General features: G+C 42.0%; 2 protein-coding genes and 1 non-coding gene across 3 annotated transcripts; all 3 read right to left on the bottom strand.

Moving 5' to 3' along the window:
* Positions 1-31,928: 31,928 nt before the first annotated feature.
* Positions 31,929-80,076, bottom strand: LOC136150939 (exocyst complex component 1-like). The gene is given in 18 exon segments (XM_065911829.1): positions 31,929-33,189; positions 35,647-35,841; positions 38,256-38,339; positions 38,341-38,456; positions 40,696-40,879; positions 44,426-44,654; positions 45,173-45,249; positions 54,440-54,547; positions 55,117-55,280; positions 61,370-61,475; positions 67,985-68,134; positions 72,852-72,979; positions 73,562-73,694; positions 73,905-74,132; positions 75,942-76,129; positions 76,376-76,395; positions 79,394-79,518; positions 79,993-80,076. Coding segments are annotated over 18 exon segments (2,472 nt in total). The 3' UTR covers positions 31,929-33,036.
* TRNAG-CCC (transfer RNA glycine (anticodon CCC)) lies at positions 40,437-40,509 on the bottom strand. Its single transcript has one exon. It is a non-coding gene; the product is annotated as a tRNA-Gly (tRNA).
* On the bottom strand, positions 76,197-131,026 carry LOC136150938 (uncharacterized). The gene is made up of 5 exons (XM_065911828.1): positions 130,942-131,026; positions 130,254-130,484; positions 125,103-125,204; positions 79,426-81,119; positions 76,197-76,235 (listed from the first exon to the last, which is right to left on the bottom strand). Exons 1-4 carry the CDS (start codon positions 131,024-131,026, stop codon positions 80,638-80,640), a joined length of 900 nt encoding a protein of 299 aa, XP_065767900.1. The 3' UTR covers positions 76,197-76,235; positions 79,426-80,637.
* Positions 131,027-144,179: the final 13,153 nt, after the last annotated feature.

The following is a 144,179-nucleotide window of genomic DNA, read 5'->3' as shown; positions in this document are numbered from 1 at the left end:
GAGAGAAATACGGCTGATGCTCTTGAGAAACTGATAAGGGAGGAGATCAAAGTGCAAAAGTGAAGGAATTCCCTAGTTAATGATTGATATTGACAATGCCATGTTTGTTTGCTTATTTTATTAACCTACAGTTTATTTAAAATGCAGTGCTGGTCTGGGAGGACCCTGAGGAGTCGGGTGGGGAGGGAGGTGGGAGGGGGGATCGGGATGGGGAATACATGTAACTATATGGCTGATTCATGTCAATGTATGACAAAACCCACTGAAATGTTGTAAAGTGATTGGCCTCCAACTAATAAAATAATATTAAAAAAATAAAAAAATAAAATAAAATAAAATAAAATAAAATGCAGTGCTGGTTTCAGGTATGTAGTCATGTGATTCAATTCATATATATGTGTGTTTATATGCATGTATATTTTCCATCTCATTATGTTTTCTCATTTTCATTATAGGTTATTAGAAGATATTGAGTATAGTTTCCTGTGCTATACAACAAATCACTGTTGTTTACCTGTTTTATATTTCATAGTCTGTATCTGTTAATCCCAAACTCCTAATTAATCCCTCCCCTCCCCTTTTCCTTTTAGTAACCCTGTTTGTTTTCTGCATCTGTGAGTCTGTTTCTGCTTTGTAAATAAATCCATCTGTGTAATTTTTTTTTTCTTGATTCCACATATAAGTGATAGCATATATTTGGTTTTCTCTGTTTGAATTAATTTACTTAGTAAGATAACGTCTTGGTTCATCCGTGTTGCTGCAGTCTCCAATTATTTTAGTAATCTATATTCACGACTTTTATTCCAAGGGTAAAAATAAAACAGAAACATTTGTGTTAATTTTTGAAGTTTTATTTTTCAATAATACAAATCTGGTTGATTGGAGGATAGAGCTTCTGAAGCAGAGCGACACTTTGAGGGCTGGCTGGTCTTCTTATGAAAGACCCTGCTTATTTCACACCAGAAGGTGATCTTTCACTTTCCTGCTCTGTTATGTTCTCTGACGTGTATACTGTGCATGCCCGATCCAGGAGCTTTCAGAAAGCTGTTAAGAGCTAGGTTTAAAACAACAAGCAAATATGTTAGGATACTTTTGCAAGAATTTCTAGCACATATTTTTAGGTTTATTTGCTGGGCATTTTAAACTGAGTCATAGAACTATGTTATTTTTCTTTTTGTATTGTGTACCCATTTTGAGAATTCTCAACACTGACAACTCATTTTGTATCTAGCATGGCTCTCTCTACATCTTGAAAACAAATTCTCATGCAAGAAAATCAAACCCATGTCTCCCACATTTCAGGTGGATTCTTTAGTGTCTGAACCACCAGGGAAGCCTAGTCAGAACATGACATTAATATGAGTCCCATTCTCACACCTTCACTGCTCCAAAGGAAAGTTATTATCAGAATGGTTACATTTCTGATGCATAACAGGAGACTGGGCAATAAAATAGCTCATGCTAATTGACTACTTACTGTGTGACCAAGCAGTGTTTCAGTGCTGCACATATCCTCACAAGACTGTGTGTTGGGCTATTATTGCCACTTGATGGATGGTTTGTTGAGCATATGTCCCAGTCCTCATAGTTAGTAAGTAATTCTGGGTCCAGAACTCATGCCCATCAGAAATACACACGATTAGGTGCTAGAATTAGCCAGAGTTGCAGTTCACGTTTACACGGAGAGAGTTGGGAGAGACAGTTCCTTAGAACAAAAGAAAAGAGTCCTAGTGTTGGACACATAAGAAGCTCCAGATGCCACTGGCTACAAAATTATCAGAGTAGAAAGCTATATTTTTAAGAAATATAGTTGCAGGTCCAAAATTTGGTCTTTTAGAATATTCTTTGAATGATGCAAGTAAATGTTGGAATTATCTTCTAAATCATTGCTACCTGGAATTGGCTTTATTGATTAAAGTCATGTACAAGAATGGGCTGTATGGGTTCTCAGTGTTGATTTGTATTACATGATGCCTTTGATAGTCGACTGCTAAATACCTAAATTGATTACACAGCCAAAAGATCAGAGGGGAAGAGGAGATATAAATAAGAAAACAAGAAAATTAGAAAAGAGCACAGCAGAGAGTCTGGATAAATCCAGGGAGTTGTAAACTTTTGTCCATATTTGAATCTATATGTTGCTAAAACAAAACAAAAAACATAGGCAAGCATTATACATTTTAAAGTTTTCTGTGTATAAAATTCATACATTCAATAAGTTCAGTGGTGAAAATCAGAGGTATCTTTTAGTTCATTTTCTTTCTTACTGTGATATGGCACCAGAGTTATTTATGGTTCTCTTCATCTCCATGTTTCTCAGCATGTAGATTAGAGGGTTGAGCTTGGGGGCAATGATCGTATAAAAAAGAGCAGACACTTTGTCTTCTGCTAATGTAATTGCTGGTCGAATGTAAATGAAGAATAAAGGAGCGAAAAATAGGACCACCACAGTGATGTGGGAACTGCAGGTGGAGAGAGCTTTGCAGTGATTCTCTACAGAGTAGGACCTGACCATGTAAGATAACAAGACCACAAAAGCCGCCAGGTCCAGGAGGCCCGAATTGGCGATGACAAGGAGACTGATTCTGGTGGTGTCAGTGCAGGTCAGTTTCAGCAAAGGATATACATCACAGAAGTAATGATCGATTTCATTGGGGCCGCAGTAGGGTAAAAAGATGGCCAGAAGAAACTGACCAAAGAATGCAGGAAGCCCCCAGCGCCAGAAGCAGCAATCCTGGCCCCACACTTCTGTCTGGTCATGGTCAGAGTGTAGCGCAGAGGCTTGCAGATGGCCACATAGTGATCATAGGCTATCCCTGTGAGGATGAAGACCTCGATCCCTCCAAAGAAGTGCATGGTGAAGAGCTGTGTCATGCAGCCATGGTAAAAAATGGTCTTCTTTGATGCCAGCAAGTCAGCGATCAACTTGAGGGGTCACAGTGGAGGTGTAACAAAGGTCTGTGAGGGATAGATGACTCAGAAATATATCGACTGCTTCATAAGTTGACTGGAGGTGATAGAAATCATGACAAGTAGGTTTCTGATAAGAATTCCAACGTAACAAAGTAAGAACAATAAAAAAACAGAGAATTTCAACTTCCTTTTTCTGAGAAAGTCCTAAGAGAATAAATTCTGTGACGTTATTATTATTTTCCATGACTCACAGGAGTTTGTAGCCATGCAGATAGTTATCAATCTTTATACATATGTAAATACAATGATGCATATTATTCCTTGTCATCAGTTCAGTTCAGTCACTCAGTTTGTGTCTGATCCATCTCTTTGTGACCCCATTGACTGCAGCATGGGGCATTTTATAATGGAAAGGGTTCAAAACTTGAAGTAATTAGCCTCCAACTAATAAAAATAAATGGAAAAAAAAAAGATTTTACTTTTATTTTGAAAGGTTTTCCTTATGTCCTTTTTGTCCCTATCTGGAAAATATTAATTCCTCATAAACAACTTTGATACCTGATTTGAAAACTAACACTGTATAATGTAGTATATTTACATAACCATTCTATTAGCATATATTATCAACCATAACTGGATATTATGCCTTGTTAGAATTCAAGAAATGGTACTGTAGAAAAAAATCAGTCATCTCTTTCCTATTCTCACTATTAGTTATTGAGAAAATAGACACATAATTGAAACCCTGAGAGAAAATAAAACAGCACAAATATATGAGATATAATATGTGGATAACGTTATATGTGAGAAATTTCCTTCCATCCATCCTAGGTGCAAATGTGATAAACAGAAAAAAAAGATCAACAAATTTGGAATCTTGAGATATACATACATGGCCAAAATCAGCTATATTTATTTTGTGCCTAATTTACAATTGTGCTTAATTTACAGATAAAATATTATATTTTATAGTCAAACAAAAGGATAACAAGCAAAGTATAATTACGTCTATTTTTTTTCAAAATACATCATCTCAAACTTTAAAAATATGTGTTTTAGATGTTCACTAAGGCATTTGAGGATACTAATAAGTTTCACTTGAGGTTTAGTCTCCCAAAGTGTCTTATTAACTTGCATAAATTGGTTTCTTTCTAACTGGTGTAGTCAAACTGTTCAAATCTTTCTAATAATCAGTCATCCTGAAAATATTTAATTCTTTCTTTTCCTATATCACATGTCTTAATATCTCAAGCTGACTTTTCTTTCTTCATTTCTGTTATTTTTACCTCCTTTGCCTCCTAGTCACTGCTATAAAGTAATGTAAAACCAGATCTAATAATGTATTTATAACTATTACACCTTTGAATAAATAAATATCTTTCTACTGGTAGAAGTTCAACAAGCATAGACTAGAGAAAGCTACTGAGAACTAATAATTCCACCAAAATTATCGACTTCAGCTATATAAAACACAGGACCTTAGTAATTAAAATATTTTATTTCATTTTCTGAAAACTTCAGAACCAATATATTCACAATTCACTTTCAAATCTGTAATGCTCCTCTGCTTCTTTTTCATTTACAGAGAAATTGCCATTCAAACCTGTGTACATAATATGGGGTTTGGAAGAGTAAAACTGCAAATCTATATAGTGTACGAGAGTCATTATCAATGGCCACAAAATGACATTTAAATATTTATCATACTGAATAGTGAAGAGGGGATATTTGTAGTGATGAAATAGGCCATCTCATTCAAATAGCAATTGTGTTTTAGGCTTTTAGAATTATTCTCAGTAATTTAAAAACATGTAATGCTCTATTTTAACTTCTTCCCTAAATTATATTCTTCTGATCTGGTAGGAAACAATGCAAATTAAATATCCAATCACAGATTATTCTTTATATAATACTTGACTTATTGAATGAACAGATCAGTTAACTGCTTTGAAGGTGGAATTTTGAGGTTTTATTCAAGTTGCCGTAGGAAACTCGTGGTTCCTCTTGAGTAACTACAGGGATGGCAGTGAACCTCTCGTGGTTTCTCAGGGATGTCAGACCTCCTTTCTCATTGCCAGAGACACTTTGGGATTCTTCTCGAGTTGTGGCAGGGGAATCTGGACACATCTCGAGTTGAGGCGGAAATTCCAGGGTCCGTTGCCTGTTGAGCCAGGGATCTTGTGGTTTGTATCGATTTTCAAGGGGAGTCAGGCATCCTCTCCTGTGGAGGTGAAAGGTTGTTGCTGAATGATAAGACGCGGGATTCTTGGCCTCCGGAGGAGACGAATTCAATCCGGGGCCAGAGACGAGGCTGGATCGCTTAGAGCTTTTGTGTAATAAAGTTTTATTAAAGTATAAAGGAGATAGAGAAAGCTTCTGACATAGGCATCAGAAGGAGGCAAAAGAGTACCCCCCTCCTAGTCTTTAGCTGTATGGTATATAGTCACTCACAGTCTGTTAATGAAAAGAAATGAATGTCATAAAATCTAGAATGGCACCAAATAATTCATCCCAGGCCATAAAATGATTGATTTGAATCTTGTAGAAGGGCAGAATACCAACAAATAGTTTCCGTTTACATAGATTAGGGGAACAATACCTGAGTAAGTAAGTTAGGCCGTTTGGCAGAACTAACTTGAAGATAGAGTCTGGGGTACATTAACGTAGCTTAAGACAACATTTCCATACGAAAAAGAAATGTATTGGTTAACTCAAGGTTTGGGAGTAGTTAGCTTTAGGTGAGACCAGGTGTCATGGCAACACAGAATGTTAAGAGAAACCTCCTTTTAATTTTGTATAGAGAAGGAAAAACAGATCGCTGGTTTGTTCCTTCCTGCCGCTTAAGAGAGATAAAAATGTCTGGCACTTACAGCCTCATTCCTCCATTTGGAGACCCCTGGCCTTCCTGCCTGTTACCCTCTCAGAGGCAAGGAAGCCCTCCCCATTTCGAGATGAGGTGGGGAACTCGGGCTTTTTCTAGAAGTGCAAAAAGGGCATCAGTCCTCCCTTAGTGTTGTGAGAGGAAACTCGGAGTTTCATTTAAGTCATTGCCATGGAATCAGTCCTTATGTCGAGCTGAGGAGGAACACGATGTCCTTTCAACTTACAGCAGGGACCTCTGTGTTCTTCTCGAGTTTCAACAGGTGAGACAAGGCAGCGCATCCAGTGTGAGTGGAACATCGGGATTCCTCTCCAATCGAAGAATGAGAATCGGCCCTCATCTCGAGATGGTTTGGGGAGGAGCTGTTCTCGAGTTGCTGTGCTGACCTCGGGGTTCCTCTAGACTTGAGACGGTGTGCTTGGGCAATCTCTGGAGTTGCTTAAAGGAAGTGAAGCCTCCTGTCGTGTTTGATGGGGAATGCGGGATTGTTCTGGAACCAAAGCAGGGGATTCGGGCCTCATCTCGCAGTGAGGGGGAAACCATGTGGTTTTTCTCGAGTTGCGGTGGGAACATGGGGTTTCCTCTCGAGTTATGACGGGGATGTTCTTTAAACGCTCTTGTCTTCTCAGCAACAAAAAGACTCCTGTAAATTTCCAGGGACACCTTGGGATATTGCTCAAGTCATGGCAGGGCAGTAGCTGACTAGGGAGACACAGGGTCCCTTTCCAGTTGCCACTGGGATATTGGAATTCCTATCGATTCTCAAGAGGAGTCAGGCATCATCTCCTGTAGAAGCAGCAACCTCACATTCCTCTTGAGTTATCAAAGCAGTGTGAGGCATCCTGTCAAGATGAGGTCGGCAACTAGGGCTGTTTCCAGGGTCTCAACAGGGGATTAAGGCAATCCTTTACATTGTTAGAAGAAACGCAAGCTTGCATATGAATCACTGCAGGGAAGTCAGGCCTTACCTCGAGTCAGGGGAAGTTGGTGTCCATTCCACGTGAGGCAGCATACTCAGGGTCCCTCTCACATACCTATAGCCGAGAGTAGCCTCCTCTGGAGGTGCCAGTGGAAAGTCGGCATTCCTCTCGAGGTGAAGCAAGGGAATCGGCCCTCATCTTGAGTTGATTTGAGGTGCACTGAGCTCTTTCGTCTTATTGCGGTGACCTCAGTGTTCCTCTAGACTTGTGACAGTGTTCTTGGGGACTCTCTGGAGTGCCATCAAGGAAGTCAAGGCTCCATTCATGCTTGATGGGGAACACGGAATTGCTCTGCACGCAATGCAGGGGAATCGGGCCTCATCTCACAGCGAGGGGGAAGTCTCATGGTTTTTCTCGAGTTGCGGCGGGAACCTGGGGTATATTCTCGAGTTATGACGGGGATGGCCCTTCAAAACTCGTGTTTGTTCAGTGAAGTCAGGACTCCTGTCTTGTTGCGATCGACACTTCGGTATTCACCTAAAAGCTTGCAGGGCAATAGGGACACCTCTCGAGGTGAGGCGGGAGACCCACTATCCCTGTCCAGTTGCCACAGGGATATTGGAATTCCTATCAAATTTTAAGAGGAGTCAGGCATCGACTCCTTCTGAGGCACTGAACTCCGTGTGCCTCTTGAGTTTTCAAAGGGATGTGAGGCCTCCTGTCGAGATGAGGCTGGGACTAGGGCTTTCTCTAGGGTCTCCACAGGGGATTCAGACATCCCTTCCTCTCGTGAGATGAAAGACGAGTCTGCATTCAAGTCACTGCAGGGAAATCTGGCCTTATTTTGACTCAGGACATGTCGGTGTCCATTCCACTTGAGGCAGCAAACTCAGGGTCCCTCTCACAGACCTATAGCTGAGAGAAACCTCCTCTTGATGTGCTGGTGGAAAGGTGGCATTCCTGTTGATTTGAAGCCAGGAAACAGCTCTCATCGTGAGATGATTTGGGGCATTTGGAGCTTTCTCAATTTTCTGTGCTGAACTTGGTGTTCCTCTAGACTTGAGACGGTGTTTTCGGGGCATCTCTGAAGTTTCCTAACGGAAGTCAAGCCACTTGTCGAGTTTGATGGGAAATGCGGGATGGCTCTGGAGCGAAGGCAGGGGAATCGGGCCTCATTTCAAGTTGATTTGGGGTACACAGAACTCTTGTGCTGCTGTGGTGACCTCAGGGTCCCTCTAGACTTTTGATAGTGACCTTGAAGATTCTCTGGAGTTCCATCAAGGAAGTCAAGGCTCCCTTCGTGCTTGATGGGGAGCACGGATTTGCTCTGCAGGCAATGCAGGGGAATCGGACCTCATCTCACGGCGAAGGGGAAGTCTCATGGTTTTTCTCGAGTTGTGGCGGGAACCAGGGGTATATTCTCGAGTTACGGCGGGGATCGTACTTCAAACCTCTTGTTTTTTCAGCAACGTCAGGACACCTGTCTAGTTGCGAGGGACACCTCGGGATTCTCCTCGAGGCTTGGCAGGGCAATAGGGACGCATTTCGAACTGAGGCGAGAGACTGAGGGTCCCTTTCCAGTTGCCACATGGATATTGGGATTCCTATCAATTTTTAAGAGGAGTCAGGCATCATCTCCTTTTGAGACATTGAACTCCTCGTGCCTCTTGATTTCTCAAAGAGATGTGAGGCCTCCTGTCAGGATGAGGCGGGGAGCTAGGGATTTCTCTAGGGTCTACACAGGGGATTCTGACATCCCTTCATCTTGTGAGATGAAAGACGAGCCTGCATTCAAGTCGCTGCAGGGAAATGTGGCCTTATTTCGAGTCAGGGCATCATGGTGTCCTCTCCACTTGAGGGAGCAAACTCAGGGTCCCTCTCACAGACCTATAGCTGAGAGAAGCCTTCTCTTGAGGTGCTTGTGGAAAGGTGGCATTCCTCTTGAGTCAAATTCCGGGAATAAGCTCTCATCTCGAGATTATGAGGGGTACATGGAGCTTTTCTCGAGTTGTTTTGCTGAACTTGGTGTTCCTCTAGACTTGAGATGGTGTTCTCGGGGAATCTCTGGAGTTCCCTAAAGGAAGTCAAGCCACTTGTCATGTTTAATGGGGAATGTAGGATGGCTCTAGAGCCAATGCAGGGGAATCGGACCTCATCTCGAATTGATTTGGGGTACATGGAGCTCTTTCACGTTGCTGTGGTGACCACAGGGTCCCTCTAGACTTGTAACAGTGTTCCTGGGGACTCTCTGGAGTTCCTCAAAGAAGTCAAAGCTCCCTTCGTGTTTGATGGGGAACACAGAAATGCTCTGCACACAGTGCAGGGGAATCGGGCCTCATCTCGAAACTATGAGTACAGACTCATGGTTTTTCTCGAGTTGTGGTGGGAACCCGGGTTATGTTCTCAAGTTACGGCAGGGATGCCCCTTCAAAACTCGTGTTTGTTCAGCAATGACAGGACTCCTGTCTAGTTGAGAGGCAACCTCGGGACTCTTCTCGAGGCTTGGCAGGGCAATAGGGACGCCTCCTGAGGTGAGGTGGGAGACCCAATGTCCCTTTCCAGTTGCCACAGGGATATTGGTATTCCTATCAATTTTCAAGAGGAGTTAGGCATCATCTCCTTTTGAGGCAATGAACTGTGCATGCCTCTCGAGTTGTCAAAGGGATGTGAGGCCTCCTGTCGAGATGAGACAGGGAACTAGGGCTTTCTCTAGGCTCTCCACAGGGGATTCAGACATCCCTTCCTCTTGTGAGATGATAGACGAGCCTGCATTCAAGTCACTGCAGGGAAATCCAGCCTTATTTCGAGTCAGGGTATCTCGGTTTCCATTCCACTTGAGGCAGCAAACTCAGGGTCCCTCTCACATACCTATAGCTGAGAGAAGCCTCCTCTTGAAGTGCTTGTGGAAAGGTGGTCTTCCTCTTGAGTCAAAGCCAGGGAATCAGCTCTCATCTCGAGATGACTTGGGGTACATGGAGCTTTTCTCGAGTTGCTGTGCTGAACTTGTTGTTCCTCTAGACTTGGGATGGTGTTCTCCGGACATCTCTGGAGTTCCCTAAAGGAAGTCAAGCCACTAGTCGTGTTTGATGGGGAATGTGGGATGGCTCTGGAACCAATGCAGGGGAATCGGGACTCATCTCAAGTTGATTTGGGGTACACAGAGCTCTTTTGTGTTGCTGCTGGGACCTCAGGGTCCCTCTAGACTTGTGACAGTGTTCTTGGGGACTCTCTGGAGTTCCTCAAGGAAGTCAAGTCTCCCTTCGTGCTTGATGGGGAACACGGAATTGCTTTGCATGCAATGCAGGGGAATCGGGCCTCGTCTCACGGCAAGGGGGAAGTCTCATGGTTTTTCTCAAGTGGCGGCAGGAAACTGGGGTATGTTCTCTAGTTACGGTGGGGAAGGCTCTTCAAAACTCATGCTTGTTCAGCGATGTCAGGACTCCAGTCTAGTTGTGAGGGAAACCTCGGGATTCTCCTCGAGGCTTGGCAGGGTAATAGGGACGCCTCTTGAGGTGAGGCAGGAGACCAAGGTCCCCTTTCCAGTTGATAAAGGGATACTGGGATTCCTATCAATTTTCAAGAGGAGTCAGGCTTCGTCTCCTTTTGAGGCATTGAACTCTGCATGCCTCTCGAGTTGTCAAAGGGATGTGAGGCATCCTGTCGAGATGAGGCGGGGAACTAGGGCTTTCTCTAGGGTCTCAACATGGGATTCCAACATCCCTTCATCTTCTGAGATAAAGGACGAGCCTACATTCAAGTTACTGCAGGGAGTTCCGGCCTTATTTTGAGTCAGAGCATGTCGATGTCCATTCCCTTGAGGCAACAAACTCAGGGTTCCTCTCACATACCTTTAGCTGAGAGAAGCCTCCTCTTGAGGTGCTTGTGGAAAGTTGGCCTTCCTCTTGAGTTGAAGTTAGGGAATCATTTCTCATATTTTTTTAGATGATTTGGGGTACTTGGAGCTTTTCTTCCATTGCTGTGCTGAACTTGGTGTTCGCCTAGACTTGGAATGGTGTTCTCGGGGAATATCTGTAGTTGCCTAAAGGAAGTCAAGCCACTTGTCGTGTTTGATGGGGAACACGGGATGGCTCTGGAGCTAATGCAGGCGATTTGGGCCTCATCTCGAGTTGATTTGGGGTACACAGAGCTCTTTCATGTTGGTGCGGTGACCTCAGGGTCCCTCTAGACTTGTGACAGTGTTCTTGGGGACTCTCTGGAGTTCCATCAAGGAAGTCAAGGCTCCTTTCGTGTTAGATGGGGAACACGGAATTTCTCTGCATGCAGTGAATGGGAACCAGGCCTCATCTCGCGGCGAGGAGGAAGTCTCATAGTTTTTCTCGAGTTGCAGTGGGAACCTGGGATATGATGTCGAGTAACGGCAGGAATGGGACTTCAAAATTCGTCTTTGTTCAACGACATCAGAATTCGTGTCTAATTGTGAAGGACAACTTGGGATTCTCCTCGAAGCTTGGCAGGGCAATAGGGATGCCACTGGACGTGAGGCGGGAGACCTAGTGTCCCTTGCCAGTTGCCACAGTAATATTGGTATTCCTATCAATTTTCAGGAGTAGTCAGAATTCGTCTCCTTTTGAAGCATTGAACTCTGCGTTCCTCTCGAGTTGTCAAAGGGATGTGAGGCCTCCTGTTGAGATGAGGTGGAGAACTAGGGCTTTCTCTAAGGTCTCCACAGGGGATTCCGACATCCCTTCCTCTTGTGAGATGAAAGACGAGCCTGCATTCCAGTCACTGCAGGGAAATGTGGCCTTATTTCGAGTCAGGGCATCTTGGTGTCCATTCCACTTGAGGCAGGAAAATCAGGGTCCCTCTCACATACTTATAGCTGAGAGAAGCCTCCTCCTAAGGTGTTTGTGGAAACAGGGCCTTCCTCTTGAGTCGAAGCCAGGGAATCAGCTCTCATCTCGAGATGATTTGGGGTACATGGAACTTTTCCCGAGTTGCTCTGCTGAACTTAGTGTTCCTGTAAACTTGGGACAGTGTTCCTGGGGAATCTCTAGAGTTCCCTAAAGGAAGTCAAGCCACTTATTGTTTTTGTTGGCGAACGCGGGATGGCTCTGGAGCCAATGGATGGGAATCGGGACTCATCTCAAGTTGATTTGGGGGACACGGTACTCTTTCATGTTGCTGCAGTGACCTCAGGGTCCCTCTAGACATGTGACAGTGTTCTTGGGGACTCTTTGGAGTTCCTCAAGGAAGTCAAGTTTGCTTTCCTGTTTGATGGGGAACACGGAATTGCTCTGCATGCAATGCAGGAGAATCGGGCCTCATCTCGTGGCGAGGGGGAAGTCTCATAATTTTTCTCGAGTTGCGGCAGGAACCTGCAGCATGTTCTCGAGTTGTGGCGGGGATGGCCCTTCAAAACTCGTGTTTCTTCAGCGTCTACAGGACTCCTGTCAAGTTGAGCGGGACACCTCAGAATTCTCCTTGAGGCTTGGCCGGGCAATAGGGACGTCTCTGGAGGTGAGGCAGGAGACCCAGGGTCCCTTTCCAGTTGCCACAGGGATATTGGGATTCCTATCAATTTTCAAGAGGAATCAGGCATTGTCTCCTTTTGAAGCATTGAACTCCGTGTGCCTCTCGTGTTTTCAAAGGGATGTGAGGCCTCCTGACGAAATGAGGCGTGGAACTAGGGCTGTCTCTAGGGTATCCACAGGGGATTACTACATCCCTTCATCTTCTGAGATGAAGGACGAGCCTGCGTTCAAGTCACTGCAGGGAAATCTGGGCTTATTTTGAGTCAGGGTATGTCGGTGTCCATTCCATTTGAGGCAGCAAACTCAGGGTCCCTGTCACATACCTATAGCTGAGAGAAGCCTCCTCTTGAGGTGCTTGTGGAAATTTGGCATTCCTGTTGAGTCGGAGTCAGGGAATCAGTTCTCATATTTTGTTAGATGATTTGGGGTACACGGAGTTTTTCTCGAGTTGCTGTGCTGAACTTGGTGTTCCTCTAGACTTGGGACAGTGTTCTCAGGGAATGTCTGGAGTTGCCTAAGCGAAGTCAAGCCACTTGTCGTGTTTGATGGGGAATGCTGGATGGCTCTGGGGCCAATGCAGGGTAATCGAACCTCATCTCTGACCGTGAGATGAGACCCATTTCCCCTGCATTGCGAGCAGAAAAATTCTGTGTTCCACATCAAACAGGAAAGGAGCCATGACTTCCTGATGGCCTACAGAGAGAGCCCAAGAACACTCTCACAAGTCTAGAGGGACTCTGAGGTCACCACAGCAACACGAAAGAGCTCCATGTACAACAAATCAACTCGAGATGAGAGCTGATTCCCTGGATTCGACTCAAGACGAATACCAACTTTCCACAAGCACCTCAAGAGGAGGCTTCTCTCAGCTATAGGTATGTGAGAGGGACCCTGAGTTTGCGGCATAAAGTGGAATGGACTCCAAGATGCCCTGACTCAGAATATGGCTGGATTTCCCTGCAGTGATTTGAATTCAGGCTCGTCTTTCATCTCCCAAGATGAAGGGGTGTTTAAATCCCCTGTGGAGACCCTAGAGAAAGACCAAGTTCTCCACCTCGTCTCGACAGGAGGCCTCATAAAACCTCTTGACAACTCGAGAGGTACCCCTAGTTGAATGCTTGAAAAGGAGACAATGCCTGATTCCTCTTGAAAATTGATAGGGATACCAATATCCCTGTGGCAACTGGAAAGGGATGCTGGGTTTCCCGCCTCATTTTGAGAGGAGTCCCTATTGCCTTGCCATGCCTGTAGGAGAATCCTGAGGTCTCTCTCGCAACTAGACAGGAGTCCTGACGTGGCTGAACAAACACATGTTTGGAAGGGCCATCCCCATCGTAAGTCGAGAATATACCCCAGGTTCCCGCCGCAACTCGAGAAAAACCATGAGACTTCCCCCTCGCCGAGAGATGAGGCCCGATTCCCCTGCACTGCGTGCAGAGAAATTCCGTGCTCCACATCAAACACGAAAGGAGCCTTGATTCCCTTGATGGCACTCCAGAGAATCCCCAAGAAAGCTGTCTCAAGTGTAGAGGGATCCTGAGGTAACTGTAGCAACATGAAAGAGCTCCATGTACCACAAATCAACTAGAGATGAGAGCAGAGTCCCTGGCTTCGACTCAAGAGGAATACCAACATTCCACAAGCACCTCAAGAGGAGGCTTCTCTCAGCTATATGTATGTGAGGAGGACCCTGAGTTTGTGGCCTGAAGTGGAATGGACACCGAGATGCCCTGACTCGAAATAAGGCCAGATATCCCTGCAGTGGCTTGAGTGCAGGCTCGTCTTTCATCTCCCAAGACGAAAGGATGTCTGAATACCCTGTGGAGACCATAGAGATAGACCTAGTTCCACGCCGAATCGTTACCGGAGGCCTAACATCCTCTGAAAACTCGAGAGGTACGTGGAGATCAATGCTTCAAAAGGAGACGATGCCTGACTCCACTTGAAAACTGAGAGGAATCCCAGTATGCCTGTGGCACGTGGAAAGGGACACTGTGTCTCCCACCTCACCTGGAGAGGTGTCCCAATTGCCCTGCCAAGACACGAGGAGAATCCCGAGGTATCCCTCGAAACTAGACAGGAGTCCTGACGTCGCTGAACAAACACGTGTTTGGAAGGGCCATCCCTGTTGTAAGTCGAGAATATAACCCAGGTTCCCACCGCAACTCGAGGAAAACCATGAGACTTCCCCCTGGCCGCGAGATGAGGCCCAATTCCGATGCACTGCGTGCAGAGAAATTCCGTGCTCCACATCACACATGAAAGGTGCCTTGATTTCCTTGATGGCACTCCAGAGAATCCCCAAGAAAGCTGTCTCAAGTCTAGAGGGATCCTGAGGTCACTATAGCAACACGAAAGAGCTCCATGTACCCCAAATCAACTCAAGATGAGAGCATAGTCCCTGGCTTCGACTCAAGAGGAATACCAACTATCCACAAGCAGCTCAAGCGGAGGCTTCTCTCAGCTATACGTATGTGAGAGGGATGTTGAATTTGCGGCCTCAAATGGAATCAACCCCGAGATGCCCTGACTCGAAATCAGGCCAGAAATCCTGCAGTGACTTGAATGCAAGGTGGATTTCATCTCACAAGATGAAGGGATGTCTGAAGCCCCTGGGGAGACACTAGAGAAAGACCTATCTCACTGTCCCTTCTCGACAGGCGGCCTGACATCAATTTGACAACTCGAGAGAAACACGGAGTTCAATAATTCAAAAGGAGAAGATGCCAGACTCCACTTGAAAATTGACAGGAATACCACTATCCCACTGGCACTGGCAACAGGAAAGGGAACCTGGGTCTGCCGCCTCACCTCGAGAGGTCTTCCTATGGCCCTTTAAAACCGCGAGGAGAATCCCGAGGTGTCCCTCGCAACTAGACAGGAGTCCTGACGTTGCTGAACAAACACGTGTTTGGAAGAGCCATCCCCATCGTAACTCGAGAATATACCCCAGGTTCCCGCCGCAACTCGAGAAAAACCAAGAGACTACCGCTCGCCGCGAGATGAGGCCAGATTCCCCTGCATTGCGTGCCGAGCAATTTCGTGTTCCCCTTCAAACCCAAAAAGAGCCTTGATTTCCTTGATGGCACTCCAAGAAAACCCAGGAACACTGTGTCAAGTCTAGAGGCATCTTGAGGTCACTGCAGCAACCCAAAAGAGCTCAGTGCACCACAAATCACATCGACGTGGGAGCTGATTTCCTGGCTTCAGATCAAGAGGCATGCCAACTGTCCACAGGCACCACAAGAGGAGGCTTCTCTCAGCTGTACGTCTGTGAGAGGGACGCTGAATTTGCGGCCTCCAATGGAATCGACCTCGAGATGTCCTGACTCGAAATCAGGCCGGAATTCCTGCAGGGACTTGAGTGCAAGCTGGATTTCATCTCACAAGTTGAAGGGATGTCTGAAGCCCCTGGGGATACACTAGACAAAGCCCTAGCTCCCTTCCCCTTCTCGACTGCCGGCCTCCCGTCCATTGGACAGCTCGAGAGGAACACGGAGTTCAATGATTCCAAAGGAGATGATGCCTGACTCCTCTGGAAAATGGACAGGAATCCCAGGATACCAGTGGCAACAGGAAAGGAACACTGGGTCTGCGGCCTCACCTCAACAGGTGTTCCTATGGCCCTTTCAAGCCGCGAGGAGACTCCCGAGGGGTCCCTCGCAACTAGACAGGAGTCCTGACGTCGCTGAAGACACCCGTGTTTGGAAGGGCCATCCCCGTCGTAACTCGAGAATAGACCACAGGTTCCCGGGCCACTCGAGAAAAACCATGAGACTCTCCCATCGCAGCGAGATGAGGCCCGATTCCCCTGCACTGCATGCAGAGCAATTGCGTGCTCCCGATCAAACCCGAAAGGAGCCTTGATTTCCTTGATGGCATTCCAGAGAAACCACAGGAACACTGTCTCAAGTCTAGAGGGATCCTGGGGTCACTGCAGCAACAAGAAAGAGCTCCGTGTACCGCAAATCATCTCGAGGTGAGATCTGATCTACTGGCTTCAAATCAAGTGGAATGCCAACTGTCCACAAGCACCACAAGAGGAGCCTTCTCTCAGCTGTACGTCTTTGAGAGGGACGTTGAACTTGCGGGCTCCAATGGAATCGATCCCGAGATGCCCTGACTCGAAATCAGGCCGTAATTCCTGCAGTGACTTGAGTGCAAGCTGTATTTCATTTCACAAGATAAAGGGATGTCTGAAGCCCCTGTGGAGACAAAAGAGTAAGCCCTAGCTCCCTGCTCCTTCTCGACAGGCGGCCTCCCATCCATTGGACAGATCGAGAGGAACACGGAGTTCAATGATTCCAAAGGAGATGATGCCTGACTCCTCTGGAAAATGGTCAGGAATCCCAGGATCCCAGTGACAACAGAAAAGGGACCCTGAGTCTGCCGCCTCACCTCGAGAGGTGTTCCTATGGCCCTTTCAAGCCGCGAGGAGGCTCCCGAGGGGTCCTTCGCAACTAGAGAGGAGTCCTGATGTCGCTGAACACAACCGTGTTTGGAAGGGCCATCCCCGTCGTAACTCGAGAGTATACCCCAGGTTCCCGTCGCAACTCAAGAAATACCATGAGTCTCCCCCCTCGCCGTGAGATGAGGCCCGATTCCCCTGCACTGTGTGCAGAGCAATTCCGTCCTCCCCATTCAACCCGAAAGGAGCCTTGATTTCCTTGATGGCACTCCAGAGAAACCCCAGGAACACTGTCTCAATCTAGAGGGATCCTGAGGTAACTGCAGCAACCAGAAAGAGCTCCGTGTACCCCAAATCATCTCGAGGTAAGAGCTGATCTCCTGGCTTCAAATCAAGTGGAATGCCAACTGTCCACAAGCACCACAAGAGGAGGCTGCTCTCAGCTGTACGTCTGTGAGAGGGACGTTGAATTTGCGGCCTCCAATGGAATCGACCCGAGATGACCTGACTCGAAATCAAGCCGGAATTCCTGCAGTGACTTGAGTGGAAGCTGGATTTCCTCTCACAAGATGAAGGGCTGTCTGAAGCCCCTGGGGAGACACTAGAGAAAGGCATAGCTCCCTGCCCCTTCTCGACAGGTGCCTTCTCATCCATTGGACAGCTCGAGAGGAACACGGAGTTCAATGATTCCAAAGGAGAGGATGCCTGACTCCTCTGGAAAATGGACAGGAATCCCAGGATCCCAGTGGCAACAAGAAAGGGACCCTGGGTCTGCCGCCTCACCTCGAGAGGTGTTCCTATGGCCCTTTCAAGCCGCGAGGAGACTCCCGAAGTGTCCCTCGCAACTAGACAGGAGTCCTGACGTTGCTGAACACACCCGTGTTTGGAAGGGCCATCCCCGTCGTAACTCGAGAATATAACCCAGGTTCTCGCCGCAACTCGAGAAAAACCATGAGACTCCCCCCTCGCCGCGAGTTGAGGCCCGATTCCCCTGCACTGAGTGCAGAGCAATTCGGTGCTCCTCATCAAACCTGAAAGAAGCCTTGATTTCTTTGATGGCTCGCCAGAGAAACCCCAGTAACACTGTCTCAAGTCTAGAGGGATCCGGAGGTCACTGCAGCAACTAGAAATAGCTCCGAGTACCCCAAATCATCTCGAGGTGAGAGCTGATTTCCTGGCTTCAAATCAAGAGGAATGCCAACTGTCCACAAGCACCACAAGAGGAGGCTTCTCTCAGCTGTACGTCTGTGAGAGGGACGTTGAACTTGCGGCCTCCAATGGAATCGACCCCGAAATGCCCTGACTCGAAATCAGGCCGGAATTCCTGCAGTGACTTGAGTGCAAGCTGGATTTCATCTCACAAGGTGAAGGAATGTCTGAAGCCCCTGGGGAGACATTATAGAAAGCCCTAGCTCCCTGCTGCTTCTCGACAGTCGGCCTCCCATCCATTGAACAGCTGGAGAGGAAGACGCAGTTCAATGATTCCAAAGGAGACGATGCCTGACTCCTCTGGAAAATGGACAGAAATCCCAGGATCCCAGTGGAAACAGGAAAGGGACCCTTGATCGGCCGCCTCACCTCGAGAGGTGTTCCTATGGACCTTTCAAGCCGCGAGGAGACTCCCGAGGGGTCCCTCGCAACTAGACAGGTGTCCTGACGTCGCTGAACACACCCGTGTTTGGAAGGGCCATCCCCGTCGTGACTCGAGAATATTCCCCCGGATCCCGCCGCAACTCGAGAAAAACCATTAAACTCCCCCCTCGCCGCGAGATGAGGCCCGATTCCCCTGCACTGCGTGCAGAGCAATTCCGTGCTCCCCATCAAACCCGAAAGGAGCCTTGATTTCCTTGATTGCACTCCATAGAAACTCCAGGAACACTGTCTCAAGTCTAGAGGGATCCTTAGGTCACTGCAGCAACCAGAAAGAGCTCCGTTTACCAAAATCATCTCGAGGTGACAGCTGATTTCCTGGCTTCAAATCAAGAGGAATGCCAAATGTCCACATGAACCACAACAGGAGGTTTCTCTCAGCTGTACGTCTTTGAGAGGAGCATTGAACTTGCGGCCTCCAATGAAATCCACCCCGAGATGCCCTGACTCGAATTCACGACGGAATTCTTGCAGTGACCTGAAGGCAAGCTGGATTTGATCTCACAAGATGAAGGGATGTCTGAAGCCCCTGTGGAGACACTAGAGAAAGCCCTAGCTCCCTGACCCTTCTCGACAGGCGGCCTCCCATCCATTTGACAGCTCGAGAGGAACACGGAGTTCAATGATTCCAAAGGAGACGATCCCTGACTCCTCTGGAAAATGGACAGGAATCCCAAGATCCCAGTGGCAACAGGAAAGGGACCCTGGGTCTGCCGCCTCAATTCGAGAGGTGTTCTTATGGCCCTTTCAAGCCGCGAGGAGACTCCTGAGGGGGTCCCTCGCAACTAGACAGGAGTCCTGACGTCACTGAACACACCCGTGTTTGGAAGGGCCATCCCCATCGCAACTCGAGAATATACCCCAGGTACCCACCGCAATTCGAGGAAAACCATGAGACTCCCCCCTTGCGGCGAGATGAGGCCCGATTCCCCTGCATTGCGTGCAGAGCAATTCCGTGCTCCCGATCAAACCCGAAAGGAGCCTGATTTCCTTGATGTCACTCCAGAGAAACCCCAGGAACACTGTCTCAAGTCTAGAGGGATCCTGAGGTCACTGCACCAACCGGAAAAATCTCCGTGTACCCAAAATCATCTCGAGGTGAGACCTGATTTCCTGGCTTCAAATCAAGAGGAATGCCAACTGTCCACAAGCACCACAAGAGGAGGCTTCTCTCAGCTGTACGTCTGTGAGAGGGACGTTGAACATGCGGCCTCCAATGGAATCGACCCCGAGATGCCCTGACTCGAAATCAGGCCAGAATTCCTGCAGTGACTTGAATGCAAGCTGGATTTCATCTCACAAGTTGAAGGGATCTCTGAAGCCCCTGGGGAGACACTAGAGAAAGCCCTAGCTCGCTGCCCCTTCTCGACAGGCGGCCTCCCATCCATTGCACAGCTCGAGAGGAACATTGAGTTCAATGATTCCAAAGGAGACGATGCCTGACTTCTCTGGAAAATGGACAGGAATCCCAGGATCCCAGTGGCAACAGGAAAGGGACCCTGGGTCTGCCGCCTCAATTCGAGAGGTGTTCTTATGGCCCTTTCAAGCCGCGAGGAGACTCCTGAGGGGGTCCCTCCCAACTAGACAGGAGTCCGGACGTCGCTGAACACACCCGTGTTTGGAAGGGCCATCTCACGCCTAACTCGAGAATATACCCCAGGTTCCCACCGCAACTCTAGAAAAACCATGAGACTCCTCCGTCGCCTCCCAGGCTCCCAGGCGAAGACTCGAGAGCTGCTGTAAATCAGTCTCCGGGCTCCTGGGCGTTTCCTCGAGCGCTGCGGCCCCAAGCTCTCAGGCTCCAAGGGGCAGGCTCGGGAGCTGCGGCCCCCAGGCACACAGGCTCCCAGGCGCGGGCTCGGGAGCTTGGGCCCACAGGCTCCCAGGCACCCCGGCGCGGGCTCGGGAGCTGCGGCACCCAGGCTCACAGGCTGCCAGGCGCAGGCTCGGGAGCTGCCGCACCCAGGTTCCCAGGCTCCAGGGTGCGAGCTCGGGATGTGCCTCCCCCAGGTTCCCAGGCACACGGGCGCAGGCTCGGTAGCTGCGGTCCCCAGACTCCCAGGCTCCCAGGCGAAGACTCGAGAGCTGCTGTAAAGCAGTCTCCGGGCTCCCGTGCGTTTGCTCGGGAGCTGCGGCCCCCAGGCTCCCAGGCTCCAAGGGGCAGGCTCGGGAGCTGCCTCCCCCAGGTTCACAGGCTCGTAGGCGCAGGCTCGGGAGCTGCGCACAGGAACCTGGTAACCTGTGGGCGGCAGCTCCCGTGCCTTCCCCTCGGAGCCTGGGAGATCTAGCTCACGAGCCCGCGCCTGGGAGCCTGGGTTACGCAGCACCCGAGCCCGCGCCTGGGAGCCTGGTGTCCACAGCTCCCGAGCCCTCGCACGTTACCCTGGGAGCCTGGGGGCTGCAGATCCCGAGCCTGCCCTTCGGAGCCTGGGAGCCTGGGGGCCGTAGCTTCCTAGCTCGCGTCTTGGAGCCTGGGAGCCTGGTGTCCGCAGCTCCCGAGCCCGCGCCCTTGAACCTGGGAGCCTGGGGGCCGCAGGTCCCGAGCAAACGCCCGGGAGCCCGGAGACTGCTTTACAGCAGCTCTCGAGTCTTCGCCTGGGAGCCTGGGAGTCTGGGGGAAGCAGCTCCCGAGCCCGCGCACGGGAACCTGTGAACCTGGGGGAGGCAGCTCCCGAGCCTGCCCCTCGAAGCCTGGGAGATGCAACTCACGAGCCCGCGCCTGGGAGCCTGGGGTCCGCAGCACACGAGCCCGCGCCTGGGAGCCTGGGAGCCTGGGGGCCGCAGCTCCCGAGCAAACGCACGGGAGCCCGGAGACTGCTTTACAGCAGCTCTCGAGTCTTCGCCTGGGAGCCTGGGAGTCTGGGGGCCGCAGCTACCGAGCCTGCGCCCGTGTGCCTGGGAACCTGGGGGAGGCACCTCCCGAGTTCGCACCCTGGAGCCTGGGAACCTGGGTGCGGCAGCTCCCGAGCCCGCGCCGGGGAGCCTGGGAACCTGGGTGCGGCAGCTCAAGTTCTGCCCCTGTGAGCCTGGGACCCTGGGGGCCGCAGATCCCGAGCCCGCGCCCGGGAGCCTGGGAACCTGGGTGCGGCAGCTCACGAACCTGCGCCTGGTAGCCTGTGAGCCTGGGGGTCGCAGCTCCCGAGCCCGCGCCGGGGTGCCTGGGAGCCTGTGGGCCTCAGCTCCCGAGCCCGCGCCCCGGAACACGTGGACCAAGGCTCCTGAGCCCGCGTCCGGGAGCCTGGGAGCCTGGGGGCCTGGGGGCCCCAGCTCCCGAGCCCGCGCCCGGGAGCCTGGTGTCCGCAGCTCACGAGCCCGCGTCCGGGAGCCCAGAAGCCTGTGTACAGTAGCTAACGAGTCTGCCCCTGGGAGCCTGGGACCCTGGGGGCCGCATTTCACGAGCCCGCGCACGGGAACCTGGTAACCTGGGGGAGGCAGCTCCCGGCCCTGCCCCTCGGAGCCTGGGAGATGCAGCTCACGAGCCCGCGCCTGGGAGCCTGGTGTCCGCAGCACCCGAGCCCGCGCCTGGGAGCCTGGGAGCCTGGGAGCCTGGGGCCCGCAGCTCCCGAGCAAACGCCCGGGAGCCCGGAGACTAGTTTACAGCAGCTCTCGAGTCTTCGCCTGGGAGCCTGGGAGTCTGGGGCCCCAGCTCCCGAGCCCGCGCCTGGTAGCCTGTGAGCCTGGTGGCCCCAGCTCCCGAGCCCGCGCCTGGTAGCCTGTGAGCCTTGGGGCCCCAGCTGCCGAGCCCGCGCCTGGTAGCCTGTGAGCCTTGGGGCCCCAGCTCCCGAGCCCGCGCCCGAGAGCCAGGGAGCCTGTGAGCCTGGGGGCCCGGGAGCCCGAGGTCCGCAGCTCCCGAGCCCACGCCCGGGAGCCCGGGAGCCTGTGTAGAGTAGCTAACGAGTCTGCCCCTGGGAACCTGGGACCCTGGGGGCCGCAGCTCACGAGCCCGCGCACGGGAACCTGGTAACCTGGGGGAGGCAGCTCCCGACCCTGCCCCTCGGAGCCTGGGAGATGCAGCTCACGAGCCCGCGCCTGGGAGCCTGGGGTCCGCAGCACCCGAGCCCGTGCCTGGGAGCCTGTGAGCCTGGGGTCCACAATTCCCGAGCCCCCGCCCGTTACCCTGGTGCGGGGAGCGGCTTGAAAGAGCTGACTCTGGGAGCTGCCTTGATTATCGAGGGTTCCTTCAAGGACATAGCTCTCTGTCCCGCCACCCCTCTGAATTTACTATCCAAAGATAAACACAACACTAGTAAGCCTTGAATGCACACAAGACGCAGACAGACAGCCTTTTTACGATTACCCCTAATCTAAATCAGGATGCCATTCCTGTGCTCTGATGCCTAGTGAGAGTTCTAATTATTGTTATCTTAAGATGATGTACATGGGGAAGAATTTTCTTTGTGATGCCTCCTTCTTGGTTTAAGTATAAATGAAGCTTGGAGAAATAAAGGAGCATCGTTGACTGCAGCGATCCTCTCGACCCCATCTGTCCTGTGTCTTTATTTCTTAGCCTAAAGGAACGCGTCGTGTTGCTCGCTGAAATCTCCCGGCTGGTCCGGCACCCTGGGAGCCTGGGGGCCGCAGATCCCGAGCCTGCCCCTCGGAGCCTGGGAGCCTGGGTATCCCAGCTCACGAGCCTGCGCCTGCGAGCCTGTTAACCTGGGGGAGGCAGCTCCCGAGCCTGCCCCTCGGAGCCTGGGAGCCTGGGGGCCGCAGATCCCGAGCCTGCTCCTCGGAGCCTGGGAGCCTGGGGGCCGCAGATCCCGAGCCTGCCCTTCGGAGCCTGGGAGCCTGGGGGCCGTAGCTTCTTGGCTCGCGTCTTGGAGCCTGGGAGCCTGGTGTCCGCAGCTCCCGAGCCCGCGCCCTTGAACCTGGGAGTCTGGGGGCCGCAGCTACCGAGCCCGCGCACGGGAACCTGTGAACCTGGGGGAGGTAGCTCCCAAGCCCGCGCCCTTGAGCCTGGGAGCCTGGGGGCCGCAGATCCCGAGCCTGCCCCTCGGAGCCTGGGAGCCTGGGGGCCGCAGCTCCCGAGCCTGCGCCTGCGAGCCTGTGAATCTGGGAGAGGCAGCTCCCGAGGCTGCCCCTCGGAGCCTGGGAGCCTGGGGGCCGTAGCTTCTTGGCTCGCGTCTTGGAGCCTGGGAGCCTGGTGTCCGCAGCTCCCGAGCCCGCGCCCCTGAACCTGGGAGTCTGGGGGCCGCAGGTACCGAGCCCGCGCACGGGAACCTGTGAACCTGGGGGAGGCAGCTCCCGACCCTGCCCCTCGGAGCCTGGGAGATGCAGCTCACGAGCCCGCGCCTGGGAGCCTGGGGCCCGCAGCTCCCGAGCCCGCGCCCTTGACCCTGGTGGCCGCAGGTCCTGAGCAAACGCCCGGGAGCCCGAAGACTGCTTTACAGCAGCTCTCGAGTCTTCGCCTGGGAGCCTGGGAGCCTGGGGGTCGCAGCTCCCGAGCCCTCGCCCGGGAGCCTTTGAACCTGGGGGAGGCAGCTCCCGAGCCCGCGCCTGGTAGCCTGTGAGCCTTTGGGCCCCAGCTCCCGAGCGCGCGCCTGGTAGCCTGTGAGCCTGGGGGCCCCAGCTCCCGAGCCCGCGCCTGGTAGCCTGTGAGCCTGGGGTCCGCAGCTCCCGAGCCCACGCCCGGGAGCCTGTGAACCTGGAGGAGGCAGCTCGCGAGCCTGCCTTTCGGAGCCTTGGAGCCTAGAAGCCGCAGCTTCCGAGCCCACGTCTTGGAGCTTGGGAGCTTGGGGGACGCAGCTCCAGAGCACGCGCCGGGGAGCACGGAATGAGAAGTTTGGATGATGACAAGGCAATTCATCAAGGCTTTTGTGTTTTTACGTGACTATCTGATCTCGTAGCAGTAACGCCCAGAATTTTCACGGCTTACTTTACTTTCGATATGTTTAAAGCATAGTCAATACATATTCTGCTACCTAATGTGCTCAAGTGAAATGAACTGCGCTGAATGATCATTTGGATTTGTCAATGTTTTAAAAATTAGTAACATAATTCTAAATTAAAAAAGACATAACGTTGGCAGTCTGATTAAAATGAAGGACGAGACAGACCAACCTAGTGAATAGATTACTGGTGTTATGAGTAAGAAACAGGACCCAGGTCATATCTAGTTTTCAGGTTCAGTGAATGACGTTCTTTCCCAGGTCATTTAGCAGAATTTGTGGAAGATGTCTAAGATATTAACCTTATTAACATTTCTCAGAAGGCTGGTTGAGGCTTGAAGCCTTCTTCTCTGCTTTGCCTCACAGGATTTGGAAAGGCTAATGAAACAACATTAGCAAGTTTCTAAGGACTTTGTGGGTAATGGCTTCGCAGACAAAGGCCTGGAGAGACTTCCTCTGTCCTGGGAAGACGCAGGTGCGCCTGCCCGGTGGGTGACTGGGTCAGGGTGAGGAACGGACCCCAGTGAGGTGTTGTCATCTTTCGGCCCAAGGATGTTGCTCCATTTCATCCACTCACCCTGGAGAGCAGAGTCTGATTGCTCAACCGTTGCTCAGAAATGCGTCGTTGATCCATTTCTTCTTAAAATTGAATGCTTATTAGCACCGTGCTAAACATTTTACAAACACCATCTGATTTAATCCTTACAATGAACCTATGAGAGAAGCACTACTCTTTCCCTTTTACAAATTAGGATCCTGAGGCCCAGAACTAACTTACCTGCACAAGATCAGACAGCCCGAGAGAGGCAGGGTGTGAGGCATGTGCTAACTTCAGAGTCTGAACTCTCAGCTCAGGTTACACTGTTAACTGATCTTCACGGGTGCTGCCCAATGGGTGGGTGGCAGCAACTCAATGATGCATGTCTCAGTTCCTTGACTTTATCAGACTACAGATACATCTAACTCCTCTGAGCTATTACAACACTGTCTGTATCATTCATTTGGCAAATACCATTTATTGTCTTATACAGTTTATTTGATTCTGTGTATAAACATATTTTAGTTTGCATTAATTGGGGATCTTCGGTTGCAAGCTACAGAAACTAACTTCAACTAACTTAAGGGCTCCCTACTACTCCCCGACTGCAATATGGGAAAAATATCGGGTGATTCACAAAATCAGAAGAAAAAAGAACCACTTCATCTTGGGAAGATCACAAACAAGGGCAACTTTGGAGATCTTTATAGAAGACATTTATGGGTGTTCTCTATTGGTGTGAAACAGGGATGATTTAACTCTAAGTACCTTCATTCAAGCAGTGTCGCCTGCCCAAGATTCACACTCCTGGCAGAGATGGAGAGTCTGATTGGCCCAGTTAGACCAATCATCTGCCTAGTCTTTGCAGAGCATGGGGACTGTGATGGATAATCTTTCAGGATCCAAATGATCCTACTGTGACATGGGAAGAGACACAATCCATGTCTAGATTATTGTGATTAATTTTATATCCCCTGATGCAATACTATAATTTTTCAGGCAGAAAAGACAATCTATGGTACAAAGACAAGGCTAAGAGGCAGGAAATTATTAAGACAAAGGACCCAGAGAATAAGCAGAGAAATTCTTAGAATGATGATGCCCTAGGAAGAGGCACATAATTTCAGCCTCCATCAGTAAAAGTTAAAGTATTCATCTATTATACTCTTAGCTGTTCCTCTGCTCTCTTCTACTTTCAGAACTGCTCCCTGTGATAAATTTTATGGTTTGAGCAATCTTACAGCAGATTATTCCTCCTGAATAAACAAATATGGAAATGAATTTTTATGAACACAAGTTAGATGTAGTTCATTTCATTTATAGCTGTAGCTAAATAAACTTGGCTTTAAAAAAGCTAAGTAAAATTATAATGAGTGAATTTTAATACAAACCACTTCAAGATTTTTTTTTTTTCAAATTTAAATTTAGGTTGGGCCTACAAACTGCCTTAGGAAAGCAGGTGGTGTTTTGGATTAAATTTTGTATTATTCCACTACGTAGAAATCCTTTTAGAAAGTTCTCTTTCCCTAAGTGCTACAGTATTGACTGGTCAACCTGACCTCAAAGAAGTTGCAGAGGATCAATGTTGGCTTAGCTACAGCTTGGCAAAGACTGGGAGGTAAGATAAGAGCTGTTGGTCCAGAAAAACAACCCACGATAAAGTGTTCTTTTAAACTATAGCAAATGCATATATTCTAACAAAAAAATACAAAATTTCTTCCAAACAACTCTCAGATCTCTCTGCACATATTTTAAAATCATCTGCAAAACCATAAGGATCATGGTTGTGTAATGAAAATTCAATAGAAACCTCTAAAGATTAATAGTAACATATGGATAATCATTAAACAAATTACATTCAATACCCTAAATTTTCAAACAATTGCACCTACTCTGTTTATATACATATTTTTTTGACATGCTTGCATGTTTTAATACACATATATCATTGCATGCTTTACCTTTTTCTTTGATGGCTCTGGTAATCCTACTTCATGATCACAGCAGCCATGGCTCTCATCTCCTATCACAACATACCAAGAAGGAAGAAGATATAGAGGCTAAAGACCCTGTATGTCTTATGAACTTTCTTTTTTTTTCAGGATGGACAATCTCTTTCGAGATCTCTTAGCAGACTTCCTCCTAGATCTCACTGACTAGAGCTGGGTTTACACAAATATGTACTCCTCAATCAAACCTAGGCAAAGGAGAGCTGGACTGTCATGGCCTGCTGAGAACAGGCCAAGCATGCTGCCCATTATGGTTTGGGAGGCTTGTAAGAACCTAGGCCTCATCTTCAGAGATTCATATTTATTTGGCTAGAGTAGGGTGCAGATATCAGGAGTTTTAAACATTTCCACAACTCTAATATGCAGCAGGTCGGGATCCAAGAGTCTATGCCAGCTTTGGTGTTTCACTTTTGTCTGGCCTGTTCCTACTCTGTAAAAAGCAGAGCTCTGTTAGCAGGAGGAGCAGGCAGACCCCACAGCTCACAGTGTCTACCAGAGGAGCTGACAGTAGATCAGGTACACGGCCTCCCTAAGAGAGCATATCTGAAATCTACAGAAGACATTGTTCATTTAGGCCCTTCATGAATTTAATTCGTCAGTCTTTATAGAATGTATACCACTGTGGAGACCCTGTATATGTATAAGGTAAAAACTGGGAGTAGAGTATACTTTATCTTGTAAGTCCAATTTCCTTGTAACAACCTTCACTCAGCACCTAGAATGAGATCCACATTCTAGTTACATTAGGTGCTAGGTTCAAGCAGAGAACAGAGATTCTGCCCTAATGCGACTTACTTTCAAGAATACAGTTGTGCTCTAAACATTGAAGAGAATTGTAAAGAAATTCATGCAATGGTTTCCTCCTTCCATGAGTTAACAATTCAAGGCTGCCTGTTCACTTTCTACTGTTTAAACTCAATATTTAAGTACGTACATGTTCTAGACAGATACTGTTACACAAAATAATCCTAGTCATAAAGACTGCAGGCTTAGATATAGGGGAGATATACTAAAGACGTAGTATATTATAGTTAAGTGCCATGAAGGAAAAGAATAGGCTCTTATGAGAGAGTTACAGGGCAACATAATTGAAATGAAAGGAGATCCAGAAAGGCTAACTGTTTAAAGTGAGATGGAGACAAATTTAAATTCAGATTAAAGCACATTCCTTCCATTTCTTAATTTCTGTTTTACTACCTTCTCTTCTAGCTGACTACCTGGAACTTCTTGAAAGACTCACCATCTTGCCAGTGAAATTGATCGAGATGTTATCTCAGAGAAGCTGCTTTCTCAAGATTTTTTGGGCAAGACATGTGCTCATAGACTCATGTTTGTCTTGCTTGCTATATTCTCCATTGTTTCTTATCACCTGATTTCCCTTTTTTTCATATATTCCTCTCCCCCCTTTCATCCGCCCCACTGTCTTTTTTCTTCCTCTTTTCAAAATATGAATTGCTCCTAAATGCACTTAGTACTCGGAGAAGGCAATGGCACCCCACTCCAGTACTCTTGCCTGGAAAATCCCATGGACAGAGGAGCCTGGTAGGCTGCAGTCCATGGGGTCGCTGAGCCGGACACGACTGAGCAACTTCACTTTCACTTTTCACTTTCACGCACCGGAGAAGGAAATGGCAACCCACTCCAGTATTCTTGCCTGGAAAATCCCTTGGACAGAGAAGCCTGGTAGGCTACAGCCCATGGGGTTGCAAAGAGATGGACACAACTCAGGACCTATGCATACCAGCATACCATATCATGGTGCTGCCAAATATTAAAAGCTGAGAACTCTTAAAGCCACAAGCACACATGTGAGCTGTCTTCCAAAAGACAAAACAACAACAACAAGAAACCCCAAATTATGTTAATTTGTTCAGAGGTATGAATGATGTAGCATACACCATTGTAATTGACTAAGCCAAAGCCTTTGACTGTGTGGATAACAATAAACTGTGGAAAATTCTGAAAGAGATGGGAATACCAGACCACCTGACCTGCCTCTTGAAAAATCTGTATGCAGATCAGGAAGCGACAGTTAGAACTGCACATGGAACAACAGACTGGTTCCAAATAGGGAAAGGACTACGTCAAGGCTGTATTTTGTCACTGTGCTTATTAACTTATATGCAGAGTACATCATGAGAATTGCTGGGGTGGATGAAGCACAAGCTGGAATCAAGATTGCTGGGAGAAATATCAATAACCTCAGATATGCAGATGACACCACCCTTATGGCAGAAAGCAGGGAGGAACTAAAAGGCCTCTTGATATAGAAACGAATGAAAATGAAAACACAACAACCCAAAACTTATGGGACACTGTAAAAGCAGTGCTATGGGGAAGGTTCATAGCATTACAAGCTTACCTCAAGAAACAAGAAAAAAGTCAAATAACTAACCTAACTCTACACCTAAAGCAACTAGAGAAGGAAGAAATGAAGAACCCCAGGGTTAGTAGAAGGAAAGAAATCTTAAAACTTAGGGCAGAAATAAATGCAAAAGAAACAAAAGAGACCATAGAAAAAATCAACAAAGCTAAAAGCTGGTTTTTTGAAAAGGTAAACAAAATTGACAAACCGTTAGCCAGACTCATCAAGAAACAAAGGGAGAAGAATCAAATCAACAAAATTAGAAATGAAAATGGAGAGATAAAAAAAAAAAGAAAGAAAATGGAGAGATCACAACAGACAACACTGAAATACAAAGGATCATAAGAGACTAGTACCAGCAGCTCTATGCCAATAAAATGGACAACTTGGAAGAAATGGACAAATTCTTAGAAAAGTATAACTTTCCAAAACTGAACCAGGAAGAAAGAGAAGATCTTAACAGACCAATCACAAGCACGGAAATCGAAACTGTAATCAGAAATCTTCCAGCAAAGAAAAGCCCAGGACCAGATGGCTTCACAGCTGAATTCTACCAAAAATTTAGAGAAGAGCTAACACCCATCTTACTCAAACTCTTCCAGAAAATTGCAGAAGAAGGTAAACTTCCAAACTCATTCTATGAGGCCACCATTACCCTAATTCCAAAACCAGACAAAGATGCCACAAAAAAAGAAAACTACAGGCCAATATCACTGATGAACATAGATGCAAAATCCTTAACAAAATTCTAGCAAACAGAATCCAACAACATATTAAAAAAATCATACACCATGACCAAGTGGGTTTTATCCCAGGAATGCAAGGATTCTTTAATATCCACAAATCAATCAATGTAATACACCACATTAACAAATTGAAAGATAAAAACCATATGATTATCTCAATAGATGCAGAGAAAGCCTTTGACAAAATTCAACACTCATTTATGATTAAAACTCTCCAGAAAGCAGGAATAGAAGGAACATACCTCAACATAATAAAAGCTATATATGACAAACCCATAGCAAGCATCACCCTCAATGGTGAAAAATTGAAAGCATTTCCCCTAAAATCAGGAACAAGACAAGGGTGCCCACTCTCACCACTACTATTCAACATAGTGTTGGAAGTTTTGGTCACAGCAATCAGAGCAGAAAAGGAAGTAAAAGGGATCCAGATTGGAAAAGAAGAAGTGAAACTCTCACTGTTTGCAGATGACATGATCCTCTACACAGAAAACCCTGAAGACTCTTCCAGAAAAGTACTAGAGCTAATCAATGAATATAGTAAAGTTGCAGGATATACAATTAACAACAGAAATCCCTTGCATTCCTATATACTAACAATGAGAAAATACAAAGAGAAATTAAGGAAACAATACCATTCAAGATTGCAACAAAAAGAATAAAATACTTAGGAGTATATCTACCTAAAGAAACAAAAGAGATGGACAGGGAGGCCTGGTGTGCTGCAGTCCATGGGGTCGCAGAGTCAGACATGACTGAGCGACTGAATTGAACTGATACCACTGTAAAACTTTGCAATTTCAGCTGTGGGTTATAGGCCTGTAGCACTGATATTACCTGGGATCTTGCTAGAAATGCAGAGTCTTAGATCATACAAAACCTGCATTTCAACAAGATTCCTGGTTGTTTCATACGTACATTAAAACTGGGGACTTGCAGATGCAGAGGATCCTAGAACATAGAGTTATGAGAATTAATAATCTTACTTCCTAGACACCATTGTATATTTAACCTTCCTGGCATAGCCATTTTTGCTTTCTCAGCACTTTTTCATTTCTTTATATTCTCTAAGTTATCATATGTTGCTCTTCTCATTCCATCTGTAGCACAAAATATTACATATCTCTAAGATCTAGAAAATTGTAGCTGATCAGTCATCCACTGCCTTTTCTGTCTTCATTCAAAATATCTTATTTAATTTTGAAAAGCTGTATTAAACTTAGTTTCTAATTCCTTAGAATAAACAGATACTAACACAAATATAAACTGAGACATATTAATTAACCAATGTTTATCTTTAATAGGAATCATGTACATCTTACTTTCTCAAAATTTCTATCCAGTTATTTAGATAATTTTGTTATGTGACGTGCTTACTTTTCTAGATTCTTTTCTAAGAAGTATTTTGCTATCTGCCTTTTCTTTAAATAAGAGCCATAGCACCTCAGGTAAAATTAACCTTGGTCTGTTAACACAAACATTAGACAGTGTTTGGTCTTTAGATGTTTAAATATATTTATATCTGTAACATTCTGGAGAGGGAGGTCACTGTTGTGTGGAATATCAGCTCTGAACATACTTGGCTTGAACCTCGAGCAATCCAACCAACCTTGGATCTTCTTTGTCTCCAGATCATCTACAAATGTTAAGGTTTTTTCCTATGTCAATAAAGAATATACACACACATATGAGTTTGATTTTGTTTTTAAATTAAACGTGGAGCTAATATAAAATAAGATTTATAAGGTATGTGTAAGGTATCAAGTATCATAGTACAATGAAATCCATGTAGCCACTGCCCAGTTTAAGTAACATAACATACCTTTAAAATCCTGCCCCTGCTAGATACCATAATCTTCCCTTCCTGCTCCCTAATCACTCTAGAATTTTATGATCATTTCCTTGCTTTTTCTCAGTTATACAACACTTGTAACTCTAAATACTGTTTATTTTGAACTTTTATATTAATAGAATCATATGATATATATTCTGTGACTTTTTTTTTTTAAACCTGACATTATTTTCCTGGTATTCATCTGCAGTAATTTTTGTAGATAAAATTCACTTATTCTCACTACTCTATTGGCAAATATTGAATACACCTTAATTTATCCATCTACTACTAATGGAAAGTTGGATTATTTGCAATTTTTTGCTATTACAACTGTACTGAGGGACTTTCCCAGCAGCCTAGTGGCTAAGAATCCGCCTTCCAAGGCAGGGAATGCGGGTTGATCCCTAGCCCAGGAACTGGGATCCCATAGGCCATGGGACCTGAGCCTGAGCGCCACAACTAGAGAGAAGCCCACAGGCTGCAGTGAGGATCCTGACGTAACCAAAAGTAAAATAAATGTCAGAAAAGTGAAGCCGCTGCACTGACAGGGTCTTTGTGTTTATGCATTAAGGACACGAGTCTCTTTATGGCAGTGATTCAGTCCTCACTGAGTACCACTGACTGACTATGTTTTACGATAAATGACATGTAATAATTCTTCTGTATTGATTCTATAAGGACTTGCTTTCATACAAATGACAGCACATGATAAATTTAAGAATAATATTACCACATTTCAACTTTTTGGAAAATGTATTTCAGACTGTTACACAGAATCACATGATCCTCAAAATTCAAGTTTACAACTGATCTTCACAAGACCCTTATCCATATACACAATAGTTATTCAGAAGGAAAAATTCGATACAGTATTTTAGTAGTTACGTGATTTGCAACCAATACTGAATTACTGAAAGCCGAAGAACTCTCAATGAATTACATATAGGATAACCATTCTCAAATACAAGAAGCGAGACAATAAAGGAAAATTTTCTGTTCAGTCGTAGAAAAATGATAAAGGCATTTATGATGAGATAAATGCTTTAAGTTAGTACACAACCTACTGGGTGAATAAAACTGCCACACTGGTTGGTAGTTTTCCTCTTGAATATATGTGGTATGGCATCATCCATTTTGGAGAAGAAAACGGCAACCCACTCCAGTATTCTTGCGTGGAAAATTCCATGGACAGAGGAACCTGGTGGGCTACAGTCCATGGGGTTGCAAAGAGTCAGACACAACTGAGCATGCACACATTACCCAATTATCTGACATTAAGTAATACGTAAAATTTCAAGTCGGAGTTCTCAAAACGGTTGCTTGGTATTTTTGAATAGTGTCTGGTATACTCAGAGTGTTTCTTTTCATTTATCTTTTCTTCTTTTATAAGGTTTAGTGGGACTGTGCAATGCTGGAGCAATAGTCCAGAATGTCCTGAATAGTGAATTCCATTGTAACACCAGATCCAGGATAACAGCGAGCTATCAAACCTTCAAAATGCTTGTACTGGCGAATGAATTCATCCTGCATGGAGTGCCACACCACCTACAAAATGAAAATGAGAGTTGCTAAACTGCAAGAGGAAACAATACATAACAAGAATGTAGAAATACTGTCAAGACATATTCTAAGCATTTAGGATAGCATAATTCACTTTCACACATTGGAGAAGGCAATGGCAACCCACTCCAGTGTTCTTGCCTTGAGATCCCAGGGACGGGGGAGCCTGGTGGGCCGCCGTCTATGGGGTCGCACAGGGTCGGACAGGACTGAAGTGACTTAGCAGCAGGATAGCATAATAGTTAATCACTGTGGATGGTGACTGCAGCCATGAAATTAAAAGATGCTTGCTCCTTGGAAGAAAAGCTATGACAAACCTAGACAACATATTAAACAGCAAAAACTTCACTTTGCTGACAAAGGTCTGTAGAGTCAAAACTATGGTTTTTCCAGTAGTCATGTAGAGATGTGAGACTTGGACCATAAAGAGGGCTGAGTGCCAAAAAACTGATGCTTTCGAACTGTGCTGGGGAAGATTCTTGAGTCCCTTGGACTGCAAGGAGATCCAACCAGTCAGTCCTAAAGGAAATCAACCCTGAATATTCATTGGAAGGATTGATGCTGAAGTTAAAGCTCCAATATTTTGGACACCTGATGTGAAGAGCCGACTCACTGGAAAAGACCCTGATGCTGGGAAAGATTGAAGGTGGGAAGAGGAGAAGGTGGCAGAGGATGAGATGGTTAGGTAACATCATCGACTCAATGGACATGAATGTGAGCAAACTCTGGGCAGTCCATGGGGTCGCAAAGAGTCGGACACGACTGAGCGACGGAGCTGAACTGGGAGAGAGTGAAGGACAGGGAAGCCTGGCGTGCTGCAGTCCACAGGGTCACAGAGTCACGTCTGAACGACTGAACAACAACAGTTAAGAATGTACATCCTGAAGGAAGATTCGTAACTCCTCGAGTGACCTTGAGTATGTTACACCACTCTTCTGTGCCTCAAGGCCCTCCTTATCTGTAAACTGGGTCGTGATAATAATACCTTCCCCACAGGTTCAAATGAGATTAAATGAGTGAATGTATGTAAAGTGCTCAGAACAGTGTTTGACACAGTAATGTTTATTACATTTCAGCTGTTATTGTATCTGTTCCAATAGCCAACACAGATGTGGCTATGCACTACTATGTATGAAATAAGACTAAGGATTAAATGAAACTTCACAGCAGATGAAAGTTTAATTTATCTAAAATTAAGGATGCAAAACACTTCTTGATGACATGGAGAACACCAAGATGAGTCAGACTAATCATGAGCAGTCAAAGGGATCTATAGTCTAGAAGTGGAAACTAAATTGCTGACAGATATAAGCAGAAATCAATACGACACTGTAAATCAACTGTACTTCAGTCAAGAAAAAGTAAACAAATGAACAGTCCCATCAGAAAATAAACCTTAGACAACTATCAAGGCAGAACCTGACACACACACACTGACACGGCAGCGCTGTCAATAGGCTACACTTACTCGACTTGTTTCACATCAGCACAGTGCAAAGGGCTTTATGCACGTATTATTCTATTTAAGTCTCATGACAACCTGGTGAGGGTGGGTACTATGAACGAACACCACTTCTATCTGCCAGTTCAAAGAGTGCCTTCTTCGAGGATTTTTCCTTGTAAATCCTAAATGTCACAAACCTTAAATTCCTAACAGTCAGCTTAAGACTATTTTACTAAACAGCTTTACTTACACTTTTTGCTTCTCATCTTTTAGCTCACAGTATTTCTTCCACTGGGAATGCCACTTCTATTTTATCTGTTAAGTTAGTATCTGACTTCCAGAGACTAACATAAATGCTTTCCTTCATGAAGCCTTCCATGATGCTAAAATCAAGAGTGATTCTTACTCATCTCTAACTGAGGTTTAAACCTGACTCTATCATACATTAGCTATGGGATCGTGGTCATATTACTCTACCTCTCCAAGCTCTGATTTTCACATGTATAAAATGGCAATGGCAATAATATTAGTGCCCACCTAGAGAGTACAGGTATTATTTCTGCTTTTCAAATAAGGAAACTGAGGCTCAGAGAGGTGAACTAACTTGCTCCAAACCAGGCAGTTTTACCTGGAGGCAGATTATGAACCCATATCCAGGCTCCCATGCTCACAATCACTCCACATTCCATTCCCTTACTACCTTCCAAACTAAAACAAAACACAGAAAGTCATGAAAAACCCGTCCCCAAACAAAAGCAAAACAACTTAATGTCTCAAAATGATACCACAGAAATATAAAATACACAGAGATAGCCATATAAACTTGTATAAATATTCCTTTTTTCCTCACAATTTACTAATCTTGTCTGCATTTTATATGGCGCTTTCCTCCTGCACTAAAATTAGAAAATGTATAGCATTTCTAGAGGAATATTTAGGGGAAAATAGATATATAAAAGGATGTGCAATCTAGGTAGGTTAAGAGAACTAAAGCATACCTGAAGTAAGTTCTCCTCTTCACATAAATGTTTATCAACCTTCTTGTAGAGGTTATCGAGACCTTTTTTCACTTCTTTTCCAGGAGACTCTTTAATAACTTTTCGGAGTTCTTGCTTGTTAAACGCAAGTTGATAGCTCACTTCCTCCTCTCTTATACCCTGTGCCACCCGAGCTTCCACACCTTCAAACAAATGCTTCAAGGAAATGAAAAGAAACAACGGCTAAGAACGGCTCTCACTACCACTTAAATTAAAAAAAAAAAAAAAAATCTGATTATAAACTAGTATATATCCACTGTGTAAAAATCAGACGGTGTGTGAAAATATAAAGGATAAAATAATAATCAGCTATTATCACACTACTCAGAGATAAGTACTGTCAAAAGACTAGAATTCCCTCTAGTCTTTTGATGTGTGAGTATGAAAATGAGATTAATTTTGTATGCTATATTTTCCATTTAATATTTGATATGTTTTTCCCAAAGTATAAATTTTAATGGCTGCATCATGTTCCGTCCAATGACTATACTATGTTTATTCATTCCTTCAGTATTAAGTATTTAATATTTTTTACTTTTTCTCTTGAAGTTGGCAAAATCTACTCATCAAAAACAAAATCTATTATAAATACAGCTATAAATAACTTTCATACATAGGTATTTACCCACATTTTTGATGACTGTCCAGCATAAATTTCTAGGACTATAATTCCTCAGTTGAGGAGTGTAATTGTTAAGCATTCTGAAGACTCTTCATATACACAAATTGCTTCCCAGAAAAGTTCAGTTACTTTATATTTCTGTCAGCAGTATATGACACTATTTAATCTTATCATACTATCATCAGCATTATCATAACTAAAGAAAAATCTTTGTCATTTTGAAAAGTGAAAAAGGGGGACTTTCCTGGCAGTCCAGTGGTTAAGACTCTGCCCTTCCAATGCAGACGGCATGGATTGGATCCCCGGTGGACGGACGGGGATGGGGAACTAAGATCCCACATGCCAAGTGGTGTAGCCAAAAAAAAAAGGTAAGAAAGGTTTATTTGTCATTTTATTTCAATATTCTTCAGCTAGCAATGAAGTTTATCTGCTTTTCATATGCTCAGTAAGTACATTCAGAACCCATACCCATTTATATATTGGGATCCTAGTGCTTTCCTGACTGATTTTAAAAAGATCTTTTATATTTAGCATCCTGACTCTTGTACTGTTATAAATATTCTTCTCAGGCTGCCTTTTAAGTGTAAGTGGTTTTTTAACATGTATATTGGCAAGTCTTTACTTGAGCACAACATGATTTAATACTGACAAGTCAAATCCCCTCTCTACTATTCTCTAAAATTTTCTTAGCAATTATTTATTTATTCTTCATTAAATTACTACATTTTTAATAATAATTTTCTAGACAAATCTGTTCCAGATATTTAAATTTTTTTTCTACACAGATTTTAATTAATGTATTTATTTTTCTACACAGATTTTTAATTGGTTATTATAACATATAGGAAACAAACTGTTTTTTGATATATATATATACCTTGACTAGGTTAAAAAACCTACTTTACTTTACAAGATGAAATAACTCCCACATGTCACACACAGGTGATTGTAAGCCCGAGGGCCTCCCAGGTGGCGCAGTCACAGACTCCGCCTGCCAGCAGGAGACACAAGAGGCCCGGATCTGACCCCTGGGTGGTAGGATTCCGTGGAGAAGGAAATGGCAGTCCATTCCAGTATGATTCTCTTTCCATATGTCTTTATGTTTCGGTCTTACTGCATTGGCTAGAGCTTCTCTAACAATGTTACATAATAAAGGATTTATCAATGTGTCTGCTCTAAATTTGATTTCAAAGGAAGTTCCTTTATGTTGCAGTTACGCATCATGCAGGCTTTAGGTCTGAGACAGACCCTTTACCCTAAAGGAATATCTGCCTGTTCTTCAGTTTACAAGGCACTGGTTCTGCATTTGAATTGCTGACAACAGACAGACAATTTTTATTTGACTCTAACTTCAAAACAAAGATGACGAATCACACTGTGGACCTAATTTGTTAGAAGGGTCCATTTAAGCTTCTACTATGTTGCAAAGTTCTCTAAAACTACCATTTCTCATGTTTAAAGATCAGATTTGCTCTGGGGAATGACAAGTCAAGAAAGGAAGGATAAAGAAAAGGCAATGAATAAAACAATTTTTTATTTTCTTTTTATCTTGATAGAATTTTCAAAATCTTCATCTGAGCTAGGGATAAAGGTTAGCCATTTACGAGGTAAGAAATGGAAGACTGGTATAATGGAAAAGGCTAAATCTATGGTTAATCCCCCTGCTTTGCTACCTGTCAATTACTATAACTTTTTATTTACTTCCAATTTCTTCATTTGTAAAACAAGGATAATGCTATCTTACCCCACATCATCGTTTACAAGAATTAAAAGAAATAATGTATATAAAACATCTAGCAGTGTCTGAGCAGCTTCAATATCTCAGTCCATCCTTCCTTATCCTCCTGCACCCACCAATGAATGAGCAAATTTAAATGTCTGTTGTGTTACTCACATCTAAACACAGGTTCAAAACCAAGAAAAAAATACTGAATGAAAATATGCTGACATTTAGCTTTTCAAGAGGTTGTCCTAAAGAGTATATGACATAAGACTGAAGGTGATCTGTGTTTTTTTGTTTGGCTTCTTTTTTTTTCAGCTTCTAGACATGAGATTTTCAAACGAGAAAGTGTTGCAAAAATATGGTGGAAGTTTTCCATCATGAGGACATCCCTGGGGGTCTTCTGGCTTTCGTTCGCTACTTTCTCCACTAAAACAAAAATGGAAAAAATGTAACGATGACCTGGTATGACTATGACCACATTTAGCTATGGAAAAATTACATGATTTTTTTCATTTATAACTTTAAGAAGTAAGCACATTTCTGGACTTAATCAAATAAAACATACTGTATTGAAGGATCGACCTAAACCTAAATAAAAAATCATTCTAAAACAGTTATATATATATATATATATATATATATATATATATATATATATATATGGCTAAATTTGGATTCCTATTTCACATCTTTTAGCCAACCAAATTCTAAATTGTTCAAGTGCTTAAAATGTCAAAGGCAAATAAATGAATGCAATTGTAAGTACTAAGAAAAATAAACCTAATTAAAGAAATAATTCTGTGGTAGTACGAACTTTCTAAGAATGGCCCAAAACTGAGAAGTCATAAAGAGAAAGATGAATAAACTTAACATATAATTTGGAAGCTCTTACACAGTAAAACATACCATAAGCAAAACTGAATTATATCCTTCTAGGTTAACAAAGGATAACAAGACTGATAATACCGAGAAATACTGGGTCTTGAGGCAGATGTGACAGAAACTTTCACCAAACACTCAAAGGACCAAACTGGTATAATCTTTCTATGTGGTTATTTGGCAGAAACTCAACAGACACAAAACTTCTGACCCAGGAATTATTTCTAATAACTGATCCTAGGGAAATCATTGGACAATATACAGAAATATACAGAAAACTGGAAACAAACCAAATGCCTGTTAACAGAAGATCTGCTAAGTAAACAATGACAGATGGAACTCTATGTAATCATCAGAAGTGACTACGGTTATCTGTATCAGGAGACAAGGACAGACACTAGAATCACAGAGTCTAGCAGGTTCCAAACAGGGTGTAAGGTGTGAGAAACATTTCAAATTACAGAACACACAATATGTGCATGTCTGTCAGGGAGAGAGATATACTGAAAAGTTCACACAGGTAAAAATTAAATGTTAACCTTTGTATGATGAGATTACAAATTACCTTTAGTTTCTTCTTGATTTTTAAAGTCAGTGTGCTGATTTTGGGGGGTATGTAATGAGCATATACTACTTTACAATCAGACAAAGCAAAGCTACTTTGAATTTTAAAAGAAATATCAACCATATAAACATTCAATCATGTAATTTATCATCTTTCCCCTAAACCTGTTTCCACCAAAAATGTATTATCTCTAACTGTTGAGATAATTCTACTTTGGTCATTTTTTTTAGTTTTAAAAATTCCTGAATTGATGCAGTCAGATCATTTATTTCAAATTAAACACATCCACACTGTTTCTGTAACTTAACTGTGTGATCTGACATAGCTAGATGATGAATTACACTATTTTAGCATTAATTTGGGCTTCCCTGGTAGCTCAGCTGGTAAAGAATCGGCCTGCAATGCAGGAGACCCAGATTCAGTAACTGGCTCGGGAAGATCCCCTGGAGAAGGGATAGGCTACCCACTGCAGTATTCTTGACCTTCCCCGGTGGCTCAGATGGTAAAGAAACCACCTGCAATGTGGGAGGCCTGGGTTTGATCCCGGGGTTGGGAAGATCCCCTGGCTGATTGCACGGCAACCCGTGCCAGTATTCTTGCCTGGAGAATCCCATGGACAGAGGAGCCTGGTGGGCTACAGTCCATGGTGTTGCAAAGAGTCGGACATGACTGACTGACTAAGCACACACACATACAGACATCACTGTTGATCAGCTCAAGAAGACTCCTGCTAAAATGCGAATGTAATCCACAAGGTCATTTTTGTGTTTAAAAAATGAATTTCAACTTTGCATACTGATAGCCCATATGAACCCTAAAATATAAGTAGTTCCTGGTAAATACAAAAGGGTTTTACACACTGTTTTTCAAATTTAAGAAATCTTTATTATTATTATTATTTTTAATATATATATATTTTTATTTACTTGTGCCAGGACTTCATCGCTGCATGTGGGATCTGGTTCCCTGACCAGGGATTGAACCCAGGTTCTCCACATTGGGAGTGTGGAGTCTTAGCCACTGGACCACCAGAGAAGTCCCAAATTTAAGAAATCTTTAATTTCAGAAAACTTAAAAAAGACTAGAGACTATGGAAAATAATGAACACATCTGTCTCCCAACTTCTAACTTAATCAGAAATAATGAAAACAACTGACCAAAAACACCAGAAATAAGGAAAACCACCACCAAAAACTTCTTCATAATGTAACAAAAGTTTACCATTAACAAATACTCCTCTGATAAGTTTAGTATATGCTTTATCTAGATCTCCACGACACTCAGCATTTTTAAAGATTGATTCTGCGAGTCCAGCAAATTCTTCAAATTCAGCAACAAACGGGAGAATTCCTACTTTACTCTTCTTTGAGATCTTTACTTCTTCCATTTGCCTTATTTGGTTACTCTAAAGTTAGGCAGAAAGCAAGGGAGAAAAATAGCTAAGCAACTTAGAAACAACGTACAATTAAAAGTAAATATATATACCACAAAGGCATGATGTAATTTAATACCTAGAACATTTCGGACATTTACTAATCAAAGATTAACACAATATGGATAACTATGAAAAACTATTTCTAGAGATTAAAAAGTACATAGATATCATTGAAGGAACTAAAATCAAGGGAAAAAATCCAAATTATTCAAAACAAAATGCACTCAAAGCTTGTGAACCTCAGGTCTTTGTTTCAAGTAAAAACAACCAATGAACACTTCTATCATTTATAAAAGGTAAGTATATAATGATTGCCCACTTTGGGGCAGAGCAGATACCAGAGCACACACAGGATCTCTCAAGATTATTTCTGGTTGGTGTCTATATAGTCAAGTTGAGAACCACAACCATTTCCAAATCTCATCAGCCTAAAATTTGTTTGGATAGAGAAGTTCTATGTTTTGGGGGTATGAGCACAGAGGAGAACAGGTACTTCTACTGTGGATTTGCATTATATAGTTTTCCATGTACCTATTAGTCATTCACTCTAAATCAGTATAGCAAAGTACTTGTGTAAGATGGATACAAAGTAACAAATAGACAAATAGACAGAATATAGACACTTTGGTTCAAAATAATCAATTATGATTCTGTGTACTTCCAGGGGATCTAGTTCTATTCCCAGTAAGAAGTACATTGCCAAAGTGTTGAGTCATTTTCAACTCCTACCTAAAATTTCATTGTGCTGAGATTCTGGGGGTATAACCTGAAAACCATATGACATGTAGAGATTAGAAAAGTAACCGTTCTTTTGTTCAATATGGTATTGGAAGTCCTAGACATAGCAATCAGACAGGAAAAATAAATAAAAGGAATCCAAATTGGACAAATCATTCTAAAACCTGTATGGAAACACAAAAGATCGTAATGCCAAAGCAAGCTCAAGAAAGAAGAACAAAATCAGAGGTATTATGCTCCCTGATTTCAAACTATACTACAAAGTTACAGTCATCAAACAATATGGTACTGGTACAAAAACAGACATGTACATTAACAGAACAGAGCGCCCAGGAATAAACCCATCCTTATACGGTTAATTAATCTATGACAAAGAAGGCAAGACTATACAATGAGGCAGAGACACCCAGATCATACCATTTTCAAAGGTTAAAGGGTACAAGACCACATCACTGTAGTGTGAGGAATCCTGAAAAGCAAAGTAAATGCAGGTAAGAAATGTACTGGAGTGCAGTGTCCAGCTTGGTAGTACTTGATATGTTTCTAATTTTATCCCTAGTTCTTGGCAGGCTAATCTTTTTAGCCCCGTTCCTTGAAGAACACTTTGGGCTTGGCCACCAGATGAAAGTACTAAACTCAGATACCATCTATTCCACTTTCTGCAGTTGTCTGACATTCATTCTTTGGCTCAATACACAGAGAACCATTCACTACTCTTTCGAGGTATGCTTTAGGTCCAGATCTTGTCCCAAGTACCAAAAACATGTAACACTTACTGAGCACACACAACTGACGACACTGTGAAAAGACTTGATTTAAATTAAGAAACAGATTGATGATAACCAACAGAAGGAACCATCCTCTTCCCTTTAGTGACAAGGTCCATCTTTTAGAAATACATGCAATTTAGGGAAAAAACACGACTTTATACCTTTGTCTAGGTTAATTTAACTAAATTTCTTCACTTCCCAGTTTTGAGAGGAACACGAACATTCTTCAGCAAACTATTACTAATTACCACTATTGTTCCCTGGTGACTCAGATGGTAAAGCATCTGCCTACAATGTGGGAAACCTGGGTTCGATCCCTGGGTCGGGATGATCCCCTGGAGAAGGAAATGGCAACCCACTCCAGTACTCTGGCCTGGAAAATCCCATGGACGGAGGAGCATGGTAGGCTACAGTCCATGGGGTCGCAGAGAGTCGGTCACGACTAAGCGACTTTACTTTCACTTTCATTACTGTCATCATCATCATCATCATCATCACCATTACAAGCAATTAGTTACAAGCTCTTATTCTGTACCAGGCAATGTGCTAAGCACTTCATTTGAACCCATGTCTACATCTCCCTGACACTATTATATCTTACACTTCTAACAATTACATTCAACTGGATTGAGAGGTATTATATTAAAGTTTTATATACTAGCTTTATTCACTGATAAGAGCAAGAAAATCTTCATATTCTAAAAATGTACAGTGTTCTCATGGTTAATGTTCTAGCTATTCTTATTCTATGTCACATAGGACTCATTATCTTAGACTTTAGTAATTCTTTATTTTCTTTTTGGCAATCAGCTTACAATCAGACCTTACAGGTTTATCATCACTTCTGAAGAAAGCTGGGCAGGGAAGAGGATAAGTGGCCAAATTTCATAATATTTCAAATGCCAGTGCAATCATTTGGTGGGGAAGGAGGGTTAACAAGTCTGTTGAGGTGACATTTACGTTTCTACGGATGGCTTTTAAACTTTCAGAAATCAGTAAGCATTATTTTTAAAAAGTATAAAAGATGAAGTGGATTTTAATCACCCTTAATATTTTTATTATTCTCTCATTATTCTATGGGCTTCCCTGGTGGCTCAGCCGGTAAAGAATCTGCCTGCAAAGCGAGAGACCTGGGTTCGATCCCTGGGTTGGGAAGATCCCCTGGAGGGAATGGCTACCCACTCCAGTATTCTTGTCTGGATAATTCCATGGACAGAGGAGTCTGGCAAACTACAGACCATGGGGTCACAAAGACTCAAACATGACTGAGTGACTTTCACTCACTCATTATTCTATGGCTATTCAAGCACTGGATTTAACTTAGAGGTTACATAGTAGAATAATTCAGATGATAAATACCTATTTTTACATATTAATACTAAATATATTCATAAAATGAAACTCTTTTTAGAACCTGGCCCAATCCTCTTCATATCTATAAGCTTACCAAAACCTAACAGAAAAAATAAAGTTAATGATTTTTTTCCCTATTAGGAGAAAAATGATAACTACCAAAAGTTGTCATAAGAACAATTTATTCTTAAAGCAATATGATTAAAGCTATTGAACTGAAAAAAATACTTTAATCAATTAAAATAACCCAAATATTAATTACCCTATTGTGATATATTAAAAGAAGAAAAACAATAAATTCAAGTTTCAGTTGCTTCATTAAATCTATGGTCACTAATTGGTCACCTGGGATTTCAGTTACTTAGTGGATCTCGGGTGTAATCGCTGCTGCCTCTGTGTCAGCCACTCCAGGACTGGCCATGGTTCACAGTGTAGACGGGACACAACTTGGCACTAGCCTGCTCCTGGACACTGCAGCCAATACCCTGCTGCAAGGCGTGGGGACAGGAACAGTAGGTCCCCTGGTGGGAAGCCAGAAGTCTTTGAAACACACACACACACACACACACACAGAGACACACACACACACACACACACAGATACTCTGCAATGGTTAAGAGTTCTAAGTTACTGAAAAAAAAAATACCCAACTTACAATACATTTGTCAAAGTTCCTTTTGACAGTCACCAAAACATTTCCCAGTGTAGTGCTCAGAAAAGAAGCGGGGTCCACGTTCTGTGCAGTCCACACATGGCGACTCATTTTGACTAGCATGTCAAGGGAGTTAAAGCTATCGATTTTGTCTCCTAATGCAATCAAGTTGTTCAGTTCTGGCTCAATGCAGCGAAATATTTTAATTATCATCTGGCGGATCATATCTTTCCTGTTCAGAAATACAAAACAGAATAGTTAGTACAAGCTTCAGGTGCATTTACCTTTAACTTTAATCCACTCGGTATACACAAATGACTAAAATTTGATATATCAACTAACACTGTCCAAATAGTTAATTATTCTAGAGTGGTTTCCAACATAAACATATTTTTTTGAGGTTGCATTTTTATCACTCAAAATAACGTCCTTTGTAGAACTGGGTCCTGAAATGTGCTTTGTGATTTCTGAGAAATACACTACAATTCAAATGCAACTTCCTACCAGCAAACATCAAAATTGACTGCCTTTGTGTGATTACAAGAGCAAAGAAAAGCCAAAGAGCCATAAAGGGGACCAAGTTTACTTCATTGAGAAGCTCTGTAACACACTGGGCACACAGATCGGTGCTCTGAGTGTTGTCAGCTATGGACAGTAATCTGGACTCCTCACTGGGCAGCATTCCTTCCTGCTCAATTGAAAGTTTACTTTTTTTTTCACAATAAACAACAGATAGTAACAAACACATACTCAGATGAAACAGGCAGCGGTGGGCCAGCATTATGTTGCTGTGACAAAGTTCCTCCATCTGTGTCCTCTGCTTCAGTCTGCAAAAATTATTCAGATACTTCACATAATAAAAGGCTAACAAATTGAAGAGTTTAGTTTATATAGCAATAGCCTGCTCAGTCTCCAAATTCTTAGGAGAGAATGTATGATGAGAAATAATGATTTTTAAAGGTAGTATTATCAATGAAATTATATAATTTAACATGTTGCTTCAGAATGTTCAGGAGAAGCTTTGTTTTCAGATTTTATCTGAGAATGAGAAGCTGTGTTTGCTTCTGAGCACATTTAGGGGGGGTGGGGCGGGAGAGAAAGGTAGAGGAGACTCAGAGGGAGTGCAGGAACGAGGGGACAATTTAATAAAAAGCTGAAAATATCTAGGGACATGTTCAAGGGAGAATTTTGAAAATTAAAATCATTCTAATAAAACTAATCATCCTAATAAAACTTGAGCATAAAAAATGCTGTCAGAAGTTCTTACAGAAACTAACAAATTTACTAGCAATTACCATCTACAAGAACAAACCCCCTAACCATCTGAAAGACTTAATTTTGAGCACTGTTTTTATATGCTAGTTCTTTTAAAGATCATCTTAATTTTAAAAAAATCACTCGATTTGCATTGTGTTTTTAAGTTCTTTAAAATACTCTAGCAAATGGCTCATTTTATTTTCTTACATTTATGCCACCAGAGAGCCATGTTCAATAGGCATTATTATACCCATTACATAGATGAGGAAAAGTAGGGATTAAATAATTAGTTTATGGTCTTGAAAGGTTGTTGCTGAACGATAAGACGCGGGATTCTTGGCCTCCGGAGGAGACGAATTCAATTCGGGGCCAGAGACGAGGCTGGATCGCTCAGAGCTTTTGTGTAATAAAGTTTTATTAAAGTATAAAGGAGATAGAGAAAGCTTCTGACATAGGCATCAGAAGGGGGCAAAAGAGTACCCCCCTCCTAGTCTTTAGCTGTATGGTATATAGTCACTCACAGTCCGTTAATGAAAAGAAAGGAATGTCATAAAATCTAGAATGGCACCAGATAATTCATCCCAGGCCATAAAACTATTGACTTGCACCTTGTACCAACAAATAGTTTCGTTTACATAGATTAGGGGAACAATACCTGAACAAGTAAGTTAGGCCCTTTGGCGGAACCAACTTGAAGATGGAGTCTGGGGTTCATTAACATAGCTTAAGACAACATTTCCATACGAAAAAGAAATGTATTGGTTAACTCAAGGTTTGGGAGTAGTTAGCTTTAGGTGAGACCAGGTGTCATGGCCACACAGAATGTTAGGAGAAACCTCCTTTTAATTTTGTATAGAGAAGGAAAAACAGATCGCTGGTTTGTTCTTTTCTGCCGGTTAAGAGAGATAAAAATGTCTGGCACTTACAGTCTCATACCTCCATTTGGAGACCCCTGGCCTTCCTGCCTGTTACTCTCTCATTCCCCCCTTTTCTTTTAGGAGAATTATGTTGCCTAGGGAAAAGGGGCGTCGTTTTCATTCCATAACTGCTTCTGAGCTGACAAGGGGCGTTGTCCCTAAATTGGTGAGGCAACATATTCTCCTAATCCTCATAGTGAGGATGTCTGATCCAGGGGCCCCAAATAGTAATCGGAAGAAGCTGCAGTGATAGCAGGAGTTTGAGCAACCATTTGTAACTTAAAAGCTTTCATGCGACTAGAAACAAATCCAGTTACACAGTTACAGATGCAGGGAGCAAAGAGCAAAAACAAAACAATCAGAATTATTGTAATTAAGATAGTTTTCCACCATGGGGAACTAGTTAATGTCTCCCAAAGTGAGGCGATTGAGGCTTCAGGAGTATCCATGGCCCCAATCATCTTGTTCATGTGTTTAGTAAAATGAGTAACATTAGTGCTCATATCAGGTATATATGTACAGCATTGAGTATGAATGATGGCACAAGTTCCTCCTTGTGCAGCAAAATAGTGATTAAACTGAGACAGTGTATAATCAAAATTAAAAGTCACATTATGTCCATAGTTAAGGTACAGAGTATTACACCAGTTCATTCTAGGGTTGTTAGATGTCATCAGACGAAGAAGAGGCATCACATGTGATTGTTGTCGAAGGTATTCGCAGACTTGGAGAAAGTCTTTTCCTTGAAGTGGAGATGTCCACCATGGGAAGCCTTCCACTGATGAAGAGGGGAGTGCTCCGCAGACCCAACAGTTAGACCGATTGTGGAATGCAGCATAGGAGTGAGCCCAGGACAGGAAGGCACTGTCTTGAGGATCAAAGGGCAGACTCAGGATTTCTGGAGTCAGCAGAAGTAGGCTCACATAGATTATCAGGCCCATCTGAAACATACAAAGTCAGAGCATAGAAAGTAAAAACAAAAAATGACATCACTTAGTTCTGGTCAGGGTGCCACCTCTTGACTCGAGTGTGATGTACCCAAGAATCAATTCCTGGCACTTTGACAGCTGTGGGAGAAGAAAGAATAACCTGGTAAGGGCCTTCCCAGAGGGGCTCGAGGGATGAGCCCCCAGATCCCAATGTTTTTGTGAGGACCTCGGTTCCTGGCTCAAATAGAGGCTTGCTGGATTCAGAGGCTGGGTCAGGAGTCGTCTCCCGGAGTTCTGTTAATGCCTGTTGAAAAGCTGAGAGCTGAGTTACATAATTAGTTAGCTCTAAGGCTTCAGGATCTATAACAATGTCTGTGCGTAAGAAAGGCCTTCCATAAATACATTCAAAGGGGGACAGTCCCTCCTTTTTGGGGGCAGTTCCAGCCCTCATTAAAGCTATGGGTTTCTTGAGTTAATTTGCGCAGATGTCTTTTGATAATGTCATTAGCTTTTTCAACCTTTCCTGAGGATTGGGGTCTCCAGGAACAGTGTGAGTGATACTCTATTCCTAGAGCTTTAGACACCCCCTGAGTTACAGCAGCTTTAAAGGCGGAGCCATTGTCACTCTGAAGGCTCCGTGGCAGCCCAAACCTGGGGATGATTTCATGGATTAAAATCTTTATAACTTCCTTAGCTTGTTCACTACGACAGGGGAACGCCTCAATCCATCCAGTAAAAGTATCCACCCAAACTTGTAAGCAAGAATATCCATTAGGTTTTGGCATATGAGTAAAATCAATTTCCCAGTCCTCTCCAGGATACTTTCCCTTTCGTTGTAATCCAGATTTTGCTAGCCTTTCCGTCTTTGGGTTATTTTTCTGACAAACCTCACACCGTTTGATAATGTTTTTAAAAGTTTTCATTATATTTTTACCTTCAAACAAACGAGAAGTCATCTGGCAAGTACTTTCTACACCCAAATGAAAACTCTGATGTAAACCCTTAAGAATTTTCCACTGAGCATTTTCAGGAATTATTAATCGTCCATCCTCGGACTGTAACCATCCTTTATCAGTAATCTTTGCTCCTCTTTTCTCATATCTTTTTAATTCTTCCTCAGTATATTGTGGTTTTTCTTGTTCTACAGGACCTGTCCATATCAAAGGCGTCTGTAGGGAGGGGGTTTCATAAAGTGCCGCTTTTTTGGCTTGAGAGTCTGCTAACAGGTTACCGGTGGCTACTTTACTCCCATCCCTGCTGTGCCCTTTGCAATGCATAACCGCTACTTCTTTAGGACAATAGATAGCAGTTAAAAGTCTCTGGATCTCTCTGAAATGCTTAATAGGTTCCCCTGTTGCTGTTTGAAACTGTCTTTCTTTCCATACTGCAGCATGAGCATGCAAAGTCAAATAAGCATACTTAGAATCAGTGTAGACATTTACTCGCTGCCCTTTGCTTAACTCTAGAGCTCGGGTCAGAGCCACAAGCTCCGCTAACTGGGCGCTGGTTTCCTGGGGGAGAGATTTTGCTTCTAAAACCTGTTCAGCCGTCACCACAGCATAACCTGCTTTACGCTTTCCATCCCGAACAAAAGAACTGCCATCTGTAAATATTTCCATGTCAGGATTGTCTAATGGGGTATCCATTAGATCTTCCCGAGCTGCATAGTTTAAAGTTAGAAATTGGGAACAATCGTGATCAGGTGTTTCATCTTCCTTCTCAGGAAGGAAAGTAGCAGGATTTAAATTTCTACAAACTTAAAGCTTAGTTACTGGTCCTTCTAACAACAGTGACTGATATTTAAGAAGCCTACTGTCTGTCATCCAAATGTTAACCTTAGAATTTAAGATTCCACTCACATCATGAGAAGTCAGTACAGTAAGGTTTCGTCCAGTAATTATTTTTAAAGCTTCAGGTGCTAATAAAGCAGCTGCCCCAATTACTCTTAGGCAGTGGGGCCACCCACGTGCAATTACATCTAATTCTTTGCTTAGATAAGCAATAGGTAGCTGGTGAGGCCCCCGGGGTTGTGTCAAAACTCCCAAGGCCATACCTTTCCTTTCAGTGACAAACAAGTTAAATTCTGACCCTGTGGGCAAACTCAAAGCTGGAGCTTGCAGGAGAGCAGTCTGAAGAACCTTAAAAGCCTTTTGAGTATCTGGAGACCAAACCAGTTTGTCAGTTTGGGCCTGCTGAGTTTCAGCTATAAGTTTATATAAAGGCCGGGCAAGTTCTCCATAACCCGGAATCCAAATACGACAGTAGCCTGTGATTCCCAAAAATCCTCTCAATTGCCTTAAAGTCATAGGTAGGGGATGGTTTAGTATAGGTTTAATTCTCTCGGGGCCTATGGCCCTAGTCCCTTCTGATATGATTAGGCCCAGATATCTAACAGATTGTTGACAAAGCTGAGCCTTTTCTCTTGATGCCTTTTAACCGCAGCCTGCCAGAAAGTTTAAGAAATCTTCTGAGGCTCGTGAACAAGCTTCCTCTGTCTCAGCACAGAGCAAAATATCATCTACATATTGTAACACTACTGCTTTAGAGCTATTAAAGTTTTGTAGATCCCGTGACAAACTTTGTCCAAATAAGTGGGGACTGTCACGAAATCCCTGGGGCAAAACTGTCCAGGTTAACTGAGAAGCTGGCTGAGTAGGGTCTTCAAAGGCAAATAGAAATTGACTTTCCTCTGCCAAAGGCACTGAAGAGAAGGCATCTTTTAAATCAATTACTGAAAAATATTTGGCTCGTTCAGGAATTTCAGACAGTAGCGTATAAGGATTAGGCACCACGGGGTGTAAAGGAACCACAGCCTCATTTATTATTCGTAAATCTTGAACTAATCTCCACTTATCATTTGATTTTTTTACACCCAAAATAGGAGTGTTGCATGGACTGTTACAGGGAACTAATAGTCCCTGCTCCTTTAAATTTTCAATGATGGGTTTTAACCCTTCCTTAACTTCAGGTTTCAGTGGATACTGCTTCTTATGTGGGAATAAGTGTGGGTCTTTGGAGCTTGACAACTACAGGAATAGCATTTTGTGCTCGACCCACAGATTTTCCATCAGCCCATACTCTAGGATTCACATTTTCTTCAACTAAAGGGAGAGAAAGGGAGGGCTCCATATTCATGAAAACAGAGGCATGGACCTTGCTCAGTATATCTCTCCCCAAAAGGGGTGAGGGTGATTCTGGCACGATAAGAAACTCGTGTGAAAATAGCACAGAATCCCAGTTGCACGATAGAGAATAACTGAAGTAATACCTTTTGGCTCGTCCAGACAGTCCCATTACGGAAGCGGATCGGGAAGAAAGTGGGCCACGGGCTTCAGTAAGCACGGAGTAAGTTGCCCCAGTATCTAAAAGGAAATTGACGGATTGGCCTCCCACCGTTATCAATACCCGGGGTTCCTCAGGTGTAATTAGGACGGGAGCTTGTGTGGGGACCCCCGGGCACCTTCAGTCCTGATTGTCTTGAGAGTCAGACCCCTGAGACCTACACCTCTGGGGGCAGTCTCTCCTCCAGTGTGGTCCCTTGCAGACCGGACATGGAGCCGGGGGCGGCTCAGACGCCTGAGGGCAATCCCGCTTGAGATGCCCCTCCTTTCCACAGCCATAGCAAGCCCATCCCTTTTCACCTGGGTCCCTCTGGGCATTTTTCTCAGGCTGTTTAAGAACGGTTTTCATAGCCATTGCGAGGGCTTCCGCCTTTTCCTTCGTCTTTCTCTGCCTTTCTTTCTTTTCCTCATATTCCCTACCATAATAGACTGTCTGAGCCAGTTGTAACAGATTATCTACAGACTGATTTGGTCCATACGCCCGTTTTGATAACTTACGGCGAATATCTGGAGCCGACTGAGTGAGAAATCTATCCTTTAAGATCACTTTCCCCTCTTCACTTTCGGGATCAATCTCAGTGAATCTGCGAAGGGCTTCTCTCAGTCTGTCTAGGAATTTACCAGGAGCTTCCTTCTCTTCTTGTTCTATGTCTGCCAGTTTGCCATAGTTTAAAGGCTTAGAACGCGCCTGCCTGAGTCCTTCAAGAATACATCTGACAAAATGACTCTGATCCCATCTTCCTTTAGCAGTGTTAGAGTCCCAGTCTGGTTCTGTAGCTGGGACCGCCTGACTCCCAGTGGGGAGGGCAGTCATCTCGTCCTCCCTCTTTCCCACTGATTCATTACCAAGCCATTCATCTCCATAAGCAACCGCTTTACCCAAAACTCGAGGCTTTGAGTCGGCAGTCAACGTTTGTCCCAAGATATACATCACATCCTTCCAAGTAAGGTCATAATGCAGAGTAACACCTTTAAAAGCTCTAATACACTCTAATATACACTACTTCTACCCAATTCCCTTGCTTTTTACAGAACTGTTTTAATTGTAAAACAGTATTATACTTAAGAGACCCTCCAACTGGCCACCGTTCGCCATCCTCCAGTGGGTACCGCGGCCATGCAGTATCACATAGGAAGACCAGGTGTGTCTTCTTTAAGCCCTGGGGATCACATCTATCCCAGTTTTGCAGGATACAGTTCAAAGGAGTGAGGCTGGAATTGTTAGCTCCCATCTGTAAGAGAGAAAAAAAGCGACCAGCGCCATTTTTCTACCGGAGGCGTCCCTCCCTGCTCTAGATGGGGGTGTAGACAGACATTACACCAAAAGCTTTTCCTTCCTGGTCGGACTTAGTCTGTCCCTTACCGACGCAGGCGTCACACTCGTCCCTCCCGGTTCTACCACCGAGACGGGGTGGGGATGCACCCAGGGTAGACCTGATGGCATCCCTGACTGACGTCCAGCTCTTCACCTCACTTGCCTCTGATGCCACCCAGGGTGCAATCAGAGTAACCTTCCGGAATGCCTCCCAAGCCAAGACCTCTGGGGGACACATTCGTCACCTGAGTGCCTGTGCACGACCCGGAGTATATTCCTGACCACAATAAGACTGATACAAACATGAAACTGAGATGTTCCTTCCAAGAGTCACCACACCGGTATAAGAGCCTCCTCTGCTCCAGTAAGAGCCAGTGTTACCAAAAGAAAAAAACCATTGCAGTTCCAATCCAAGTAACCTTTAACATCAGAGATGCTCTGGGAGTTAGAGCTCCATCTAGCTTCCAAACTTTCCATGCCTAGCGAGGCTAGGCGCTTCCTAACTACCAATCCAAGTTTGAGACCTAGACCACAGTAGAGTAGCAACATAGGTTACAAGTCTCTTGAAAGCCTAAGATCCGAGAGATAAGGTTAGTACTTTTAATTCCCAAGGAGTTATGAAATGGTCAGAGACCGAAAAGTTTGACCGAGAAAAAAGAGTTCGGTCCACATGCTTTGCCCGTTTCTGGTCGGCTCCCAAAGGGGACACTGGTTGCCTCTTGGCATTGGCAGGTCGGTATAAACCCCCGACAAGTTTCTGCCATAAGCCTTATGAGGTCGCCGAGGAAGCGCAGAGCAGGGCCTTTCATTCATTCACACAAGCACACCTTAGAGTTAGTAAAGAACAGCGGAAAACGTGTTCGCTAGGAGAACAAAGAAGTAGAGCTCCAAGCATCCTTACCTTGTCCTGAAGGATCCCGGACGAGCCCTCAAGATGAAAGGTTGTTGCTGAACGATAAGACGCGGGATTCTTGGCCTCCGGAGGAGACGAATTCAATCCGGGGCCAGAGACGAGGCTGGATCGCTCAGAGCTTTTGTGTAATAAAGTTTTATTAAAGTATAAAGGAGATAGAGAAAGCTTCTGACATAGGCATCAGAAGGGGGCAAAAGAGTACCCCCCTCCTAGTCTTTAGCTGTATGGTATATAGTCACTCACAGTCTGTTAATGAAAAGAAAGGAATGTCATAAAATCTAGAATGGCACCAGATAATTCATCCCAGGCCATAAAACTATTGACTTGCACCTTGTACCAACAAATAGTTTCGTTTACATAGATTAGGGGAACAACACCTGAACAAGTAAGTTAGGCCCTTTGGCGGAACCAACTTGAAGATGGAGTCTGGGGTTCATTAACATAGCTTAAGACAACATTTCCATACGAAAAAGAAATGTATTGGTTAACTCAAGGTTTGGGAGTAGTTAGCTTTAGGTGAGACCAGGTGTCATGGCCACACAGAATGTTAGGAGAAACCTCCTTTTAATTTTGTATAGAGAAGGAAAAACAGATCGCTGGTTTGTTCTTTTCTGCCGGTTAGGAGAGATAAAAATGTCTGGCACTTACAGCCTCATTCCTCCATTTGGAGACCCCTGGCCTTCCCGCCTGTTACTCTCTCAGTCTCATAGTAAGAAAGCCATAAGAAAGATTCTGATTTGAGGCTCTCCATTTTTCTCTTGCTTGCTTTCATTTATTTTTTAAGACCATGGGGGCTTCCCTGGTGGCTCAGCAGGAAAGAAATCTGCCTGCCAATGCAGGAGCCACGGGTTCAATCCCTGGGTTGGGAAGATCCCCTGGTGAAGGAACTGGCAATCCACTCCAGTATTCTTGCCTGGGGAATCCCATGGAGAGAGAAACCTGGTGGGCTACAGTCCACGGGGTTGCAAAGAGTCAGACACGACTTAGTGACTAAATAACAACAAATATACATTAAAACATCATTGTAATTTTTTAATTCTATTTACTTTTTCTTGATCACTAAAACAATAAATTTGCTTTTTAAAAATATTTTTTGCCAAGTAAACTCAGACATTTCCCCCACTCATCAATTTGGAGAATGTTTAGGCCTAAGATAGTCTAGAATATTAGATTAGATGCCCAAACACTATCCTTTTTTTTATTATCTTATATGATAAAAATTACTTAAAAAATCCTTACAATGTAAATTCTTTCTGTTCTGATATTGAAATTATGACAACATAATGATTAGGCTAATTATGATATAGATCACAAATATGAGCTAGTAAATAAATGTCACCCATACCACAGTTCCAGGCATACTCTGATGTCGCTGTAGTTTGAAAAATTTACTTATGAAGTCTTGTTCTGCCAGACACAGGGGCTCCAGTTCACTCAGTACCTGTTCAAAGATCTGAAGAAAACCAAAATGATTCTACAAAGAACTGAACAAAACGCTTAAAATAACATTCCACATTTAATCACTTTTCTGCAGCAACCAGGGAAGCTTTATCTATAATCTTAATAGAATCCCCCAAACAAATACTTCCAAGATTGACAAGACAATGCAGTATTGATGAGGCATAACAGGGTCAGAACATACCTAAAACAAAACTGACAACAATTACTCACTTGGAATCTGGAAAGAGGAACAGAGTGATAAAACTTTATTTAAACAATTTAGCTTCATAAAAGTTGTTTCCTCTTTGTAGTCACTCAAATAACTGGATTGACAATGCAAGCTCTTTATGATTTATAACAAATTTTAATAAAGCTGTTATGTCATTTAATTGATGAATCACATTTCAGTTGCCATTTGACCAGTTATTATTATTTTTTTTTTAGATTCAGAAATGGAAAGTAAGACACGGTTAATTAAAAGAGTCAATAGAGCCCAAATCTTTGAACACAATTAAAGCAGTAACAAACTGGTGCTAGAAAACTGACAGTAATGTTTAAGAAACATGCGTCATTTTATCTTACCTTATCAAACCTGGCTCTGTCGGCGACATCGAGATCAGAGGCCGACATGTTTCCCATGTCCAGCAAGGAAGATGACTGAGACCGGTGGTTCCCGGAGCTCTGAACACTGAGCTTATTTAGACTGGAAGTAGACCCGGTTAATTTCCCGGAACTCCCGTGAAGACCTGGGAAATGATAAACCTTTAAAAGCTGTGACCTTCACGAATGAAAGGTTCATGGCATCCATCAGGGCTCCCTTCTGCTGTCCTGCTCTTCTGGGGCTCATATGGGTTAGGGCACAACTCTGCCACATGAAGAGGATGTAGAGTGTCTTCCTCTTTCATTAAGATTTGTGTTCTACTTCTGAGCCTATGTAAAGACAGGTGAAATCATACAGAATCACAGAATAAGACTGAAAGGGATCTTAGAGATCACACTGTGCCCTGCCCAGTCTCATCACAGTTGTCTGATGATTTTTCAAAAGTAGATGAGGAGTTCTTTTCCACTCAGAAGACATGACTATGGATGAAAGTCACTGACCCCCTAGAATACTAGCTAACATAATGATTGTATTTCTAGAAAAAAACTGCCATATTCCAATATTATTTGCCTCTACATTGAATCAACATATTAGGCTGAACCAAATGAAACTACCAACACTCAATTAATCTTGTCCTACTAAAAACGTCAATTACACATGACTCAACTTAATACATTCCTGAACTCAGACATTCCTGTTTTTTCAGCAAGTGAATTGATTAAAGTTCTTTTAAAAACTAAACAAAACGAAAAGAGAAAAACTAACAACAAAAACAAAACCCTGAATATTTGTTGTATTTAAAATACAACTAACATAACACATACATAGTTAACTATATTAATATGGGACATCTGAGTTTAGGTATAAACATAGGTATCTATCATAGCTATGAGGAAAAATGAGAACAATATGTCTGCACAATATCCTACATACACCAAACTATTAAAGGATTCTATTTTTACAAGAAAATGTGATGTTTCTATTCAGAATTAAATTTAAACAGTAAAACATTTTTATTCTTCTTGACTATTTCTCAGCTAAACCTGTATTATTCACTGATGGTCAGAAGGGACAAATAATAAAATAAGTGATAAAAAATATGATATACAAATCATATTTGTATATGTAAAGTAAAAAATAACAACAACAAATATGATGTACAGTTAGTTAGAGACAAACTTTGGTTTCATTATGCAAAATCTGACCATACGTACAAGAAATTTTATAGTTTCTAAACACAGCCTGAAAACAAAAGTATAACGGTTAAGACTTTTTATAAGTTTCTGACTACCCACCATACATGTTTAACCATGCCACACATTTCTTGGATGCAGCCATCCCACTTCCTTTCTGTTGGTTTTCTTTCTGGCCAAGCCCTGGCAACCCAGAGCAAGCAGTGTTTCTGGCGCAGCTTCTCCAGGATGAACGACTGGCTCCTAGACACACACACGCACTGAGAGCACCTGCTGACACGCTGAGCACGCCCACTCTCGGCTTCCCGTCTGACAGCACTGCCTTTCCAGGCAGTGTGGCTGCGACGGGTTAGGCTGCAAGCGTCACAGACAAAGACAAGTTAGCAAGCTGCAATCTGCACAAACCGCGCACAAGAGGAAGTTAAAGCTCTAGTTGAAAAGACACATGCAAAGAACCAGGAGCACCAAGCAACGAGAGAGGCAACATATGTTTAGTTGGTCAGCTACTGCTTGAGAAATTACATGACAGAAAAACCTTTACTAGTCTTTTAATGTACTATTTAATGCAAATATTCAGGTAAAAATATCTACATGTGTAAACCTCCCCCACACTTTTAAGTCTCCTAAGCTGATGTACTTAAATTTAAAGACTACACTTCCAAGTTCTGATTTCTGAAGAAAACAGAGTTCAAGTAAATAATTTAATACAGTGAAAATTTAATAGAAAGAACTTGCACATTTATACATTAAATGCATTAACAATCCTGTATTCACTGAAAGCTCTTGGAAGGAATCTCCACTGTACTAAATAATTTTATACTCCCTCTGATAAAAAAAATTATGAGTGGAGTTTTAAAACCATTTTAGAAATAATAAGCTAAACTGTTTAGTAACTTAGCTGGCTCTGTGAACACTGAGAATAAAACACATGTATCAAAACACTAATTATTGGGAGATGGGTAGGTAGAAGGGTAAAGCTGAGAGACAGGTCTAATGTGGGAATTGGAGTTCTTTCAGGGTCATTTGGCATTTCCTTTATCTAAAACCTCTCTTTAGTATTTGTTCGATCAATTGTAGAGATCGTTTTGTGAAACATTCTAAACCCAAATGAGAATCTAACTTGAATGGCAAAGAAAGAAATTATAGAATAAAACAGAAAATTAATGAATATAACTCTAGAAATATTTAAGAAACGGAAAACAAGGTGTCAACTCCTGCCAAACAGGGATAGTGATAGTTGCTATTGCTAGGCAAAAGCTCGAGTATAAACTAGTAATTTGCCACACCAAAAACATGTCAATCTTCCTAGCCTTGTCTGCCTGAAGTTTAAAGGAATATGAAATGATAAGGCTGGACACACAGCAACCAGGAGCGGGGGATGCACTGGAGCCACTAGCTTGTCAATCTGAACAGTACCTGCTGGCGATCTTAAGGTGTCGCTCTACTAAGTTCACCAGTTTCAGAGCAAAGCCTAATTCTGCATATAGTTTTCTTTTTTAAAGTAGTTAATAAATACTACTAGTGCCCTATTTGGGCTCATAAAAAACTCTATATTATTTATCAGCAAGAAGTAACAATATTCTGGTAAATTTTAAATATCCTTAAACAATTTCTGCTAGAGTACAAGCACCAAGAGGGTAGGGTCTTTGCTCATTGCTGCATTCTCAGTATCGAGCAGCGATTATCATGTAATAGGTAATTAATAAACATTTACTGAATGAATCATCCACTCAGGACTGAATGTAGTCTTGTGTTCAAGACTCCCTTTGGAGTCAACAAGATTTCTTAATTTCAGTGGAGAAACACTGGAAAAAATGTGCTTGGCATATCATTTTTTAAGTTCTGGATTACTAAAGATAAGGAAGTTATTATGTAAATGGACTCAACTAATACTTGTGTGTCTTATCTTAGTAGTAAAAAGAAAAAAAATGGGCAATTTAAAAAATTATTACTAGATATCCTTTGCCTGTCTTTTCATTCAGTACATCTGAGGAATACAGAAGAAAAACAAAACACCAAAGTATCAATCTCGGGAGGACAATCCCACACCTCTGAGAGTATCAGGGTAACCTTCTGACCTTAGAAAGGCAAAGGTTTTATAAAAACCTTACCACAAAGAAAAAGTGCTTTACTGGCATTTTAACATTGTTTTAAATTATCTAAACTAAGTAGATGTTAAAGACTTGAGTAAAGAATGGTTCAAAAAGAGAGAATTCCCCTGAATCTCTATGACTATACACAATTTCCTTTTGTAAAATACATTCAATCTGACTTTCTATTCTTTTTTTTTTTAACCGCCCGCCGCTGACTTTCTATTTTTATTAGTATCTCGGATGCAGCATTTTCAGAGCAAGGAAAAAACAAAACAAATTTAAAATTTTATTCATAATTCCTTAATTTTGATCCATTGAAAATTTACCTTCCCCAAATTTTAGGTTTCTCTTTTAACTGTAATTACTATTAAGAACTGATTTAAACATAATTCGAATCCTTGAAAAGGTATCTTTAAAAAGTTTACATTCTATCTATTTAGAACTTCTGAAGTCATTTGTATTTAACTTGAAATTTATTTTTAAATGTTGACCAACAAGCTACATTTTCAAAGATGAACAAAATAGTTTTTATCCTCTGAATTCTGTTTATTATTTAGTTTTTCCTTTCTTGTAACTGATAACATCAAAGTAATAGAAACTATAATTTTTTGGTTACTCTCCTATTTCTTACTACTTAATGGATACATACGAGAGATGTAATTTTAACCCTGTTTTAAAAGTATCTTCTAAACTTGTCTTAGGTTAATTAAAAATTTTTTAACAAGATAATTTAAGAACTTCAAAAAATAAGAAAAAAAATTAAGGTTTTAGGTTAATGCAATGATACCATTAAGATAGTATTGTATTTGATTTAAATTATATTCCAATTATGTCATTTATCTCAATGAGAATCTTAAGCTTGATAAATTAATATTATGACAGGGGCATTAATAACCTCCCAAGGAGGTAGTTTTAGAAAGATTTCCCTTTTACTGCAGTAGCAAGTGATGACAAATATACTAAATGAAAACATTAAACATGTAACTGTATTAATATGTTGTTTACTAAAAAGAAAAACTGATTTTGTTATAGCCACGCTTTCCGGGAAACAGACTCACTCAGAAGGACAATGCAGATAGTGGAGTGCAGTTTATTACACCGGCGGGCCCAAGGCAGAGTCTCCTCTTAGCCAAGGACCCCGTCCAGCATTTGTGAAAATCTTTTATACCCCATGTGTACGTGTCCAAATCCACCACCTACCCCATGTGTACGTGTCCAAACCCCACCACCTACCCCATGTGTACGTGTCCAAACCCACCACCTCAATTCCGTTGAGACTTACATAAACAAAGGTAGGGTAAATACAACTACAATAACCCCATCATTCAAGTGTTGTGTGTTCAAACAGTCAATAGTCAATAAGCCCGGAGTTACATTCCAACCAGTTAATAATCGATAAGCCTGTGATTACATCCTGATAGATACAGGAAAAGTTTATGACCTGTCCGGAGACAGGGGTGATTACGGTATGCTTCCTCTTAGGCAATGAGCAACCTGGATGTGATCTTCAAGATTCCCCTGTCTGGAGGGGGTCTTATCCTTCCATTGTCGTTCCCACAGGCACTAAGCAGAGAGTTCAGAGTCCACTGGAGAGGCAGCCGAGCACGATCAGCACGGACAGGCCTGAGATGGAGTCCAGGCCCTAGGAATTCCTTCTTCAATTTAACATATCCATGGTGAAACATTAACAAGGATATAAACACACCGTTTAAGAACAAGTAACCTTTAGGATGAGTTAGCATTTCTGTTTCCAAAAGCCTATTGTCCCAATATTTTTATCAGTATCTTTACCAAAGTGCAATACACAGATTCAAACCATTTAAAAAATCGGAACTAGTATCACCAATATATTAGTGTTGTATTAAAAACAAAAACAAACCACAAACCAGTGAATCACAAAATAATTACCCACTACTAAAGATAGTCTTCTTTGTCCTAAAGAAAAGAATGGAAAGACGAGCTATCAATTTCAATCAGGGCACAGGCTCCTTTCAACAAGCAAATGCTACACTCATGGTTCTAAAGGGGAGCTATGCAGACACAGAGGACACACTGTAGCCATTTAAGGCCAGGTTCTGACTCCGACAGGCACAGAACTCCATCCAAAAAGCCCAGAGATGGGTACATGCAAGAGCAGAACGTGGCCTCGGCAAATCATTTCCTTGCAACTTGATACTTTCACTGGTTATCCTTTTAAATCAAGTTTTTTGTTTATTTAACATATTTAGAAGCAACAAAAACCCCTCTTGTTTCAAAAATAACTCTTTGGAAAAATAAAGTATAATTACAGGAGAAATTTTGGTGACATTTTTACAGCCCCTTCACAGGGGAGAAAACACTTAGCCACTTTCTTTTTGATTCAAAATAGCCAGTGACAAGTAAGAAGCCAGGCATCACTTCACTTCCCTGTGGAGTGCAATGACTTAAGAGATCACAGACTTGCCTCCAACTGGTACAAAAGGTCTTTTAGGAAATCAGAAACTGAACTTCCAACATCTGTCTCTTAATCTAGTACTTTCTCTCCAGACTGCACTTCATTCTCTGGCCAACTGCTGCTGCTGTGACTATACACAGCTGTCCCTGGTATCTGTGCAGGGTTGGTTCCAGCACCAGTGGTGGACACCAAAATCCATGGATGCTCAAGTCCCATGGTTGGTCCTCCGTATTTACGGGTTCCGCGTCTGCGCTGTACTTTTATTAGACACGGCATGTATATACAATTGCTGTCAAGTTCACATACTGCAGAATTTTAATTAGTAAAAATAAGGCTTTAGAGACATACTTGTTCCATGAAAAACCTATAAATCAAACCAATGCATTAGATTTATTCTTTTACTAATTCTATTGTATCTCCTTCCACCTTGCCTAAAAAGTCTTAAAATTATGTGTCACAGATAAATAATTTTTAGTAGAAGAGAAAACAAGGGGACTGAGGTGCCTAAGCTTACCAAGCTTCTTGCTTTCTTTAGTTGTGCCAGTCATCTTGATCTTTGCAACTTCAAAGACATCTTTAATTTCTCTCTCACAGAGTCATGATAAATAATCCATGCAATTCTTAAAAGTGAAAACAACACATACTCATTAATAAAACAAGTATAACAATTTCCATTTCTCAATCCCCCCATATCCTTTGTGCTTGTTTTCAATTTTGTGGTCTGAAAATATTTGATGCATTTCATAGGACACAAGAAGGCTATTTTCCATCTTTTAAAAAAACTGAACTGGCATCATAATATTAACAGTTTGTAAAAATATGAAGTTGAATAATCACACTCACATTTTCACTTTTATACTTTCAGTTCAGTTCAGTTGCTCAGTCAAGTACGACTCTTTGCAACCCCATGGACTGCAGCATGCCAGGCCTCCCTGTCCATCACCAACTCCCGAAGCCTGCTCAAACTCATGTCCATTGAGTCGGTGATGCCATCCAGCCGTCTCATCTTCTGTTGTCCCCTTCTCCTCCAGTCTTCAATCTTTCCCAGCATCAGGGTCTTTTCAAATGAGTCACTTCTACGCATCAGGTGGCCAAAGTATTGGAGTTTCAGCTTCAATATCAGTTGTTTCAATGAATATTCAGGACTGATTTCCTTTAGGATTGACTGGTTGTATCTCCTTGCTGTACGAGGGACTCTCAAGAATCCTCTCCAACACCACAGTTCAAAGGCATCAATTCTTCGGTGCTCAGCTTTCTTTACAGTCCAACTCTCACACCCATACATAACTACTGGAAAAGTCATAGCCTTGACTAAATGGACCTTTGTTGGCAAAGTAATGTCTCAGTTTTTTAATATGCTGTCTAGGTTGGTCATAGCTTTTCTCCCAAGGAGCAAGCCTCTTTTAATTTCATGGCTGTAATCACCACCTGCAGTGATTTTGGAGCCCCCCAAAATAAAGTCTCTCACTGCTTCCATTGTCTCCCCATTTATTTGCCATGAAGTGATGGGACCAGATGCCATGATCTTAGTTTTCTGAATGTTGAGTTTTAAGCCAACTTTTTCACTCTCCTCTTTCACTTTCATCAAGAGGCTCTTTAGTTCTTCACTTTCTGCCATAAGGCTGGTGTCATCTGCTTATCTGAGGATTTTGATATTTCTCCTGGCAATCCTGATGCCAGTTTGTGCTTCACGAAGCCCAGCATTTCAAACGATGTACTCTGCATATAAGTTAAATAAGCAGGGTGACAGTATACAACCTTGATATACTCCTTTCCTGATTTGGAACCAGTCTGTTGTTCCATGTTCAGTTCTAACCGTTGCTTCCTGACCTGCATACAGATTTCTTGAGAGGCAAATAACGTGGTCTGCTACTCCTATCTTTTGAAGAATTTTTCACAGTTTGGTAATCCACACAGTCAAAGGCTTTGGCGTAGTCAGTAAAGCAGCAGTAGATGTTTTTCTGGAACTCTCTTGCTTTTTCAATGATCCGATGGTAATTTACACATTACCTTTCATGTATTTTAAACATAGCTGCATTCATACGATACTGGGTGTTTGGGGCAGCACAATCACGCTTTTCCAGGTCATATGCTAATGACTGCACAGTATTATGCTCTGCTGATGTTCAGTTTAGTAAACCAACCTCCTAACACAGACTACATAATTGGTTTTGATGTTTTCCTGTGATAGACAATGTTACAACAAGCTTTTCATCTCTAATGAACTGCTTTCTTGGAATAATTTCCTAAGGGTAAAATTACAGTGCTAAAGAATAAGGGAATCTTTTAACTCTTCTTCCATAATGCCATGCTGTTTCAAAAATTATTATACCAACAGACAGGATCAATGACACTGAAGCAGGACACTGAGTTTTACCATACCTTGCCAGCATGGGGTAGTAAATTAGCCCCAAATAGGTTACTCTCATAAGAATTTAATTACCACATCTTACAGTTTTCATAATCAAATGATTTCTTTTTAAAAAACAAAATTTATTCTAGTTCAAATGAAAACATCTATTATTTAACATGCAAACTCATTCCCTCATCATCTATGCTTATTATCATACAAAAATATTTTATACCCTGACGAAAGAGTCAACAGTGGGAGGCCATGTATTTTTCCAAATCCTATGTTAAATGCCTTATGTAGAGTTTCACTAAATTTAAATAAATCCGCAGCAGAAAAACTCCTATGCCTAGTTATTCTTTTAAATTTATCATGAAATCTACACTTCAATTTCAAACACATCCAGTTTTAGAACAGTTTACTTTGCTTTAAACATCAGATGTAACTTTCAAAGGTATATCACTTAAATTATTTGTATACTGACTCATAGTTCATTATTGATTTTTTTAAGTTATTTTATAAGTATATAAAAATATATTAGATATATTTATATATATTTAGATATTTTATTGATAGATACGTCCTTATAAAAAATTTTTGGATGAAACATAATATAGAGCCTTCTTTTTTCCAATTTGCATGCCACATACATTTCCCACAGATTCTCCGTAAGGAAAGTTAAATAGGAAATTTTTTCCTGTGATCTTTGTGTGTAGCTTTAAAAGCAAATCTAAAGCTAAACAGACACTAAAATTATTCCTATTTCGTTCAGCTATTTCACTTTTCAGCATCTCATTCGTTGAATTTTAAATTATCACAAAAACACTGATCACTGGAAATCAATGTAAATGGCTGACCAACTTATAATTCATAAAATCTTCATTAGATTTCTACTCAACTCACTCAATATAACAGACTGCATTCCAATACCCAAACTAAGTGCACACTACTACCCAAGCAATTTAAACAGTCGCTATTTCTAAAACAGTGATTTGAGCAGACTACTGAAAATCACCTTCTTTTTCAATACAATTGAAATGACTGAACACCTTCCCCCAGGTGCTCAACAGAACCCACAGGTGGGGAAGCCCACAGACAGGCGTGACTCCCAGCTCATTCACTTACTGAATTCAGAGAGAAGCTTCTCACTGGGAGTATTTCTCTTAGCATCCTGTATACAGCACCTAACTTAAAATCCAACTATCTTGAGCTTAAATACTGTTATCTCAGGCAGTATTTCCAACTTTTTCTTGTGCTCACTTTAGAGTCTTACAGATAACACCATGTTTTATTTTCTATATTTACAAATATAGGACTGAGGCTGAGACAATGTGTGAGCAGTCTTAAAGACTGTCGGCCTCAAGGGGCTATTGGGAGAGGAAAGATTGTTCCTACCTAAACAAGGATAAACCATCTCCCTGCTCAACTGCTCTACATGCTCTACTGCCCCAGCTAGGCAGAAGGGATTCTGGGCAGCCGAGCTTATTACATGCCCAACGCACCTCTATTTTCCTTAGGCTCTAAATTACATACACCCCCAAATCAGGGGTTTGCTTAGATTCAGCCGTAAGTAGAGTTGGGGCAGGGCCTAGTTATTCTTTTCCCTAAAGAAATGAAGACAAGCTTTTCCTGGTCCTGCCAAAAAGTGTGAGCTGGGTACAAATAACCAAGTACAAAGGTGAGTGCTACGTCACTTCAATCAGGTTCAACTCTTTGCAGCCCTATGGACTAGAGCTCACCAGGCTCCTCTGTCCATGGAATTCTCCAGGCAAGAATACTGGAGTGGGTTGCCATTTCCTTCTCCAGGGGACCTTCCTGAGCCAGACACTGAAGCTGAATCTCCTGTCTCCTGCATTGGCAGGCGGGTTCTTTACCACTAGCACACACTACATGGAAAGGATCAAGTACAAATAGCATCTGGATTTAATTATTATTTCTTACCAAAGAAACACTGATTTGTCAGGTTCCTTTTTTCATTCCTTTCCTTCCATTTCCTTTCATTCCTTTCTTGGTCATATTAATAAGATTCCTATTTTTGAAAACACTTGAGCAACCAAATTAGATTATCAGGCATAAAACTGCATGGTCTGTCACAAGTTCAAACACAAGATAAAGCAAGATTCTTTGGAAATAAGATAATTTCATTTAAAAAAGCACATCAATACTGTCAATTGAAAATATACCATGAGCAGAGAATGATTCCATACTTCAGCACTAGACTGGCTACTGGCTTGCTTCTTCACTTTAAATTACATTCATGACGCTACATATATATAAAGATACGGCAATAATACTCACTGAGAACACAATCAGGCAAAAAGCTTATTGATTATTTTACTCATTTGAATATTCACTAGGGGACAAAGCACTTGTTGGCACAAAACTCTTAAGATGTAACGATATTTAATCATTCAAAATACAGTATTAATCCTCTTAAAACTTCAGAAGGCAAAGATTCCAGTCATGCAAATATTCTTCTGTAAACTATCTCCAAATCAGAATTCTGCTGACTCAAAACTAATCAGAATACAACACAACAGTAGAGTCCTGAGCCCAAGGGTTCCTGCTACAATGGCCGTTTACTAAATGAGAGCATGTCATTCTGCTACTCAAAGCCCATCAACACCCCTCCCTCATCTCTCTGCAAGTAAAAACCAAATTCCAACACCGGTGCCCAGTCCCTTCCAGATCTGCCCTGCCCCGCCCCCCGCCCCCCACCGCACCTCTCACGCCCGCCCTCCCATCCTGAACCTGACTCGCCGTGCTCCCACCACCACGGCCTGGTTGCTCCTCCAGTGCTCCAGGTTGCTCTTGCCTTGGGGCACTTGTGCTGTGCTGGGAAAGCTTTCCTCGGAAATTCCCACTGCGCACCCCTGCTTATCTGTAAAATTTGTGCTCAAATGTTGCCTTCTCGGACCACCCTTTTTGAAACCGCAACCTTTCTGATGTCCTAGCATTCCCTGCTTTATTTTCTCTAGAGCTCTCAGCAGTACCTTCCAGCAGACTATGAAGTTGACTTTTATGTTGGTCCTTCTCCACTGGAATATGTACTCTGAACAGGCAAGTGTTCGCCTGTCTCCTTCAGCGCCGTTCTCTTTCGTGCATACAACAGTGTCAGCACACAGCAGATGCTCAGCGCGTTTGCTAAGGGAACGTGTGAATGGCTCTTTCTTGTCCAGCTGTGGCCATCCGTGTGTGTGTGTGCTCAGCCACTCAGTCGTGTCCCACTCTGCGACCCCACGGACTGTGGCCACCAGGCTCCTCTCTCCACGGGATTCTCCAGGCAATGGTACTGCAGTCGGTTGCCATTTCCTTCTCCAGGGGATCTTTCCAACCCAGGGATCAAGCCTGCATTTTCTACATTGACAGGTGGATTTTTTTTTTATCATTGCGCCACCTGGGAAGCCCAAGTGGTATTTATCACTGTTGTAATCTCTGCGTCTCACAAGTCTGGCACCATCCTGTCCCTTGTTTTGGGATTCTCTCTTGTGACTTATAATCTCTATTCCTACTATCATCCTCTTCGTCCAAGATTTCATTTCAGTTCATTATTGTATTAGGTTCTTAGTTTCCCCTATCAAGTCTCTTCCTATGTCTAAAGAATGCTGCTAGGACTCACGACTCAGATTTTTCAACCTAACTTCTCACTCTTCTAGAATATGGAATTTCAGCTTCAGTCAGGCTGGTCTTCTTAAAGTCCCGGGAAAAGAGTCAAGTCCAATGTTTTCTATGAAGTTTTCTCCTGTGGCTACAGGTCATGAATTTCCTTTCTCTAACATGCTATACATTTAAACTCATATCCAGTTCAGCACTTAACTCTGGCCGGCTGCTAAGGATAGTTGCTCTTCCCGGGCAGACCTGACGCTCTCTGGAAGTAGGAGCATGTGTGGGAGCCACTTCTTATTCTTACATATGGATTAGTGAGTACAAAAGAGGCACACAGTGAAAATCTGGTGAGTGACAAAGAAATGTACCATAATATGATAATCCAATTTTTCCAGCTAGTGTGTCCCACAATCAGGAACAGAAATACCCATGTTCCTCTGTGCCTGGAACAGTGGAATGTCTGCTTAATAAAGAGGCACACTGCATGTGCTTAAAAGAACAGATTACAGGTTCTTATAAAGCAAATGCCTCATTGAAAATATAACTTCATACTCTCTAGTTTTTATATTGCACATAAAGCAACTCAGGAAATAATTATTTAACTAACTAAACTAAATGATGCTTCAAGCTACAGTATGGCCTAATACTATACTGAAGTTCAAATTTTAGCTGTTCTCCATCTAAGTACATAAAATAAATGTTCTCCAGAATTTTAGACTCTGTGGGAGAAGGCGAGGGTGGGATGTTCAGAGAGAACAGCATTGAAACAAGTATACTATCAAGGGTGAAAGAGATCACCAGCCCAGGCTGGATGCATGAGACGGGTGCTCAGGGCTGGTGCACTGGGAAGACCCAGAGGGATGGGATGGAGAGGGAGACGGGAGGGGGGGATCAGGATGGGGAACACATGTAAATCCATGGCTGATTCATGTCAGTGTATGGCAAAAGCCACTACAATATTGTAAAGTAATTAGCCTCCAACGAATAAAAATAAATGAAAAAGAAAAAAAATGTTCTCCATAGCTAATGAGCACTAAGAAATTCAACTACTTGCTGCTTTTTTAAGAACATACAACAGTGCTTCAAATGTCACTTGCGGAACTGAACACACGACCTCTCGATTCTAAAAGATAATGCTCTATACTCAGTGAGTAACTGACGTCAAATCCATACCTTTGTTAGTCCCTCATATTTTCGATAATCCGTACTCTCTAGCCACTCCATCAGCTTGGCATATCGGAGTAAGTCTCTATGAAATGCATGATGATTAGGTAAAGTCAGTTCAATAGAGCGCTGAGCAAGAGTTGAACTCTGATCACGACCCTAGAGTGAATAAATAAGGACATAACTATCACTGACAGTATAAAGAAACACTGTTGTAACTAAATATCCTTAATAATGATCAAGCATGGCCAAGCAAAAACAACAGAACATAGAAATATAAGAACTGAGTACTTACTTGTCTTTTTTTAATCATCCTGTGTATACAAACTGAACACCACCACCATAAAATAGTCATAAACACACAAGAATGACTCTCTGATAAATCGACTCATTTTATCTTTTAGAGTAGTTGAGAATGAATAGTTTAATCAACTTTACCTCTCCCATAACATTTTACAATTGACTAAGCAAATAAATATCATGATATAAACTGTTACTAAGAAACACACACCGAACAGGGGAAGTCATTCAAAACAAATTGTCTCCATCTATGATATCTCCATTAGAGTCTACGATATTTAAACAGCAGGTGAAAATGCACAGGACACAGAATGTCAGAACTAGGAAGGACTGCAGATGACTGCTTCCTGGGCTTTCCAGGACAGCGCTCAGTGCTCAGTTGCTGGATCATATCCTATTCTTGGCCAACCCAATAGATTGTCTGTAGCCTGCCGGGCTCCTCTGTCCATGGGAGTTCCCAGCAAGAGTACTGGTGTAGGTTGCCATTTCCTCCTCCAGGGGATCTTCCCCACCCAGGGACTGAACCTATGTCTTCTGCACTGCAGGCGGATTCTTTACCACTGAGCCACCTGGGAAGCCCTTTCCAGGATAACCCCTAATAATAATGTAATTTTAATTTTTCCATTAATTTTCTACAGAAGCAACTATATAATTTTGTTTTTAATCCTTGACATGACTTATATAAATGAGCACGTTTTCAATCAGCCTGAGGCAGACGATGCATCCTGACTTTTGTTCTAGAGTATATGGATCCAGTAGATCAGCTGACCCAACGGAACAAACTGAAATTCAAAGGGCTAAGTGATCCACACAGGCCACACAGGCGGAAGGCTAGAATCTGAACCTCAGCCATGTGAGTCTCACTTCTGTTTTCTTTTAAAAACATGCCAAACAAAACCATTCTAACCAGACTCAAAAACTGCTGAAGGTCATTACAAACATTACATTTCAGAAATGTTTACCACATCAGAAGGATGACTGAGATTCCACTGACTCACAGATATTAGATACTGTACACAGAGAGAGATTAGTTTTAAGTCTGCTAATGTCTCCAAATTGTGCCTTAATTAAGTTACACTAACTAAAAGGAAGGAGTATTTGACAAACTTGTTATTGCTGATAAATGTTTTCCAAATATTTTACCCTTATTAATAATAATATTAGATATATTTCCATTATCCTTCCTCATTAATTTTTTCAATAATTCAAGACTCAAAATCATGGTTTATGTTCTTCTATAGCTGTTTACTCAGGTCACTGCATGTTAAGTTGTACTATTTAATTTAATGTCAGGAAAACTCTTCAATTAAAAACCTTCATCTCTCCTGCAAAATGGAAGAACCAACATTTATAGAGAATTTTACGGTTTACAAAGCTCTTCTACATATATTACTATTCAAAACTTTCTACTGTAAGTAGCATTTCCAGATCATCATCATGTGAAAATTCACTGATATAAAAACATTATTACCTTCAGACTATTAGGATATATTAAATATTGTTAGTGTTAACAGAAAGATTTTAAGAGAAACTGGTTTCAAAATATATAGGAAGGAGAAAAAATACTTAAATTGCTTAATTCAATCAATAATATAGATAACTATCATATCTAGAATTCAATCGTGCTAAGAATTTTACTCTTTATATACTTTAAAAATTAAGACATTGTTTAAAGTTTCTTATTAGAGATAAATAAATTAGTAATGATGACTGAAAACCTTTTGAAAAGGACTGGCCATTCTAGATGCCTTTAAGAACACCATGATTCATGAGAAGAGGTCAAAATATCAACATTAACAGGAGTTTTGGAAGAAGCGGATTCCAACCCTCATGAATGACTTTGAGGGGTATGACTTCAGTACAGGAAGTAACTATAGATGTGGTAGAAAGCAGAACTAGAATTAGAAGTGGAGTCTAAAGATGTGACTGAACTGTTATAATCTCATTTAACAGATATTTAATGGATGAGAAGTTGCTTCTTACGGATGAACAAAGAAACTGGTCTCTTGAAAGAGAATCTACTCCTGATGAAGATGCTGTGAAGGCTACTGAAATGACAACAAAGGATTTAGACTATAATTAATACATAAACTAAGTTGATAAAACAAGTAGCAGGATTTGAGAAGACTGACTCCAATTTTGGAAGAAGTTCTACTGTGGGTAAAATGCTATCAAACAGCATTGCATGCCACAGAGAAATTGTCTGAGAAAGGAAAAGTTGATCATTACAGCAAACTTCACTCTTGTCTTATTTTTAAAAATTGCCATAGCTACCCCAATCTTCAGCAATCACTGCCTTGGTCCTCCAGCACCTTCAACATTGAGGAAAGACCCTCCACCAGCAAAAAGATGATGACTCAGATGGTAGGCTCAGAGGGTGCTTAGCAATTTTTAGCAATGAAGTATTTTTAAAATAAATGTGTACATTCTTCTGTTAGACATAATGCTATTGCACACAATAGGCTACAATACTGTGTAAACATAGCTTTTTTATGCACTGGGAAACCAAAAAATTTGTGTGACTTGCTTTACTGACACATTCACTTCATTGTGGTGTCCCTAAGGTAGCCCCTATACACTGCTGTAGAGTTTTAAGTACATTACCTTTACCACATCCTCACAAGCATCTTGAGGGTAGCAGCCATTTCTTACTCTTACATATGGAGGACAGTGAGTCCTGTCACACAATGTAACACACAAATCAGACACACAATCAAAATTTGATGGTGAACAAAGACATGTAACCCAGTGCAGTAATCGAATCTTCCCAGTGTGTCCCACAACCAGGAACAGAAATCCCCTTGTTTCCCAACTCTTTGCTAGGTGACACGAAGTATTCAATTTAACACAAAGAAAATCTCTTTTCTGCACTTGGGACACTGTCTTTCATCTTCATCAGCACATTCCAGGTTGTTGCAACATTCTGGTTTTTAACATGCATTACTCACATGTAACAATGCATATTAGATTTTCAGAACTGGGATGCATTCATTTTAAACAAAGCCATTAGTTTATAAGGCAAGGAAGCAAAAATCACAAATAATAGCATGTTATAACAAACAATTAAGGGTGGAGAAAGGATTATCATTTACTGACTGGTATTTTCCATACCATTTACAAATGTGGACTATAGCCTGTCAACAGGATAATTTAAAAAAACTAGGGAATTGTGTAAAAATAGATATTATTGAAATAATAGTGTAAGAAAAATGTGCATTAGTATTTCCTATGTGATTCCTAGGTTTACTTTTTTCCTGAAGCTTTTCAAGTCAAGTGGAATGTTAAGAGAGTCTTCCCCTGGTTCCCCCTTGCGCGGTTAGTTAGCTGGTCTTCCTTTACTCCCATGGTACCACCATAACATACACCCTCCCTCAGTCTGTTTGTCGCCCTTCTCTAGATCGTGAGCAACTAGAGCAAAGAATCAGCCTCTCATCTATTCCAATGAAACGTCTGGAATGCATCTTTAATCACTTGGCAAATGACTTCCAAATAAAGGAGTGAGTGAGTGAATGAAAGAATGACAGAAAGAAAGGCAAGCAGAATGAGATTAAATGCCTTTGGATCTAAATAAACTTTCTGTTATGGGACATTAAAAAAACTGCCACAAATATGGTTAACAGGTAGCTCAAATCAGTAAATTATAACTATAAAGATTCTGCTGCTATTAAGCTTAGTAAACCTTACAGGGGAAAAAAAAGAATCGGAGAAGCTGGAGCCAAAGTTGATGTACTCACAGGCACGGAAAGAAAGTAGGACCTGTTATAGAGTTGAAGGAGGGCCTGAGTAAACTAATCAGAAATAAAATAGAGTAAATACAATTGTTTCAGAATACTACAAAGTGAAAACAAAATAAGAACCTGGAATATCAGTCAGCATTTCTTGATGAACAAAATTTCACTCAACTTTTTTTTGGCCCCAAATCCCTATTAAAGAGATCATAAATACACAAAATCTAATTTATGACACCTAATTTATTCAAGAAATATTAAGTCTAATTTATTATTTATTAAAAAAAGCACCTTCTAGTCAAATCCCTCTAAGGTATACTTAACAGTAACATTTATATCATTGCCACAACCTTAATTATAACACCCTTTCCACATAGAAATAGAGATAAAGGTTTTCTATAAGATTAAATCAACTAGAATTTACAATTGAGTTAGTCATTTTTCTCATATTTATAAGTATATGGAGCCAATGAAATACTGAAAACATGGAATCAAGTCCCTGTTCTCACTTGAAAATACTGAAAAATAAAACAGGCCAAACATTAAAAACGTAACAAGTTTGGACTTATTTTTAGAAACAAGATTGTCTAAATGGGGTATATGTAACATGCAAGCACAATTATTTAAAACTTAGGGAATTTTGGCTAAAAGGAACTGTCTTCATAGGAGACCACTGAGGCCCCCAAAACATCTATGAGCAAATACATACATATCTAAAAATATTAAAATCAAATAAATATAGAAAGGAACATATTGTGCTCCCAATTAAATACATTAAAATTTTTTTTCTGTGACCATTTCATTTCAAGCTACAGGAACATGCCAGTACTATAATAAGATAAAATTACCTGTCGAACAAAAACATTGTTGAGGTGACTGGCCAGTCTCCGGGCAAAATTCTCTCGCAAATCACTGAAACGCTGCTGCTGCTGCTGCTGCTGCTGCTGCTGCTCAACTGCCAGAAGCACGTCATGGCCTGAAATCGTGACAGCTTATTCAACGGGTTAGAGAGCTCCCGGATGTCTAAGGAGTGCATTCATAACAGAAGCCGTATTTCAGTTCTGAAGAACTCAACCTTTTGCTGGTTTATGCGTGTGTTTATAAAAGAAAGGTAAGGGGGAAAAACAGTGTAACTCAGCGATCCTCACGCTGCGGTCTTGCCTCAGCCTCACCTGGGAACGGTCAGAAACATGGATTCTAAGGCCTCAGAGCGGACCTACTGCTTCTGCGCTGGCCCCTAGCCGTGATCCCGATGCAAGCTCAAGTTTAGGAACCGCTGGTCTAGCAAAGCCTTACGGCATCTACTTTGTGCTAGGTCCTGTGAACAGCGCTGAAGAAAAATGCTGGTGTTAACGTAGAGTCACTGATGGTCAATCAGAAGGTACCGAAATGAACAAGTTCTTCGTGCCGATATAAATTATGTTTGAGAGTAAGTGAAACTTGTTTCAATAGCTAATAATCTAACCCTAAACCACCTGCCTCATGGACTTCTTGTCAAAAGCTTTACACTAAGTCAGAAGCTTAGTCCCAGGTTCTTGGGCAGATTTTATGGTCATACCTGGTCGAAGAGCTACATTCACGCACTGCAGCAGGGCATCTGCAGCATTGGTGCAGGCCTCAATGCCCCTGGAAGAAGAAAGATCTCCTTCCTGAAGTGCCTTTATATGACCTTTGGCCAGGTCCATGTGGCTCTGGAAAGTAAACAAACACACCATTTGTCTGTGTACTCTTAGGAAGTTTACAGGTAAGATGCTACGCAATCCTATTACTGGGTGTTTGAAACTTCAGTATTTTTAAATCTTGCTCTCCTAAGGAAACTAGAAAATACTTGCAAATGGGCTTTAGAGATCATTAGTTTTGTTTTTTTTTAATTGTTGTTAGTAGTTTATAACCATGCTTACCACAAGAAACTCTATCTCAGACAGGAGTTTTACGTTATTAGTGTTACTGAGATGAATGAGGTGGTTGCTTTCGGAGATCTGATCCATCTGTTCTTTTACACTTTGGAGCATTTCCTCATAACTGCTCAGTTTCAATTCAATCTGATCCACCTCCTTGAGAGCCTCATCCAGTAACTTCATTAGGATGTTGACTTGCTTTTCAGAGGCCATGATAGACTGGATGTTGGCCTACACAGTTAAAAAGAGAAGTAATACTTCATATTCTTCAAATGAAATATCCATAAATCTTTGACAGCAGCGTGACTCAGCAGCAGTGGCAACAAAGGCTGACACACACATCTACATCTACACGTCTACTTTAATTGGCTGCTTTGTGTTTACACTCCACTTTTTCACACAGTATTTCAGGGAAGCACACGTCCCCTTATGTGGAGGTTAGGGACCAGATCTCAATACCGCATATTTAGGGCATGCGCCATGATGTATCATCAGCAATGGTGGACTCTCATTAGTGCCGTTAGGTTATACCATCTCTGACACTGCTTCCAGCTCTATCAACTATAGACATTTTCTATAATCTGCAACATTTATGTAAAACCCTAAACAAAAGCATAATAATCACCTATGCTAATACCTTAGTTAAGAGGGTAGCAGTAGCATGCCAGTCTTTAACAGATACATGGAACTAATTTATAACTGTAGCATGATTTGTACTAATAGGATGTGGAAGAGTCTATTGCCATAAGATAGCTCCTTCTACAATATTCTTTCTTTTCTCTTTCATTTGCAACTACTTTTTTTTTTCCCCAGACAAAGTAGCAACAAACCACCGACCCCTTATTAATATTTTCTAAAGACTCTATTGATTCTCAATTCCCTGAAATATGGAAGCTTTCAAACCCAAAATTAAACTGCAAAGTAATATGATGACTTGAAACACAGATGCAACATTAACTAGAAAATACAAACCACAAAGCCACATTAAGAAGGCAGATAACATGATATGAGGAAAAAATTTGGATAAAGAATTAAAATAATATCATTGTATGGGTGATGCTAAAATTTCACATGTTATTTTATATACTATTCATAATAACTCCCATGGAGATGCAGCCCAACTGTAAAGCAGCAGAGCTCTGACCCACTGAATCTTAAGCAGCAGAGCTGTGACTTGAACTGATCAGGACAATTTTCACTTCAACATCTTGAAGTCTCTTCTAGGCTTTACTTCCAGAGAGTTCTACAAATTTGTAAGCTTGGGCTATTGGTGTAATCTCTGGACCTCAGTTCAACCTTACAACTTCTGTACCTTTCATGTATAAAATGCCAACACTCTTTTAAGTCTTAAAAACATTCCTTATTCTCAGAGTTTTCCTTAAATTCATACTTTGCCTAACAAAACGACACCCCCCTCACAAAACACTCTCATTTTAGATTTTTCTCGTAAGACAGGTGCTACTTGCAGCTTTTTACTTCCTAAAGATGTACATGCAGGTACAAGCTCAGATATGTGCATACAAATAAACAGCATCTATTCCACAGCAGTTCAGAGGAGTCGTCAAACATCCTTTTGCCCTGGCTCTCCTGTTTTCACTACACTATTTTGCTCTCTTTGGGTAAAGGATTCGCTTCTTTCAGCTCACTCTCTCTCCTTCTAACTTGTACCTATTTTTTTCCCCCCAAACCACAAAAATTATATTCTCTAGCCTTGAACTATTCTGAAGTGTTCCAGAGGCTGGGGGAATCAACCCCCAGGGTGGTTTCAGGTTGGCTACTTTCTACTTCCATCACTTCATATCAAGAACCTCCCCAAATCCAGAACCTCAGCCAACTGCCTTCACTGGCCTAATAGGAATGGTTCTGTCTCTGGACCAAGAACAGTGAAAGACAGAGGGAGGCAGCTGGTGATGCGCTTCTAGGGAAAGACAGCAACGATCCCACCGTCTAGGCTCAAAGGCAGCGGCAGCAGAATATGAACATCACCAGTCTCCTCAGCTTACCACACATCACTAGCCACACGTTACAAGAAAGGCTGACCCCATCTAACACCTGCAGCTCTCTGGACAACCTTTCTGCAAAGGCCTCGGCGCTAGAAATTGCATATTCACAGCCTTCCATCATTATCTCAATATCCCGCTCTTCTCTTGCATTTAACTCTTGGCATTCATCCACTGCCTCTTCCTCACCTCCTGTCACACTCTGATTTTCTCCACTTGGAACAGATTCTTAAAAGAGGGTAAAAATTAAAAATAAAGTAGTAAAAAACTAGGAAGGACAACAGCATTGTACTTACAGGTAAGGTCAGTTATAAGCACAGGTCACATTTAGAGGCTGAAAAATAGGAAAAAAATGATTCAAAATATATGAAAAAAAACTTATTTTATGAAGAACCGCATATGTTAACATGTCTATTATAACAAAAGCATGCAGTCTAATTTATTGACTTGTGTTAAAACAGGCCTTAGTCACACTTTCCCAAAACATAATTAAACTATAAAACAAATATACAACCGGAAACGAAACACGTGTACAAGCCTAACCTTTTTTTTTCTCTACCTGAGATAACTGTTGCTCTAATACAATAATGCTTATAATTCAGGACACATGAGGAACAATTTGCTTTCCTTTTTTTTCCAGGTAACACATTCTTCTGTTATTTTTGTTCTTTCTATCTTTGTTATGTTTTGTGTTTTCCTCCAAATAACTTTCAATTGAAATTTTAAAAATGCATCTACAATTCATAATTTATTTTGGGCAAGGAAAATATTAACTGAACTTTCCATTTCTCTCTGTAAAAATTTTTCACATGTGTTTATAAAATTTCTAAGGATCAGCTAATAGAAACTTTCTCTCAATATCTGTATAGTAAGAACAACATCATGGCTGTGTAAAACTACAAAAATTTCAGCTGTCTTCCTGCTTCAAAACAAAAGACCAGGAGGTCAGAACTGAGATGCTTTCTAGATAAATGTTTCAGTTCACTTTCTGGAAAGAACAGACTCAGCATATGGGATTTTACATAAATCTTGAGATCGAGAGATAAAATGAAAAAAATAATTTTACCCTTAAATAAACCTCGAAACAAAGTTACTGATTTTCAACAATTCACAGGACACGCTTTAAAACACAAATTCCAAGTGTTTTAGATATTCATTATTTTGTATGAAAATGAGAATCTACATTCAGCATGACTTGACATATGTTAACTTGTCCTTGAACAAAACACACCTAATTCAAAGTAACAAATGATCTACTCTTAAGAATGCTAATTAGCCAGCTTTAGATAACATGCCAGAAAAAAAAGAGGGGCTAAAACTTTCGGCACAGGCAATTACAGACTGCAGTACACAAACGCAAGTCCCTTAGAGCGGCGTCTCCCAGCTCTCAGCCCTTTCCAAGTCACTCTGGAAATGTTAAAAGTGTTTTGTGTGCAGCTTTTTAGCCACTAGGGGGCAGGGGATGCCCAGTTCATTCTGCACAGCTCCTTACACAAGTAAACATTTAAAATAAACAAATATTTTAAATGATCATAATTGTTTCAGAAGGCATCTTCTCACATAAGCAAGGTCATGAATCACTGTCAAGTAAAACTGAAGTAGCACCAAATCAATAACAAGAAACATTTTTATGGACTTTGAAACTTTAGAAAGCATTTGTATGTTCATTATCTAATGTAATCCTCAAATAAATTCCATGAAATAGTTATTATTTTCCCATTAGAAATTACCACATACTATGTCCTTAGTGACTGCCCAAGAAAAGCTGAAATCTTGAGTGTTACACCTATTAATGCCAAGGTCCCCGCCCCACCCCATGGGAATGCTGGATGCTAAAACTGACAGGGATTTTCAGCTCAAGATGGCAGACTAGGACACATTTACTTTCTGTTCCTTCTGAAACCATACTTAAATAAAAGTGTAGAAATACCAAAATTAATAAGCCAGTAAAAGCCAAGAGGTTGTGGAAGTCATCAACTACAGAAAGATTTCAACATATTTCGAGAAGGCAAAAAATGAAACCGAGTGATGAATAAAATAACTAAGGAAAGACTGTCCTAAGGAGGGTCTGCACAAAGCCAGTTAGCTTTCAGTGAGTTCTGGTTATAGCAAAGGGCAAGGAAAGAAGAGGAGCTGAAAAACAAGGAAATTAAAGTTATTTTAGGGGAAAAAGTTAATTGTATGAGCTCCAGAGACCATTCAGCCTGCTGCCATATCAATCCATGGATTACAATGGATTGTTGGTAAGCAAGACAAGAAAATAAGGAAGAAACAAAAATGAAGAGATTGTTCCTTACTGAACTCTTCTCAAATGAGATCAAGGAATTATGGTTAAATGCCACAGCTGTAAATCATTTCTGCTCCTAGAGAGGTCAGATAGGGCTTATGATATTTCTCGCTTTTTTCAGACATAATTTAGGTCTGAGAAAAACCTTTTGTGTCCTCCAATCTCAAATCTTCTTGGGGATGGAAGTCCAAATTTACTCTGACATACTATAAAAAGAATCTCAAGAGCAGAGGGCAAACTAATTTATAATATATGAATTATGTCCAGTGTTATTTTAAATAGATTTTAAACTAAAATATATAAATAAAGTTTCACTGATCAATACAATTCTGGGTTCTGAAACCTCTACATGTCACATGCCTGCTGTGTAACACACAATGTCAGCCCAGGAGAAAGAAAACACTCCAATGAAGTAAGCCAAAGAAACAAGATTCAAACTCGATAAAGCCATGTTAGACTAGGAGTTTTCAGTCCTATCCTATTCTTTTGAAGCTTCTACCTTGTGAATAATAACATGTCTCCCTTGTCCTAGACACCCAAGAGTGTGACTTCTCTCCTGGGCATAAGAATCTTTAGAATTATATATGGTAGTAAAGAGTGGACCCAGCTGACATGCTCACAGTGACCAAACTGTACTGACTGACTGAAGCTGACACAGGGCTCCACTATGAAGCTGCAATAAGTGATGTGTTTGCTTTCTCAACATGAATGAGCTGCCTTACTGAACACACTCCAGGAAGGCCACAGAAACAGGCTTCTAATCCATACAGAATAATGCACTGGTAAATTTCTTTCAGGAAAGCCCATGATTTATCTAGACTATCATCTTTACATATCTGGATCCTTCAAACTATCCCAAAGGGAAAACCTCCGCTGGTGCTATGCTGACAACTGGTGGTCCTTAACCTGCCTCTTCTGAGATCAGAACCCAACGCAGCAGGTGATCAATTCATGAATTGAGCAAAAGAAAACCTACAGGGTAGGATATAGACTCATTATAGGTATGACACTTAGGGCTAAGTGCCATAAGGAGGACAAGAAAAGAACAGTAACACGTGAAGCATGTATGGCGGGGAGGCACCACAGCCCAGAGCAGGTTTGGGTCACATCCTGGCTAAGCCATTACCATCTGCACACCCTGAAGAACAGTCTAAGATTTAACTGTTGTACCAAATTTCTAAAAAGAAGTGAAGAAAGAGGCTTACCCGCCAGAAAAGGACGTGGTGGGGTGCAGCACCTGGCCAGGTGAGGGCTCTGCATTCCGGCTGGTGATGATGGCAGAGGAGCCGCGGCGGAGAAGGTGCTCCTGGCTCCTGGCCTCGCAGAGAAGCTGGAGAGGTCCCCACAGGTGCTGGACCACCCCCGGGAGGGTGGGTGGCTCCTGCAGTCAGCTTTGCACAGGTCTCTGAGACCCAGGCAGGGAAGGGCCGGCAGATACACACGCAGGCACCAAGGGGGCTGCATGATGAGGAGCTAGATGGGATGAGCTCTGGAGAAGGAGGCCCCCACGGTCCTGAAGAGTCTCTGCACGGTGGCCCATCTGGTGCCAAACACCTGCCACCCACAGTGGGAGGTCTCAGCGGCTAGAGAGCCCGGGAGGGGTCGTGCACTGGGGCCCGCCCTTTGCCCCGGAATTTGCAGTTTCTCTGTGACACGTATACCATGGACGCGTCACAATTGCCAGGCTGAGTCCTCCTCCCTCCAGGGCGTGTTTGACCGCGAGAGGAGTAAGAAGCTAGGGAGACGCTCTCGCAGTTTCACATTCTATTCTCGGGTTATTTGGCGCACAATACGGGCAATTTACTGTGTAAACTTCTTTCTGGGCTCCGCCGCCGGCGCCCGCTGGGCCGGCGCTCGCTGGTTTTGCGCCCTCGGGGTGCCACCACATCTGGCCGGGGTCACCCCGCCGCCCCAGCTCCTGCTTTACAACCTGGTCGCAGGCTGCTCAACCAGGATCCAGTGCCCTCATCGTCCGGGTTTTACAGCATGCCGAAAAGGTGGTACCCAATCCAGCAGGCTGGGTACTCCCGTGTGGGCGGGCTACCCCTGGCGAACTTGAGGGAGCGGCCGAAGCAGCAGCCCGTCCTGTCCACTCGTAATTCCATGATGTTCGGACCTTCGAGAACCGTCAGAATTCCTCCACCGGGGCGCAAAATTACTCTCCTGCGTTCACTCCCTGAGCTACCTGTTCAGGTAGCCAAGGCTGGGAAGCCGGTACCAACCAGTCACCGCCCACTTCCTCGCGCAAAGGAGAGTAAGGCCATGGTCCAGGAAGATCAAAGGGAAGGCGTGACAGAGGCCGAAGGAGAGGACAACGGAAAGATGAGTCCGGACCGCAGCGGGGCTATGACAATGACACCTAGGCCCCAGGAGACCGGCGGGCTCCTCCCGCCCCTCCACTGCCCTCCCGAGCCTCCAAACCTCCTTCCGGGGCACCCAGGAGGCAACTTCAGTGAGAAAGCCCAGGTGTCTCGGACGAAGCCTTCCTCCCAAAGCCCCGCCATCTGCTCAGACGGCACTGCTGGAGACGGCCGGCCTCCCTCGCAGCCTGGCCCCCTGGCCACGGTGCTCTCTGCCCCAAGTCCGCGCTGCAGCCTGCTGCCCGAGAGGCCAGGAGAAGTGGTGCTGGGTGAAGACCACCAACCCGGCTGCCCAGAGTCACCGATGTCCGGGAAGGCGCTGCAGCGTGAGCCACCTTCAGACACCCCGCGGAGAAGCTCTTCTCCCCTGGGAGCCGCCGGCAGTGGGCGCCCCCGCAAGAGGACGATGCCCCCGCCGCTTTTTCTGCCACTGCCGCCCCCGCCGCTTTTTCTGCCACTGCCGCCCCCGCCGCCGCCACTGCCGCCCCCGCTGCCGCTGCTCTGGGGTCGCAGTGACCTTCCCCCGCCTCCGAAGCTTCCAGCCATGACTCGCGCCAAAACCCGGGGCACCCTGAAACAAAACAGGGACCGTCAGAGGAACAGAATCCTGAGGGATCCAAGGCAGGCCATGCGACGCCGCAGCGCCGCCCCGCCTGCCCCAGGGACCACAGGCTCCCTGCCTCCGGTCAGTCACACGTTGCAGGTCCCTCCTACCACCACCAACTTGGCCGACCTGTCCTCCAGATTCCCCAATCTGGCTGGCCTTCCACCTTGCCTGACACCTTATGTGGATCGGGTGGCAAGACACACAGCCCCCGTGGACTCTCATTCTGCTAGTCCTGCAGATGCTCTGCCTCCAGTTTCCAATCCCACTGTGGGAACTGCCCTCAAGGAGGATGCGGGCACTGCGTGTGCAGTCAGAGCAACACCACCTTCTATTTCTGACCTCTCCACACCCCTGAGCACCCCAACCCTCCCCTTCCAGCCACCCTCCGACAAAAATGAATCCCCAACACCCATGTGTGTAGATTCTCCCCCTCCCTCATACTTACTCACCCCTCTTCCAGACCGCCCCATCGCTCCCCCTGCTACAACTTCTACTGGAGTCCCTTTCACCACCACAGTCACAGCATCTCCAAGTGTAACCTTCCTGTCTCCTTCAGATCAGGACGTCACTGACATGGACACTACTCCCCCGGCTCATGCTGTAACCTTTCAGTCTCCCCCAGGTATTGGGGTGGAGCAGACACGCACTGCAGGGAGACCAGACACCACCAGCGCCATTTGTGCCGACGGTCTCCTGCCCTGCTTCAATCTTTAACTATGCCTTTCACTCCCAAACCAAACCTCACCCTACATTTGCAGCCACTGATGGGCAGCAGAGAGCCTCTGTTTTTCCCAAGCCCCCATCTGGGGCTCCGGCTGCTGTCTTCCCCGGGCCCCCACCTGGGGGTCAGGCTGTCGTCTTCCGCGGGCCCCCACCCGGAGGTCAGGCTGCCGCCATTCCCGAGCCCTCATCTGGGGCTCCGGCTGCCGCCTTCCCTGGGCCCCCACATGGTTATCAGGCTGCCGCCTTTCCCGGGCCCCCATCTGGGGCTCCGGCTGCCGTCTTCCCCGGGCCCCCACCTGGGGGTCAGGCTGTCGTCTTCCGCGGGCCCCCACCCGGAGGTCAGGCTGCCGCCATTCCCGAGCCCTCATCTGGGGCTCCGGCTGCCGCCTTCCCTGGGCCCCCACATGGTTATCAGGCTGCCGCCTTTCCCAGGCCCTCATCTGGGGCTCCGGCTGCCGTCTTCCCCGGGCCATCACCTGGATATCAGGCTGCCGCCTTTCCCGGGCCCTCATCTGGGTCTCCGACTGCCATCTTCCCCGGGCCCCCACCTGGGGGTCAGGCTGTCATCTTCCGCGGGCCCACACCCGGAGGTCAGGCTGCCGCCTTTCCCGGGCCCCCACCTGGGGCTAAGGCTGCCGCCTTTCCCGGGCCCCCATCTGGGGCTCCGGCTGCCGCTTCCCCGGGCCCCCACCTGGGTATCAGGCTGCTGCCTTTCCCAGGCCCTCATCTGGGGTTCCGGCTGCCGCCTTCCCCGGGCCCCCACCTGGGGCTCCGGCTGCCGCCTTCCCCGGGCCACCACCTGGGTATCAGGCTGCTGCCTTTCCCGGGCCCCCACCTGGGGGTCAGGCTCTCGTCTTCCCCGGGCCCCCACCTGGGGGTCAGGCTGCTACCTTTCCCGGGCCCTCATCTGGGGCTCCGGCTGGCGCCTTCCCCGGGCCCCCACCTGGGACTCTGGTTAATGTCTCCCTTGGAACCCCATCTACGGCCTTGGGTCCTGTCTTCCCCGGCCCCACTGTGTAGGACTCCAGCCAGTGTCTTCCCCATCCCTCCATCTAGGGTTCTGCCCACTCTCTCCCCTAGCCCCCCATCTACAGCTTTTGGTCCTGTCTTCCCTGGCCCCCTCTCTAGGGCTTTGGCTCTTTCCCTCAGTCCCCAAATTATGGCTTTAGGTCCTGCCTCCCCCAGCCCCCCATCTATTGCTTCAGCTCCTGTTTTCCCCAAACCCCCATCTATGGCTTCGGCTCCTGCCTCCCCCAGACCCCCACCTATGGCTTCGGCAGTTATCTATGCTTCAGCAGTCAGCATCTCTACAGATGTCAAACCAGTCTTTGACATCAAAGCTATGGATGCACCTCCTCCTCAGACTTTACTTTCTAGTCTACCTCTGACTCCAAGGACAACCACTACTCATACCACATGGCTCTTCCTGGTTCTGAGAACACAGCACCCAGTGGCAGCGATGCCTGGACCCGAGCCTCGACTTATTTACCTGTGGACGTGGTCAACAGAGGTACCCATGTTTCAAGTGAAGCTTGAAACCCAGAACTCACCATTGAACCCACATCTGGGGCCAACAATAGGAAGAAGCCTAACAAGTCTATTCCACTGGGAAACCCATTAGCCCTAGCACAAGATGAAAAGCTAACCTCTTCTGCAGTCCAGCCACCCAGAGGAAGGATAATGGATTCGGGTTTACCAGATCCCCTGTCTTCCACCACCACCATCAACATGCAGCCGCCCTCTGTCTACAGCTCAGGTATTTTCCCCAGGGATGTATCTGCTACTTCTGGATTTGGAATGGATACCACAGTGCCCAGTCCTGGAGACAGTAGCTTGTTGTCTTGCTAGTACCACATGAGGCCCACTGTTGATGGGGCTGCAGCCTCTATGGCTGGTGGGAGTTTTGGGTTGGTGTGAATGCCCTAGGCCTCACTTATTCAGAAGCATCTGGCCCACCTCACTTTTGCACAGAACTGTGTGGGACACCCAGCACCACCTGTGTTCCTACTGTGGCCAGATCACCTTGGGCTCATCTCATTGCAGCTGGCTGCTGCAGTAGGAACAGCAAGCCCCCATCCCAGCATCCGGGCACATATCTGGTTCCAACTTGAATCCAAACGCCTGGGGTCTCCTTCAGCCAAGTCCAGGTGGTAGAGTCACGGCAGGGGAAACCACCATCCTTATGGTTAGAGGTCGGGGTGTTACCACTTCCCATCACTGCACCCAGGACCCACATGAGTGTAGACAATCTACAGTTACAAATCCCATCACCATGAAGAAGAAATTTGTGTCAAGGGACAAGTCAATTTCAACTTTTCACTAGAACAACACTGCATCCATTGGATTTGTAACTGTGAGACCCACCCCTGGCTTGAAACCCACTAGAAGTTCCACCTGACTTCCAAACACAAGGGGTCCACCTGTCCAAGATCCAAGTGGTGGTGGTATAGGAGGGAACGTCATCATTCCCAGGAATGGAGGACCTGGTAGCCACACTTCCCATCAGTACAACTGGGACCCACCTGGCCAATACACCATGGGTGAACACATGGAAGGAGCCACATCTCATCTCGGATGGGAGGCCCCAGTGTCAGCACCTGCCACTGGGCTCGGAACTCATATATGCAAAGCACAGAGCGGGTGACGGGGGCCAGCACCTCACCCGCTGTGACTGGGTACACTTCTGCTGTCCCATTCACACAAAGCACCCAGGCCTCCCCAGCCCAAACCCACGTAGTACGATGGGGGATAGCACCATATATATTTAGAGAGGAATGTCTGCACTCAGAACTCCTGGGACCCCAACTCAGGGCACCCCTCTGACTTTGGAGGAGCACGATGTTGCCTTTAGCAGCAATGAGCCAAAGGACCACACGCACAGCGATATGCACGAGTAGGTGTGTGTTGTATGTGCATGGGTGAGGAAGGTGGGTGTGTGTGTCGTGCAGGCTGAGAAGTATCTGAGCCCAGTTCAGAACTACATACCAGAATTGAGAAGTTCCATGTGGAGGATGGAAAGTAATCTGCATGTATCATCCACTATGCCATCCCTGGTTTGACTGTAAACTTGGCCGACCCAAACTTCTGGATATTTTCCCTACACTTGGAACTGGCAAGTTCTACAGCTGTCTTTAGCTGCTTCCTCTCCCCCTACCCATTTGCCTCAATGGACACTTATCTTTCCCAGCTTTATGGACAAATATGTATATAGGTAATTTATATATAAGTAAAAACTTATTCCTGTTAATCTACTACTGTTTGTGTGTCTTTACCCATTGATATATATGAGTCATGATGTGTTGAGGCAGACTTAAGGTTGCAAAATTTTCTGGGTCCCAGTGGCTGGGTTGTGGAGCTAGGCATACATTATGACCATGTGTGCTGACTTCTGAAATCTGCTTTGAGTGTAAGGAGTGACAGTCCAGGAAGAACTAAGGTCCAGAGGAGGGAGAGACAGGGCAGCTCATCCTTACTTCTCTATGTCTCTCTCTCTCCCCCTGCACCACTCGAACCACACCAGAGGCCAGACAATCCCTGATGTGTGAAGAGGAAACACACTTGATGGTTTTCGTTTTTGAAAACGTTTAAATGTCTCTTTTGTGCATCTTTTGATCCAATTGAAACTTAGGCCAGTCATCTCTGTATGTTCCCACTTCACCCAGAGAGGATGGACTTTGTATCCAGGTTCATGTGTCTGGAGAAACAAAGGAAGAGTCCATGCCTGCTCTGTAATTGTTGAAAATTTAAGTTTACTTCAAGTTGATCATACTGCTTAAAGTATCAGAAAAGATTCTCTTCAATAACTGGCTTGGCTCTGAGATAGGCTGCTAAAATACCAAACATAAGAGGTATAACTGTGTCCAGTTCTAGCAGACCCTAGAGTTTTGCTGGGCCTCCAGGAGGTTCAATAAAGGCAAAACTCCTGACTCTCTGTAGCCTATCCTGTAGTCAGAGGGGAGAACAGAAATCAGTGTAAATTATCTGACAAGCTGGTGGTGTGGTTTAGTTGCTAAGTTGTGTCAGACTCTTTGCAACCCCACGGACTGTAGCCCACCTGTAGGCTCCTCTGTCCACAGGATTTTCCAGGCAAGGATACTGGAGTGGGTTGCCATTTCCTTCTCCAGGGGGTCTTCCTGACCCAGAGATCGGGCCAGGTCTCCTGCATTACAGGTGGATTCTTTACTGACTGAGCCTCCAGGGAAGCCTAGTAACAAACGCAACAGAGATTGAGCAGTGTATGGGCAGAGAAACAAGGTGTTCCAGTTAAACAGTAGAACAGGATAAGTCTTACTGGGAAGGTGGAGTTTGAACAGTGTAGCGGGAGGGAACTGAGTCAGATACCTGAGGAAAAAGCATTCCAGATAATGGGAATAACCTCTGCAAGGCCCAGAAGAAGGACATCAATGTCCTAAGGGAAAAGCTAGTAAATGATGCGGCTGGAAGAAAGTCAGAAAGTGGGAAGGGAGAAGAGAAGAGGAAAGGAGGGTGGAGAAGATGTGGATTGAATTGTGGCATCATCATTTATTGATTGTGTGATCACAAAGTTAATCCAACCTTCAAACGTTTCAGTGAAATCAGTGATTTTCCTATGGCCAATTTACCTCACACGAGTTTTGGAAGGATAAAATAACACAGGGAAATGAATTATAAGCCACTGTTATTATTCTACACATAAAGACAGATAGACAGACAGATATAGAGAGTTAAGACAATTTTTTTGTCCCCCTCCACAGATTCATATATTGAAGCCCTATCCCCTTATGTGTGATGGAATTAGGAGATGGAGTTTTTAGGAGGTAACTAGGTTTAGAAGAGGCCATGAGGGTAGAGCTGTCATGATAGGATTAGCTCTTATAAGAAACAGAAAAAACACGAAAGCTTTCTCTCTCCACCATGTGAGGAGGACACAGCAAGGAGATGGCCATCTACAAGCCAAAAATGGAGGACTCACCTGGAAGTGTTTCTGCCTTGCTCTTAAGACTTCCCAGAAGTGTGAAATGTCTCTTGTTTAAGCCACTTAGTCTATGCTATTCTGTTATAGCAGCCTGAGCAGACTAATACAGGCAGGTGAGTAGGGAAAGGATAACTGATAGCTACATAGATGGAGATAGAGCATGCATATGTATGCTTAATGAATTACTTCAAATGTCCTCACCAGGCAATTCAAATAGGAGATTCCCATTTTAAAGGGAGCATAAAAGTGCTTGCTTTCATGAAGTATACAGATGGAAAAATACTGCAGCCTAAAAATGCACAGCACTGAGCCTAATGCAACATTTCTGAGATTAGTCCTGCAAAACAAAGAACACCATCACAGAGAGGCCGACAGCCTCCTCCCGGCACCCTGCCGCCTGATTCATTTACTCCAAGTTGTTCCTTCCGACTCCAGAGGATCAAAGCTCCTGTTGCCTGACTTCAGACACTCTCCTTCCCTACCAGAAGCAGGGCTGAAATACAGTTTGCTTCTAATAGTTCCACACCTTCTCTCGGCCATGCAGGACAACATCACCAGGGACAATTTTTAACTTTTAAAATTTATAATGCTTTTCATTAAAAAACAAAAATCCTTCAAAGCTGAAAACAACAATTCTGATAAGGCAAGCACTTAGCAAATGTATGAGATATAAAGATGATTTTGAATTTCATGTTTTAATGCATTTACACAGTTGAAGCTACATCTAAATAAATGGAAATATTGTTATGAAAATACTATGTGGACATGATAGCATCTCAAATACAGAAATTCAACTTTTCTAACCCCAGTTCCCCTCTCCAGAGACAGTTTTTGGCCACAGGAATGTTGCCCCCATAATTCTAGACATTATGTTTATCTGCTGTATCCATTGTAGATCCATTTTAGCACCCTAGCATGAGGCAGGAAGATAAACTCCTACCCCCACTACTTCTCATCCCTCTTCCCTCCAATACATCATATTCATTTCATCACTTCTGCTGCCTCTCTTCTGTAATGCCATGCAATTTTTGCTGGCTTTTATTGAAGGGAGAAGTAGTAGTCTAGTGGCTAAAAGCCTTGGTTCTGGAGATGGACCACTTGGCTTGGAAGCTTTGTTCTTCAGTATATTATTAGCTCTGCAATCCTGAGCAATTTACTCAACCTTCCTGGGCCTCTGTTTCCTCACCTGTATGATGAGGAACTGGATGATAACCACCACTGCGTGGAGTTGCTCGTGATGATGCAAATAATAACACATCTGCAGCCTTCAATGTCCAACACACGGAAGCTCTCAAGAAATATTAGCTATAGGACATAGCTACAGTACTCACTTTCACTCTAATCTCATCATTTTCTTTATGCCTGAGACTGCTTGTGCCCCCAGGTCTGTCTTTCCCCTTGTACAGCTCACCTTTGGGCAATAGCATGTTTGCTTTACCTGTGATGATAATATTTATAATTTGTTATGCAAACACAACAAAGTGTCCTGTGTTTTATTTACAGGTTGATGCTATGGGTTGAAAACCAGTAAGTTAAATTAACTAAGTTCTGCTCGGTCCTGGGGACAACAGAATGGTAGAACTGTATTTCCCTCTCTGTAGGCATGATGCTCCTACTTCTGTCTCTATCATCAACTGTTTAAACTCATGCTGTATTTCAGTTTGCTTTTTCCTTCAACTGCTATTTTCTCACAAAATGTCATCACTTCTCCTAAAATCTGACCCACCTTCTTTTGTTCTCTTGAACCATTTCCCCAGAATAAACTATTTTTAAAATGTTCAAAGGCAACACTGTTTCCTTGCCTGGATCCCCTCCTCTTTCAGAACCCTTGCCCCTCCCCCTCCTCAGTTTGAAGCTCTAAGACCAAAGGAAGCATAAGACCCTGAAAGAAAAGAGACCAAATTGCTTTCAGGTTAGACTGGAAATAACCACTAGTTACTGATCATGAAAACGGCATAATTCTGGCCCCATCACTCCTAATTTCCTTGCCTTGTGGGAGAGTTAACAATCTGGATTTCAACCAGTACTTCAGGTCATTATGAGCCAGGTAGTCCTTATTCCATACTGTGCCCAATACTGGTCTAGGCCACGAGTGAGATCTCACCTAGGGCCTCTTACATTTCTTAAGATTAGAAATTTTGTGTGGAACTTCAGGCTAAAACTCTCGTTATTATCAAGCAGGGCATTTTCCCCACATATACCTCTCAAGAATTAGCAGGCGGCTTGTGGAAGATTTGAGAATCCCAGACTCATGAATGCATGTCTTTCTTGTCGCCGATATTTTCTTCTCAGAGATCCAGAAACACCCTTGCCTATGCTGAGCCCACCCAGGCCCTCCCTGGACCGGGCGCTGCCGTCACCCAGGGTGACGAGAGGCGAGGGGCTGCCTGAGCAGCAGCTGACGCCTCACGTGAGACGGAGCCGGGCGCGGTCCCTCAGCAGCCCCGGGACAGGGGTGCCGCCCTCAGACGCTCCTCTCAGGCCTGGAGAACGCCGCGGGTGCTAAGTGTTGGAGCCACAATGTGGACCTCCCGTATTTGCCCAAGGTGGAAAGGCTAGGAGAGACAGAAAAACAAAACAACCTTGAGAAACAGAACCAGGCTTGAAAAGTTCTCTCTCTGAGACAAGTGGCACTTTTGTCTTAAATTCACGCTAAGTTGGAGATCACACACCTTTGGTTTTTAAACTGGCAGATACTTGTTTTACAATGTTGTGTTGGTTTATGCCATACAACAAAGCAAATCAGTCATAATTATATATACATATATAATATATACGTTATATATAATATAAACATATAATTATCTATATCTGTATCTCCCCTTCCTCTTGAGCCTACCTCAGCCCTCCCCTCACTCCCCTCCAGGCCATCACAGAGTACCAGGCTGGGCTCTCCGGGTTATCCGGCAGCTTCCCACTAGTAGCTATTTCACACGTGATAGTGTCTATATGCCAATGCTACTTTGTGGCGACATGGATGAACCGAGACACTTTCTTAGAAGTAGGTTTTCAGAACATGGAGGAAAAATGAAAGCTTATGTCCAAAGAGATGGGGATGTGTGTGGGGGAGGCGGGGGGACAGTGAGATAAAGGGTGCAAAACATAAGCTCTGTCCATTTTTAATTTGCTGCTGGACTAGCCCAGGCTGTTGTACAGAAATCTGAAAACACTAAATGTGGTGAAATAGCCACATGGACAATTGCTCAAAAATACTTTTCTGTTCCCCTTGAAACAGAATGATTTTACTGATTTCATCAAATACATACCTCAAAGTGATGACAGAAAGTTGAGTAAGTTATGTGCTGGGAATTGCACTTATGATTATTAGCAAGCACAATTACAGTGCTTACACTACAACAAGTACTATTTTAAGTGCTTAGCAAGTGCTTAAGCCCATTTAATCCTCACAATTGCAATCTTAGGTAGGTATTATTTATAATACTGACTTATTTTTTTGAAACTGAGGCCCAGAGAGGTTAAAGAGCCTGTCCAATGTCGCACAGTAAGTAGATGGCAAAAACCCAGGATTAAAACAAACCATCTATACTTTCATCACTTTGCTATGTCACCTTATTACAAGTTATGTTTAGGGAAGGGACAAAAATGACAAGACTCAACTAAAAGGAAAAGGGAGAAATGAGAAAATGACTGATCCTAGAAGCTAGGCAGGGTTTAGGCTCAGGAATTTCTGGTGATGAGGTCTAGAAATAAGAATAAGAACTTTTGGGGAATATTAATTTGGGGTAGTATCTGAATCCATTGAGAAATGACTTTGTTTTCTTTAAAATTTATAAAGACCAGTTGGATGAAGAGTCATAAAGGAGAGGAAAAGAAGATGGTGGCTTAAGTAACGTCTTACTTAAGTAACCTCTTCCCTCTCGTTAGGACTTCCTGGGTAGCTCAGTTGGGAAACAGTCTGCCTGCAATGCAGGAGACCCCAGTTCGATTCCCGGGTCAGGAAGATCCCCTGAAGAAGGGAAACTGCCCACTCCAGTACTCTTGGGCTTCCCTCGTGGCTCAGTTGGCAAATAATCCGCCTGCAATGCAGGAGACCTGGGTTCGATCCCTTGGTTGGGAAGATCCCCTGGAGCAAGGTATGGCAACCCACTCCAGTATTCTTGCCTGGAGCCTCCCCATGGACAGAGGAGCCTGGGGGGCTATGGGGTCTCCAAAGAGTTGGACATGACCGAGCAACTTTTACTTTCCTTCTAATTAATAGAGGTGAGAGGACCTGTGGAGAAGGACAGAGCTCTCTCTACTAGCTGTCCAGACATGTTACCAGGATGAACAAGGAGAAAAACGGCAACCACTGTACTGGATCTGATGATCCCGCAAAGCCAAGGATTCAGGTTTTTAAGAATGGCTTATGATGGCAAACCTGCTGCATGCCGCTATTCCACTAAGTGTGCTTCCAGGCACACATCTTAACTGGGGTAATAGTTCCTAAGAGGTGCACATTTGTTCGGTACGGTTGCTGTAATATTACTACAAACTTGGTGGCTTAAAACGAAACACATTTTCTTACGGTTCTGGAAGACAGAGGTCCAAAACCAGTTTCACTGGACTGAAATCAGGAGTTGGTAGGACCATTCATGCCCCCTCTAGAGGCTCTAAGACAGAATCTGTTTTCTTGTCAGCATTCCTTGGTTTCTGGCTGCATCAATCCAAACCTAGCTTCATCATCACTTTCTCTTTGGAGTCAAATCTCCCTCTACCTCTCTCTCGTGAGGACACCAGTGATGACTGAGTGCCCATCCAGGTAACCCAGGAGAATCTTCCTATCAATAACCTTAATTTAATCCCATTGGCAAAATCCCTTCTGTCATTTAATGTGACATTCACAGGTTCTGGGCATTAGAATATGGATATTTAGGGACAAGGGTGTTATTCAGTACACAACAAGGAAGATACAGTTATGTTTCTCGGTTGCAGGAAATGAAGTTTAGGAGAGCAATTTTTCCCAGGTTTTACAATCTCCAGAGTTGAGGTTTAAATCCTGGCAGTCAGAGTTTAGGACACACTCTAAACAATTTCAATCTGTGTCCTTAACTACTGCATACTACTTGGTTAAGAGTCACACACAGGTATCAAGACCCAATTGAATAAAACATGATGTACTGTCTCATCTTTCACTTGTGTATTTCTGAATCTGGCCCAGCGCAGAAGAGTCCAGAAAATTGTTAAGCAGGGTTACTAAGAGAAAGCATTTCCTGTTTGATTTGCACTGAGTAATGAAAGGTTGCTATTTTTTTTTAATTGAATATGCCACCAAGTAGTGTTATCACCATTTTATATACTCAAACAACCAAACAACAACAAAAAGCTATGGATGCAAAGGTGTCAGGGTCATGTCTAAAGGCATCCTGCTGGAAAAAGAGCTGGGTACCAGATGCCGAGACCCGGATTCAGCCCATCCGTCCTGACTAAGCACCTATTCAGAGATTGTGACTCACCACCCAGCACCTGAGTCTTTATATCCCAGCTTCAAGATGGAAATTAGTTGAGGGATCACAGACACTTGTACTAATCACCAATTCATAATCTGCTAACCCCTTCCTTTGTGGGAGAGAACCTGACATTTCTAAAATCCTTTTCTGCCTGAGAGCGAGCAGAGCTGCCCTTGCTCCTCTGGCCATGACCTACTGTGCTTTGAAAAGCAGATTTGGCAAGTGCAGCTGCAAACACATCTCCAATATCACACATCTATGGAAAATTCCAACCAGGTTTTAGGCCCAGTCACATTACATTTTTCTGAGGATCAGTAATGATTTGCTGCCGGGGTCCAGCCTCGGCAGGATCCAGGGGATACCCTCAGGATGAACGGCGTCGGCGAGAGAGAGAGAGAGAGAGAGAGAGAGACGAGAGACTAGCATTGATAGGGCCAAGTCTGCGAGAGAGAGAGAGAGAGAGAGAGAGAGAGAGAGAGAGAGAGAGAGAGAATGACCAGACGCGGGTGCAGAGAGTCTGGAAGAGTCTGGCAATGCTTTATTTTTTACCATAGCTTTTATACCCTAAGTTTGTACATTTCTAAGGGGAAGATAGTTTAACATTACGTCAGCTTGTCCTTCACGAAACCAGGGTGTTTTCTGCATACTTCTTTGTTTATGAGGGTCTTGTACATTATCTTCTGGCCTTGGGGCCTATTGACATTTTATGACCTAGGTGAATGCAAAGCTGTTTTCCGTAATCTATTCTTTAATGAACACAAAGGTCAATCCTTTTGCAGAAGTTATCAGTTAAATTTATCTAAAAGGTTTACCACACAAAGACTCTGCAGCTCCAGTGAGGCAGCCCCTGTTTAGCATTCCTGGTTAAAATTAACAAATTTAAACTCTTATTTTTCTAAATCTTTAACTATAACCACTTTTAGAATAATATTTTTATGTTCTCTCATAGGGCTTCCTCACCCCCGAAGGGCTCTGTGCCTACTAAAGACTTTAGGTGATCAGGTTCTTTATGCTGTTTTATGATTAGGATATTATAAGCAATCATGCATATTAGTACCAAGGACCTAAACGCATTTGCCAAACAAACTAAAATACCAGCAAAGGAGTTTAAATTAAAACACTCCTTTCACCCTAAATAATCTCATAAAATACCACCACCTGGGAAACTTATTGATTAAAATTCTAAATTGATTCTTATTTGGGAAGAGATCGGGGAAGGCCTTCCTGCCTGTGTCAGAGAAATTAGGGAGTAGTCCATTGAGGCAGGCATCAGAAAGACAGATATCATCTTTAAGGTGAGAGCCGGGGGCAGCTTTCCAAAACCCCTGAAAACCTGATTCGCCTTGCCCGTCAGGTTTTCTCCCCTATGGCCTCTTTAGGGGTAGGGTCTCGTGTGTTGGCTCCCGGCAATTTGCTGAGGATCAGTAATGCTCTCCGTATGCTAGCTGACAAGGGCATGATCTCTGTGCTTATTATATTCCATTTGTCAGTTCCTCTCTGACACAGTTGTCCGCAGGATTCCTTAGGAATATTTGAGTTATTTAGGCACTATTTCAGGAGTTGCTCCTGCCTGTATCCTCTCATTTCTTAATCAACAATTCCCAATAAGTAATTCAGCTGAGGTAGGTTATGAGAGGCATTCTTCCCTACTCCATGTGAATCTACACCCTGGACATCTGAATCTTCATGCCCTGTAAGTTTCAGATATGTGACATCTCATCCTCCCCATCATCACTATTTTCAGGAGTCAGGACCACAACGGTGACTGGCAAGTTCATCAACCTTTCCATTTCTTTCCCTCTTGATTGTTTCAGAGTGATTGGCGAGAGACTGTGCGTTTCGATTTTTTGAAAAGCTCAGTGGTCCAGAGACAATACTAGAATTCGGCCCTGGAGAAACACACATTCTGCTCATTGTTCTCTCTCTCTTATAGAACAGAAAAGAGACTCACCCATCACACAGTTACGCAAGGTTTACCTGCGTGCACTGCTAAGGATTTGGATAAGACTGCTAATACTCCGTGTTTCCTACAGGAAGATACTTTGCATTCCATAAAATTAAATCCACACCATATGAGAAATTTAGTCTAACCTCTTATCTATTGATTCATGAGGTTTGGCTCACTGAGATTTCCCCCTCATTCTACGGTGAAAAAAGGGAATTGCTGGCCAAAGACATCATCAAATGTTTATGTTTCCAAGTTTGCCAGTTATCTTTAACTCTATTTGGGTTGCCTTTTGCTATGCAGAATTCTTTCATTTTTCTGAAGTCAAAGCAACTCTCTTTTTCCTTTATATCTCAATTTCACACTCCGCTTAGAGAAAGACTTCCTCATAACAAGATACAAATTCTCATCCTACAGGCCTCTAGGTATTTGTTTCTTACCATGGGACATTACTCAACATATGCTATACAGGCAGTTCTCACTCTGAACAGTTTGCTCATGCATGAATTTCAGTTCAGTTCAGTTCAGTTCAGTCGCTCAGTCATGTCCGATTCTTTGCAATCCCATGGACTGCAGCACGCCAGGCCTCCCTGTCCATCACCAACTCCCAGAGTCCACCCCAACCCATGTCCATCGAGTTGGTGATGCCATCCAACCATCTCATCCTCTGTCGTCCCCTTCTCCTCCTGCCCTCAGTCTTTCCCAGCATCAGGGTCTTTTCAAATGAGTCAGCTCTTCGCATGAGGTGGCCAAAGTATTGGCGTTTCAGCTTCAACATCAGTCCTTCCAAAGGACACCCAGGACTGATCTCCTTTAGGATGGACTGGTTGGATCTCCTTGCAGTCCAAGGGACTCTCAAGAGTCTTCTCCAACACCACAGTTCAAAAGCATCAGTTCTTCTGCACTCAACTTTCTTTACAGTCCAACTCTCACATCCATACATTACAGTTATTTAATTAAATAATGCCTATCCCACAACAGAACAAACAAATTTCAGATACCGGCATGTATTAACTGTGAGGAAGTGCCAAACTTCACAGCTGTTATCAAGTTCACAAACCACCACGGTGATGATAGATGTATATCACAATTAGAGAACAGTCAGGCCCCATCTTTCAAAGTCTCTGGGCTAATTTGGCCTTGGAGTACAGAATGAAACAGGGCAAAGGCTAACAGAGCTTTGCCAAGAGAACACACTGGTCAGAGCAAACACCCTCTTCAAACAACACAAGAGAAGCCTCTACCCATGGACTTCACCAGATGGTCAATACCAAAATCAGACTGATTATATTCTTCACAGCCAAAGATGGAGAAGCTCTATACAGTCAGCAAAAACAAGACCAGCAGCTGACTCTGGCACAGATCATGAACTCCTTATTGCCAAGTTCAGACTGAAATTGGACAAAGTAGGAAAAACCACTAGACCATCCAGGTGTGACCTAAATAAAATCCCTTAGAATTATATAGTGGAAGTGACAAATAGATTCAAGGGATTCGATCTGATAGTGGCTGTAGAACTATGGATAGAGGTCTGTGACATTGCAGGGAAGGCAGTGATCAAGAACATCAACAAGAAAAAAACGCAAAAGGCAAAATGGCTGTCTAGGAAGGCCTTACAAACAGCTATGAAAAGAAGTGAAAGACAAAGGAGAAAAGGAAAGATATCCCCATTTGAATACAGAATTCCAAAGAATAGCAAGGAGAGATAAGAAAACCTTCCTCAGTGATCAATGCAAATAAATAGAGGAAAACAATAGAATGGGAAAGACTAGAGATCTCTTCAAGAAAATTAGAGATATCAAGGGAACTTTTCATGCAAAGATGTTATAAACAGTGACACATCCCAGAAAAGTCAAGTCAGAAGCACTTCTAGAATAGTGATGTGAGGAACTCTGTGGATCCTCTTCCCAATAAAAAACAAATGATCAAAGTATGGAAAACAATTTAAATATGTCTGGAAGCCATCCTAAGGTCATATAACAAATGGAGAAATACTTATTCAAGAAAACCTGCTAACTTTTAGAAGAACAGAGTCAGTGCCATCTGAACCATGCCTTGCCCCCTTCCTTTCCCAGGTATAGTGACAGGAGGTCTAATCTAGGCTTGGGAAGTTAAGAAGATGGAGTAAGTCTTTCATGACAGTCCAAGCCTAGGGTTATGGTATCTGCCAAGAGGAGCAGACCACCTATTTCTCATCCCTTCCTCTCCCAGCTTCATGTGGCTAAAGCTCTATTTCAGGCAAAAATGACTGAGAAGGTAGAGGCTCTCTTCCTCTACCTGGGCCTTGTTGTAGGACAAAAGTTCCACAGCAGCCATGACAGGCTGAGAATACTAGACCTTAAGCATCCTCGTCTTAGTACACGAGTATAGCTGAGGTTCCATGTTAGGAGGAGAAAGCCAAGACGACCATACAGTATCTTTGCCTAGAACTCTGCTCATAGAACATGGGTGTCTCTGCAAGAGAAACAGGGTGCTGTCCTCACCTTAAACTCTGAAGCAGTAGCAGGTACATTCTGCCCGGGAAGAAGAGGAAGCCTAAAAGCACAGAGCACTCCATACTTCTCCTTAAGAGGACTCATCTTATATTGAATGGAGTGTGGAGAAGTTCAAGCCTAAGGACACTGGAATCACCAGTGGTGATTTTGGTGATAAGTAAATTAGTTGGGGCTTATAGCTCTGTAACAGCAATACGAGAAAAGGCAGAACAGCTAGAAGGTTAGTAGAAATAACTGAGGAAAGAAGTAGCAGGGTCCTCCTGGGGGTGGCGGAAGCCTTAAAATGTGACCTCAAAGACAACTCCTACAGAAGTTGTAGAAGCACTGGAATCAGATTGTTTCTGTTCAAGCAGAATCAGATCAGACTTCAGAGTAATTTATTTACCAGGGTGTTGTCAAAACAATAGAGCAATCAGCTAGAAATTAGCATAGGCTAACTGTGGCATCTGATACCAATGCAGATATGCCATCTGCAACTAAAGCAGTATCCTCAAAGGGAGTTCACTGAAAGAGATAATCAAAGAGGACAGAGATAAAACCATTTTAACCCAGTGGGGTAGGAGGAGTCATACTCAAGCCTGCACTCTCTAAGCTCAACATTAAGGGTTGCACATTTGGGGAAAAACTAATTTCACTCAGCTAAAACAAGCAACTAACTAGAAAATAAATGCCAACAAACAAGTAGACTAGTTAACAATGATAGCCCTAGAAATAGGGAGTTAGTATCAGAACTGCTACAATGTATTATCAAATATCCAGTTTGGAACTAAAAAAGTACCAACTATGAGAAAGGCAAATAAACAAGAAAGCATAGTTTCAGGATTTAAAAGAACAGGCAAAGGAAACTGCATTTTAGAGAGCCCAAATGTACTTTGAGGAGAGAAACTCTAAAGTAGCTATTAAAAACACCTTCAAAGAACTAAAGAAAGTCACACTTACAGAATTAAAGGAAGATATGATGATAATGTCTCATCTATTAGAAAAGATCAATGAAAAATAGAAATGATAAGTTGAACCAAAAGGAAACTTTGGAGTTCAAAAAGCCCAATAACCAAACAAAAATTCTGCTTCAGGGGTCAACAGGAAATGGGAGTTAGGAGAAGAATAAACCAGTAAACACGAAGACAGGTTGATAGAGATCACAGAATCTGAGAGCAGAAAAAAAATAAGAATGAGGAACAATGAAGAGAGCCTTGGAGAAATGTAGGACACTATTGAGCATACTAACGTACGGATCCATTCTTCATGGATTCTGCATTTGCAAATTTGACGACTTGCAAAATGTGTTTGTAACCCCCCAAACGGACACTCAGCGCAAGTTCACAGTCATTTACAAACTTATATAAAAAGTAATGAATCATCTGAGTCACCCAAAACATGTTCTAACTGAGGTCAAATCAGGCAACACACTGCCCTGTCATTTCAGCTCTCACACGGAACAAGTTTCTTTTCTGACGTATACTTAGTGTCAAGTTTTTCATGTTCTTGTGCTTTTTTTGTGATTTTGCTATTTTAAATGGCCTCAACTGTAGTGAAGTGCTGTCTACAAGCACAAGACGGCTGTGATGTGCTTCTTAGGAAAAAAGGTGTGTTAGATAAGCTTCATTCAAGCATGACTTATAGTGCTGCTCACTATGAGTTCAATGTAACAAATCAACAATACTTTACGTTCAGGAAAAAGAAGAGGGGATTTGTTTTGTATGTGACACTGCTCCATAAAGTGCTAAGGTAATATCCATAGTATGTGATGAAGCTACGGAAAGGTAGAGTTTTACAGATAAACTTTTCAGATAACTTGTAGATTTGTGAGTTGATGAACAATTTTTTAAAAATGCAGTGTACAGATTGCTTTGAGGCTGAATTCCAAAGAATTTTATGGTCAAACAGTTAATGAAAACACGACCAATTCCTTACACAGTCTTCTAAAAAACAGAAGAGGACAGAATACTTCTCAACTCATTCTATTATTTCAATTTACCCTGATGCCAAAACTGGACAAACACAAGAAATACCCATACATAATTTGAGATAATGTGGGTGTGGGATTTGATCTATTCTCAAGAATGAGGACTATTTCTGGCTTAGAAGTGAACCACAGTTCTGATGATAATAATTCATATTAGTATGTGTCTGTGTTGTAGTGCTCAATTGTTTAATCTTCAGTCTTAAATATTGTTTCATGACTGCAATTCCATCAAACAATATGTATATAATAAATTACCTGCCCCCCAATAGAGAAGAAAATCTTAAACAGCTGCAGTGATTATTATCAGAAACTTTATATGCAGCCATAACATCAAACAGTGCTGCTGGTGTTTAGTCGTTCAATCATGTCCTACTCTTTGTGCCCTGAAGGACCGCAGAATGCTTCCCTGCTCTTCACTATCGCCCAGAGTCTGCTCAGACTCCTTGAACTGGTGACGCCGTTCAACTGTCTCATCCTCTCTGGTCTCCTACTCCTCCGGTACTCAGTCCTTCTCAGCATCAGGGTCTTTCCCAAAGAGCTGGATAGCTCAAACAGTGATACATATATAATTTATCATGTGATCAGATGATAATAGTCTTCTTCAGCCAAAGCTGATAAATCACAAAAACGAAGGACTGAAACCTGATGCCAAAATAATTTTCTCTTCCTGTGTTAAACAATACAGAGACTGAGCAAACTTCCTCTGACTATGTTAAACAATACTGAGAATAAGCAAAGTAAAATTAGGTTTTTGCTCCAGGGAATACTCCCTCCTAGAAGAGAAGGCTGAGCAAATAAGAGCAGTTGACTTGTGGAGACGAGACTTATTTGTCACACCGTACTTCAAAACCCTCACTTCCCTGTACATGCCAACCCAAAGCAGTTACAGCATAAACTCTGCCCGGTCCCAGCTGGTTCCCTCTCTTGCAAGATTCACCTGAAAATTACTCTCTAAAATTCTAAAACCATGCAACTATTCCCCACCTCCCCGGTTTTCCCCTTCAGAGATGTTACCAAGAGTGTGACAGCTATAGTGTATTTTCCCTTATTGCAATATGTCAAATAAATTTAGCTTTACTGGATTCAGGATTTTCTGTTGATCTTTAGGGGCTGTTGGCACACCCCTTAAGATTTTTATATTCTATTGGACAGTGAGTTTTTAAAGACAGGCTCTTATACTCTACTCTCCAAGTATATGTCAGAAAGTACCTCCCAAAAGAATGACTGCATTCACCAGGCAGTTAAGAGAAACCTATGAAACTGAAACACTGCCTTTTATTTTAAAAATAACTATAGTGGAAGAACAAATGCACTACAGTCTCATGCTTTAGAGACTAAAAATAATAGTATGTTTTTCATTGCTTTCTAATTAGTGTAGAAATTATCTAAAATGGAAAAATGAAACTCAGAGGATCATATCAGCCTAGAGAAGCAGTAAAATTTGCCACATTTTATAAAGACAGCATTTTAAAGAGAAAAACAGAGGAACATGTAGAAGGGCTTTGAACTAAATCATTCATAATATGATAAGTAATCTACTCCTAAAAGAGGTTTAAAGGTATTTGACAGTATGGGAATGTACTTATTTATTCAATAAATATGTTTAAAAAAAATTTTTTTTAATAAATATGTTTTAATAACTACTATAGGTTGAGTCAAGTTTTTGGAACTGGTGCATAATGGTTAACAAAGCGAATGTTCTCTAAATACATGGGACTTGTATTCTAGTTGTAAGAAGGCAAATCTTTCAGAAGTTAATGCATACATAAATATAGAATTAACCACTTGCGGGAGGAAATACAAAAGTGAAATTTCAAGTATCTTACATAATGGAAATAATAGATGACAGGAATGAGATATGTTTCATCGATCTTAAATAAAACAACACACTCGATCTGAGGAGGAAGGACTGAGACCATGTGAAACTCAGCGCTCCACGGGGCCACAGAGAGCTGGACAAAACTGAGCCCACGACGCACAGGAGACACAGCTCAGCGCCCGAAGCTCTGTTTCCACACGGCGTCTCCAGAAGCGTCAGACAGAGTGACTCTGAGAGAAGCTGCAGCTGGGACTGGTTATGGAACCCTAACAGAGACCAGCTACTGCAGGAGACAGCATTCTAACTCACTGACTGCACTGGGCATTTTCAGTAAACACACATCACAATGCTTACCTAGAATGTACAGGACATAACCTGGTCTGCATTAATACATTTAGGTATCTAAACTCCAAAAGAACACACAAGTGGGATAAAAATCACTTAAGCATGAAACATACACACTTACCCAATCATAATTCAGTACTAAATAAAGAGTTTGAGTTGTCTCAAGGCCCTCTGTGCTGAACTAATTCTTAGAAATGCACATTTTCCCAAGTCTGAGTCAGGAAGAAATACAAAATAGGAACAGGCCAATTGCCAGTAATGAAACAGAACAGATAATTTAAAAACTGCACCCAAAACAAAATGCCAAGACTAGATAGCTTTTACAGGTGAATTCTACCAAACAGAGAAAAGTTGTCATCTATACTTTTCAAGTAGACTCAAACACTGTTAGCCCACAGGCCATACTTTGAGCAACAAGTGTGTAGGGACTATAGCGATAGCTATGTGTAAGCCAGTGTCAGTCTCCAAGGAATTTCAATAGCAATCAGCAGGAAATGATTGAGCAGGTCCGCAAATCATTGTCGACTCTTCCTGCAGAGGTCTTAATCTTCACTGGGAACATGCAGGTACCCAGAGTCTCTGTCCTGGTCTAAGTAAGGCAGACCAGAGGAAACAGGCTTTACGTAGCGCAAGCTCAACCACCATAAACGCTGCGGATGAGGTCGGCAAGAGTCGGCTTTTTCTGTTTGTTTTCGTTTTATTCATCTATATATGCACAGTCTCTGAAACAGAACCTTCCTTTAATAAGAGTTCAATAAGTGTTTGTTGAATTAGATTGGAAGTAAATGAAATCTTTCTGGTCTTATTTTCTAGTTCACCTTAAATATTAAGACGTCTAGTGACATATGGGCTGATTCTCAAAGAGTGTATTTGCTGGAATTATGCTTTCAGATTCTTGCTGTTCATACAGATAAGAAATGGCTCAATATCTTTACTAACTTGAATTCAGCAGCTTACTCTTACTGGGTTTCTGACATCAGAAATACCTAACTTGACTACTTTTCAAAATCATAACATGGATAAATCTAAAGAGCTTTTCTATTTAGTATATCATGATCATAAAATTCTTGTTGGAAAGATTATTTATTAACAATCCAGCAGCACTCGGTAACCACATTAACACTTCTTAATAAAAAGTATAATTAAATAAGATTTTAATGATGCTAGTATCTCCTTAGAATTTTTAATGTGATAGAAAACTCAGTGCCCTGAGTTTATCATGGAAGCCTAGATTAAAAGCCTAGCTGTCTCATTCTTCAGCAGTGTAGACCCTCTGTAAAATAAGAAAACAAACATTATATATATGCATATATATTGGTCAGGGCCCGAGTGTCTGACACAGATCTCTTGAACTTGTAGAGAGAGATACTATCATTACTCTTTGACCCAAGTTCCTGACACAAAGCTCTTGAGACTTTCGTTAATTTACTGAGTGATGGGACCATCTGACACAGAGCTCCTAAGTCCTCTGTGATTTCCTAGGTGATAGGAATATCTTTCTGTTCTCTTGGATGGAGGATGGTCACCAGAAAGAGCAAGCTGGGAGCAGAACTTTGGGACTTTTGGTCCCATCTCCTATTCTCCAGGAAGGGAAAAGTTTGGAAGTGCAGTTTGTGATCATGCTAACATTAGGAATCCTCCATAAAAACCTTAAAAGTACTGGGTTCAGAGTATTTCCCCGTTAGTGAACACACCTACGTGCCTGGAGGACAGCGCATTTCAATTATAAAAGGTAGACTCTTGCACTCAAGACCTTTCCAGACCTCATCCTATGTATCTCTTCATCCAGCTTTTCATTTGTAACCTTTATAAAATATAAAATCAGTGAACTGTTTTCCTGAGTTCTATGAGCTGCTCGATCAAATTACTGAATCCAGGGAGGGTACTGTGGGAACCTCCAATTTGCAGCCAAGTTGGTCAGAAATTTTAGGCAACCCGAGGATCTACTACTAGTGATTAGTATCTGAAGTTAGAGGCTGGGGGAGGGGCAGTCTCACAACCCTTAACCAGCAGCCTCTATGCTACCGCTGGTTAGTGTCAGAACTGAATAAAGGATATCAAGCTGGTGTTGGAGATTCAGCGTGGGAAAAATCCCAGACATCTGGTGTCAGAAATCTTATGAACGAGTTGGCCTCTGCTGCTGTTGTTGCTATTTAGTCGCTAAGTCATGTTGAACTGTTTAGAGATACCACCAGGTTCCTCTGCCCATGGGATTTTTCAGGCAAGTACACTGGATTGTGCTGTCATTTCCTTCTCCAGGAGATCTTCCCGACCCAGGGACTGAACCTTCAGCTCCTGCCGTGTCTCCTGCATTATCAGTGGGTTCTTCACTGCTGGGCCACCAAGGAAGCGCTCAACACCCACATATCAAGTGGAAATCACAGCTCACTTGAGACTCTCATGTCAAGCAAAAATAATCACAAAAGTCATTCTAAAAGTCAACAGATGTAAAGAGTATACCAAACTCAGGGGGGTGGCACAGGAGTCAAAGCTTTTTTTTTTTTTTTTTTTTAGCTTGCAAAGCACTTTAACATTCGTTATCCTGTTTGAATTACCCTAAGAGCATTTTCTAGTGGCAGTGTAAGGGAAGGAACAATATGAACAACCCTCTTTATTTGTAAATATACACATACAAGCATACCTCATTTGACTGTGCTTAGTTTATCAAGCTTCACATACATTGTGGTTTTCACATATTGAAGGTTTGTGGCAAGACTGCGTTGTCAAATGATGGTTAGCATTTTTTAGCAATAAAGTATTTTCAACTGAGGTATGTACTTTTTTAGACATAATACTGTTGCACACTAGACTACAGTATAGTGTAAGCATAACTTTTTTGTGCACTCAAGAGACCAAAAAAATTCATGTGACTCACTTTATCATATTTGCTTTACTGCAGTGGTCTGGAACTGAACCTACAGAATCTCTGAGGTATGCCTATATATAAATACACTGAAGCCCTAAAATCCTAAGGCTAAGGGCAGAGGACTTCTCTTTGAGAATTATAGCATTTTGGTGTTTTGAAACATGTGAGCAATGCCTTGTAATTAATTTTCCCACCATCATTATTTTATGTTTAAAAGCTTTAATGTGTGCCCAGATTTCTAAGGTCAATAAACAAATAATATATTCTAAAAAGAAATGGCCCTGAGACAAAAACTGCTTGCCAGTTTGTTTTCTATCATTGATATCTATTGACAAATATGCCAATGGTTGTGCTAATCAATGTCATTTCAAATTTGTATCCTTCCATTCTCAAACACAGACTAGAGTAGACATTTTATTCATATAAATGGAATCTTTTCAAGTACTTTTAAACTTGAAATCATAGGACTTATAATAGTGAGAAATCTACAGTTTAATTAATTATAACACAATTCATTGAAAACTTTTTTTGAGAAACTCAATTTTTTGAAATGTTAGTGTGAGAATCATATAAATCAAGCTCCCCTCTCCTGTAGAATTTTGGCCTGGAGTTTTTAGTAATTATTTCAGGAAATATGATAAGTGAGAGAAAGTATAAACACATTTCACAGAACTTCTTATATATATGGCATTATAGTATATCAAACTAAGAAAACGATTCTGCAACAATAAGCAATAGTCTTATGACTTGAGATATGCTTACAGATCATTTCCGATCAAGTATGTAATATTTAGTATTTTGATAACAAGAATGGTATAAGACCATCTCTGTTCCTCTCTTAAAATGGAAAATAAAATATTATACATGTCTCCTTCTTATTTCTGTATAATGCTTCCCCCGCATGCATTGCGGAGCCACAACCTGACATGAAAGTTTATGACAGAGTGAGATTGTAAAAATATATTTTTTATCTGAGACGATTTTGCAATAAAAGCACATTTCAGTCCTTTAAAATAACAGTCGACAAGATTTGCTGTATCAAATGTAAGTGTCACACCTCAGTCAGTGGTTAAGATTTCAAACAAACCCCAGCCGCTAAGCTGAAATTGGCTTTTAAAATCTTTAAGTTAGTTTGTTCCCAGATGAACATTTTTTTTTTTACATGAAAAACCACACTTATCATACAGCTTGCAAATTCTCTGGTTTCCATTTACCCATTTTATTATCTTTTTATTACTGACAGAGACAGAAGCCAAGTCCAGAAACCAAAAGTGAGTAGACAATATTGTGAATATTAATGCAAGGTGGCAGCTCTTATTTTTCACCATCCCATCCTATTTTTCCTTGGAACCAATTTGTACAAAATGTATTTAAAAATCAGAAAGTTAAAGACAACCAATTTTCAACTCATTGACCTACAAATTTGTCTTTGATTGCAGGGGACTTCTGTTGTAGCAGGGAGATTAGGAGTGGGTGCTTGAAAGTTCAGGACCCTTGGGGAGGGTGTAATCACGGCTGACAATGCACCCGAGCCGTTTTATGTCTGGGGTAGAAATTGGAGGACATCTAGCCAGTTTATGAGTCCCAAGAGAGGGGGCAACGGATGTCCATAACCGTAACACCTCACTCTGTGGGGAGCCTGTCTAGTTCTTGGCAAGAATTTTAAGCTTCATTTTTCCTGGATAGCGTTCCCTTCTCTCTTTTTCTTTCACTCTCTTGTCTAAGTAAATAAAAGTAGACCTAAAAGTACATTCATACACACACACACACACACACACACACAGAAAAGAAAATTAAATGAAGAAAATCTCAACAAATTCGACCATAGATTTGTTTCAGCTATTATGAACACTCAGACTTAGCACCCACTTTCTTTGCAAGTTTATCCCTAATAATGACCAATATTTGTGTACTGCCCTTAGGATTACCAAAGGCATTCACAAATGTAACATCTGCACAAGAAAAAGCTTCTGCAGCAGGAATATAGCTCTATCATGCAGATTGCAAATTTTAGTCTTGAAGATGGTTTTTTTGAAACAAAGTCCCTGAGATAGAAATTAAATCTACTTTTCCAGAATTCAAAGTCCAATGATCTTTTCTGTATACTAAATTGATATTTTCAACTTTGAAATGTTTATTAATTGTTTTAATATTTTATATAAAGAATAAATTAAAATTAGACTTCCTACATTCAGCATACTCAAAAAGGTAAACCTATACAGAGTATCCAAGGAGTAAAAATACCAAAACACACAGTGTAAAATCAGATAGAAGGTGGATGCCAAGGGTCCTCTGGTTCCCTTTCCTTTAAGAGTCCGACCAGCGAAACGAGAAGGGCTGGGACGCAGGGGAGGCGGCAAGCAGGAGACACTGCGCCCTCTGGTCCTGTCACTTGTGTGCTCCCTTGGGAAAATGTGGGACTCACTGAGTATGATTATTTCCAATAAACCCAAAGTGAAGACTACCCAAGTGCCCGTGAGTAGAAGGATGGATTAACAGATTGTGATTTACACAAACAAGAAGAAAACACAAGCAATGAAAAAGAATCATCTTCACTTCACCCAACAGTGAGGCTTTCTTAAATACGCTAATCAGCCACAAAAAAAAAAAAAAAAAAAAAAAAAAAACAAGAGCCAGACACCAAAGAATACACACTATATTACCAAATTTATATAAAATGCAATGCAGTCAAACTAGTCTCTAGGTTAAAGGAGGCGAGGAGCTGCTGAAAGGAACTAGTGCAGGGGGTATGGAGGGCTCCGCCTTCATCTGCATGATGGGTGCACAGTTGTGCTTTATTTGTCACAGTCTTTGAAATGAAACATTCATGATATTTGTACTTTCCTCTACATAGAATACACCTCAATAAAACTTGCAAAGGAAGGACATAGTTGGACCTTAAGACTGCATCTGTACCACCATGGATATCTTGGATTAACTAACTTGTAGGCTTTTTCAGGCTGAAGAACTTTGGAAAAGTGTGGGCTTTGGATCCATTTGCCTGAGTTACAAATCTCCACTGCACTGTGACACTCACTGGCAATGTGTTCTAAGGGAAGTCCCCTAAACCCTCGGTTTCTCCAGTAAAGTTTTTATGGATTTGTGCCCCTCAACTCCCCAGTAGGGACAAACAGCATAAACAGGACAAAAACATAAATGTAAACCATATAAACTGAGAGACTGCAAACAAACTGATGGTATCATTCTTCCTCAACCCTTAAATATCTTTGAGTTAGTGCTATCACTAGCAAAAAAAAAAAAAAAGAAAGAAAAGAAAAAAAATCAAATTCTGTATTAGGAAGGTCTGGTAATAATTCAGTACGGCCAGCAACTCTCCACAGTTTAGTGCCTTCACACAACAGATGTTATTTCTGACACTTGAATGGCCAGGTGGGGTTTCCTCATTTAACGGCCTTCAGAAATCCTGTCCTCGGCTCAGTCTTTGGGATCCTCTCACTGTGTATTTGGAGAAAAGAGACCTTAGGAAAGGTGCATCTGTCCTTAACTGCTTTGGCCCTGAAGATGTGTGTGTTGCTCTCATTTACATTCATTTTAGGGGGAAGCAGCCACAGGGCCCCATCTCTCTGCAAACAAGCTCAGGAAAGTATGACTTTTCATTATCAGTCCATTAGCCACATCTGCCACATTGTCCTTATGTTCTCCTACACAAACTACAGGTAATTTCTGAGGCTCTATCAGTTAGGCATTTCACAACAAAGTCATAGAAATCCCAGGATCATTTGATCTACAAACGCATGTAACTTTGTGAAATATATATTCCAACTGGTTGACTTTAAACTCAATCTAAATACCAACGGATCTACTCACATTTCTGAGAGACAGCTTACATTCATTAACAAATGTTAGTTAGCCTGAGTCTCAACACCAAGGTGTCAGATCAGATCAATCTGAATTGAACACACTTTACTTTTTTGATCTTCAAGGTGAGAGATGTCTTGGTGTTGTAGAAAGTACCCAGCACTGGTAACTGGGGTCATGATCCACCTTCTAAATTTATAATCAAATGTCAATATAATCAAAACTAGAGGGAATTCTTATATAGGACTTTTAAAAAATCTTCATAAACTTAAACCCACTGTAAATATTGTTCTCTAAAACTTTGGAAATGGAAGTTTTACTTTTACAATAGAAGGCTTATATAAGATACAGGACTTATTCCAAATCACAAACTTGGAACCAAAACTTGAGGCTCTATATTACCAGTCTAATATATATTTTCTTTCTTAGCAAAGCAGGAAAATGTCAAAAGGAAAAATGTAATAATGGTTGCATGTAGGAGACACTAATGATCAAGTTTAAGAAAAAATTTGATAAATCTGATAAGACTGTTTTACTGCCGAAATTCTCCCTGCTCCTTGATAGTTGACCCAAGTAGTACCAGGAACTGCAATTATATCAATAATCATCATAAACTGTATCTATTTCTCACTCTTCAATCTTTTTTTGTACTTGCAGGCTTAGGATTGCAAAACATAAGGCAAAAGGTATCACTTTGAAGAGTTTTCATCATTATAACCTTTTGGTCCCAGGAAGTGGTTATTTCATTTTAATAGTCCTCTTTCTATATATATAGGTGTCTTATGCCTGAAATGAATTTTCAAGACTGTCTTTATGTGAAGTATTTGGCAATCCAAAAACTACTGTTTCTGAAAATATGTATAGACCAGGAATGAAGTGTTCCATTTTTACAATGAGATGCAGATTTCCCATTAAAAAGTAAAGCTTTCATCTCCAATGCTATCAAGGACAGTATTTGAGTTTTGGTGAATTAATTTAAGAGGCTATAGAAGTCCTATAAAAGAATTTTTGCTAGTCTATTTATTACTTACTGTTGATTATAAATTTGAACATTACTATTAGTGTCCAGCTTGTGACTTTGAATAGTAGCAGATAAATATTGCTAACTGGTATTTAATCATTTTCAGTAACACTCTTTTCAATTAAACTTAATCTCATACACGTTTATACAATTTTACAATTTAATTATACAATTATCTCATACTATTTGTACAATTTGAGGGATCAATTATCAAAATGCATTGATACTATTTTTTTACTTGTCTCTATCTCAATCACCCTGTTTACTGTTTTAAGTGCCCTTTCTTCCTTAAAGCAAAACAGGACCAAAAAAAAAAAAAAAGAAAAGAAAGAAAGATACAGGAGAAAATGTGGAGGTTATTTCAGGGCTGAAGTAAGATATGAAGAATTGTTCTAATCTTTCCTCCAGCTTTTAACAGTGTTTCAAACTCTATCAAGTAAGAAGAGATGACTGTTATGCGATGTAGGGCATTGTGGGCCTGGGGTCTTCAATATTTCTCTAAGTTTGTAGATTTCATGGTCACAAGTAAGCACAAGTAGTTAATAAGTTCTATGCACCATCTTCGCTAACCCTACATACCTATGAACCGGCACAATGCCTAGTACATAATACTTGATTAAAAATTAATGAAGTATGGTTGGCAGCAGTTCCTCTATCTCTTGGCCAATCCTGACTTGTACATTCTTCTCTCAATATTATAGGTAAGCCAAATAAACAATCACCCTGAAAGCTCTTCAAATGGCTAAGAAAACTTCTGTCCCAAACTATACTGTCATCTGAAATTCCACTTTTGAGTTTCATTCATTTAGCTAAAAATGTCGGTCTTGTTAAAATGCAAAACAAATGCAGCAACACAGAGTCAATCACACTTGAATCCCTTTTAAATTATTTAAACTCATGACAGATGAATATCAGATTTGTTTTTCCCTAGTGCAGTCTGGCCAGAGGAGGGAGTCATTCTGTGGTCATAGAAGTAGGATGAGAAAAACCCAAGTCAGTAAGATGAGTTTAGATGAGTCAGAACAAAGAAACTTATCTCACACTGTTGCCTATAGATGAAATAATACTAAGAGCATACATATTATCTGATTATTACCAGTACTCATACATAATGAAAGTGAGATCCACTGCTGTGAACTAGTTAAAAGCTAATCATTGTCAGAGTCAAGGTTAGTTTCTAAGAGACTTGACTTTTAGTTTTGTGCTCCTTCTTTCAACTTTGATTACTTCTTTATAAATGCGAATCCTACTTCAAAGTAACCTAAACCTTATAAAATATTTTGGAAATTCAAAAGAACCTTAAAAGGAGTATCAACAAATTTCCTGCCTCTGTAATTTTCTATAGTATACATAAATAACTACTTAGGCTCCTTAAGAGTGATTTAATTTTCCAAACATGTAAACTATGATTAATTAAGTGTGAAGGTTTATGATTATGTAATTGGAATTTGGTTTAAAAATATTCTCCATCATTTTCATCAATACTAAATCAGCTAATTGAAATAATCATTGGGATCTACATCTATAGCAAAAAAGAAAAATCTGTATTGCTGCAAAAAAGAAAATATCTTTCCTCCTACTTCAAAAATGTATTCAATAAGGTAATTACTGCTAAATAAAAATTATACCATCTTCCATAATAGAGTGCTGAGGTCAACAGAGTCAAAATTAAGAATATCAGGCAATGCATTAGAGTTCTCGAGAGAAATGGGACCAATAGGGCATAAATATGTATATATGTGTGTTTATAACAATATATGTATATATTTATACACAAACACATTCATTACAGGGAATTAGCTCCCATGATTAGAGAGATGCAGAAGTCTCAGTATTTGCAGGGTGGTAAGTCAGAGCTGAAGACTCAAGCCTAAGTCCACAATTCTGAGAATCAGGAAAGCCAATGATGATGTTCCATTCTAAAAACTAGCAGGCTTGAGATCAGGAAGAGCTAACGTTTTAGTTCGAGTCTAAAGGCAGGAGCAAATTCAGTGTCCCAGTTCAAAGGACACAAGTTGGCAGAATTCCCTCTTCACAGGGGAAGGTCAGCTTTTCTGTTCTATTTAGGCATTCAGATGATTAAATGAGGCCCACTCACATTAGGGGGGGCAATCTGGTTTACTCGATATGCCGATTTAAATTTTAATCTCATCCAAAAACACTCTTAGCAAATACTTGGTGTCTTAATCCACTTGGGCTGCTGTAACAAAACACTATAAATTGGACAATTTATAAATAACAGAACTTTCTCAGAGTTCTGAAAGTTGTACATCAAAAGATCGGAGTGATAACATGGTTGGCTGCTGACTTTTTCTGGGTTGTAGACTTCTTATTGCATCCTCACATAGCAGGAAAAACAAGGGATCTCTGTGGGGCCTCTTTTATAAGAAAACTCATCTCATTCATAAGGGTTCACCTCTTGACTCTTAAGTCACTTCCTTACACCCTTAACTCTTGATACTATCATTCTTGTGGGTTGCGATTTCCTCCTTAGGGGAGCTTCCTGACCCAGGGATCAAACCTGTCCATCTTATGTCTCCTGCTCTGACAGGCGGGTTCTTTACCACTAGTGCCAGCTGGGGAGCCCCCTAGGGTGCCTGGCATCTACATTAGTCAGGGAGCACTCTAAGGGAGCCCTCTGTGACATCCTAAAACAGTGGGGGCAGCAGGAACATTGTTCATAGTAGGGTGACTGAGTCAAAATTTTACGTAGTGAAATAGTCTACTGATAAATCCATTTTCATTTTGTGTTTTACTGCTCTGTACTCACAAAAGCATATAAAAATGAGCTTCCCTACAGTCTCCAACCCTAACTCCCTTCTCTCCAGAAGCACAGTCAGCCCCACAGTTCTAGTTCTTAACTCTCCATGTGACAAGGTGCATAGTAGACAGGATCCTCTTCACACCTCTTTAAAGAAATCAGACCCAGGACCATGGACCATGACGCTGTCAGTTCTTACAACGGCTCTTTCTGTGTGGAGACTGGGGACACTCCAGGTCTTCCCTGGTAGCTCAGAGGGTAAAGCATCTGCCTGCAGTGCAAGAGACTGAGCTCCATCCCTGGGTCCGGAAGACCCCCTGGAGAAGGGAACGGCAACCCACTCCAGTGTTACTGCCTGGAGAATTCCATGGCGGGAGGAGCCTGGCAGGCTCCAAGAGAGTCTAAGGAGAGAAAGACAAATGGTAGTGTACTACAGAGAGCTCATATTCTCTTGCTTATCTTTTTCAGGAATTTTGTGTTGTCAAATACAGTCATCATTAAAATTTAAATGATATAAACTTACTGTGAAACTAATTTTATTAACAACAATACTAACGGATATTCAAAACTCATCACTTCCTAATTATTATACTGCATTTTATTATAATCTGTGCTCTTTCTTGAGGTTATTTACATGTCTTAAATTTGTATGGTGGAAATAATAAAAAAAATCTGTTCCCAACTCTGCCTTCACTGACATCATGTTGGTAACATGAAACTGACCACCATGGGAGCAGTCCCACTACAGAAATTGGCAAACACTACACTGTGGCTTCAGTTTCACAGTGAGTCCATTACGAAGCTGGCATATCACTTGGCTGACAGAGTGAGTGCCAAGGTCTAACAAGGATGATCTGACCCTAGCTATTGTGAGGTCACTGAGGATGAAGCAGAGGACAGTGGTTACAAATTGAACATGGCACCCATGTATGGAAGGATTTCTAAACGTGCTGTGTCTATGGAGTGGATTCTAAATCATGATATTCTGGAATCCCCTCCACCTTCAAAGGGATCATTCCTGGTCTGATCAAAAAGTATTGGCAGGCATGACCTTTGCAAACGAGGACCAAGTCTCTCTTCACTTTTTCTGGTATAGAAGAAGCCTCCGATCTCGTCTACAAAATAATGGAAGGGTTTCCCACTATTAGATGACACTGTACATTTGCCCAACTAGGTGGTTTGTGTCTGGATCCAAAATAAATGGTATTTATATGAAAAATCTGATATTACTTGTACCCCTAGGATTGTGTAATGATTCATGTTTGTTATTGCATGGGGAAATGCCTGGTTAGTAAAAATTAAATGTGGCAGTAGGCATATCTCATAGGGACATTGATTATAAATTGCATTTATTACTAAGTTTCATATAGGCCAAATATTTGAAATATTCATATTGTCTTAGAAAAAACAGGTGTGATTAATGTTTTAAATGTTTGCATCTGATTCCAGAAACTATGTTGCAGAGTTATAATTCCCCCTCTATCCCTCAGATTTTGTGAGACTAAGAAATGATTATACATGTGACATTGGAAGGAGAATTGATGAAGTTGGTAGAAAGGTCCTACAACCTTTCTCAAGACCCCCCAAATCATGCTACCTTAAAGATACTCTAAGGATGGCTCAGATATTACAGTTAGTCAAATGCAGCTAATGAGTTAGTAAAATTAGGATATTAATGTTACTGGGAATTGGTTGATCCTCATTGATTAGTGAGTTAGTCATGAGAAAAACTGCCCTATCCATTGTATCCCAGGGGCTAGCCAAGGAAAGAAAACCATTTTCCAAGCAAGAATAAAGGGAATTAAGTACAGAGAATTGGTTATACCAGTCATGGAAGAGCCATGAGACCAAATAAGGGATGTGTGCAATCCACAGATTATCACCAACAGAAGACTACTATTCTCTTAGGCTGGAGGTCAAAGGAAACAGGTGATATCACCAAGAGTCAAGACAGCATCTATGGTCACCTGGCTGACAGGCTTTTTAGGACCTGGAGTCAAAGAGTTGAAGACATTCCTGCCAGAGATGCCAGCAAGATCAAGATAGAGAAAAAGACTCTGGTTTCTCCCTTCCTCCTGCTCCTCAACTACATATCAAGGATTCTCATTAAATCTAATCATGTGAACAGTATGTAGCTTCTAGGGGTCAGCAGAGCAAGAAAGGGAGAGGGAATACATCTGAGGGGAAACAGGTACAGGAATAATAAATCTAGCAAATCCAAAATATGTATCTATATCTAGATGGATAGACAGATAAACACAGACTCACCCCAACATCCATTAATGCTATGACAAGGTAAAGAAAAATAGGGTTTTTTTCCCCTTACCCAGGTATATTATCTAAAGGAGCACTCAATTAGTTACTGAATTAGAAGTTGGTACATTCACCTGCTATTTAGCGTCCTAAAGGAGCACAAGATTGGCCAAATATCATGAGAGTCTATTACTGATCCAAGAGACTCTTTTTTTCCCATTATTCCGAAGCTCTCTATCTGTTCTCAAACTGGGAGAGGTACTATAAAACAGAAAATGAGACTGATCTGACAGTTAACCCACTCTTTTCACCTTGCCTTCTTTTAAATATGCTGAGAAAAGTAAAATGGTCAAAAGGAAAGGAGGAGGAGAGGCACAAGTATGCTCACAAACTAGGTGATGGATGGCTGAGAGCTGACTCTTTCTCAAGTGCTTTTATTGTCCCACGTGCTTACCCCTGCATCCCAGGAGACAGCTTGATGTAACACGCCAGTATTAGTGTCACTTCCTTGCCATATCCTCTTTTCACCATCACAAAGATAAGAGTCCATCAGAAAATACATGTTTCCTAGGGTTACTTCTGTTTTACGCAGATCCTCTTTATGAAGCTATTCTTAGAGTCCTCTTCAGTATCATAAGCTTCAACTAAGAAAACTACCTTTCCTTCCTTTCTGAACATTGTTTCATGAGGAATGAGTCCTGTTACTTACAAAGATAGGCAGAGGTCTCTCAAAGCAGAAAAGTCATCTCTTTTGCTTGCTTTCCACGTGCCATCTAGGTACTACAGTTAAGAACTTCAAGCACACAAATTTGTTCTAGAGAACTGGCAACTCAAAAATACAAATAATCTTTATAGTATTCAAGTAACCCTTAAACTTTTTGAAAAATAACCTTGCTTTAAAAGTCAGAGTGCAAAAAAACTCAAAAGAGTTGGCACGTCCCTCCAAAAGATTCTCTAACGTTTAGCAAAACTGAATTCACACTAAATCTGTTTATGAGTAAAAGACAAGTCAACTTTAAAACCAATCATAGATGACAATGTTTCTTTTCAATGTGTCTGCTTTGGAGCCATATTTCTGCTAAACACTCAAAAATTTCTTCTTGAGTATTTAGTGATATATTAGAACCAGAAATAAGGGATGATAGTGCTAGAAGGCAGTCAACGGTCTGTAATTTAATTCACATATTCCTTCTGCACCAGACTCTGTAAGATCACTGAGTCAGCTTAAGAACTTTGAAGCTGTAGAGTCCAGGGCAGGCCATTACAGTATGCCGATATCACTGTCCTCCTGCTCTGACGTTCTCCACTGAGTGACAGGGGAAGGAGAAGGAAGCGCAGTCACCATCAACTGAGAGTGATGAGACTGGAATATTAAAATTCAGGCTTATCTGAGCTGACTGAATTGGCTGGCAGAATGTTCTCCAGTTAAAGGTGGGGAAAGGTTAATTCTGCACATGACACCGCTACTGCATTTATACAAGTCTCCTAGGACAACTGTTTGCCTTGAATTGTTTTCTTCCTTTATTTCAGTCAGACAGTTGTGTTGACTGATTTTTCTTTTTGATGTATGAAATGACTGTTTGACTGAATTTACCGTTTGATTTCTACTAACGCACTGTAAAAACAATAGTCAACTTAGACTGGCAGGTATGAAAAATTCTACCGCAGAACCAGACAGAAATATTGCGTTCTATAGGTACATATGTCATATGCCCTGGGTTTTGGAAAATTGTTCCAATTTCAACTATTTTGCCCCATGTTTCAAAAGAGTGGGGCCACTGATTTAATAGTAAAAATAAGATTTGTGAAGTTCATATAAAAATAATTTTGTGTGAACCTGAGAATCACATAATGGGATCAGAAAAGAACTATTATGAGAAATTTTACTGTTTCTTACTTATCAAGAGGTGTTTCTATGTCAAACTTTTCAGTCTTCTTCTAGAAGATGTTTAGGAACAAAAGGTTTGAATATATTCATAGCAAATCCTTATTTATAGTTTTGTTTTCCCAATAATTATAGTTACTAAGATAGGACATGGAAAATGGCCTATCTCATGATTCTAAGCTCCTATTGAACATGTGGGAATTGGTAACATGAGTAGGAAAGTGAAGCAACTTTTGAGATTGTTACTGAGTAATGCTGATTTTATAATGAGTGCTTCCTTACATATCTGACTAATTTATCATGGTGCAGATGGCTGATTCCCATGCTTAGAAATGACAAAGGTCTTAAGAAATTCTCCATATTCCATTCATCAATCTGTGTTCTTCTTCAAAGCAAAATTAATCCCTTGACTATTAACATATTAGCTTAATTATAATTTTTAATTTTAAAATTAACTGTGAGAATCGGAATTTCTGGTAGGAAAAAGTGATGGAAGATGGGACAAAATAAAATAAATCAAAGAACTCATAGAAAGCTAAAACAGAATTTTTCAATAGTAGGTAAGGACTTCTGCTTCCAACTATATCAGTTTACCTTAGGAAACCATACTAGAAAGGTCAGATAAATCATAAGCAACATTTGACTGTGAGCATTATAAAGCTAATGAGGTAGCCATGACATAGAAAAATAAAATAGAAAAGAAACTCATAGAAGTAAGAACAGTATTCTGCACATGCTTTATCTAATCCAGTCATTTAGAAACTATTGATGAAAATCAAAAGCATGAGAAACCAAATATGGCTCCTAAGAGGCAGAAAAGCCAGTAGATCTTAGGACAATATTGGAGGACTGAGGAGAGAGCAGGGTTGGACTTTAGAAATAACAAGGCAGCTAGAATTTTAAGGATCAAAATCCCAGAGATGGGAAAGATTCAGAGACTCGAGCTCAATTCAGCAACAGTGGTCCCTTGACGTTATCACATTTTCCACGTAGGTAGACAAGGCAAGATGTTAAGAAGTCAAACAAAAGCTAACTGAAGTCAAAACAAAGACTCAGGAGTCTTGTAATGCTGAGGAGATAAAACTGAGGTTCAGAACCCACCAAAGAATAGTGGCCCGGTGGAAAGCTAATGATATGAATTAGGACACTGGAGGTTTCTATATGTATCTGTGTCCACGTGAATGTGTGTTAGGAAGGTTGATGAAACAGCTACCTTGATGGAAACATCTATAAAGAAGGAAAATGAGTATGAAGCTTGTGCAATGACTGAAGATCAATAAGCTGATCTTTCCTTCTGCTCCTTACCTGGGAATAGGAAATTCTCTCTTGAAAAAAGGACAGTTGACCGTTCAACAATACAAGACTTAGAGACACCGACTCCCTATGCAGTCAAAAATTCACATATCACTTGATAGGCGGCCCTTCCTATCTATGGTTCTGCATCTGAGGATTCAACCAACCACGGATCATGCAGTGCTGCAGTTGTTGGGAAAAAATCCATATATAAGTGGATCTGTGCAATCTAAATCCAGGTTGTTCAAAGGTCAACTGGAATGTCATTATGATTCTCTACAACTTGTCATATCCCAAGTCTGGTGTTCATCAAAGAACCACCAAGACTCCCAAGAAAAGGAGAATTAGAATAAAAAACAGAATCAGAATCATGGATGACCTAGATATTAAAGTTCAAATATATTTTGATAAATATTACCAAGTTCAGGAAAATAGATGACAAGGTAGAGAATTTAACTAGACAACTAGAAACTGATTAAAGTTGAACTGACAGAATTCAAAATTAAACTCAGTAGTGGGCCGAACACAGGTGAAGAAAGATAAATGAACTGGAAGACAGAGTAGCAGTAAAAATAGGAAGACTAAACGTGGAAAACAAAAAGGATAAAAAAGTACAGAAAAGAGCATTTGAAACATATGGGCCACAGTAAACATTTTCATCATATGTTTACATTGGAGTCCAAAGGGAAAAGAAGAGAGAGATTCGGGCGAGAACAATATTTAGAAATAATAGCTGAGAGTTCTCAAAAACTAAAAAGAATATATCAAGCCATAAATTCAACAAGCACTAAAAAACGCAACAAGAGTAAATATAAAGAAACCATATCTAACACCACCAGAGTACAATTTACAAATAGCAAAGAAAAACAGAACACCTTAGAAGTAACCAGAGGAAAAACAACAGTTGACCTTTCAACAACGCATGAGATTAAGATTACTGCTTACTTCTCAACAAAAATGATTAATACTAGAAAATAATGGAAAGTGCTAAAGAAAATAACTGCTCACTGAGAATTCTAGAGGCAGAGAAAATGTTGTTTGGAAGATGAAATAAGGAAATCTGCAAACAAACAAAATTTAGAGAATATGTTCTCATCAGAACCAACTGAAAGGGAGACCCGCAGGCAGAAGGAAAATTATCATAGAGGAAAATAAGGACTTGACAAAGGAATTAAATAGAACAGAAAGGAAGCGTAAGTGAATAAATCTGAATAAAATCTAACTGCACATAAGAGTAATAATGAAATATATAAAAATTAGAATGCATTAAAACAAGAGGAAGAGGAAAAAGTAATAAAATAAATTTAAGGTCTCAGCACTGCTTGAGAAGCAGTAAAGGAGCTAATAAGTCACGGTGCATGTGTAATTGCTACCTATATAAGCATTGTGAGCTAATAAAGGGAAAATGGAGTTTGATGAATTTAAAAGGAAGAGCCAGAGGAACATAAAAAGGAAGGACAAGCAGAAAACAAGGAGTAAAAGGTCTATAATAAGATACGTTAACTGTAAATAGTCACATTAAAGGGCAGAGATTTTTTGAAACAAACAAAAATCTTAATTCTATGCCCCTTACAAGACACCATAGTCAGACTGCAAGTTAAAGGATGCAAAACTTATGTCATAAAAACAATAAGCAAAACTGAAAAAAAAAAAATAATGGGAGATTTGAAAGCAAAAAGTATCACTGGAGATAAGACAGGATAATAAAACCAACCATTACTTTACAAGGAACATGTCATAAAACTAAACTTCGAGGCAATATATGAAGGGAAATTCTGAAAACTAACTAGAAATAAAATCTAAATTACCTAGATCAATAATTCAGAACAACAAATCAGTAAACTACAGAAGATCTGAATACCATTGTTAAAGTCTTTGGCCTATACACCCCGAGGAAACCAGAATTGAAAGAGACATATGTACCCCAACATTCACTGCAGCACTATTTACAAAGCTAGACAAGGAAGCAACCTAGATGTCCACCAGCAGATGAATGGATAGGAAAGTTGTGCTATATGCACACAATGAAATATTACTCAGCTATAAAAAGGAATGCATCTGAGTCAGTTCTAATGAGGTGGATGAACCTGGAGCCTATTATACAGAGTGAAGTAAGCCAGAAATAGAAAGACAAATACTCTATATTAATGCATATAGAGAGAACTTAGAAAGATGGTACCAACAATCCTACATGCATGGCAGCAAAGATGACACAGATGTAAAGAACAGACTTTTGGACTCAGGGGGAAAAGATGAGAGTGGGATGATTTGAGAGAAGAGCATTGAAACATGTACATTACCATATGTAAAATAGATGACCTGTGCAAATTTGATGCATGAACCAGGGCACCTAAAGTCGGTGCTCTGAGAAAACCCAGAGGAATACAGTGGGGTGGGAAATGGGAGAGGAGGTTCAGAATTGGGGGGGACACATGTATACCTGTGGCCATTTCATGTTGACCTATGGCAAAAACCATCACAATATCCTTAATGTAACTATATCCAATTAAAATAAATTAATTGAAAAACTCTTTGGCCTACATTTGCATAAAACACTGCATTAACAAGAATGAAATGCACATTTACATACAAATTTTGAGGTGTACATGGCACATTTTTAAGTTGACTGAATGCTGGGTATAAAACAAGACTCAGAATAATCAAGAAATTTAAAAATGTATAACCAATATTTTATCAAATATTTGGACATTAAAAACACACTTCTGGATTTCCATGGTGGTCCAGTGACTAAGACTCCATACTCCCAATGCAGGGAGCCTGAATTCCATCTCGAGTCAGGGAACTGGTTCCCACAAACAAACAGTTTTCATGCCACAACTAAACGACCTTGCATGCTACAATGAAGACTGAAGATCCTGAAAGCCACAACTAAGACCAGGTGCAGCTGAATAAACAAATTAAATTAAAAAAAAAAAAACCAAAACATACTTCTGATAAATATGGATGTCAAAGATAAAGTCATAATAGGAATTAGAATTTCATTAATTGAATGATAATGAAACACTGACCTAGAGCCAGACATCCTGGAATATGAAATCAGGTGGGCCTTAGTAAGCATCACTACGAACAAGGCTAGTGGAGGTGATGGAATTCAAGTTGAGCTATTTCAAATCCTGAAAGATGATGCTGTAAAAGTGCTGCACTCAATATGTCAGCAAATTTGGAAAACTCAGCAGTGGCCACAGGACTGGAAAAGGTCAGTTTTCATTCCAATCCCAAAGAATGCTCAAACTACCGCACAATTGCACTCATCTCACACACTAGTAAAGTAATGCTCAAAGTTCTCCAAACCAGGCTTCAGCAATACCTGATCCGTGAACTTCCAGATGCTCAAGCTGGTTTGAGAAAAGGCAGAGGAGCCAGAGATCAAATTGCCAACATCCGCTGGATCATCGAAAAAGCAAGAGAGGTCCAGAAAAGCATCTATTTCTGCTTTATTGACTATGCCAAAGCCTTTGACTGTGTGGATCACAATAAACTGTGGAAAATTCTGAAGGAGATAGGAATACCAGACTACCTGACCTGCCTCTTGAGAAACCTGTATGCAGGTCAGGAAGCAACAGTTAGAATTGAACATGGAACAACAGACTGGTTCCAGAATTAGGAAAAGGAGTACGTCAAGGTTGTCTATTGTCACCCTGCTCATTTAACTTACATGCAGTGTACATCATGAGAAACGCTGGGCTGGAGAAAGCACAAGCTGGAATCAAGACGGCCTGGAGAAATATCAATAACCTCAGATATGCAGATGACACCACCCTTATGGCAGAAAGTGAAGAAGAACTAAAGAGCCTCTGGATAAAAGTGAAAGAGGAGAGTGAAAAAGTTGGCTTAAAGCTCAACATTCAGAAAACGAAGATCATGGCATCTGGTCCCATCACTTCATGGCAAATAGATGGGGAAACAGTGGAAACAGTGGCTGACTTTACTTTTCTGGGCTCCAAAATCACTGCAGGTGGTGACTGCAGCCATGAAATTAAAAGACACTTACTCCTTGGAAGGAAAGTTATGGCCAACCCAGGCAGCGTATTAAAAAGTAGAGACATTACTTTGGCCACAAAGGTCCGTCTAGTCAAGGTTATGGTTTTTCCAGTGGTCATGTATGGAAGTGAGAGTTGGACTATAAAGTTGAGCACCAAAGAATTGATGCTTTTGAACTGTGGTGTTGGAGAGGACTCTTGAGAGTCCCTTGGACTGCAAGGAGCTCCAACCAGTCCATCCTAAACGACACCAGTCCTGGGTGTTCATTGGAAGGACTGATGTTGAAGCTGAAACTCCAATACTTTGGCCACCTGATGTGAAGAACTGACTCATTTGAAAAGACCCTGATGCTGGGAAAGATTGAGGGCAGGAGGAGAAGGGGACGATGGAGGATGAGACAGTTGGATGGCATCACCAACACAACAGATATGGGTTGGGGTGGACTCTGGGACTTGGTGATGGACAGGGAGGCCTTGCATGCTGCAGTTCATGGGGTCGCAAAGAGTCAGATATGACTGAGCATCTGAACTGAACTGAATGAAAATATACTGTAGCAAAACCTGTGGGCTGCAGATAAAGCTGTGGTCACATAGACGCTTAAGTATTAGAATTATATAATATATGTAATCATATATGTGTGTGTGTGTTGTGTAAATGGAAAAAGAATAAAGCTTCCAAAAGATACCCTATTACCTTGAGGTAGACAACTACTGAACTATACCTAATAGTGGAGGCAGGGCAGACTTCAGAACTTCAGGAGACCAGCAGAAGGCAGCATTTGGAAACAGGAGTAGCTTCCAAATTAGGCAGTTTGAGAGCACAGTGAACGCCAATGTCAGAAGCAGTCTCCAGGAAAAAGCATTTAATGTATAAAGTGGTGGAGAAACTAAAATATATTTAAGATTTGACACTCTAATTCCTTTTAAGGATGATTTATGTTTCTAGGGAAAAAATAAGAAGTACTTGATGTAGAAGGTGAATAACTTTATAATTTCCAGGAGAATCTTGGTACCAGGATGACACAATGAAGAACTTGGGAGTCCCCTGACTAATCTAGCAGCGAGAAAATGAAAACAGAGATGAGAGAGAGAAATAGAAAGACATATTTGTGCAATTGGGCACTGCTGCACTTTAAAGTCTAGGTATGCACTCCAAATCATAAACAAATGCCACCATGTTCAGAGCTAACCCTGAGACAGTGATTAGTGTCTAAGAGATTAATTAGGGACAACTCTTGGCATCAACAACGTATGGAAGAAAAGGACATCAGATTGGGCAAAGGTAGAAGTAAAGTTGTGTTGCAGCCTCAGGAAACCTCAGGTGACCCTTTGGGGGAGAGTTCTTAAAATGAGATGACCCCTTCAGGGGGATGTCCCAATTCAGGAGGATGTCTTAACTTTTATATTCTTACACCTGTCATTGGATGAAGGGCATTGTACGAAGGGGTGATGTGACCCTGGGCTAAGTGGCTCCCTTTAGCTGAGATTGGCTGTCTGCAGCATTTCCAGGGCTGGGGCAAAAGCTCTAGAATCTGAAAATTGTTCAACTTTCCTTGTCCGGGTTGCCAAAGTAAAAAATACAGGCAGGGTATATTACAAATAGTTCTTTAGCCTGGAGAAGAGGTCTTGAAGCTGTGAGCCACTCACTGGGAAGCAGCAGGACATGAAGGATTCTTGAACAGATCGGAAGCTACTGGAAGGCCTTTCAGGAGTTCAATCCCATAATAAATACTGTACCTTCAGTGTAACTTTGCCCTCTCTGCCAGTCTTCCTCAGTTCCCATGTGGGCCCTTTTGGACTTGAACTTGGTGTTCCCAGAACTTGAGCTGGAGACTTCCATGAAGTCTGCTTTCCATCTACTGGCTCAGCTTTCTTGCTCTCTCTGCTCCAGGCTAGTCTCTTCAAACTGCCTTTTCCATTTCTGGCAATAATACCCCTCTCTAGACCTAACTAATGCTTTTCTGGGGCAAAAGGAAGAGAATTAATAAGGGTAACTTTTATTTCTAGGAGGGAAGTTACCATATTCCTTCAGAGTATTCATCTCCTTGATTATTTAACTTTTACTCTAGATTACTCATGGGTATTTCTGCTCCCCTACCTTCAACCCAAGGAGGTTTTAGAACATTGTCCTCTCTCAGCATCAAGTCTCTCTCCATCCTCCCTCTCTCTCTCTAAGACCCACCTTTATCCACACACTCACAGGCTTTCTGGACCTCCGAGGAAGATAAGCACTTCACAGAATCTCTGCTACAGGACCAAACATACTGAAATGACTTTTTATGAAGATATTGAAGCAACAGAAAAAGAATACATGAGGATTGTTTCTCCTGAGGGTTCAATTATTTAGAGGGCCTTTATCACACTTCGATTGATAAATCTAACCTTTCCTTTCTTGACTACAGTTGATCACACTGTGATGAAAACAAGGTAGAAAATGGAAAAATAATATTTGGATTTTAATGAAATAATAAAAAGGCAGGGCCTATCTTTGACTTTTGCCAAGTGAGAAAAGAGTTCACATTTCGACTATGTGGTGGCAGGAGTCCCTTTTAAAACAGGGCCAGTCTGCATGATGCATTGAAAAATCAACCTTTTCAAATATAGCCATAACCCCTCAAGATTGTTTCATTTCTTGGGGCCAGGCAAACCAAACTTCGGGTTTGGTTTGAGTGGTGCCCTGTATACTAAAGTGATAAACATAATCTGGAAGCAGAGCACAGGCTAAAAATATGGAGCTGGCAGCTTTTGATTGAAATTGAAATATTTTTCTGCTTTTAATTCACTGCATAAAATTTTAACTGTCCACATTCAATCAGGTAGGTCGTCCTAATGATCATGAGCTTCAACCCTGCTAACAACTAAGCCTGCACGGTTAAACTCTACTTTATCTGTTCCAGAAACCTCCTGGGTTTCTTTAATGCCTCTGTTATTACTTCCTTTGCATCATTCTGCGTTTCTTTAAAAACACAGCTGTGTGACCTCTGGAAGTTTTATTACTTCCTTGAGATTTGGTTGCCTCCTCTATGAATATCTGGGTATATATTTAGTATTGCTCAATAGAATTTTTTATGATAATGAAAATGTTTTGCATCTGTACTATCCAATGCAGTATTCACTAGCCACATGTAGCTAATAAACATCTTTAAAATATGGCAAATCCAACTGAGAAACTGCAGTTTTAATTTTAAAATTTGTTTAAATACAAATAACCTCATGTAGGTAGCATCTACTGACAGTATAAATCTATGTAATATTTTAAGGATATTCTCCACTCTAAAACTCAACCATTCATTAGCTCAACCTAAATATTTCTGCCCTTTGACAAGCAGAAAATAATTTATGCCTCCCTTGAAATTATTTTTCAAGACCTTTGTCAGTTTGGGGACATCATATTCTTAAAATTGACTTTGCTTTGTGAAACTTTAATAATGTTGACGTTTCCTGCCCTTGGAAGCACCTCTGTTATTATGGGAAATGTTGTGGACGAACAAGGACCATTTCAAGAGACATGGAAAAAAACTCCTTCTGGACTTAATTTCATGATGAGGATGCTCAGAATGTCAAAATGCTAAATTGCTTATAGTAAAAACCATACCTTTTTCACACTATTTTCTGCATGTAGCTGGAAAATGTTTAAAATATTTTAAAATAACTGCACATCTATTTCTGAAGCTGATTTGGCTGTTCAAGGCTTACTAGAACTTTATCCATCTCACTATTTCACTCAGTAAACAAATGCAGTTGTTACATATGTGTCTGTGTTCCCTTCTAGATTATGTGTTTATGAAGTTAGAAACTAGATTTATGTCACAGCCCTTATGTATAGCACAATATTCATTGCTAATTCAGATCGTATTTTAAGATGAGACAAAAGTTAACATTTTTAATGTAGTCACAAATATCTAGCAAACCAATCAGAAAAAAAAAAAAAAAAACAATTTTTTTAATTGGTCAAGGACAAAAAGAGAAATACTTCATGCAAAATCATATCTCTAATAACTACCACTGGAATTAGAACACACACATGCTAAAATTATTTTAAAATATCTTATCAAAGACTTTAAGGCTGTACCTAAAAAGATTATATCAGAAGTGAACATAATCACGTTGTCTGACCAGCGTGAATCACGCAAGGCATATTATATATAAAATAAACAATAAGAACCCACTGTATCGCACAGAGAACTTACTCAATACCTTGTAATAAACGGTAATGGAAAAGAATACACACACACACACACACACACACACAACTGAATTACTTACCTGTACAGCTGACATACAACACTGTAAATCAACGACACTTCAATTTTTTTAAATAAGTGTAAAAGGTCGTATAGCTTCATAAACTCACCTCTGGTACCCAAGGGACTACCTGAAACAACAGCAGCTACAACTTTCCTGGAGACAGGACGTGGCCAGCAAACTGGGCTGTTACACTCGGTAATAGTCATACCTGTAAAAAAATATACAGGCTCATTAACACATAGGAATTCTTCATTTTTCTGGCAGTATTAGGCAATGAGGTATGCATATGAGAATTTTTTAAATGACAAATTTAAGAAGAGTATTTTAACCTTCACTCATTAATTTTTTCTAAAATTAAGAAATGTATTCATCAGTGTATTTAATGTTTCCTTGATGACTTGGGGTCATCAGTTCAATCAACGTTTGCATGAATAATACAAATGGAAGCAAGACAAGCACTCACACTGAAACTGAAGATGACATAATGTTCTATCAACTGGAATAACTGATGAAGGAGTAAGAAAAAAAAGACAAAAATGAAAACAAACCATGATCAAGAAACAGTCACGTTCTGACTTCTTCTATTTAGTTTCAAAAAGTGAATTGAAAGTGCTCCGTTGTGTCCGACTCTTTGTGACCCCATGGACTGTAGCCCACCAGGCTCCTCTGTCCATGGAATTCTCCAGGCCAGAATATTGGAGTGGGTAGTCGTTCCCTTCTCCAGGGGATCTTTCCAACCCAGGGATCGAACCCAGGACTTCTGCATTGCAGGTGGATTCTTTCCTGTCTCAACCACCAGGGAAGCCATTTCAAAAAGAGACCACAAATCCCAGTGGTATCTCCAACATTATTAGCTGTCTTTATCCCTTGTTTCCATTTTCCTTTCCTTTTTCTTCTACCCTAGAGGGGTTCCAGGAAATGTTTATAGCTGCTCTCAAGACAAATTCTAATACCTGCTTCTTCTCAAAATTTCACAATGTGTCCAGGAGATAAACAGTGTGGAGGTCAAATACAATTCACCACAGGGAGATCTGTGGTGAAAATAACATCAGAAACTAGCTCCTAAACATGCAAAGAGCAGAGTATGGTGTCAGGCACTAATTTCCTTCCAAATACCTCTCCATTTCTAAACGATGTCTTTATTTATTTACCAAGATCCCTTTTTATTGGTTCCCTCTTCCAGACTGCTTCACTTCACCTGTCCTCACATTAAAAATACATTCACACTCTTTTTGATTCCAGTTATTTGCTCATTAAGTAATCATAGGACTGTTGGAATTAAATACAGAGTAAAATTAAAATACTGGAATCACTTGGAGGGTTTAAGCACTTCCACCAATGAATACTGGGTGTGGAATTCAAGAGGCTGCACTTGACTTGGCCTTGTCCAAGTTCTTTCTTAAGAAGTTTGTAAGATAAACCTAAACTCAGAGTTATTCAGATTGGACTGCTTTCTCAGGTGGACTAGAATTCACTGCTCATTCCACCCACTCTGAGGTCAGTGGCACTTTTCGGAGATGGGGTGGCCTCCTCTGCCCACTGCGGAGGCTCAGTTCCCCCTGGGCCCACTCTCTGTCTCAAATCCCACACTGAGGCCAGATGCCAGCCTTCCCAGAACATTAGTGGTCTCCTTTCAGTGTTGGAACTGCTCAGACTGAGTCCCCGTGGACTCTTTCTCAGCTTGAAACCTGATCTTCAACCCCTTTACCTGACCTGGATGGTCACCTTCCTACTCTAGGCTTCAGCTGCTTTAGCTGTAAAATGATATATCTCTTCTTAGTTCCATGGAGTCGCAAAGAGACCGACACAACTTAGCAACTGAACAATGACGACATGATATTCTTTATGATACCCTGTATCGCAGGACCTGTTTCTACGGCTCCTGATGCCAGCTTCTTTCACAATCATATCTTGTTCATCTCTGAAAGTGGAATCCAAATCAATCATTTCCAGGCAGCTTTCAAATCTAGAATCATTCCCTGAACTTTCAAAGCAGGTTCTCTTAATCCCTTTCTCCTAGGATGGCAGGCACTTCATACTCTGTCTTCTCTCCTGAGGATTCACAACTCCTCCAAGATCAAGATGCTGCTCAACCAATTCTCAGGTCACACTCTGCACAGCGCTTGGTGTATGGCAAACAGCCAATAAAGATTTGAAAACGAATTAAATCGAAATGAATGACTGACATTCATAAAGTTGCTGACAACTTTAATTGTTCTCCCTTCCTGGGGAGAACAGTTGGAAGAATCCCCAGTCTCTCTTGTGGCCACAGAAATGGACTGTGGCCAAAACAGCAGCAGAGAAACTGACCTGGATCCTTCCAGAGCTGGCTCATCAGAAACTTCCATATGCATTTCTCCATATTCTTGACCCCTTCTGCTGATGGATGCAGATGGGGATGAGGTCTAAGGGAAGGGAGACAGTATAGGATGGGAGGAGTCTGGGTTCCTGAATGACCATCTGAAGGAGTGCAGTCTCCCCAAAGTGAATACCCACCCAGGGCTGTGATGTGGGAACCATAGTGCTGTGCTGCTGAAATTTGGGGAGTTGTGCGGTAATTTAGCATAAACCATTATACGCACAATTATGCTAATTATACGATCCACTTAAATGGTCCTCAATCTAGTACATTTAAAATGACAGACATCAATTTGTGTTATTGACACTTTCACCCTCCAATTTAACCCTGCTCTTCTGAATCAGTCATTTGACCTCAGAGAATATCAATTCCTCAACAGATTTTACTCTGAGATTCATACACACTGCAATCAGAATTACAATATTTGAAAAATAATGTTGAGAAAGTACTTTCCAGAGAAAACTTCAGTAACTTTTAATTCCTTGATCCTGCTTTGAAAACACAGCATAGTAAACTACTTGCAGTTTATCCATATTTATTGCTAATTAACAAAGTATGTTAGTTGGGATTAATTTTTAACAAATAAATAGCAGGTTTCTTGTCCACATCACAGCTGAATGACTAAATTCTCTCTCTGGAAGATTTCTTGACTGACCTTTATTTGTACTCAGTCAACTGATCTGGGTCAAATACCAGATATTAAAAATCTTCAGCATGTTCTTTTTCTTTCATTACTTTTCATCCAATAAGCATTTGACCACGTGGACTTTTCTCTGGTCTGGAGTATTTTTACTAACAAGCTACATGATGTTGCAAAAGACATTAAGGCCCAAATGCTGGTATCTAATGAGTCTGTTCCTTTGAAGAGACTGATTTACTTTTGCTCCAACTTTTGGAAAACTTGCCCCAAAAAGCTCCACCACCCTCCTATTCTGCCCACTTCATCCATTAGAGAAGACGATTTTCTCAGTGTTACTTCCAAGGTACAGGCAGATGAACGCTTATACAACGGATTCAGTTACCTGCCTGGGAACTGAAAGGACCTTTCCCATTCAAATATCCTGGTTAGGAACCACGTTTTTAATTTCTCTGGGAATTAAGAAACAGCAAGGAACGAGGGTACGTGGTTGATAAATGAACGTCAGTTCTTCTGAAAATCACTCTGTCTCCTCCCGTTCCTCTTGGTGTTCAAGGTAGGGAAAGAACCCTGGTCATCACCATGTGGTTATCGCTCTCCTTCTCTTCGAAGAGACAAGCCGTTTCATTGAGGACACTAATTCACCAAACTCAAAGCTCGAATTCCTTTTATGTACCCGATGCCTATCTTTATAGTATATGCCATTATCTTCAACAGTGAAATGATATGCTTTATTCCTCATTACAGAGACCAAAGTGCTATAGCAAAAGTCACTCCTGAGAGTTTTACGTGGAAATTTACTGACTCAAGAACAAATTTCTGTAGAAAAAGACAACCCATCTCTGTGTTACAAAGCATTGTTCCTTGCATCAACCACCAGTGTTAACTACAATCTATTATGATTTGAAGCATGCTAAATAAGCAGATTGTACTAAAAAAGAAAAGCACATAAAAAACCCACAGAACAAAACCCAAACTATTCTCAATAAAAATATCCATTTGCTGGAGCCAATCTGAGATTTAACCAGGATTAGATACTTTAAACTGCAACACTGCATACCAGAACACCATGAAATAAACATTTCTCCTGATTTGGATACCATCTCTTCCTGATGCAAACTCTACCCCGACCCAAAGAAATCCAAAAATCCCCAAACCAGCCAACCAACAACAAAAAATAACCAAAGACCCAAAACCAAACAAAAAACCAAAGAAACCACGCCCATTACTATAACTAAAATTCTCAAATATTTGAGCGTCTATGGTAACTGCTCAAAGAAGTATTTTTTAAATGCTCATTTAACTTAGGAGCTTCCCTAGTAGCTCAGTTGCTAAAGAATCTGCCTACAATGCCAGAGACTCGGCTTCGATTCCTGGGTTGGGAAGATCTCCTGGAGAAGCAAATGGCAACGCACTCAAGTATTCCTGCCTGGAGAATTCCACGGACAGAGGAGCCTGAAGGGCTACAGTCAGTCCACGGTGTCCCAAGAGTTGGGACATGACTTAGCGACAATACTGTCACCATTTAAGAGCAGTGCAGCTTCGCCAAAAGTCGCCAAAAGTCGTTAGGCTTGAAAAGCCTAACGGAATCAAGAAAAACTCTTCACCATACCCCAAAACATACAAAGGCGGGAATAGTTTTATTTCAAACTTTGCTTAGATGTTAGTATGTCACAAACTGCCCTCCAAGACGCGCTCTTAGAGTCAGTGACCGTCAATAAAGCCTGAAAACGCTGAAAGTGAACGTTAATAACCTTTTGTAGCCTATCCTCCAGAAGGCTTTAGCAAAGAGCACGGAGTCCCACCTGAACACCCGCTGTTGGCGGCCAGCGAACAGGATCCCGAGCTGGGCGCCCCCATCACCGGCGCGCATCCGGGAGCAGAGACCTCTTCACACCCGCGGACCCAACGCGCCCGACGCGCACCCCGCGGCCCCGACTTCGGGCTCCTCGGAGGCACCTCCCCTTCCCAAACCCGCGAGCCCGCGGCGACCGGGTCCAGGCGGCGCCCACAGACCCAGAGGCCGCCCCCCGCGGTCGAGGGGCGCCGAGCAGGGAGGGCTGCGAGCGCGCGGGGCGCCCACAGTTCCACGACCGTCTTGGGCCCCGGCCCGGGGTCCTCACCCTGCGGCCGGTGGCGGCGACCCCGGACCCGAGGACCCAGCGAGGCTCGCGCTCCCCGAGGCTGGAGGAGTCGGGGGCCGCTGGCCGTTGGGCAGGCGGGGGCGCGCGGTGAGGGGCTGCGGATAGAGCTGCACTTACTCGTGTCTGTCCTGCTCCCCGGTCCGGGGCCTTTCGCAGTGGGGACCGACCCAGTCTCCACCTTCCCTCCCCTCAGGAGCGGTCCGGGAGCTCTGGCGTCCCTGTGCCTCCGCCCACTCGCCTGTGGCCGCTCGCGCCTGCGCACTCGCACCTGCAGCCTCTCGCGCCTGCGCACTCGCTCCAGGCCCAGTGGGGGCGGGGAGGGGCGTTTGTCAGCCCCAGGACTCCTGGCTGGAAAATCCTGACTTTACATTTCCTTAGAGTGTTGGACTTGATATCAGTTGTTTAAAAAAATAAATGTCAAGTTTTCTTATCCTAATCATCATTTCATGACTATAGATTCTGTCTTTGTAAGATTTAAGAATAATAATTTCTACTTGGTCAACTGAGTCAGATAATAGGTACCAAACTTATCTATTGCTTCTATAAATTTTCAGTCAATACGTTTTAGCCTGTGAAGTTTTATTTAGTGTGTGTGTGTGTGTGTGTGTGTGTGTGTGTGTGTGTGTTACTACTAATCAGCCTCGGCAGGGGCAGAGTCTTGAGATGAAGGGAGAGTTAGGATCTCCTAGGCTAGCGCTGTCTCCCTGCCACGTAGTTTGCCGTGGGAACTAGAGGTCCTGAGACCCCAGGATATTTTGGCAATGTGGAGCAGATTCTCTGCGTGTGCACACAAGTACACACTGACATACGTCAGAGGAAGGGAGCATAGGCAGTGGGGTCAGGGGAGGGGTGGACCTTGGGGTGGCAACGGTGACAGAAACATGCGTCATTTCTCCTGGACTGAGGCAAAGACCACCTTGTTGGACCTCGTATGGAATCAAGGTCAGGACATCTGCACTGGCTGTGGTGAGGAGTCCTGAGAAGCGAATGAGACACCCCCCGGCTGAAGTGGACAAGAGGAGGCTGAGGGTCCTCTTCAAGGTCCCTCTCAAAGCCCCTGCTTCCTGTGGATCCTCTCACATTCCCTCCTGGGGCCCACGGAATGCTGGTGTCCTGAAGTCTCTCAGAGGTAGGGTCTGTGCTGTGCTTTCCCTGCTGGGTGTGCAGTATGAGAGGTTCCCATCAAAGGGGTCATGTGTCCAGTGCGGGGGTGAGGAGAGTGGCCCTTGCACTCCTACACATTCCCCTGCCCCTGACCTGGCCTATACCTCCTCCTACTAGCATCCGAGCTTCTCAGTGGAGGAATGGAGCCTCTGATCTATTCACTTACCAGCTGTGCCCTGAGCATTCAGTGGGGGCTGTGATGAAAAGAAGCACCAGGGTCACAGGCTGGAGGGGGAAGTGGAGAAACACAGGCCCTCGTCTATCAGATCTAGTCCGTTAAATCTATTTCTCACTTCCACTGTATAATCATTAGGGATTTGATTTAGGTCATACTTGAATGGTCTAGTCGTTTTCTGTACTTTATTCAATTTCAGCCTGAATTTGGCAATAAGGAGTTCATCATCTGAGCCACAGTCAGCTCCCGGTCTTGTTCTTGCTGACTGTATAGAGCTTCTCTATCTTTGGCTGCAAAGAATATAATCAGTCTGATTTCAATGTTGACCACCTGGTGATGTCCATTTGTAAAGTCTTCTCTTATGTTTTTGGAAGAGGGTGTTTTCTATGACCAGTGCATTCTCTTGGCAGAACTCTATTAGCCTTTGCCCTGCTTCATTCTGTACTCCAAGGCCAAGTTTGTCTGTTATTCCAGGTGTTTCTTGACTTGCTGCTTTTGCATTCCAGTCCCCTATAATGAAAAGGACATCCTTCTGGGTGTTAGTCCTGGAAGGTCTTGTAGGTCTTCATAGAAGCGTTCAAGTTTCTTCTGTTCTTCTGCTGAAGAAACTCTTCAAGTTCAGTTTCTTCAGCATTACGGTTTGGGGCATAGACTTGGATTACCGTGATATTGAATGGTTTGCCTTGGAAACAAACAGAGGCCATTCTGTTGTTTTATGAGATTGCATCCAAGTACTGCATTTCAGACTCTTTTGTTGACTATGATGGCTACTACATTTCTTCTAAGGGATCCTTGCTCACAGTAGCAGTTATAATGATCATCTGAGTGACATTCACCCATTCCAGTCCATTTTAATTTGCTGATTCCTCAAATGTCGACGTTCACTCTTGCCATCTCCTGCTTGGCCACTTCCAATTTTTCTTGATTCGTGGACCTAACATTCCAGGTTCCTATGCAATATTGCTCTTACAGCACCAGACCTTTCTTTCATCACCAGTCACATCCACAACTGGCTATTGTTTTTGCTTTGGCTCTGTCTCTTCATTCTTTCTGGAGTTATTTCTCCACTGATCTCCAGTAGCATATCGGACACCTACCGAATGGGGAGTTCGTCTTTCAGCGCCATATTTTTTGCCTTTTCATTCTGTTCATGGGGTTCTCAAGACAAGAATACTGATGTGGTTTGCCATTCTCTTCTCCAGTGGACCACATTCTGTCAGACCTCTTCACCATGACTCGTCCATCTTGGGTGATCCTACTTGGCACAGTCTATAGTTTCATTAAGTTAGACAAGAGTGTGGTCCACGTGGTTAGAGGAACCATGTGATTAGACCTGGTTCATGTGGTTAGATGCACCAGTCTTACTGGGGTAAGCTTATAATCCATGTTTATAATTCTAAATTAGGTGAAGGATACTGGTTGTTGTTTTTTTTCCCTCACAACATTGATTATACCTATCATATAATTGTTACTATTCCTAGGTGAAGGAGGCCATAATTTTTCCTCATGATGTTGATCATATCTATCATTTTTCCTCATGACATTGATTATACCTATCATTCCTCATGACATTGATTATACCTGTTATAGACTTCTTATATCTATGCCTACCTAAATTAAGTGTTACCATTTGTTTAATACCTGTTTCTCTTACTTGTTAAAGATATGGTCATGTCCATTTCATCTTTACATTTTCTAAAACATTTCCAGACATTATATTAATGTCTATCAATGGGGAAATCAATACATATTTCTTGACTATTACATTGATATATCTTGTTTGTCAAACATTTTAGGCAAAATTCATAGTACCAAGAGTAAATTTTTCTTCCTTAAAATTATTTTACAAAGATCATTTACTTATGTAGATCAAATTCACATTTCTCAACCGTGTACCCTGCCTACATAATCTTAACATGCTATTAAAATGTGTACTATCCACGAGATTTTTCTAGTGTTCCTTGGTCCTTTTAAGATGGTGCTCTTGATGTGCAGGGGAAAGTATGTAAGTGACTCATTTGAAATGGAGCCCTTTTCAAAGAGCCAGGATTCATTGGATATATCTTATAAAAGCTCCACCCTTACCGGGGTCTAACAGCTTTTGTAAGCCTGTTTCTGATGCTCCTGCTTAAACATTTTCAGCATTCAAAATGCTTTAAACTGTCATCATTTTTTTTACACATTGACACTTATTTTACTGTGCGACTTTTAACTTCTTGGCTTTTACCTCCCTTCTATCAACTTTGTTTGAACTGTCCACTGACATGGCATAGAGGGACTCCTCATAGAATTTAACTTAACCCTGACCTAACCTCACTCCAAAAGTTGTTTCAAGTGACATCATCCACCTTTAATTAAGTCCCTTCATTCTTCTCCCATGAATTGGCTCCTGTGACACTGCAGGCAGGCATGGTTAGCATCCCTCCATTCTGCCTGGGCATTGGATTGGCCGCATGCGATGTTAGCTTTAGTTCAGACGCCTTTTAAACTTCATTTTGCAACATGGGGAGTCGCTTTAATTTTTTTACACCCCTTAATGTATGTTCCCAGTGTAGTTCAGTGAGAATGATTTCTTGATTTCTCCCCCTTTTTCAAAAAGAGAGTGCAATTCCACCTTAAATTTAAAACATGTTAAAGTATAATAAGTATAATAAATATAAAAATGTTCACAAGTGGGGCTTGATCAAGACAGGGAATTTTTCTTTTCCTGTGGTTTTTCCACAATTATAAGAACAATGTTGTTTTATGAGCTCAAATTCTTGAGAGCATAAAGACCGAGGATGAAGTAGTAATTGCCAACTAGGAAGTGCCGGATTAAAAGCATCTGAGAGGTTCCAAAGTGCCTCAGTGTATAAAATAACAATGAACTCTGGGATTAGAGGAAAAGAGGAAGCTGCTGAAATTATGTTCCTTTAATTCTGCCTTCGAAACAGCTATCATGTTGAATGGTAATATCATGTTTCTTTTTCAGTCTTTAGAGGAATATGACATTTTTTTCCCTAATACCCTTCAGATGGTATACCAGAGAGGTTCATCCAATAGAAATGATCGATGAGCTTTTAATCTGAAAAAAAAAAAAAAAACCAACAAAAAAAGTCATGATCCTTGGTGGTGAAGAAATTCATCAAAAGCTCCACAGTTCTGTAAAAGTACAAGTCTTTCTACAAAGAGTGAAGCCAGAAGGGAGCCCCGCAGAGGGTGGGAAAATCATATTGATAAGTGTGTTCATGTTTATTTCTTCCTTACTGAACTTCTAGACCAATTTTGGAAGGTCCTAGATCTATTTTAGCTAAGGAATTCCTTTTGAATGTCAGGGCAAGCCTAAAGTTGGGCTTCTGGCAATTCTGCCAACAGTGACCACTAGTTCTTTGTACTAAAGTTTATATCAGAGCTATAATTTAAAATAACTGCTATTTCACCCATAGCCTATTCTTATGACAATCAATAATATCTCCAAGATTATCAGATGTCCTTTGGGGAACAAAATTGACTCATGAAAATGTGTAATGTCAACCTTTTTTCTTGCCGATATCCTTATGTCTGTTTACCCATTGTCCATCTGTCACAGACACCCTGAGACACACCAATCCTGAACACTCAACATTTTATCTTCTTTATTCCCATTGCTGGGTTTCTGAGTGATGCTTAAAAAAACAATCACACAATGGTTTCAACATTTATCGCTGCCTAGCCAAGTGTCCTTGTTTCTTTACTCTTCACTCTTCAATTCTCTATAGCATCTGTTGAAATAGTTACCCACTCTTATGATTCCATTTTGTCCCTCATCACCCACCTTCTAATTCATGGAGAAAATCAAGGCATCAGAAGATAAGTCTCTCAAATTTCTGTCCTGGAACCTAAGAACATATCTGCCTGACATTTTCTCTTTTTATATTATTAAAGAAGGACTCTTCTGCCTGTCCATTGATAGCTTCTGCCTAGGCCATCTCCAGCCCTTCTCAGGACCCTTACTCTATGAATTATATAGTTAACAACATTTATGAAGTTTCAAACATGTCAGCATAACACAGTTTCTTTTTCCAGTTATTTATTTACTCTTTCCTGTCTCTTAATAACTTTCCAAAATTAAATTTGTATCACCCCTTCAGTGCCATCCAATCATTGCTCACAGAGTCTGAACACATTTTGTGTTCCTACGAACATCTCTAGCCAATATCTTCTTATTTATTATACTTCGTAGCAATATTTTGCCTCTGTTAAATTGCTTAAAAGAATATTTGACAGTCCTGCTCATCTTAATGTTTTCTACTTTTTGTAACACTACAGATTCCTTTGATTTTATTTTAGTCCTATGGATATTCTCTCTTGGGATCCTTGCAATGGTCTTCGTCTCGTACAAGTTCATGTTCCTCGGGGCTCTCTTCACAGTGCCTCAGCTCATTACTTACATCTTTTGTATTGTTTTAGCTGCCTTCTCATATTTAATCCCACAGGTCTACCTTGATTCATGCAGTTTTGAATGAGTTCTATAGGTTGTCTTGCTCAGACTAACATTTATGTTAGTTCCTAGAATCTGATTACTTGTTGTAAAACCCCCCCCTTTTTATTGTATTCTGCCATCTTTTTACCTCAGTTTTTTCTTTCTCTTTCTTTGCCAACAAGTAAATATTTTCATGTTTCTGCAAGGTTAGGGCCCTCTAAGCAAGGAATTAATGGAACAAGAGTTAATAAGCAAGCCATGGACATTAAAGATGTGTGACAATATGTAGTTTTGATCACCACCTCCTATATAGTCTTATAAACCTGTCCATACATACTTCTTTCAGGCATTCTAGTGAGAAATCTAGAAAGCTTTTGTTGTTCATCAATGAGTTGTGTCCGATGCTTTGTGACCTCTCAGACAGTAACAAGTCAGCCTTCCCTGTCCTTCACCATCTCCCAGAACTTGCTCAAACTCAGGTCCATTGAGTCAATGATGTCATCCAGCCCTCTCATCCTCTGTTGTCACCTGCTCCTCCTGCCTTCAGCTTTCCCAGCATCAGGGTCTTTTCCAGTGAGTCAGCTCTTCACATCAGGTGGCCAAAGTACTATAGCTTCAGCTTCAGTACCAGACCTTCCAATGAATATTCAGGACTGATTTCCTTTAGGACTGATTGGTTGGATATCTTTGCTGTCCAAATGACTCTCAAGAGTCTTCTCGAACACCAAAGTTCAAAAGCATCACATCTTTGACACTCAGCCCTCTTTATTGTCCAACTCTCACATCCAAACATGACTACTGGAAAAATCACAGCTTTGACGAGACAGACTTTCGTCTGCAAAGTAGTGCTTCTGCTTTTTAATTGACCATCTGGGTTGGTCATGGCTTTTCTTCCAAGGAGCAAGCGTCTTTTAATTTCATGGCTGCAGTACCATCTGCAGTGATTTGGGGGCCCAAGAAAAGAAAGTCTGTCACTGTTTCCATTGTTTCCCCATCTACTTGCCATGAAGTGATAGGACTGGATGCTATGATCTTCATTTTTTTGAATGTTGAGGTTTTTTTTTTTTTTTAATCCATTTATTTTGAAAGTTGAGTTTTAAGCCAGTTTTTTTCACTTTCCTCTTTCACCTTCATCAAGAGGCTCTTTAGCTCCTCTTTGCTTTCTGCCATCATGGTAGTGTCATCAGCATATCTGAGGTTATTGATATTTCTCCTGGCAATCTTGATTCCAGCTTGTACTTCATCCAGCCGCCTGACATTTCACATGATGTACTGTGCATATAAGTTAAATAAGCAGGGTGACAATATACAGTCTTGATGTACTCCTTTCTAAATTTGGAACCAGTCCATTGTTCCATGTCTGGTTGTATCTTGCTTCTTGACCTGCATACAGATTTCTCAGGAGGCAGGTAAGGTGGTTTGGTATTCCTGTCTCTTAAAACATGGTCCAGGTTGTTGTGATCCACACCTGAAAGCATGTGCATAGTCACTGAAGCAGAAGTCGATGGTTATCTGGAATTCTCTTGCTTTGTCTATGATTCAGTGGATGTTGGCATTTTGATGTCTGGTTCCTCTGCCTTTTCTAAATACAGCTAAAATATCTGGAAGTTTTGGATTCATGTATTCTTGAAGCCTAGCTTGGAGAATTTTGAACATTATTTTGCTGGCATGTGAATTAAGTGCAATTGTGTGGTAGTTTGAACATCTTGGGGATTGCTTTCTTTGGGATGGAATGAACGTTGACCTTTTCCAGTCCTGTGGCCACTGCTGAGTTTTCCAAATTTGCTGGCATATTGAGTTGAGCACTTGAACAGCCTCATCTTTTAGGATTTGAAATAGATCAGCTGGAATTCAATCACCTCCAGTAGCCTGGTTTGTAGTGATTCTTCCTCAGGCCCACTTGACTTCACACTCCAGGATGTCTGGCTCTAGGTGAGTGATCACACAATTGTGATTATCTGGGTCATTAAGATCTCTTTTGTGTAGTTCTTCTGTATATTCTTGCCATCTACTCTTAATATCTTCTGCTTCTGTTAGATCCATACCGTTTCTGTCCTTTATTGTTCTCCTCTTTGCATGAAATATTCCCTTGGTATCTTTAATTTTCATGAAGAGATCCATAGTCTTTCCCATTCAATGGTTTTCCTCTATTTCTTTGCACTGAACACTGAGGAAGGCTTTCTTATCTCTCCTTGCTGTTCTGAGGAAATCTGCATTCACCTGAGGATATCTTTCTTTTTCTCCTTTGCCTTTCACTTCTCTTCTTTTCTCAGCTATTTGTAAGGCCACCCCAGACAACCATTTTGTCTTTTTGCATTTCTTTTCTTGGATATAGTTCCACCTCCTATATAGTCTTACGAACTTCTGTTCATAGTTCTTCAGGCACTCTCTCTCTCAGATCTAATCCCTTAAATTTATTTGTCACTTTTACTGTAAAATTATAAGGGATTTGATTTAGGTCATACCTGAATGCTCTAGGTTTTCCTACTTTCTTCAATTTCGGTCTGAATTTGGCAATAAGGAGTTCATGGTCTGAGCCACAGTCAGCTCCTGGTCTTATTTTTGCTGACTATATAGAGCTTCTCCATCTTTGGATGGAAAGAATATAATCAATTGGATTTCGGTATTGACCATCTGGTGACCTCCACATATAGATTCATCTCTTGTGTGGTTGGAAGAGGGTGTTTGTTATGACCAGTACATTCTCTTGACAAAACTTTGTTAGCCTGGTTCATTTTGTACTCTAAGCCAAACTTGCCTGTTACTCCAGGTATCTCTTGACTTCCTACTTTTGTATTTCAGTTCTCTGTGATGAAAAGGATATATTTTTTTTTTTTTTGGTGTTAGTTCTAGAAACTCTTGTAGGTCTTCATAGAACTGTTCAACTTCAGCTTCTTTGGCATGAGTGGTTGGGGCACAGACTTGGATTACTGTGATATTGAATGGTTTGCATTGGAAACAAAGAGGGGTCATTCTGTCATTTTTTAGATCACCTCCAAGACCTGCATTTTGGACTCTTTTGTTGACTGTGAGGGCTACTCCGTTTCTACTAAGGGAGTCTTGCCCACAGTACTAGATACAATGGTCATCTGAGTTAATTTCACCCATTCCGGCCCATTTTCGTTTACTGAATCCTAAAATTTCACTGTTCTCTCTTGCCATCTCCTGTTTGACCACTTCCAATTTACCTGGATGTGTGGACCTAACATTCCAGGTTTCTATTGCAATATTGTTCTTTACAGCATCAGAATTTACTTTCACCACCAGACACATCCACACCTGGCTGTTTCCACTTTGGCTCATCCTCTTTATTCCTTCTGGGGCTATTACTCCGCTCTTCTCCAGTAGCATATTGGGCGCCGAGCAAAATGGGGAGTTCATCTTTCAGTGTCATAGTTTTGGCTTTTCATATTGCTCATGGGGTTCTCAATGCAACAATCCTCAAGTGGCTTTCCGTTCCTTCAGGGACCACCTTTTGTCAGAATTCTTCACCATGACCCGTCCATCTTGGGTGCCCTACACTGCATGGCTAATAGTTTCATTGATTTAGACAAGGCTGTGATTCATGTAATCAGTTTGGTAAGTTTTCTGTGATTGTGCTTTCCATAAAGAGAACTTTACCTCCCCAAACTATATATTTACATTCCAAAAGGGAAGGAAACCTGGAACCTTGGGTGTATACCAGGATATATAAACCTGGAGACACTTGACTTACAGTTCGTCTAGAGACCACTACTTACTTCCCACAAGGGAACTTCCCTTTCTCTACCCTAGGAGAATTTGTTTGCATAAGGGAGAATCATTTCTCTTCTCAGGAAGGAAGGATGTTAACTGGACAGCATGTGTATTGAATCCCTGATTCTTAATTTCATGGCTTCTCTCCTGTTATGTGACACCCAAACACACCAGCTTGTCCATATAGCATCACCCCAGAAGAAGGTAGAAATTGTTGTGTAGTGAACTGACACAAGTATTACTGTCAGTAATAACAATCTGTCTTGATCCAGAAACCTCATGTTTGAATTGATGGTAACATAAACAAATATAGACATTAAAAACTTAATCTTCTTTTTCATGAAAATCATGCCATTTTATTTACTACAGGGATAGTGAATAATTTTATTATCATTTCTTTTGTTTTTTTCTGGTATCGTTCTTCAAACACATAGAAAAGGGACATTTGAATCAGGGCAAACTTGAGTGCTCATGGGTTCCAGCTATATGACAGGTTCCCCCTGGTTACTCTGAGAGCTGAAAAGAATACATTTCTGCCACTTGTAGTCTGCGTGCCACATCTAGATGAGTGCCAGCACACTGGCTGTAATCTTGGCTATAGAAACTCATCTCGAATCGTATTTATTTTCCCTTGTCTTATGGAAATTTCATAGCTCACGTCTTTGTTGTTATTGTCATTTTTCTTTGTGACACCAGATTCTTGAAGCAATCCATCCAGACCAAATGCTTTCCCATGGACAGAGTTATGTGTGTTCTCAGTCTGCTGTCTCCTGCCACAACTACAGTGCAGCCCTTGTTGATACATCCCTCAAAATGTATTGTACCAGTAGTGGCCACCGCTTTCCCCTTGAGTTTCTTCCTTTCTCCCTTCAGTCATTTCTACTTTGTTTCTTGTGTGTGTGTCCATGTCCATCTGTCTCTCTTTCTTGGGCAGAAAGTCAGAGCATCAAAGATCAGAGGAGAAGCATTAAACTTTAAGACAGGCATAGACAGCATTCTTCCCCCCTCAAGAAACTGACCATCACATGAAAGGATGACTTTCCTGTATTTTAGGAGAAATAGACTGAATGGTTCTAAACGAGGAAGAGAAAGTGAAGAGGAACATGGTAATTTTCCTGCTTTGATTAGTTTTTAAGCATTAGTAGACAAAAAACACAGAGAAGGGATGGGTATGTAGCTCTTCAAACATTCTTTTATCCCATTAAAATTATTCAATGAGTAGTTCCCTTATTTATTCTCTTCAAAACTACTTGACTGGAAGAATTCATATGGACCACCATCCTACCAATGTGGAGCTCCAGGTTCTTAACATCTCAGTGTTTCAAATAATCTAAATGTGGGATATATTTTGGCATGTTGTTTTTCCAACTACTTTGAAGCATAAATATTTCTAGTTGACATTCTACTATGCCTAAAATTAAATGTAAACTGATTTTATGCTCTGTAGGAAGGGTCTTGGAGGGTCTTAAAGAATTTTAATTTGTCACAATTTGTTTTGAAAGAATCCAGAATTGTACTTGAGTTATATCCCAATTTTCCAAGTATTGAATGAAGTATTTTAAAATCAAAATGCAGTCTTATTATTTTAATATGTGTCCTCATCAAATTAAGAATAGATAATTTAATGATTCTGCTTAGTGTTGGTGGGGAATACGTGTAACTCTATGGCTGATTCATATCAATGTATGACAAAACCCACTGAAATGTTGTGAAGTAATTAGCCTCCAACTAATAAAAAAAAAAATTTTTTTTAATTTTTTTGAATGTCTTCAATATTAGAATTGGGGAGGACAATCTGTTAACAAAGAAAAAGAAGTTGTAATTATTTTATAGTAAGCATTTTTTCAGGTATATTTATTAAGTTACTACTCTGAGAAAGGCAGTATGCTAGCTCTTCTGGTATATCAAAATGAATATATAAGTCAAAAGGGAAATATGGGCTTCTCAGATGACTCAGTGGTAAAAAATCTGCCTGCCAATGCAGGAGATTCAGGAGATGCAGATTCGATGCTTGGGTCAGGAATATTCCCTGGAGAAAGGAATGATTATTCCCCTGAGTATTCTTGTCTGGAAAATCCCGTAGACAGAGGAGACTGGTGAGATACAGTCCACGGGGTCACAAAGAGTTGGACTAGACTGAGCACACATGTATGCAAAAGAGAAATATAATCTCAAATTATTTATTGAAAAACTACTTTGTGTGTGTTGTTACTTAATCTTAAGTTTATTTGAAGAAACTAAATATACACAAAGAATTCATATCCATTTAAAGTCACATAGGGGATTCCATGGCAGGATTTTGGCTGCTTTAAAATCAGGTCATGGTGGAGAATTTTGACAAAATGTGGCCCACTGGAGAAGAGAATAGCAAACCACTTCAGTATTCTTGCCTTGAGAACCCCATGAACAGTATGAAAAGGCAAAAAGATAGGACACTGAAAGATGAACTCCCCAAGTTGGTAGACGCCCAGTATGCTACTAGAGATCAGTGGAGAAATAACTCCAGAAGAATGAAGAGATGGAGCCACAGCAAAAACAACACCCAGTTGCGAATGTGACTCATGATGGAAGTCAAGTCCGATGCTGTGAAGGGTAATAGTGCATAGGAACCTGGAATGTTAGGTCCACGAATCAAGGCAAATTGGAAGTGGTCAAACAGGAGATGGCAAGAGTGAACACTGACATTTTAGGAATCAGTGAACTAAAACAGACTGGAATGGGGTAATTTAACTCAGATGACAATTATACCTACTACTGTGGGCAAGAATCCCTTAGAAGAAATGGAGTAGCCATCACAGTCAACAAGAAAGTCCAAAATGCAGGACTTGGATGTAATCTCAAAAACAACAAAATGATTTTGTTCCTTTCCAAGGCAAACCATTCAGTATCATGGTAATCCAAGTCTACGCCCCAACCAGTAATGCTGAAGAAGTTGAAGTTAAACAATTCTATGAAAACCTACAAGACTTTCAGGAACTAATACCCAAAAAAGATGTCCTTTTAATTATAGGGGACTGGAGTGCAAAAGTAGGAAGTCAAGAGATATCTAGAGTAACAGACAAGTTCGGCTTGGGTGTACAAAATGAAGCAGGCTAGTGGAGTTTTGTCAAGCGAACACACTGGTCATAACAAACACCCTCTTCCAACAAGACAAGAGGAGAGTCTACACATGGACATCACCAGGTGGTCAAAACTGAAATCAGATTGATTACATTCTTTGCAGCCAGAGATGGAGAAGCTCTTGTTAGCAAAAACAAGACCCGGAGCTTACTGTGGCTCAGATCATGAACTGCTTAATTCCAAATTCAGATTTAAATTAAAGAAAGTAGGGAAAACCTCTAGAACATTCAGGTATGACCTAAATCAAATCCCTTAAAATTATACATTGGAAGTGAGAAGTAGATGCAAGGAATTAGATCTGATAGACAAGAGTACCTGAAGAACTATGGATGGAGGTTCTTGACATTGTACAGGAGGCAGGGATCAAGAACTTCCCCAAGGAAAAGAAATGCAAAAAGGCAAAATGGTTGTCTGAGGAGGCCTTACAAATAGCTGTGAAAAGAAGAGATGCAAAAGGCAAAGGAGAAAAGGAAAGATATCCCCATTTGAATGCAGAGTTCCAAAGAATAGCAAGGAGAGATAAGAAAGCCTTCTTCAGTGATCAGTGCAAAGAAATAGAGGAAAACAATTGAATGGGAAAGACTATAGGTCTCTTCAAGAAAATGAGAGCTACCAAGGGAATGTTTTGTGCAGAGATGGACACAAGAAAGGACAAAAATTCCATGGACCTACAGACACAGAAGATATTAATAAGAGGTGGCAACAATACACAGAAGAGCTATACAAAAACATCTTCATGACCCAGATAATCAGAATGGTGTGATCACTCACCTAGGGCCAGACATCCTGGGGTGTGATGTGAAGTGGGCCTTAGGAAGCATCATTATGAACAAAGCTAGTGGAGGTGATGGAATTCCAGTTGAGCTATTTCAAATCCTAAAAGATGATGCTGTGAAAGTGTTGCACTCAATATGCCAGCAAGTTTGGAAAACTCAGCAGTGGCCACAGGACTGGAAAAGGTTAGTTTTCATTCCAATCCCACAAAATGCTGACAGCCACACAATTGCACTCAGCTCATATGCTAGCAAAGAAATGCTCAAAATTCTCCAAGCCAGGCTTTAACACTACATGAACCTTGAACTTCCAGATGTTCCATCTGGATTTATAAAAGGAACAGGAACCAGGGACCAAATTGCCAACATCCGCTGAATCATCGAAAAAACAAGAGTTCCAGAAAAACATCTCTTTCTGCTTTACTGACTGCACCAAAGCCTTTGACTATTTGGATCACAACAAACTGTGGAAAACTCTTAAAGAGATGGGAATACCAGACCACCTGACCTGCCTCCTGAGACGTCTCTATGCAGCTCAGGAAGCAACAGTTAGACCTGGACATGGAAAAAAAGACTGGCTCCAAATTGGGAAAGGAGTACATCGAGGCTATATATAGTCACTCTATTTATTGAAC

The sequence above is a fragment of the Muntiacus reevesi genome, chromosome 19, assembly GCF_963930625.1.
Source record: "Muntiacus reevesi chromosome 19, mMunRee1.1, whole genome shotgun sequence".
NCBI classification, from domain to species: domain Eukaryota; kingdom Metazoa; phylum Chordata; class Mammalia; order Artiodactyla; family Cervidae; genus Muntiacus; species Muntiacus reevesi.
This window is presented reverse-complemented; position numbering and strand designations above follow the sequence as displayed.

Bases quoted from the DNA above. Each gene is read 5' to 3' on its own strand.
- LOC136150938 (XM_065911828.1), bottom strand. From the start codon at position 131,026: ATGACGCATGTTTCTGTCACCGTTGCCACCCCAAGGTCCACCCCTCCC. The intron at 125,205-130,253 runs GTAAGTGCAGCT...ATTTTTTTACAG, and splicing joins GGGGAGCAGGACAGACACGA to GTATGACTATTACCGAGTGT. The intron at 81,120-125,102 runs GTGAGTTTATGA...GTTTTGTTTCAG, and splicing joins TAGTCCCTTGGGTACCAGAG to GGTGCCCCGGGTTTTGGCGC.